The 114996-nt window shown below is 39.1% G+C and overlaps 1 protein-coding gene and 1 long non-coding RNA gene across 5 annotated transcripts; one reads left to right on the top strand and one right to left on the bottom strand.

Annotated features, from left to right (window-relative positions):
* Nucleotides 1-17136: 17136 nt before the first annotated feature.
* On the bottom strand, nucleotides 17137-77765 carry TNFRSF19 (TNF receptor superfamily member 19). 4 transcript variants are annotated; one of them, XM_075083552.1, is made up of 11 exons: nucleotides 77456-77765; nucleotides 77225-77312; nucleotides 64468-64556; nucleotides 62909-63019; nucleotides 52063-52241; nucleotides 48707-48792; nucleotides 26550-26714; nucleotides 25169-25294; nucleotides 24311-24413; nucleotides 21799-22199; nucleotides 17137-19498 (listed from the first exon to the last, which is right to left on the bottom strand). In XM_075083552.1, the coding sequence occupies exons 3-10, from the start codon at nucleotides 64531-64533 to the stop codon at nucleotides 21806-21808; spliced, it is 1230 nt and encodes a 409-aa protein (XP_074939653.1). In that variant the 5' UTR covers nucleotides 64534-64556; nucleotides 77225-77312; nucleotides 77456-77765; the 3' UTR covers nucleotides 17137-19498; nucleotides 21799-21805. The 4 variants fall into 4 exon arrangements, with proteins under 4 accessions (XP_074939653.1, XP_074939642.1, XP_074939662.1 ...); XM_075083541.1 differs by having other exon boundaries at nucleotides 77225-77765; XM_075083561.1 differs by lacking the exons at nucleotides 77225-77312; nucleotides 77456-77765 and adding an exon at nucleotides 71598-72021.
* A 10488-nt stretch (nucleotides 77766-88253) lies between these two features.
* LOC142052068 (uncharacterized) lies at nucleotides 88254-114687 on the top strand. The gene is made up of 3 exons (XR_012658700.1): nucleotides 88254-88379; nucleotides 111041-111172; nucleotides 111262-114687. It is a non-coding gene; the product is annotated as an uncharacterized LOC142052068 (long non-coding RNA).
* Nucleotides 114688-114996: the final 309 nt, after the last annotated feature.

Here is a 114996-nt window from a genome sequence, read left to right as displayed (position 1 = left end):
CTGTTGATCATTTTCCCCCAAGGTCATTTGACAGGCATTCCAACTCCTGGTAGCTGAGCCCCAGCATCTGCTCTCGGCAGCCATGCGCCACATGGAGACAGCTATTGACGGCCTGGGAGGAAATTAGTATCTTCAGCTTTGAACAGCTGATAATGCTGGAGTCCAGAAGTGATCGCATTTCTTCACATGGATTTTAGAAATTAAAAAGGCAGCAAAATTGCCTTGAATGTCTTGGCTTATGATGCTTGTCTTGACATACAGATGTGCTCAGTTGTCTACGCTTCAGTTCCCAGAAGAATACAGTTGTAACAAAGTCGTTTTATAAGAGAGCCCTGGGGGAATACAAGTGACATAGCAACTTTTATAACATACTAAAGTTTCTATAAAACTAATTATATGTGTTATCAAAATGATTCATGCTAGCCATAGTAAACCCCATTCGTTACAAATGAGAGTTGAAATTACAGTTCACCGTCTCTTAACATTTGCGCTAATAGCACGCACTGTCAGGGTGGGGTTGAAAAAGGAATTCCCAAAGAGCTGGAGATGTAATTGCATGCTATTAGGGTCTGTAACCCAATTCAGCTGTCACAGACCAGAGAAGTTCCAACCAGACCTGGTTCCTCACCATCCTGGCAAATTTCCTTGTTTTTCTGTAAGTTTAATTTGTTGTCTTGCCCCGATGCCTGCCCAGCAAATGTGGCCTTCATACATTGAGAAGTGCCGTGTGTCTGTAGGTATCGCTCTTGCTGAAACTATTTAACATTGAAGGGCTTTTGCAAAACAGTGCTGAATTGCTGGCGGTGTTTTCCCTAAATAGGGATTTAGATAACTTGTTCTACTTAATCAAATTAGTTATCTTTGATTCAATCTGGTGTTTAAGCCAAATTCCCAGGGCAAGGTGGTTTTAGTAGTTTGTTCGCTTTGTAATCTCCATTTTCCAGGAAAATCTGCTTTTATTTTTTTTCTTTGGTTTCTGACTTGTCTCAAAATGTGTGTGAAAAACATTATGTAGGGTGGCTGAGTACAGGGAAATAGCTAATTTAACATTCAGTTTCTTACTCTGTGAGCTATTCTACTTTCCACGCCTTTCCCTTGGTCTGTCAGAAGAATCTGTTCAGCTGGTCTGAAGCCTGTGTCTGGCTGGGTTTATTTTGATTTCTTTTCATCTTCCCTGCTTCATGTTTGTTTCTCATCCCATCTTGCACCTCCAGCTTTATCTGCTTCATTTGGCAAAAAAGACATTTCACAGACTAAAATGGTCAGCAAAAGCTAAACACTTTTCTAACTCGTTTCTGTGTGTTGGGAGCCTTTGTGCCCGCTGAAGACACCTCAGAGCCCAGTCACCCCACCCTACATAACAGGTCCCTTTGGTGTAACCTGTTCAGCAGTGCAGGACTTGTTTAAATAAACTGGACCCTTGAGCTTTTCTCTTACGTTTTCATTATTCACCTTGGTTTTTGGGCTGGAGAGGTGAGGCTGTGTGCCTTGGATTGACGTTGGGACCAGGGAAGGTGACAGTCTGAGCTCAGATTATCCTCGGCAAGAGACCTCTTTGGTGCTCCAGCTCTGCGTAGAAGATCCATTGGTGCTCTTAGTCAACCAAAGGACACACATGTATATGTTTTATTAGCTCTGGTCCTCTGAAAAAGTGTTTAAGGGCTAAAGTTGTCATGGTGCTTCTGTGACTTCTTGAGAGGCTTTGGTAAAAGTGAGAGCCACGTGGATAGCTTTTTTATTAATCAAGTTCTGAAACAGCAGTCGCAGTATGTACGTGGAAATGGGAGACATATGAAGTTGGAGCTGGTGGTTTGTCTGACGCCCCAGAACTGTATTTTGTCTCCCCCTCAATGTTGGGGCAAATGATGGGATGGGTGAAAGGTTTTGGTTTTCTGCATATTGGAGAAAAGTCTTTGTTGTGCCCAATCATCTGAGCCAGCTTTGGGCCCTCCCTTTTATACTGCTGCTGCTTCTCACCACCCTCCACTGACCTGAAACCTGTATTTCAGTGATCTTTTAGGTTAGGTTTGATGTGGGTTTTTGTTTTCTTTCAGAATCCATTCAGAGGACCTAAGTTCTCTCTACCCAGGAATACCCCAAGTGCAGGAAATCCCCCAGCTCAATCAACCCCATTTATGCTGACTTACCGTAGAGAGGAATCCCATCAGGATTCAGGGTGCAGGGTGCTGGTCTCCAGCCCCACCACCCTGTTGGCGAGGCTAACGCTGTGAGAGAGAAACTCTGTCTCTGTGGTCAACTCGTTGTCCCACCTTTTATTTGCTTTTTTCTACCTACACCATAAATCCTGCACCCTCCTATGCATTGCTACTCGTACAAATACTAACGCAAAGGTAGGCAAGTGTCCAGCAGGGTCGGCATGCATCTGTCTGTAATCCCTCTCTTTGTTAGTACTGCCCTAATGCTGCAAATGCTATTTAAAAAATTAAACAAGCAATGTGCAGAACATCAGAGAAATTTTAACCAGTGTTCTGACTTCAATAAATGCTGGGGACATTCAGTTCAGAAGTAGCCCAGAAACTAGGAGGTTGGTGTCTTATGTATTGTAATGGGGCTTCAGAGAGCCCCAGGTTTGCACTTCAAAATGTTTGGGAGGATCTAGTGTTGATATTTGATTGTGAGGATACTGTGGATGCTGTTATATGACAACTATTTGATGTGTATTAAGTTCAGTGCTTGATGGAGCAAGGTACAATCCCATTTTTATGAAAGCATGTGGGACTGTGTGCATTTTAATTTGCAGCCAAAAACTGTGAGGATGGGTGAAATTCACTGGAATTATTTCCATCTGAGTAATGGAAAAGGTACTTTTTTATCAGTATTTGTACATCGGTAAAATATGAGGTTTTCTTAAAATTGAATTTTTGTCAACTATTTTTGTAAAAATGATAGGTCAGTTGATTCTTTTTTTCTTCCTTCTTTTTTTTTTTCCCTGAAATGTATCCTAACTCTTCGTTGGCACTTAACATTTTTTGCAGATTTCCCACTGCAGCCAACCCCATCTGAATCTGCAGAAAGGGAACCTCAGCAGCCTTACGGTGACCAAGCTGCGCCGTATCTACCTGTGCAGGGCTAGACGATAGGCTACACCTGCGGATGGCCTGTTTATATGAGCGGACATTTCCAAGTCCCAGCAGAATGGCATGATGGACCAGGTGAAGGTGTGCTGCAAGCCGGACTTGCCCCACAGGCTGTGCGGACGTCGGCGCAGCTGCCCCGAGCAGTGCCCTGCAGCCTCTTTGGAGCTGCTGCATCTCGCCTGCTGCATCACTGTCATGGTTTAACCCCAGCGGGCCATGAGGCTGCCACAGCATTTCTCTTGCAGTCATTCCTGGCCCCAGGAGCTCACTCAAGCACCTGCCGAGTAATGGGAATAACTGAACCGTGAGATTTTAAAACCTCACTCGAGGTTTCTTGTTCATGGAGAGTCATTTATCTGAGCACGCACCTTGAGAGGAGTCCCTCCTTACCTTACGCTCAGGAGGGCTTGAGTGACTTGGAAGCCTAAAGTGCTGCTAATGCTTGAGTTGATTCTGCAGGTGGGACTTTGAAAACACTACCTGAGGTGATGAGCTAGAGTACATCTTTAGAAGTCAAAGTATATAACCATGTGCTTCTTGGGGCAGAACCATTGTAGATACAGTTGCCATCACACCCTTGTTGTTTTAGCTGCTTCCGTAGCACCTCCCTGTGACTTGTTGACATTCCCAAGGGATTCCTGAACTCAACACTTGTCTTGATATTTGCTTGCCCTTCCCACACTTTGCCTGGCTGTTATGTACAAGCGAATCTACTAAATACAGAAAAGAATGCAAAGCATAAGGAGTTGCAGACCCGCTTTGTGGCTGCACCTGGGTGAGCAGCTCGGCTGGCTGCAGTACGCTGCAAGCATGCTGTGGTTCACATTAGGCCATCCCAGAACAGACTGGGAGTAGGACACGGTGTGCAAGCACACCGCCAATAGGCTGCTGGCACCTGCCAGCAGGATTCAGAAGAGGTGGTTTCAGCTGTGGAGGCAGGTGCCAAATCACTGTCCGTAGATGAATGTCTGAAATACTGAAATGTGAGTAAACCAGCTTGCACTGGAAGGAGATACTGGATACAGCAGTGACCACTGTTTGGAAAAGAGTAGGTGTTAATATGCCCAGTGGTCACGAGGGGCAATTAGTAGTCCCATAACATCCCTTGGCAGGGCACATGGCAGCCAAACTGGTATTTTCTTACTGGTCAGGAGCGCTGGGGTGTTTTGGCAGCAGCTGTGGCCTCCATGTCTTGCTCCACTTTCAGGGTCATCACCAGTGGGGCTGCTGAAATGCCATCCCTCCTGCAGGGGCTGGAAGATGTTCATAAGAAGCTGGGCATTGGCAACACGGAGGGGGCGAAGACGTCAATAATCAGTGGCTTTTCTAGGAGAGGGCTGCAGCTGGGAGGGATGGCTTGGTTTCTGTGCAATGGAAGCTGGACCTGCTCTCACTGCTTGGTGGTGCAGCTGTAGCGTTAATGTCCCAAGGGCTTATATGTCTTCCATGGCTCTTCCGGTTGGCCTGAGTCTGGTCTGCCTCTTCTCTGTCTCCCAAAACCCACGCACAGGTCCCATGGGCGGGATGCTCGGCACGGGGCCCCTGAGCTGCTGCGTTCTGACCTGCAGCATTGGGTGGTCCTCCTTCCCTGATCCCGTCTTCAGGGTGGGCGCAGATGCTTTTGGCGGTTGCACTGTTTGTCAATACGATGTGCCAGAAACCCAGGGGATGAAATGGAGAAAGTCAGGTGTAGCAAACAAGCTGCTGGGGAGCCAGAGGGAAAGCGGCTGGAGCAGCACCATGCTGAGAGCCCTGGGCATGGCGCGGTGAGGGAAGAGGAGAACTAAAACACACGGATGTTTTAGGACCAAATGGGCCAAATTAATGTGAGGGGCTGGCTTTGCAGATGCCAGATTCAAAAAGTTTCAAGGCAGTGTGGCACAGAGGGAGGCTGTGGGTTGGAGTATGGGCTGAAAAGGGAGAAGGGTGCATGAAATGATTGTGTCACAACATGGCCTTGAAATGAGAGCTAGAAAGGTGGGGTGAGTGCTGGAAACAAAGCTAAGTACTGAGGGCAGGAGATTTGCAGGAGTTCCCAGAATCAGTAAGGACTTTGGGAAATTACCCTCGCAGGAGGCAATCAGAGTTACAGTCCCGCGTCACTGCTCCCGGTCGCTGGTAGGTGTCTCTTTACATTTTAATGTTGCACGTGAAATCTTTACAGGGCAGTGTCCAACAAAATGCATACATTTAAAGATAGCTTCTTCTCTTTTGGGTAAAGCACAGTTTAGGTGGCTCAAGGGCAAAAGAACAACTGTCCAGGGTCAGGTAAGGTCCATCTAGGAAAGTCCCCCATCCCAGCTCTTTCTTTGAATGTGTCATATCACAGCTTCACTGCCTTCAGGGTAGATCTGCAAAATGCTTCTGTGAAGCTGTATGCAAAGCCCATGGCCATGGACTGACTGTTGGAAACCTGGGTTAATTCACTTGCAGGAGTGTGTCTTTAGGGGGCTTTCCTAGCCTCTGTATATGCTCTTGAGCTGGTCAAAGGTGTAGGGAAAGCATCCAAGCATTTCTAGTAGGAGAGGTAATAAATGAAATTGATTTATAATTTTGTTATAATGTCAAATAAAAATATATCTGGTTAGTGCAAAAAAGCATAGTGAAAATGGTGCAGGATTCTGAAGTGAGCATCCTTCTTCAAAGTAACTATGACATACCAAACGATAAATGTTGGCTTGCTCAGCTGGGAGTTTACAGTATTAAAATTATAATTACAGGTCTGAACTGTGCTACAGGCCAGCGTAGTGGGATCAGCCAGCACAGGAGTAGGTAATTAAAGGTCCATTACAGCAAGCTGGTCCCAGTGGAGACTTAGTGGTCATGGCCAGCGTGCTTGCTGCAGGCAGGCACTCAAGTGCACTCGCTCAGCTGCCTTTCTGAATTCAGGGATCATGAAGTGTGTTCTTATGAGTCGGTTTGAACTGAAGTGTGTATGGCACAGCTGTATTCATTCAAAAAAGAAAAGTATCTTAAGCTCTGAGGAGGGTATTAAAACTTGCTGAGACCAGCCAACAAAATGTTGAGATCTTTTATTTTGACTGGAAACATATAAACCACCTGCATACCTGAGTCAGACTTACTTAAAATCTGCTTTCAGAAGTGCTTTTACTTCTGTAAGTGGGGGTGACAGCCCACTGTCACCGTCCCCATACATTCCTAGCTGGAATGATACACGTTTTACTTTTCTGTAGGATCTGTTTACCTTCTTTACCTGATCTTTGGACGGTTTTGTATGTGCTGCATTGCATCATGTCCTCTCCTTCCCTTTGGCCTTGCTGATGCATCTGTTTCACCTTCCGACAGCTTCCACCCCTCAGTGCTGCGCTGAGCTGGCCGCTGGCTCCCAGGCTGCACCAGCCCAGCTTTCCCTGCTCCCTGGTCTGCTGGGAATCGCCACCCCTCGTTCGGAGCTGCCTGAGACTTTGCTTTTGCTTAAATAAAGCAGAAGAGTAGCACTGGTGTAACATGCTGGTGTCAAGGGACCAAGCCCCCTCCCCAGTATCTGCTTTTCTACATCATTGCAGCCATTGCGGCTATGCTAGTAGCCTCCCAAATGCAGAGCAGCATCTCCTGCCACCGTCTGCCTCAGGTGCCCGAGGCCACTGGGCTGAGCCATTGTGTAACTCCCAGTGGGCTAATTCAGCCTGTGAAGAGATGCCATAAAGCTGCATGGGGAAAAGGGTCTCAGTTTTGTGACAGTGGAAAGCAGCAGCTTAGCCTTGCTGTGGGCTTCACAGTGCCCCCCACTCGCTGCTGGACCTCATGCCACCGGCAGGGGTGTGGCACACATGGTGGGTGGCTGCTGCCTGTTCTGCTGCCCTCCCCGTGCTGCTCACGTCTGTCTGCAGCCCCCCATCAACTGCAGCATGAATCAGCGAGGGCTGCATTTTTCTCTAGAGGATGAAATTAAAAATGCCACCTGCTGTCTCCACCACTGGATGCACCCAGGGTGCTTTAGCACTGTGCAACCTCGTGAGGTCTCTGATGTGCCCAGCAAAATCATCAGCGCTGACATTGCTGGCAAGGGACTAATGCAGAGCAGAGGGGCGTGACTTCCATCCAGACGCGCTGTGCTAAAGGTTGTGTCTCACAGAGCACTGGTTTTGCTGCTGAAGCCAAGTGTGCAACAAAACAGAAACGCAGGCAGACTTCAGCCTTGGGTTTCAAGTACAGGGATGCCGCACATGGCTCCTGTGCCTGTGCGGGTAGGAGGTAAGGCTGTGTTTTGCACTCAGGCCTGCATGCAGGAAAAAAATGAGGATAGAACTGAGGCATGTGGATCTGGAGATCACACCCAGGATGCGTGCCGCAGTCAGTGAGGCTGCGGAATATTCCTTTCTGTGCAGGGGAGGTTAAGGGGCAGGCAGTACAGTTCCATTTCAGAGTTCAGCATATTTTGATTGGCAGATGTGCTCTTCCTCAGCCTTTGATGTTACCTTGGTTAGATGAGCGTCCACTATCCTGCCAATTAGCGCTCCCTAGGCTCACAAATATTAAAAAGGAAAAGGAAGATGACAGAGCTCTAGTGTAGTTCCAGGACTTGTTTTAGCAAAAGCCAGAGCTACGTTCTGACCTGCTTTTGTCCCAGCCCTCAAAGGACAGGCGTGCTGTCCAGCACAGACCGCTTGCTGCAGCAAGATATTGCAAACCTTTTTGTTCTATAGCTCTGCTGAAAGCAAACAGACGGCAAATTAGCCTCCAGGTGTTGCACCACATTCAGGGGTGAGGCTGAGCTTATATAATTTATATATTCTTTTGGGTTCCTTAAAGTTAAAATCATTTTGGTTAAATGAATTTTTACACCCACACTTGCTGTATCTGCAGCTTTGCCCATCCTTCACTCATCTGGTGGGTTGGCCCTGGCCGGATGCCAGCTGCCCACCAAAGCCGCTCTGTCACTCCCCCTCCTCAGCTGGAACAGGGGACAGAAAACATAATGAAAGGTTCGTAGGTCGAGATAAGGACAGGGAGAGAGCACTCACCAAGTACCACCACGGGCAAAACAGACTCAACTTGGGGAAATTAGTTACATTTATTACCAATCAGATTCAGAGCAGGGTAATGAAAGAACAAAAACTAAATCTTAAAACACCTTCCGCCCACCCCTCCCTTCTTCCCAGGCTCAACTTTACCGCCGATTTCTCTACCTCCTCCCCCCGAGCGGCACAGGGGAACAGGGAATGGGGGTTGAGGTCAGTTCATCACACAGTGACTCTGCTGCTCCTTCCTCCTCAGGGGGAGGACTCCTCACACTCTTCCCCTGCACCAGCATGGGGGGCCCTCCCACAGGAGACAGTCCTCCACGCACTTCTCTAACATGGGTCCTTCTCACAGGCTTGCAGTTCTTCACAAGCTGCTCCAGCGTGGGATCCCTCCACGGGTGCAGTCCTTCAGGAGCAGACTGCTCCAGTGTGGGTCCCCTGCGGGGTCACCAGTCCTGCCAGCAAACCTGCTCCAGCGTGGGCTTCTCCCTCCACGGGGGTACAAGGCCAATCCCAGCTTCATACATTATCTTATCATCTCAGATCTCTTCCTTTTCTACCAGGCAGGGTACTGGCAGGGACTTCTTCAGCCTGGCTTGAACTCAGGGCTCTGCACAGGGCTGGCTCAGCCAGTGTCAGCGCACGCTTCATGGAAGTTACAAATAGATGATGGGCCTCAGCTGGGATCCCCCAACAAAAAGCTGTTAGAAAGAAACCCCATCTGGAAATATATTGTAAGAGCTTGCAGAACAGTGGTGGCAATGTTTTCAACTGTTTCTGTATCTGGGTTTTCACATACTGCAAACCGATGAATTAATCGCAGCAAGGAATATATCCTTCAGCTCCTGGAAGTCCACGGGCAGTGCTAAGAAAAAGGCTCAGTCATTGAAACTAGTTTGCAGTTTCCCGCTCCATCATGCAATAAAGAGGCGGAACCAAACAGACCAAGTGAAAATGCTTCTTTATAGCCAAATTTCATGATACAGCAGTACATTGTAACATCGTGTATGTTTCCTGTATAAAATCCATTCGCTGTCTGGAGGACTTTGAGCAAACACCAACAAAATACTAAGCAAAAAAAAAAAAAACAAAACGGGGGCGGACAGATGCCAATATAATACAATATTGCTTCTGCTGCAGGAATGGATAGAGGAGACGCCGTGCACAATGGCTGGGGCATCGCTTTGGCATTCAGCTGGAGGCGGGTGAGGAGCACTGTGCTGCAGGGGGGCCGGATCCACCAGTCCAGCCCTGATGAGCAGTTGTAGGGACTCTTGAATGCCCCTTGTAGGGCCCTATTGTTTTCTCCCTTAAGCAAATGTAACGATCGTAACAGCATAATAGATATATATATATATATAAAAAAATCTATCAGCTCATCTGTTAACCAGCAATAGCTGGCAAGCTTCAAAAGGGAGGATATGAGACAGAAGCAGCAGTGCTGTCAGCAAGCCTGTGGGGAGCGGGTGCCTGTACCACCTGCCGGCACCCTCTCCCGGTGCCCGTGGGGACTGTTGCCTGTTTCAGACCAAATTATTTGGGATTCATCGTTCCACCTCTTCCATCTCGCTGTTTGTGAGTTTTAAAGTGTTTTAAAACATCAGTGTTAAAATAATTTTGACTCTAGTTTTTGTTGAACCAAATAAAAACAAATAACTTATGCGTGATTTGGGCTAATTTATAATTAGCAGATCTAAGCAGGAGGCGAAGTCTAATTGTGTTGTCCTTTCTGCAGTAACTCCTTTGCCATGCTGGTGCTGTTTTCCACCAACCTACTAAGCACACAGCGGGGAATGCCCGTGTGTGTCTCAACTCACTCACTGGCCCAACCTGCTTTGACTCACCCATTCAGGAAATTAAGTTGGACACCAGGTCAGGGGTGTGCAAAGCAGATCTGATAGGAATGAGTGTTTATTTTGCTATAATATTTTGTGGTAAGATTATCCCAGGGAAGAGAAAGTGACGGTTCCAGACAAAAAAAAAAAAAAAAAAAAGGCAGGTTTTTATGTCCAGTCAGTTTAAACCATCATCATTCCCAACTGTCCTGCCTGTAATCTTTTCAATAGATACATTTTTTGCAGCACTTTAGGGTAAGTGCTGTTACCAGCAATTTTTGCGTACTGTCACGGCTAGCTCTGCCTCACTTGATGCTGCAACCAGTTCCTTGTCTCTAGTTTGCATAGAGGGTTCTTGCAGAAAAATCCTGACCAGGGCATGCGCTTAAAAATCACCATTTTAAGCACCTAACCATTATCTTCCATTTTAGAAGCAGCTGTCCACAGATAGGAATCCATCCAAATAAATTCCTGGGTAGGCTGGCTTTGAATTTGAGCTCACTGCCTTTCTGAAGATAAGCTTTACCCAGTGTCACACGGGCCAGCGTTTGCACACTGTGGTTGGGTACCTTTGTTTCTCTTTCTTTTTTTTTCCTTTTCTTTCATGTAAGAACAGAGCACAGCCTTAGAGATGCTTGTGTATATTGTCTTACATCTTCCAGTTGAATGAAATTAAATCCACAGTTCTGCTTTCACAAGGTGGTGGGGGAGCAGAGCAGCTAGTGGATGCAGGAGAATGGGAAACACAGGCCTGGAGGAAAGAAGGCAAAGAAATAACCTGAAAATTACAGCAGTGATAAATAAGGCAGAACTATAGGGAAGAGCCATAAAACAGGAGGAGAGGGGTTAAGAGATAGAGACACTCCTTTCCTGATTGGAAAGGGCCTCCAGTGCCAGTCGTGTGTTGCTATTTCTGACGCGAGGCAGGGGATGGGGAAGGCAAACCCTGCTGCGTCACGAATGAGGGGTAAGTGCTGCACATCTACTTCACAAAAGCAAATCTCTTATGAAGGCTAAGAAGATAAAATGCCTGGTACGCTTGAGGGGCAGGGCAACTGTAAAGATCAGAAGAGTTTTCCTTCCTACTTGTCTCCCTGTGCAGCCCAAGGTTATTTAGTTAAGCTTTTAATACACAAATGGGAATTTTGCCTAATGGCTCTCCAGTATAATTCTTTATGCAGTTTTTTTCTCCTGCCTCTGTCTTCTCTGTTTTGCTTGAGCTACCCCAAAGCTGTGATTCAATAACAGATTTTTAAAGAACGGGTTGCTGGTGTGGGTTGGAGTTGCTCTGGTCAAAGAAGTGTTTTGACTTTTTCCAGCCTGCTTCTGGGCTAGGGGACAGAGCGGCACAGAGAGACATTGGCAACAGCATGAATCAGCATCTGATTCCTGGGCCGTCTTCTGGGTGGCATTAGGGTAACTGCATTTCTTTTCCATGAGAAAAGTAAATTGGAGTCTTATTATGGGCAGCTTGTGAGTAATGCAACCTAAGCAAAATTTAAATAGAGTCTTTCTTTTGGTCAAAAAATGAGGTAATTGGGAAAAGAACAGAGATCGTCAGGCATTTAAACCCTACAGCTCTTGCAGCAAGAAGTAAAGCAAAGCCAAACTGAACGTTAACTTCTGCTCCCTAAGAACAGGTAAGAATTGCAGGAGCATCCTCAGGGCCCCAGCAGCTGTAGACCTTTAACTAGACGCAAAGTGTGCAAGCAAACATTAGAAAGCGGATCCAAGAAGGCCTTGAGCTCAAAACCTTTCGTTATTTTTGGTTCCTCCCTCCCAGCTAACACATGATATTAATTTCTTTTTACTTATAACTTTCAGCTACTGCAGTTACAACACTGATACATCTGCAAAAGGTAAAATATTACATCTTTGGGGATTTTTAGGCTTCCAAGCACATTTACAACTAACCTTTGCACAGCTGGGAGACTTGCAGAGGGAAATGAGCTGTAACAGGCTGTAGCGTGTGCTGGATGTATCAGTGCGGCGCCCTGCTCTCCGCTGGCTTCTGCAGGTGTTGCTGCTTCCCCCCACTGCCCCCAGTCCACTTACTACAGAAAGACAATAAAAAGACTTCTTTAGGAAAAGAAAGCATCTGGCTGTAAATGCAACAAGACCTTCTCAATGAAATTTTGTGTATTAGGAAACATCATCTGGCAGACAGATATTTTCAGGAATCCCTATTACAGCACTTGCCAACACCTTGAGTAAACTCCAACGCTATCTATTTGTTGTTGAAGGCCACAGGAGGTCTAATTTATGGCATTCTTGAGCTCTTCCCTGCAGACTGCATAGCCTGTTTGAACTAACGAGAGAGGCCTGAACCCACAGGGCTTGCTCCTTTTAAACCATCAGTAAAGTATTTTATAATCTAAAGGACTTAGAGTTTCTTCTGCCTGAATCCACCTGCCCTGCTACATAAAAACCAGTGTATGAAAATAACTTCGAGGTAGTTCTTGCCCATACAAATGGGCAAGACATGGTCCTCCTTGAATAACCAACAAATCCTCCAAAGTTTAAAATATGTTTAAAGATACAACTTATATTGACGGTTTCAGTTTATTGAGGGTTTAACATGGAGAGAAGCTGCACAAACCCTCCTGGAGAAAATACTCTCATGTGAGCTTTCATAGAATATTGTCATGGTGTGAAATTTTTTTCAAGCGAGGAATTTTTTCTATTTGTAGTCTCAAAGTATCAAAAAAAAAAAAAAGGTGTTGAATTTTGACAAAATGTACTGCAGCTGTTATTTGGTGGAATATTATGGGTCTGTTTTGGTATCTCAGTCAAAAGGATACTCCCACTCTTGCACAGGTCCGGTGTCCCCTTTTATTGTTAGACACCTTTAGGGGTAAGGTTTAATAAATCTGAAGCTATGATAAAGGAACACAACTATTGTTGAGTCTACAACATAAAACGGCATCAGTTTGGTTAAGAATGTTTTTTTTCCTCTTGGAACAGAGTCAACCAAATGGCCAAACTGATACTTGCTGTTGAATTTCCTCAGGTTAAACTCAGCTACCGTATGTTGCAGGAGTCAACACAAATACACAAGAAAGCACATCTGCAATGTATGAACAAAATTGGTGCAGTAAATGCTGTTATTCTGCTGATTCCAGATCTTCCTCGTTTTGCTTTGGCCAGGTGCAGAGTATATGTCAGCTGATGTGAACATGAAGTTAGAGAAGTAAGATGGCTGTAGACTAGATCTTCACTTTGTCTTTTAAAATATGATTACTGTGCAATGTAACGGCCAGGTTTGCTCTTCCTTGGTGCACTAATAGCTAGATGTCCTTTTCTCGTTATATTTATTTTCATAAAGAATAACCTCTACCATTCCTGTTTTGTTCAACGTTGTTCTCTTAAACGCCCATTGCATGTGCATGCACAGAGCGTCCCCATTATGAAATGTCCTGCTGAAATCCCCACCAGCTGAAATGCATCAGAGCTGCCGCTGGGCTCTCAGCTCCTCCGGGGGGGCCAGCCAGGACCTTCAGATGCTACCGACCACAGTGGAGAAATTGCATTCTCTTGGTGAATATTCCAGTATGTAACTACGGAAGACCAAGAAATTGCAGCTCTAAAAATCCTGGAAGGGAGCCATAGAGTACTGGCTGTAGGTCCTAAATGTTAATTTTGTATCCTCTGCCACATGCAGAATAAATGTTTGCATAGTGTAAAGGTCTCCTCTGAATTGGTCCATAGTGTTCTGTAGCTTCCTCATGTTTAAGGGTTTAGGAATAAAATTGCTAACTGGCCTGGGCAATGCCCTGCCTCAGATCGCATGCAAGATGATTGGTTCTTTAAAATTTGGGTATTATTTTATTCTACTGTAGAATATATCTTCATGTACACATACACATTCTGTATTTATATATGTTTATCATTATGTTCTGATGAACTGTCTGATACAGATCTTGGGCAAATCAAGGTGATTTCTTAAATTCCAACAGTTTAATTTTTTCCAAGCTTTAAAGCAATGCTCGAGGCAGGGAGCCTTAAACTGTCAATTAAAGACTAGATTTTGGTGTCTTTTCTCCTATACTTAGGAGCATTTTCAAGACATTGAGTTGCTGGAGCATGTCCAGTGAAGGGCAACGAAGCTGGTGAAAGGTCTTGAGCACATCTGATGAGGAGCGTCTGAGGGAACAGGGGTTGTTTAGCCTAGAGAAAAGGAGGCCGAGGGGAGACCTTATCGCTCGCTACAACTACCTGAAAGGAGGCTGTGGTGAGGTGGGTGTTGGTCTCTTCTCCCAAGTTACTGGCAATAGGACGAGAGGAAATGGCCTCAAGTTGCACCAGGAGAGGTTTAGGTTGAATATTAGGAAAAGATTTCTTCACTGAAAGGGTTGTCAAGCATTGGAACAGGCTGCCCAGGGAAGTGGTGGAGTCACCACCCCTGCAGGTATTTAAAGAATGTGTAGATGTGGTGCTTAGGGACACGGTTTAGTGGTGAACTTGGCAGTGTTGGGTTGATGGTTGGACTTGATAATCTTAAAGGATAATTCTATGATTCTTTCAGAAAGATAGTTGGATAGAAAATTGCAGCGTTGTTAATGATCTTTATATCTAATATGATCAAACGTCTATGCAAGTTTTATGATCACATACATGGTTTGTTTTAAATTGCATTTTGTTTCCAGATAAAAAAGAATAAATACCTGTTTTAATTCTTGATTTTATTCTTGTGTTTTGCTTTTTTAAAAAAAAAATTTATTTTTTAATTTTTTTTTGCAGGGGCAAACTATTGTGAGCCTAGCAGTGCTAAGTCTCGCTACCTTTATTGACACAAAGTGAACTACCAAATATTACATGTGCTGCTTTGCAAGTGTTTAAGTGACGTGGAAGGGTGATCAGGTGGGCTGGGGATGCAGACTGCTGCCATTTTTGACACTACTCCAGGGTGCAGCACACAGGCATGTCAGCTAAGGAGACCTTGCTGTTCCGGCAAGGTGTTCCCTGGGCAAGCTCTGAATTATGTACTTAAAAGACTGGAGAAATAACAACAAATCAGACAAGAGCTAATGTGAAATTTGCTAGAATAAACTAGCAACAGAGCAGTTTTCAATTTCTTTCAAACTCTCCCATAAAAACCAATAGTGCTACAATTCTCCACCACAAAACCTGGCTTTATGTTACCTACCATCCTTATCTGGATGCAATTTCCATCACTGCTTCTTATGTCTTTACCAATAGAAGTCATGTAATTATATGCCGTTATCAAATTAATCTTTCTTCGCAGTCTTCTACTCCCTTTCTTAATCACTTAAATTGTACAGCACACCATTTTCCCGAATCTTTTAAACGTATAAAGCTTCTGGACAATATTTGAAAAATGGCCTAAATAATAACGGGCAATTAGTTTTCTCTAACTCCCTTTTCTTCAACTAAGATTTGAAACCACGCTTGGCTGCTGCAGTGCAACACTGCACTGCAGTGATGTTTGATGGAACAATTCATCCTGGAGGTCACCTCCAGGCATGCAGAGGAAAAAGTTATCATCAGAAGCAGTCAACGTGGATTCACCAAAGGGAGATCATGCTTCACCAACCTGCTAGCCTTCTGTGGTGGTGTGACTGGCTGGGTTGATGAAGGGAGAGCAGTGTATATCTCAACTTCAGTAAGGCATCCGACACTGTCTCCCGTAGTATCCTCATAGACATGCTAAGGAAGTGTGGGTTGGATGACAGTGAAGTGGCCAGAGAACTGGCTGAATGGCAGAGCTCAGAGGGTTGCGATCAACAGGTCAGACTCTGGTTGGAGGTCCATCACTAGCGGTGTTCCCCAGGGGTCTGTGCTGAGTCCAGTCCTGTTCAACATATTCATCAATGACCTGGATGATGGGATAGAGTGTAACCTCAGCAAGTTTGCTGATGATTCCAAGCTTGGAGGAGCAGCTGATACACCAGGAGGCTGTGCTGCCATCCAACAAGACCTGGACAGGCTGGAGAGCTGGGCCGAGGGGAACCTCATGAAATTCAACAAAAGCAAGTGCAAGGTCCTGCACCTGGGGAGGAACAACCCCAGGCACCAGTACAGGCTGGGGGCTGACATGCTGGAAAATGGCTCGGTTGAGAAAGACCTGGGAGTGCTGGTGGACAACAAGCTGACCCTGAGCCAGCAATGTGCCCTTGTGGGCAAGAAAGCCAACAATATTGTGGGCTCCATTAAAAGGACTGTGGCCAGCAGGTGGAGGGAGGTTATCCTCCCCCTCTACTCAGCCCTAGTGAGACCACATTTGCAGTACTGTGTCCAGTTTTGGGCCTCTCAGTTTAAGAACGACGTGGAACTGCTTGAGCAAGTCCAGCAGAGAGCTATGAAGATGATCAAGGGACTGGAGCATCTCCCTTATGAGGAAAGGCTGAGAGACCTGGGTTTGTTCAGCCTGAGGAAGAGAAGACTGAGGGGGGATCTCATCAATACCTATAAATATCTAAAGGGTGGGTGTCAAAAGGATGGGACTAGGCTCTTTTCAGTGGTGCCCAATGACAGGACAAGGGGCAATGGGCACAGGTTGGAACACAGGAAGTTCCACCTCAATATGAGGAAAAACTTCTTTCCTGTGAGGGTGCCAGAGCAGTGGAACAGGCTGCCCAGGGAGGCTGTGGAGTCTCCTTCCCTGGAGACATTCAAAACCCGCCTGGACAGTCCTGTGCCCCCTGCTCTGGGTGTCGCTGCTCAAGCAGGGCGGTTGGACGAGATGATCTCCAAAGGTCCCTTCCAACCCCTACCATTCTGGGATTCTGCGATTCTATAACACAAGTGCAGGCTCGGCCTTGTTGGTACTAATCAGGGGCCATGATCAGGGCATCCACTTCTGCTTCAAAAATACAGCTACTCTCAATACCTACGTACCTATATTGTCTGAAACAGTCAGCTGCGTGGAGTGCTTGGTTTTCTTTTCAAAGACATTCTACAGACAGCAATCTGTGGCGCTTACCAGCTCTTTTTTCCCCCTTTCTTGAGAAGCAAAAATCTGAAAAGTTTAATAAGCACCATGATTTTACGGACTGATGTTGACTTACTGTTTCTTCAAGGTCCTCCAGACTGAACAATGATGCTATTGTTAAAACGCAAAGATCTCAAGACAAAGATGCTCCAAATTACACCGTAATTTTAATACAATTAAACCGTTATGTAATTCTAAAAATAACAAAAGATTGATCAATAACTTTGTGCAGAATGCTATTATTAATTAGAGATCAACAAACCAAGACTGGTTCATGTAACATTTTATTCACAAGTAGAAAAAGTATTACAAAACAATTTATACAAGATTTTAATTTACATTCCTTAAAGGAGTATTTAAAACAGCACTTCAAGTCTCTAGACGTGGTGCGTGGGCAGCCTAAATGCAGTGGTAGTGTATGTTTTCTATTGGCATGTACAACATTGCTTGCCACAGGCAATATAAAAAGGACCAATTTGGTTAAATTAAGGAAAAAAGTATATACACAATATACACATATTTAAAAAGCACTCTCTTCATTTTTTCCTCCCAATTTGCTCTCAAGCTATCTGTCACTCATTTAAAGAAATTAGTATTTTTCTCTAGAGTTGCAGGACAAGAACAATTCTACAAAGTGTAAATTCCAATGGGAAAACATACTTACTGTGGCAGATGCTGGCAAAAATTCTGAACATTTTAAAGAACTGTTATTAGCGAAACGTTAAATCTCCATATGTTCTAAAAATATCTTGCCATATACTGAAATGCACATTGGATTGTTTCTATTTACAAAGTATATACAAAGAAGCACACATCTCTCCATGCACACGTAGTGAAAAGCAGCATTTTGTCACTTCTTAAATTTATGAAAGCATCTGAAGAAATTATTCAAAATGACTCTTTTTGACTCTGTATTTAGCTGAGTAACTGTACTCCCTGTATAACTGTGCACTGTTCAGTCATCGACCAAATGGTGGTACTTACTACTTTAAAAAAAAAAAAACACTTATGTAATTTCTTCACTTTGGTTTGAAGTTGGCAACTGTTGTTCATGATTTCTGCACACATGAATAATCTCACTGGTTTCACCTGAAGCATCCTACTGCCTTGGCTGCCTCTAGTCGCTTTAGCTATTTTTGTGCAGGTTCAACCTTCTACTGGGTGCTTCAAACCAAAAGTCTTTTTCCATTATGGGATATGAATACTGTCTCAACATTTCCATTGCCACACAAACCATGTGTTGAAAGATGAGTAACATTTATTGCAAATTTGCATCTCTCTTGCTGATTGCTCTGCTTTTGTCAAGGCACATCGGGTACTTTAAAGAATAATTGCTGGAGTTCATCACTGACAAGTTCGAGCCTGTTGCATGTAACAAATCAGTAGAGGTTACTGGGATTCCTAGGAGAAGTTGAAAGCTATTTTAGGGATAAAAATGGATGAAGAACAAATGGTATTATGGGATGTAGTGCAACAAACTGCAGTTAAAAAAATCTTAAAGAACAGCAATCAGGACAGAGAGTTGATAATTTACTAAGCACTCATGCAACTTTGAGGATTCAGTTCAGAGGTATTTAAAAAAAAGTTATATTTTGTATTTTTTGTGTGAGAAAATAGAATTTACACAATCCTACAGTGAGAAGGACAGAGTGACATGAGTGAAAAGGCCTGCTAAATGAACAAATTAGGTCACCATGAAGCCTGACCCTTAAAAATAACGCATTATTAAAAAATATTAGTAATAGTCTCATTGTATGAACACTTTCATGGCACACCTGCTACAGTTTGATATTTTGATGTGACAGTTGATTACATTTATGTCAACATCCAAAAATTACATGCTATAACAACAAGCGCTGTATTCCAATACTGAGACTACCAATTAAACACAACATCCCTACCTATACGGCTGACTTTCATGAAACTAAATCTAATTTAAAGCTAATCTCCTGCTATATTTAACAAAACAATGCTCCCTCCCACAAATGTAATAAATGGATGGAGGGGACTCAACCATACATATTGTAACATGCAAGTTCTTTAACTCCCCAAACTAGCTTATTGACTATAATGTAATATATAATAAAAGCTTCAGTTTATCAATACATGATCCTTGCATAAATAGAAATGTTTATTTTTTAAGTCCTTCAACAGCAGGAAACTGATTTAAAATTAGAACCAGCCAAAAATATCCTAATGCATGCATAAATCTGCAAGCAGAATAACTGGCAACGTCTTGTCCCACGCCTTCTGACATCTGTAGCCATATTTAAGACACCCACCTAAACACGCTGAAGTATTTATATTTCTTGCTGCATTTACATATACTTCTAAGATCACTCCATTAGACTTTTTGAGAATCTGAGGGAATAGAAGGTACTTTTTTCAAAAGAGATGCAAGGGGTCATAAATCCACTTTCAGGGTTCTCCCAGGGTGCTCCTTTAAGTTTCACTTCACAGCTGTTATGGCTCAGACACAACTGCTCAGACGGTGTGAAATGATGCCTTTTTTTTCCAGCTGATTTTGAAACTATGCAACATTGAAGACCAGACTAAGTTTGACGAGAATCAGCAGAGGAGCGTAAGGGAAGCATTCAGCTTTAGTGCCGAGAGAAATAGCTTGGTTTCCTAAAAGAAAATCATAGAACAGTAGTTACATAAACTCATAAAAACCTGTACGTACTTCTATACTTGACTAAACCCTAAAAAAATACAGCTGTACTTACTGCTTATTACAAAAATTCACCTAAATCTGGAAGACTGAACATGTATTAAAATACCCATTGAAAAATTTATATGTATGTGCACATAAATAAAAATATTCTATCTTCTGATTTTATCATGCTATTATTTATTTTGCAATATAATAATGAAGTGTGGCCCTATGCAAGACTGTAATGCATCCGCATGTACTAAAACAACCATCCTTCCCCCAAAATATTTCAAAATGACAAGAAAGATGAAGGGCAAATGGAAAATATCAGGTAGACTAAGATGAAATATTTTTCTTGGAATTGTACAGCTGGTCAGAGTTCAGCCTGAAAATACAGCTCAGGTAAGCCTAGTCCTGGTCCTGTCTCTCAAATGCTACTTAAATTTCTCCACCACAGATGCATTTATATTGATGCACTTTAGAGTCTGAACACAGAGAAATTAAACAAAATGAATCAGTAAAGTCTTTTAAAGAAAAAAAATTAAGAAAACCTAACCATCCCAAACCATCTTGCTTATTCAGAAGTACACACAAATCTCAGCAGTAGTACATGATAGTACAAAACCATCGAAGAATAGAGGATTTTGAAATGTCAGAAAAAATGTCTACGTACACCCAGGAATCAGTAAGAAAATTTACAATTTATATACCATAACAAGTACGGTGAAATATAAGTTAATTGTTATAGTGCTATTTTGAAACTCTGTGGTTCGTCTAGAAAAACTCTAAATAATATTAATCACATACCTCTAAAGTTGATACATGGTTTAGTGGGGAAAAAACCCACAAACCTTTGATTTTTAAAATCTTGTTAATAAGGAAATACATTCCTTAAAACATCAAGAGAGCATTTAAGTTCTATTGATAACGGCTGAAAAACTGGGAACTAGCAGCGTCAAGACTTGCAGCCATAGCCATGTCATTGTCCCTTCCTATATATATCTTGAGAATACCACTATCACCTAATGATATTTGACATATATAATGATATTTGGCATATACCAATGCCTGACTTAGCAGTCTGTTTACCTCCCTTTCCTCCTCTTGAAAACATCACCTAAGGAATTAAGGCTTGATTTACAAAGAATCAACTACTGCGCTTACATGTTTTCAGAATATGCGTATTTTTTGTTAAATACTAATTGCTTTCTACTTCTTATTTAAGAACAATATGAAAGCGGCATGCAAACCAAATGGAAGAGGATCAAAGGAAGGCACTTTTATTTCTGCAGATGACCCCAAATTTTCATAATTACAGATAGCGTAATTTTCTTAATTAAGTTTGGTGGATTATTAACATTAGTGGCAACTGCTTTTGTTCCTGCCTGTGTACATGCACAGGAGACTATTTCAGTTTTCCAGCCACAGCCTGCAATAACCCTTGAGTAACACCACCAGTACATATGCCATAATTTGGTATTCTTTCACAGATTAGCTACTTGTGCTCCAAGTTACTTCCAACAGTAGAAAATACCACTTTAAAAATACAGAGCACAGCTAATATTCAAGAACATATAACAAATGGAGCAGTAGCCGAGTGACTTTTTGTCATGGTTACTCTGTATGTGGTAGAGACAATTGTTTATAACCTCTTCTCATTTTGACCTCAGACCTGCATTTTCTCTGAGCTTTTATAGATTAAATTATATTTTATGGACATTTTATGGAATATTTTATCTGATGACATGGGAATAGAAATGACAATAAAAAGCATTTGAGATTTTTTCTCTTCTGTTTCTGCTACTGCTGCAATAACTTCACAGAGAAGGCTCTGTAAATATTTTTGGATGAACACTTGCATGTCTTTTATGCTTTGTTTACAATGAGCAAAGACAAGTCCTCAGTTCTTCCTTCACAAACAAGGACTAGCCTCACATAATAGTTTGGTCATAAGGCTATTAAACTGATCTTCTTCCCCTGAAATTTAATGAAGAAAACCCAACCTGATGAACGCTGACTGGTGTACTCACTTCCCCCTGTGTTCTGGTTCATATTATCTCAACATTACAGTTTGAGTAATTACACCTTTCAAATTCAGCCATTGACTTAAAAATGTGAAACTGCTGGACCTCTGGTAGAGTTTTGATTTATTTCAGCACTAGATAGGTGTAACCTATAGAGAAACATAACCCTATAACTTTTCACAATTCTATTTTTATCTAGCTCTATATGTCTTGAGTACTCATTCTCACTCCTTTGTAGCTATGGTTTTTACCTCTGTATCAGTCTGTGGAGTCATTTGCTGTTCCATTACGCTTTGTCTTTGGCTGGGTTTCAGCAGCCGCTGAGTTCTGAAGTGATGAAACTTCTGTGCATGTTCTATGTTTGGAGATTTCAAAGGACTTTGCAACATTTCCATCAAGACACTTAACTGAAGTAAGTACTTCACTTAGTTCCTGGTTATTATCCAACTCAACAGTGGCTGCATTTTCAGTCTCCGGGCTGCAGGATTTTGCAGATCCTCCAGCCAGTTCTGAATATGATTCACAGAAAGAAACACTGTCACAACAAGCTGAGTTTTGCATAAGAGGCCAAGCATCTGAAATGTCTCCACAGGTAGAGTGTGAAAGAGAACCAAGGAAGGTAGGAATCATTTCTCCAACAGAATCAGAAGCCCTGCAGAAGGATAAAAGACACATGGTTTCAAAAACATTCCAGAAAATATTATCAGTATTGTAATTATTGTCACTGGTATTTATAGGTATTTCAAGACAGTTTAACAGCATTATATTGTTAATACTCTAGAGGCATCCTGTACAAACAAATTATTTTGCAAAGGAATACAGTTTGTTCCTCATCTGGAAATGAAGAAAGCTCTGGAGAACATTACTAAATGCAAAGAGGACGCCAAGGGCCCTTTACACCGTGAATTCAGGGTTCTAGAAAACATGAACCACATCTGGGATTGTTTATAGTCTAAAGAACAGAAATATGATAAAAATACTATAGTAGTGTTCAGTTACAAAGAGGAAGGAATTTATTTGTTCTTAATGCATGGGGGTGGGGGTTGTTGAGACAAGATATAACAGGTTTAAATTGCAGCAAGAAGGATGTTTGGGAAGACTGTGGAATCTCCAACACCAGGGTTGTTTTTTTTTTTTCCAAAAAAACCCAGGCTAGACAAATATCTAATGGAAGTAAAAGAAGTAAAATGTGTTCAGACTAGGAGAAGGGAATAGACAACAAGACTGACTGAAACTCCTTCTATCTGCATGATTTTACAGTTCTGTCCAGCTTTCAAAATGTGAAAAGTTTTTCTCCTATTCTCATTCACGTGGAAAGGACATAATATTAAAGAAAGGCAAGGATTTTTAATTCTCACAAGGATTATTTTTATGTTATGGAAAATGGAATAAAGTGGAAGTAGAAACTCTATTATCTATCATGCATCCATATCATATCTATCCACGATGATACCGACATGTCTGAGTGCACTATGCATGCCTGTCTGTTGAAAGCCTTATAATGTTTTTTACTATAGTACACCAAAATAAGTATTAACAAAACCCAAAAGATACAACAATATGTTTTACTTCCAAAAGCTGTCTACAAGTTTATAAAACTGTAAAGGCTGTATTAAGCCTGATATACAGTAATAATTTGTGTGACAAAACTCATCCCACTTTAACATTGTCTATAACAGATTTTAAGCAGCCTCACTCATTTCTAAAAAGTGATGATTTAATAGCTTTGATATAAAAACAAAGCATTTTCACAGATGAGGTCAAAAGTCAGGACATTGCACCACAATTGAAGGAAATACATTATTTTGACAAAGGAAATTGGAGCAAACTCCATTTCTACTGGAAGGAACCACAGGACCTTTGATGTCCACATAGCATGGATATAACGCTTATTTTTATGCCTTAACCAAAAGATCCCTCACAAAGTACACAACTCTCAATTTGTCTGCCTTGGTGGTGTAAAAGGATGACTCAAGCTTGCTGGTATTTAAACTAGTTGTTACAGAAATTTTAGGTATTTTGTATCTTGTACTTACTTCACTAAGTCACCTTGCATAAACAATACCTATGAAGGAGCTGCCTCTATATTTTTAGTTACATTTGGCCATAAGAACAAAACAGCTGGAGATCAATGTAAACCTTATATGGCAAGCAATTCTAGCTAAAAGAAATAAATACATCCTGTGTTAAAATCTGTAACCAGGAAACTCTGAATGACACCATGAATTTTATATATTTAGCTCATGGCACTGCTGTAGAAATAACTATTTTACTACTGTATTTATATTCAGCTGATCAGGAGAAAATAATGGTTACAGTCTGATAGAAATTCAGAAATACTAGATATTTCAAATCTCAGAGTCATTAAAAGTTTCTAAAAGAAGAAAACCTTCATGACACTTCTAAACTGTACCTTAATGACCCCAGATTCACAGGTTTATGCAGCCCCTTGCTGACCCATAGCAGAAGAGCGGGTGACCAAAGCCTCTAAGGTACCATAGAGTAAGAGGAAGATTATCTGCCTATGAGAGAAGTAAGCCACTTCTTCTGCAGAGAAACTGATATATAAAATCAGCATTTATCAAGTAATACTTAGATTTGATTTTTCACCATAAACCTGTTTTTGCACAAAATGGGAGGATACGGCTACAGTTCATCAAAATCCCTCATTCCACTCCAAACAGCTACTGTACCTGTCTAAATATTAATTTGACTGCATCAGAAATACTTCATGTTTAACAGACATTTATATAACTAAGTTACCTTTCATTAAGCGTAGTCTGTGAGTGGAAAGCGCAGCTGTGACTGCTGTGCTCCATGCTACAGGTTTCATCACAGCACAGTGATGGAATCAGGTGAACTGGTCCTAAGGAATGAAAATTAGTTTAATAATGTTAGAAGTGTTTAAGCTTTGTATGAACGTAGCCTCTGTACTCTTTCAGATTTGAGTATTAGTTTGCCAGTTACATTATAATATTGAGAAAAGAGATTTGTTATTGCAAGAAATGGGTTCTTTGATTTATTACTTTAAAAATGAATTACTTAAAAAAGCCAAGCCCTTCCTCCAGGAGTAATACAGATGCCAGTTCAGAGTATCTACTTTTTAAACTAATTTGCTTATCAATTAGATAAGTGTGAGAAGAAGTACCACATTCTGAGTTAACATATTAGGATGATATTTAAGCTTGTGCTCTTGCGTTAAATTATATATTTTTTAACTTCATAAATGCATCTGTTCTGATATGACTTCACAAAGTCTCAATGATTTGAATTGTTCAGGTTGTTAATGTCCTTTAGCATGCAGGTTACATTCTTAGATACTGTCTGGTAAATCCTTCACACAAATTTAAGTCTCAAAGCCAGATGCAGTGCTTTTTATCAGAAACGAGATAGACATTTAAAGCTCTTATTTTTTTTGGTGGAAGGTCATTGGAATGAAAACAGGAAAAAAAATCATAACCCAACAGCTACTTAGAAATTCTATCTGCTTAACGAGAAATTAGCCTAGGACAAAGGGTAGTTTGACAGTATCAGCTCTGTAGTTAAAGTTAAGTATCGTAACTCAAGTGTTAGATAAATGTTCATCATGCCATAAAGTGCCTTTTAGCAGACCTAACATACCACATGTCTGTGATGTGCTTCTCTGGCACTGGCAACATGTTCTGTGGTCGTATTCATTTAGCCGTGGTCTATCGAAACAGGACAATTCAGAGCCATTGTAGTGAATGTCTTGTGATCTCAGAGACCCTTTGGACAAAATAAATAAAAATATGTATTAGTAAACGATACCCTTTTTCCTGTTCAAAGCCTCCTATCTTCATAGAATGCTTAAATGTCATACTATGCAGTATTTCCATACATTTGCCAACTGAGAGATCCACAATGATCACGTGGTTTCATATAATGCAAACCATGGATTTTGCAACAAACCCTAGAACAGCTGGTTCAACTACAGCCTCTTCCAGGAAGACCCTTTTTTGATGATTTGAGAGTATTTCTTATTCACTGTTACATATTTGCAGTTTTTAATGATTCTCAGTGATTCCCATCTGAAATTTTCCACATTCAGCTTTCAGCCATTGTTTGTTATCTTAAAGAGCTTTATATTAACAGCAGACTTCCTTTAATCTGTATAATCGTAGGCCAAGGCAAACAAGTTACTAAACTTCCCTAACCGAAGTTTGAATTCACTACGTCTGAATTTCTCAAAACTTACATTGTAAAGCATCTTCTAGGTTAGGAACAATTCTTACAATGCCTCTCTCAATCTTTTTATTTTCCCTTGTGCTGTATGTAGCGGTAATATCAATTCTTCCTAGGTATTATTCTTGTTTGACATCCAGGGTTCATTAGATGCTATAAACATCTTTTAGTAAGCTTTTTAAATTATAAATGGGAACTAGAGTGTTTTTGACTTTTTCTTAATTTAAATTAAGGGGCAGAAAAATGTTTATTATAGACAATCTCAATTACATTGACAGGCTGTTATGGATTTTTTAAAAAATTTACAAATCTTAACTGGATTAGGCATTTAATTCACCTTGAATATGCCCATAAAACCAAAATTGCTAATGACAAATCTGCCTTCTACATTGGCTACATTCATTATCTTGACAAGCTATTCTGTGTTTCACAATAGCACGTGATGCACAGATCCTTCATGCCTGTATTCCCACATTGGCATTGCAACTCTATAATGACATCCCAGCTTGGATCCTGTGTGGTCCAAATATATCTGTGCAGCATCTAACAGAGTATGGCACAGAATTAATGCAACTGGACTATTTCTGGACATCTGCACAGCATTTTCTCAGTAGGAGCTGGAACATCCACACTGAGCTGGCAAACTTGTATGGAGTCTCGGACTTCTGCTGCCTTGTTCATCTCAATGCTAAACTTGCTTGAATGCTGTAGACATTTCATTTATTTACCTACAGTGAGATCTGCCAAACTATTGCCATATATAAATATTACAAAGAAACAGTAATAACTGGAAACTCACAGCTTGGTTTTTTCTCCATAAATTGCCTCTTACAATAGATAACACAAAGAATAAGAAGAGCCAAGAGCACAGTTGCAAGTGCACTGCATATAACAGCTGCTAGAGCAGTGTCTCGAGGACTGGAAGCAGTTGAAGGGATCTTCACAAGATTTACTTTGGTGGTACCTGAAATATAATTAAATAATAATTAAGGTGAGCTGTAAACATTTCAGGAATATAGTCACGTAAATGAAAGTCTGGGAAACAGAAGAGGTTTGTAGCACAGGAAAAAAAGGATGTTCCATCCGCTAATGAACAAACATTAGCTGCACATATAGATACGATTATCAGCAACCACATTACGAAAAAGTCTTCAAAATATATTGCAAAATGAGTGATAATAAATGGAGATACACCCAAACACATTCTGACTGCCCATGAGAATGGAATCACTTCTTCACCATGGAAACAAAGACCTCTCGATTTTTAACATCAGATTTTTATATTGCAGTTAAGAAATTTTAATATGGAGAACATTTCCTAGTGTAGAGTTGAGAAAGCTATCCACTAGAGGGAGTCACACATACATGAACTTGCCTTAACAAGGAAACTTTCTGAGAACTGAGACACCCACAGAGGTTCAAAGGCTGTCAAAGGTATCATTTCGCTTGGTTGTGTATGTCTTGACACCATGGTCATCTCTAGGATCAAACCCAGGATTTCAACTGTGCTATCTTTTTTTATTTAGTGATAGCTTTTTAATACAGATAATTCAACAGATTGACTTCATATCCGTATTAGTAAAGACTTAAGCAATGTTTCAAGCTTTGACAAACATTGTTACTTTTAGGTGGAAAATGAAAAAGATTTTAAAAGCATGAAAATTTAACTACTACTATCAAACTATCTTAAATTATGAATGGTCTCTTAAAATTAAATTATTTTTAAACAACTTCTGAACTTTGATGGCTCATCTATTTCAATCTACTTTGAAGTCCACATCAATTCAATAATATTTTATGAGAAAAAGGAACAAAATATTGAGTATTTCTCTGACTGCAATTTTTTTAAAAACCACAAACTGTATTTTATTAACTTATAAATATGCCTATTTACCCCAGAAGATCTTGGTTAAAAACTAAAGGCTATAGTTTCCTAAGAAATGGTTCAGTCAGAATTTTAAATTGGAAGAAAAATGTCTGCCAGAGTATGTTAAAATGACTAATCAAATTGTACATACATACACTTGTTTGGTATCTTAACTGCAACATAATAATAGCAGGAGACAACTTACTATCTCAGTTACTGCAGTCAACGGAATTGTACCACTCAGGAATAATTTTCTGAAATAATTATGGTATTTCCTCTGCACACATCAAATGGGGGCACCAAAGCGTTTACAATACTGTATTGCTTTGTTATAATGGCCAGATTGCAAAAAAGCTAGGTATTTTGAAAATCAACTTAATTCCATCCAATTCTAGGTCTTCAGACCACTTAACACCATAGAAAAGATTAACTTCTGGGGAATAAAGAATCCAAAATTAAAAAAAGAGATACAATGTATTAAATAAAAGCAGTTTCTGTGTATTATAGTATCACGTAGTTGCTGCTAAGTGGGGGAATATAAAAAAGGACAGACTGCTATTATTGAGAAGAAAGAATGTTTAAGTTGTGCAATCTCCTGAATTCAGTGTGAAGAGAAACAGGTATTACTGCATTTATATCTGCTCAAATATTTCTATTTACCTTTGATTTGTACTATTATGTTCCACTGGCACATCAAAAGTGTGAAGAGCAAGTTTATAGCTGATCTTTTTTATATCCTTTTAACTTGCCAAATTGGACCCAGTGGAGCTACTGGAGAGAGTCCAATGAAAGACCACAAAAATGATGGAGGAACTGGAGCCTCTCTCCTACGATGAAAGGCGGGGAGAGCTGGGACTGCTCAGCCTGGAGAACAGAAGGCTCAGGGGGACCTCATCAATGTGTATAAATCCTTGAAGGGAGGGTGCAAAGAGGACAGAGCCAGGCTCTTTTCCTTGGACCAGAGTCAATGGGCACAAACTGAAACGCAGGAGGTTCCCTCTGAACATCAGGAAACACTTCTTTAACTGTGAGAATGACTGAGCACTGTCACAGATTGACCAGAGTGGTTGTGGAGTCTACCTCCTCAGAGATGTGTAGAAGACATCTGGACATGGTCCTGGGCACCCAGCTCTAGGTGACGCTGTTTGAACAGAGGGTCTGAACCAGATGATCTCCATAGGCCCTTTCCTACCTCAACCATTCTGTGATTCATTAAAGTATAACAGATCTCAAAATTCAAGTCAATAAAGAGGCTGAAGTCGCCTGCATTAACTAGAAATAAATTTTGAAACCCTGTCCTTGTACTGAAATGTTATAATTTTCATTATCATAGCAGATAGGCTATCTATTATTTTTGGTCCAGATAACAATAAAATTGCAGTGCAGGGTATCGGGTAGTTTTCCTCTTAAATCACATGGAGAGGACAAGGGGGAATGGACACAAGTTGCTCTTGGGGAGATTCCGATTGGACACCAGGGGGAAATTTTTCACAGTGAGGACAGTCACCCATTGGAATGATCTCCCCAGGGAAGTCGTTGACTCGGCCACGTTAGACACCTTTAAGAGTTGTCGGGACAGGGTGCTGGGCCATCTTGTTTAGACTCTGCTCTTCCTAGAAAGGTTGGACTAGATAATCCCTGAGGTCCCTTCCAACCTGGGATTCCGTGTGATTCTGTGAAATCATTATTAACTGTCTTTCTTTACTTACATAACGAAGAACTTTATGTTCTTCTATAATTCCCATTACTCACAGAGCTGAGTTCTACAACCTCTTGTCCAGATCTTCATCGTTATTTAAAAGAAAAAGCAACCAGTGCCATAATCTTTTTGTCATAACTTGAATGCTCTGGGCATGAGCATTGCAATCTTCCACAGAGAAAACTTTTTCACCCAGTTTCTAGGATTCTTGCAGCTGTAGTTTTTAATTTATAGTTTTAACAGACTGCAGAAATTCCTGCATGGTACGTGAAGTTCCAGGATATAATTCTGTGAGAAGCAGTAAAACTATATGAAAAAAAGTGCCGTCTACATAGCAACATGTGCTGGCTTTGGCATGAAAATCAAGGACTGTGCTTTGATATCAGGTTTTCAATTTCAGTCAACTGCCTGATCTAGTCTTTAGAAGGTTAAAGACAGCCTGCACAAGTATTTAAAAAAAGACAATAAAAAACTGATCTGAATGACTTCAAATATTTTTCATATCAATACACCTACTTGTATCAATATATCTACCTAAAAGCACTAAACAGTTCTTAGAAATTAAGCCTTCATAATTAGTAGAAAAAAACCTGTTAATTTTGAAAGCAAAAATAGAATAAGAGCACTGGAGGTAGAACTCCTATATTTTTGTCTCTCTTCATTTGCTCACAAAAATATATCTATTTGCAAGTACCATTACATATTCTGTGAAATTATACATGATATCTATTTCTTTAGTGCTCATGACCAATATCGAAACAGGAAATACAGCAATGTTATTTTAAATAGGGATGGCAAAAGTTTAAATTTATTTTAGCCATCTTGGTATTTCAGATTTATTTTATTTGGTTGCTTTTTAAAAATTTTTTTACTTGAGAAAGCACTTTTCTGTTCCTGAGAACGCCTACCACTCATCTTCACCTTCAAAGAACTTTTTGGAATAGCTACTGTGAGCAGGCCATTGTAGTGTAGCTCTAATTATAACGATAGCGATCTTCCCTGCAGAGACCAACATTTCAGAAGAGGATTGCTATTGTAGAAGTGGCCCGTTGGGCATTGCTGAACTCTGCTTTCAGTGTTACTCAGATAAGTGTGCATTTTCATAAACTCTCTCTTTCTTTTCAGGCTCACAGACTTAATGGTCCCATTTCAGTAAAGCAAGGAGGTGCATTTTAAACTTTAAACTTGTACATACATCTATTAAATGATTACATTATTAAGTTTAAATATGCAATTAAACACTTTATGAATTGGATGTGATACATTAAGAAAGGAGGGAGGAGGTGCACACTGTTTTATCATTCTGGAGAGCATGTGCATATTATGCATCACAAAAATAAAACAAAAAATATATTTTATTTAAGAAAGAGATTTCCTTTTCTAAGTCTTAGTTCCAACATATTCTGGAAATGTGCTAGTGCTAAAGAAGAATTACCAAAAATACCACACTGTCTCCTGCATAATTTTGAGCAGTAAGCTTAAATACACAATCTTCCCTTCATTAACCGATAGTACATCATAATGTCAGTATAAGCAAAGGTGTGGTTCTTAAAAGCAAGTAAAGTTTCTGTTAATCCAGGAAGGTTAAGTAGCAGTAATTTAGCTAATAGAGAACATAAGAATCCCAGCTGTATCACTATAACTTCTGCTAATAAACAGAATAGTTGAATTTTTGGCCTATTATACCACTCAACCAGAGACAGGATAAAATGTGAAAAGACTAAAAAGACTTCCTTATCACTTACTTAGTGTTTATTTTCTCAGATTTTTTTTTTTCAGAACTATGATTAGTTACAGTCACTACTGGAATCAGAATGCCTAAAAGAAAGCTTTCTGTGGTAGATGAACCATATGAAAACAGAACTCACAACATGTTATGTTTCTTCCATGAATATAATAATAGTAATAGTAATAATAATAATAATAACAACAACAACAACAACCAGCTTTGAGGAGGTTAAAATGTGGAATATTATGTTTGGGTTTTCTTGTCAAGTCAATGTTAACCCAAAGAGGGTTTACTTAAAACAAAGTTGTTAAAAATTCCACTTAGATAGCAATAACATGGTAACATTGGACAGGGTGCCATCTTTTACAACCAGGATTTAAAAGAAGATACAAAAGTAAATTAAAATGTTGTCATTTCCTGGAATATGGGTATTTCTGGTCAGGAGAGGGGAAAGGAGCACTGTCCTATTGTAAAAAGTGTTTGCCCGCTAATTTATGCTGGTTGGTCCAAATCAGTGCTATCAATGTTAATTTGACAAGAATTCAGGGCTCACACATACCCTCATCTTACAATAACTTAACAGCTACTGCCTGTCAGCTGAACTGCAGTGACTGTCTGTATGTGTGCTCTTGATCCGTGGAAAATACAAGGCAATGTGACTTACCTTGAAACTCCTTCATTTTGAAAAAAAGTTTAAAAGATGTTTATGTTCATTTAAAAGTAAAAGGGCAATACCTCTCCCTAGTGCCCAACAAGCAAAAGAATGTATTATGTATAAACATGATGCATGCATATATAATTCAGATACTACAATACTACTGAGCATTAACATCAATGGAAAGTAAGTTGTCCTGAGTAGATTTCTGAGTCTTTACAATGCAGCAGATTGCCTCCCTTCTGATCTTTCAAGCAGGAGGTAAGAAACTTTATTAAACATTACTGTTGGAGATTACAGTAAACACTGGAGAGAGAGTCTCCCAACATCTGTACAAGGACAGCCATTTGCGTGCATGGCCTACGCCCAAGAGTTCATAATGTCAAACCACATTTTTCAAGCATACTCCAAGTGCTGACTTTAAAGCCTTTAGTTTCCAAGTTAGTGCCCTACAACTTTTTTTGTTTTATTTTGCTGGTTTTGTTATTTTTTTTAATAAAAAAATGTCCTACGGGAGCCCTATGGGAGAAAATTACTATTCAGGTATTTATCCATTATTTGGAAATCTTGAGAAATGTGGTTATAAATTAAAATCTTTGGAATTTGATTTATTAATTTCCAAGACCATTTCTCTTGCACTGCATATTTTCACAAACACCCAACTGCTGACCAAGCCTTTTATGTTTAAAATGGCAAAACAGTTACACTGTGCATGTGAATTTAAAATATATACGAACTCCACAGCACTGGATACACACCACTATGCCTGTAAGGCATAATCAACCTCTGCAACATGTTTTTCTTTTAAGAGATGTTAATTTTTAGTAATACTGTGGTCACCTAAACTGAACTGATATATGGGCACAAAAAGTAACATTGTTTCATCACAAAACTTTCACCTTGAGAACTGTCTAGCCATTTAAAAATACTGCTACTTGAGAATAAACCCTCAAATCACTGATACCCTCCAATAACCTGAAAAACACCTGAGAGCAAACAAAAAATCAGAGGAAATGGAATAAAATATGCGTCACTGCCAAACTACATGTTCTTCCCCCCTCAACATAAGATAACTGGTTATCAATGTGAAAAGACACTATGTCTCTCCTCTATAGACTGGGAATACTTAGCATGATCTGGTGACACAAAGTGTATGTTGCTGTTAATATGACTGTGGTGTTGTCAGCAATTACCCTTCTGACTTTTGCTTCTAGCAGCTCACTTTGCACCTCTGACAGTTAAAGCTGTCTATCACCTATATTGCTGAAAATGCAATTTCTTTCTTCGGTGTTGCCACGTGTTGAATCAGTATCACTAAGTTTGTGTCAGAACATAGGAGATTGCTAGGTACAGCAGAAAATGTATTTCTCCCCTTCTAAATTGTACTTTTAACCAAATTCTTTTCCAGTCATGTTTGGGAATAAGAACACAATATTGTAGGATATTCTCTTGTTAAAATCCAACTATAGAATGCATCCATCCCACCCAGGCTATGATTTTCAACAAAAGATGAAAGCAGAAAGTATCTGTTTTATATACTGTGCGTGCAGTCCCATTTAATCTTTAGGATTATCCAGTTATAGAATAAAAACAAAACCTGGTGCAGTATTTGAGTGAATTGTCTGTTTATGACAGTTACTGCTTGTATACACACTCTTTCACTCTCAGTTCCAAAACACTTACACAGGGCCTTACCCACACAAGCAGAAGAGTTTGTACTGCCTAAATGCACACCATTTTCAAGTGGATAACTACTGCCATTACCTGTTTTCTAAAAGAGAGGAAGACCACATATCCTTCAGAATCTAATTATATATTCACAAGCTAAGTGACAAAGGCATGCATGTGAACATAAGAATAAGCATGTCTGAAGGTTCTTTCTTTAACCAACAGAGAGTAACCCCCTTTCATTAATCGAAAGTGTAATTGAACATTGTGAATGCCATGCATACTGGTTACAGATCTGTTCTAAAAGGTTCAAACAAGATCCCATAGTTGCTGTGTGATGAGCTTGTAGATTGGTGCATGGACTGGTTTTCAGTATGGATTGAAATATGACGGAGTGGAAAGCTCCATCCTGTAACCATGAGCAGATAGGCAGGACTAAGGGCTGGCAGTGTAGCTGTTAACACTTTATGCCCTCAGCTGGGCAAGGAACATACGTGTTCTTCCAGACAGGCACTGCTGCCATACTATATGTATTTCAAGTGCAATTGCCATGTATACCCAAAATGATTGAAACTAATACAGTACTATATATATGTATGTATCTATAAATCCCAATAAAGCAAGAAGTGACTTCTAGGTCAGTCGTAAGAGTTTTTGTCTCCCTCTGCTTCCGTGAGAAATAATTTCTAACACTTTACTTTCTAACTAAATTATTTCCCTCTTTGTCCTGGTTCAGCTGTGGTAAAAGCCAGGGAGTAGAGCAAAAGCTTGCATGGTGATTGCAAGCCTGCATCCTAAATTTGTTGACACAAACTTTGATAAAATCACTAATAGTCTACACAGTACATTTTCAAGAGCTATGTTTTTTTCTTGCTTTAAAAATGTTTTTTAAACGTTGAAGGTAAGAACAGTACTCAGCTAGGTCACTTCTGTCTGCTGACTGGATACCTCTTTTTTCATCAGAATCACAGGGTATACTGTGATAATTTCAGTCACAAAGTTTTTATAGCTTTGAACAATAGGATTGTATATGCAAAGAAAAAATTATATAGATGAGTAATACAAGACCTACTACATTTCACTATCAAATTATTTGAAGGATTATTTGCTTATTTTGCCTAAAAAGTATGTTCTTGAATTGGCCAAATAACCTACCTAGCTCTCTGGACTAGATGTTCCAGCAGTGATTAAAAAAAAATAATAAAAAATTTAGTACCCTTCCCTTGTTGCTTCCTGGGCTACAATTAAAATAAAAAATAACTTGGTAAGGAAAATGAAATCCTGATGGTTAGAGACATCTCCACTCCATAAAATATCTGGAATTTACTAACATTTTTTGTCACTGAATGTGAAAATAAAAAAATGCTAAAGAAATTCTTCCAGCCATTAGAAATTCCATGCAGAAAGAGCCTACTTCTAAAATGTGAATAATAAAGAATCAGTACTGAAAGAGATCTGGAAATATATGCGTACATGCATGTGTGTTCGACACTGGAAGAATTTAATGTATTAAATTTTAAAAAGGTTACTTCTGGATTGAGAGAACATATGAGAAATAAAATACAAAAGTCTCACAACTCTTGGATAAGCTTTCAAATAATCTAAAAATCAATGCACATATAAAATTGATGTCGTATTTCAGTATCCATTTTGAGGAATGACAAAGGACTTGTCCTTTTGGCAGAGGTCTTAAGTATGTAGACATTAAGCCCTAAAATCTGTGATTTTTAAATCCAGTGTCTCTATCTGGGAAACCAGAGGCCTCTATTAGATCACGTACTCCCTATACAACAGAAAGAAAAAGTTAAACATAGAACAGAATCTGAAGTATCTGCCATGCCGAGTAACATGGTGCCTAAAATTACCACGGTCGGCCTACAGATGTAGAAACCTGGAGAAGGATACTAAACTTTGCTCTTCCCATAAATTACTCAGGGTGGCAGACAGGGGCTCCTACCTTCTCTTAAAACTCTCCTGGGAAGAAAAATCTATGATCTTATTTTAAAGTTAATTTGAATATAGAGTGAGCCTAAGGTCACCAGCTTATAGATGTAGCTGTTATAGACACCCAGTCAAGATGGAGGCATCCTACTCTGCATTTGTCAAATAAGGACGCAGGGTTTTAGATGACTTTGACTATTTTGACTTTAATTTCTCTGTTTCAGTTCAGATACTATACAATAGAAGTGACATAAAATGTAAAGATAAAAGTCGATAACAACTGCGAAATTTATAACTGCTTTACATTAGTAATTAGTAACTCACACTCTGCATGGAATATAAAATAAGGCCAGACAAAGATTATAGGTTTTGCCTATCCTGTATTTTAAATGAACAAAGGCCCAGTGGGAAATAACATATGCAACAATGTAAATAAAACCTGTATCAGAGTGACTATATATGAAGGAATCCAATTATGGCTGCAGGCCTCAGTTTTGGCACATTCTAACTGACAAGTTTTCTTAGACTGGGGGCTTCTGTTTGTAAGAAACATTTCATCAAAGAATAAGAAAATAATCATTTTTTATTATGTTTTATTTATTTAGCAGGAGTGAAGAAATAAAATTAATCTATACTCAAAAACCTCATTTTTCCTCCTTTAATTTATTTAAAAGGTAAGAGGAAGATCAAGCTTTAGGAAGACAGATACAATCATTCAATGTTGAATTTGCATTTTTCATCTAGCCTGAAATTAGGGTGCATTAATTTCATCCCAAATTTCCACATGCAGATATGGTAACTATAAATTACATTCAGTAGTATGTGCATACAATCATACCACTAGACTTAAATGGAACTTTATTGAAACTGTTGGATACAACCCTTTATTTAAGGAAGCTTTAACAAAGAGCTGATCTTTTTAAGAAACAGTCACAGCCTATACCTCAAATGCACATGTCACTGCCCAAAGTAACATGCGAGACCACTCTATGGTCTTTGTAAATGAGGAGGTTGGCAGTGCACTGCTTCAGCACAAGTGAACCACTAAGAGTGAGAATGTGTGAGGCCTATCACCCAGAAAGATAAAGGTGAGCAAAGTAGAGGACAACTGGAAGGATACAAGTGATCAGTAGGAACATTAGGTCTTTCTTCTATTAAATTGTCTCCAGCTCATGAGATATTAGTTTATAATGAATCGTTACTGCTAAGGTCCTTAGTGCACAACACCTGTTTTAAGGCTATCACATCTTATCCTATTTCTAATACATTCCAGTCCTCTGGAGTGATATTTTGGTGTTCTTTTGCTTGACTATGATTTTCTTAATAGGCAGTTGGTAATATGGAAAGTTTCAGCCTAGATGGATTCCCTGTTTTCTGCTTTATTTTTTTAAGCAAGAAATTTAAGAGAAACACAGCCTAAGTATTGTGTAGCCAAGCAACACAGCCAATAGTATCTACCAGCACAAAGTATAATAAAAAACCCCAACACACTATTGTGCATTTGTTTAGTGGTATTTTATAGTCACATCTCAGTCACAACTTGGACTCTTTGTACCCAAAAGCCATAGCAGTCAGCATTATTTATACTGTAGGCACCAAAACTCAGTACTGTTGAAGTGGTGCTAATGTAGCCATTCCCAGGATTAGCTGGGTGATTATGAGCGATAAATCTAAACTAATATTTTCAGCCTGAACACAGCTTAAGAGCATGTTATTAAATTCATATATTTAAAATATTGTAATGTCTCTTTAATTAGAAAATGTCTAAAAAAGCTAAAAAAAAATTACTGAAAAGCTGTAACTAGTACTTATTTTTTCAGTTTACCCCTAAACACAATAAACTAAAAATTAACTGAAAAAATATTTTGCAGCTTTACTGCAACGTATGCAATACTGGAATAATTTTGATCAACCTAATGGCCAAGTTAAATAAGCACCTTGCAAACCCACTATATACAATGAACAGATAATTGCTTATAGCCACTGCAAGATTGGGCTAAAGGGCTAGCCACATTAGTAAGCACACATGAGAAAAAAACCATAGGAAATAGTATTTATTCAGGACAGGTCAACGATTAGCCCCTTCTCTGTAACTCAGGAATTTCAAGTTCACTTTAATCTAGTGTAATTGAGCTAACCAGCTCTTACATTAAGAAGTAATGATTAAGTTAAATTTCTTGCAGACATTCTGTACCTAAAACAAACATGCAGTATGCCTCTGGCAAAGAAGGATACTAATTATAGGATTGACTCATAAGATGAAAGGTTGCACAAGTTACTACTAGAAACAGAAGTATGGTAAACTGGTTTGAAAAAACATACTGAAATTCTCATACTCCATCCACAGTTAACATGAGAATTTAATTTTCTAACTGTACTTAACAGCATCAAGAAACTAAATATGCTTGCAAACTGCTTGTTCATATTTCAGATGAACAAACTACAAGTGAATACTGCAATGACAAACTGTATCATTCTATAAGATACCGAATTTTTTAACCTAATAAAGAAGTGAGGCCTCTACAGTGAATTTCTATTACACAAAAAAATGCAAAACTAAGTATTTTGGTCACTCTCAGCTTTCTTTTGTTATATAAAACTTGCTCTTAAAATGGATATTTAGGGATTCATTGCCTGACAATGCAATGAATCCTTAACTTCACTCTTCATCCAACAATTTGTTCCCTGATTTAGAAGGACTCATAAAGGAAACACATCACCAAGGCTCCAGACATCTGTGGGGAAGGTATATGCAAATTCAAAAGTAGTTTTGTATTTCAAACTGAAGCTTTCACTGGGATTAGCGGACAGGGTTGCCAGCTGTGAGTTAGAACAAAGATTCAAAATCTGCCCTATATGTTACCGTGTACTTATTCGATATAACCTTCTGAGTGCCAGATGGGTATCACTTATGCAAACTCCTATTAAGAGTTGCATGAGCTTTCAATGTAGATTAATGAATAAAATGAAATTTAATCAATTTATTTTAAAATGCTAAGTTGACATTTTCATTGCAAGCTATATTTTCCATCATATTGTAGCAAGCAACAAGGAATGTATTTTCAGAGAGACTTACATTGGGATACAGTGGTCTCTGTGAAATACATTAATACATACTTTAGTAGATAAAAATGGATTACACATAATTACTGCAATTCTCATGTTGAAAATAGAAAGCCAATGCTTTCAGTGCAAATCAGCTTGGTCAAATATCACTTCAACTTCACACCATCTACTTAAAACTTTACTGGATTATGATCATACATATTTTATATATTAATTTTTCAGAGATTCTAAACAAAGTGCTGAAAAACAATATTTCCATTCCTAATCTATTCTATGAGTTCCATTTGTATGATGGGAGCCATTTACATTACACCTGCTCACTCTGAAAATCATTTAATATTTATATTGCTAACAGCTTTCTAAGTACGGACTGCTAATACTGATTTTCTAGATTTTATATTACAGCAGATGCTTTCCTTAAAGTTTCAAACTTCTAGTATTCAAATTTTCTTATCCTCACCCCCATCATAATAAGCAATCGTTTTCAAGAGGCCCAGAAATTACCATTTGTCTGATATTATTTTCTGCTGTTGATGAATGTGGGTAGGAGCTTATGCCACAACATTCTCAGTAAGTGCACTAATGTAGCTTCCTGTTCACTACTAGATCACTTGTTTCTGTAAAATCAGAAAATTCCTTGTCCGAGGTCTCTGTTACTCTGTTAGCATGGATAGAAATTAGTCATCAGGGCCAAAAGGATTTAAAAGGGATAATACCTGACAACAGTATTCTATCTGCTGTGTTCACTTAGGAAACCGAACTGAAGAAGACACAATTCTAATATTATCACGTATCTTAAAAGGTTTTCAATAACACTTGAATTTACAATTTTCTGAAATTATTCTTAACAGCCAAAAATGCCAACTGTCACACCTATGGGCCACTGGCAACATTCAGAATGCTTCAAACATGTAATAGCTAAAAACAATTAAAGACAAATTCTCTGTTCTCAGAAACCTGGCCGTCAGTGGCCAGAACGCTAAAGAATGCTAAACCACCAGGAAGGAAAATGCTTTCACAGATCCAGAGACTAGTATGATCCAGGCATTAAAGAAATGATCCATGTGCTCAGTGATAACCACCAAACACACTGATAGGTGTTCAGTCAACAAACCCAACTCAGCTCAATCCAGACAAATCTAGAACTTAAATTATAGGGATGTAGAATGACAGGAAACATTTGACTGTCAGCAAGAAAGCCCTTCCTATTGACAGCCTCAGGAATATCTGTGAGGGTCAATCAGAACAGGGGTGGGACACAAGCCCCCCAATTCTGGAAGAGGAAACCTTGTGGCAGCATCCCATCTGCGTTACACCACAAGCTTGCACAAAGTAACACCAGGAAAGAACTTTCTTTCCGGTTGAGCATACCTTTTGGGGGGGTGGGGTGGGGGGTGGTGTTGGTAGGAAGAGGAAAAAGATCAGAGGTAAACTTTTTGTCTGTTTATGTTTTTCTTCCTTCTTTTCTTTTTCCCCATATGCATTGACTTTTGCTATACTTCACAAAGCCTTTACAGAGCCCTATCCAGCTTTTTAAATTTCCATTGGATGTTATCAGCAGACCACTTCTAGGATTTACTAGTCAGTCTCAATGCATCTAGCAACACAAAGGTAGAGAGAAGAAAACCAGAGGACTGCCCATTATTTGATATTAAAGAGCAGAATAATCTAAATAGAAAGTCTGACCCAGCCACCTGTACTTCACACAAACACATAAAGCAGGAAGTAGGGAGGAAAGTTTGGTTGATTAGTCAGATAATCATTTAAATGGAAATTCACTAATTTACAACTTAAGCTTTACTTCAAAAATACAACTAAATTCTTAACTATCTGAAGAAATTTCAATAAAAGAACAGTCTTATTGGTATACTTTCATCAGCATATTGAAACAGCAAAGATAGCAGATATGCTTTTCCCCTCTTTTTGAAAAGCTGTGAGTATTAAATTGGAATTATTATTTAACCATCACTTGTGGTTGCAGTCAGAATGGGAGAATTATGAACAATGTCATTATCTTAAGATGTCTTAGAACAATGGAGCTGTATTCAGAATTATTAATTTGATGAGGCATGAAACTAGGCTTACAACTAGGCACAGGCCCTCCAGTGCTAAGCACTGTACTGTCTAGGCTGCAGACACAAGGCTGGAAACCTACCTACCTGTGATGGAAACCTACTTGTGATGTAAGAATCTAAGAGTAAGAAAAAGAAGCCAACACACAGGTAGTCAACATGACAAGGAAAGAATTCTGGACTCAAAGAAGTTATCATGGAAAGGACTCCCAGCCAATATCCCAGTCTGCTCTGCAGAGTCTGGCATCAGAAGACACCACAGAACAGATTGTCCAGAGGTGGGTGACAGAATGAGTAGCTTGTAGGTCCTGATGGTTTCAGTGCCAGCTGGGAACTCAGCTGCTCAGTGTTGCAGAAGTTTTGTGACGACCACTGAAGAGTACAGAGAACTTTGTAGGTACCTCCTTAAATTCCAATTCTATTACCTCTTGGATCAACCGTGATAGAGAATGGGGTCTGTATTCTCCAATTAGGCACCTATGGAAAGCATCTTGCCCAGTCCATGCATTTTAGGAGACATAGTACTTTGGGGCTGATGGTTGGATTCTATGATCCTAGGTCTTTTCCAACCTTAACAATTCTATGATCCTATATGTATTTCCTTCCATGGCAGTCAGGGGAAAGCAGGTGAACCACAACCCTTTCGGCCTGACCTAAAGCTGCAAGTGTCCAAGCCACCTAGACTCAGAATCAGTGGGATACTCCTGGAGATCACAGTCCATGAATGGTTGTAGGTCCCTTGGGCTTTTAAGTGCTCGCAGAGTTAGGCAGCTGACAAGCAGGATGGTCAGAGAAGCAATTCTGAAGTCAGAATCCTGGGCCTATTTGAATATTTAAGCCTTAAGGACTTCTAAATACTTGGCTAATGCTGTCTATACTAAGCATATTTCTAAAGCATTCACTATTAGCCTAGTTCTTTTAGTTTGTTGTTTGAACTGGGTTACTTGAAACTCAGTGAAATAGAATTTCACCATGCAAAGAAATCTAAGTTAGATTTGAGGTAGCAGGCACAAAGTAAGAGACCCTAGTTACTGTCACTATGAGTTTCAGTGAAGATCAGGAAATCTCAAACACTCATTAGAATTGCTGAGGTTTTTCAGGTTACTGTCCTTTAACTACAGACTCAAACGACAGATCTTTCATAACACAGCGGACACGTTATACCCAGTACTTCTGTTCTACAGAAGTTACTAGTAAGTGAATCAATTCATTAGAACAGCCCTCACACCCACAGTTTTGCAGCACTAGGCCATATTAACGCAACTGGAAATTTTTCTGATAAAACAAATTTTCCCCTGAAAAAGTAAACTGCATGGAACAAAACATTTAAGGATAGTGCAAGGAAGTGGACAAAAGCCTAACAGTTTAGACTGAATGGAATGCCTGAGAGCTCTGGCTTCTAAATTTTGATTCCTTGGTAGTGTCTGGCTGGCTACACAGAAATTCTGTTTTGGAGCACTCCACACTTCTTTTTTTTCTTTCTCTAATTTGGAGGAGGAGGAGTAGATGAGATGGTGGATAGAAATGAAGGAAACACTTCTGACCAGTTCTGCCTACTAACTGTAATACTGTAATAATATTTAGTGATAAAAAGCTATGTAATGAAGTGCTTCTATAGATCCAAGCACAGAAATGAGAGGTACAGACAACAGGATTTAGTGAAAGTTAATTGGGGATGCATAAGTAAAAAAAAAATGTTATTCCCTGAGCTAGGCAAGGAAAAAGTTTTGGAACATGATTAAACTATGCAATGAATCTCAATTTCCACTCTGTTAAGTAACATTTCAGAACTATTATAACTAATTTTAGTGGTAGCATCTCTGTTATTACAAGAAGGAAAAATCTGCCCTGCCTTTGTTTGCAACTTTTTGGTTTAGGAGGGGAGCCTGGCATGTAAAGCAAATTCGGAATAGGAAGAAAAGGAGCTGTTTGACTCCAAGTCACACATGAATCTTTCCTCAGTTGGTCAGAAGCATCACAATTAGCAAGGACAAGGAATTGAAAACATTTAGGTTTTCCAGGTTAACTCTCTTTGATCTATGATGAGTAAAAGAAATAAAATTGTAATAAAACTTTGTAAGACATGAATAGCGATTGTCATTTCTCTGAAACACCTAGTCAAATTTGTTTCAGACTTCCTGAAGGTAAGTTACGCTATCATCAGGTCACATATGGAAAATATCAGACTGACTTATTACATTTTTACAAAAGTGTACATTTCAATTATGAGATAATGAAAAGCTAATGTCTCTAATAAAACAGTACTGATATTTACAAGCTAGTGATGCTATTAGCTGTACTTACAATATCTGTCACTCCTTATGACTTTTGTGAAAGGTTTATACAATATTCCAGCTGCTTTCTATCACAGTGTCCAACATGGCAAAGAGGATTACGAGAGATGCTATAAGGTAACCCCAAATCAGAAAAAATACTGAAATAAGAGGGACATTATGTTGAATATGTGTTGAACATAATGAAGAATGGTTTCACCTGTTATTTACTTTCAGCTACCAGTTGCCTCATATGCACATAACCAGCCTACCTTCAAAGGCTGTTTTGCATTAGTAAGACCAAGTTTACCGTAAAAAGGAACCAAATAAAAGTTACAGAAAAACTTAATAGCTGGAAAAACATTATCTGGAGTCTGACAGGTTTCAAATCACAAAATTCTGTAAACAGAAAGAAACTGATATGAGTAAACTAGAATTCCACTATGTAAACAGAGGAACTAATGTGGAATTGAATGTCATCCAAAAATTACTCTCAAATTAAAATGCCGTATTTATGTTTAATGGAACAATGTAAAAAATTCCAGCAAAGCTGACACGGTGGGAATTTCTCTTTTACCAACAACAAAAGTATTTTACAGAATATGTATGTAGCCAGCAAGCTTCCAGCCCCTGCCTTACTTTTAATCATGTATTTTGTCACCCTACAATATTCCCCTGCAGACTGTAATTTCTAGCTTTTTACCTTCCTTGTTCTGACATACAGTCCTTGCATACCCCAAATACCCATTACATTCACATGAAAGTTTACAAAATCACAGATCCTAATCTTGTAAATGTAAATAAGTAGATTTATACCAGATCTTACTTCTCCTATACTAGCTTCTTTTAACACCAGGAAGAAGGAAATGCCACCAAATTTCATCCCTTAAATAGCACCTTTCGGTACTGAAACAACATACATGGTAGATTTAAAGAGGGAGACTCAGCTGTGATTTAGGACACTTACATTTAATTCTCAGAAAAACAATTCTGTAACCATACAGAGCAAACTAATAAAGAAAAAAAAATCTACAGAAGAAAACCATAAAGGGAGCTTTGAAATCAATCTTAGTGGAGGTAGTCAAAGCGTTGTAGAAGTTCCTTAAAGAAACAACATTTAAAGCAGGGAAGATACAGACGCCTCACATGAAAATGTAACGTGTTCACTACAGTCTGCTATATGTATTTTGTCTCAATAAGCTGTAGTCATTACTTTCATTCCTCAACTTAGTAAAAACTGTTTATTTTCTAGTTCATTATATTTGTATTTGAAACCACTATCACTGAAATCGGTATCTCAAAACATGGCTCATGGCAAAAAAAGTAACCATTTTAGACCCAAGTGCAGGTTTATTTCAAATGCATATGATGTTATAATCAAACTGTAGATATTTCCTCTGCTGTGACTTATTCAACAAAACATTTCTGCTTCATTGAAGCAAAGAATGCATTTAGTTCCTGGAACATGTAGAGGCTAGTTTCCCAAGCTACACACGGAACAGTATCCTGCCCCTGTCCTGTCCCCTCCAGCTTCCCATGCTCCTCACTTTATGTCATGAAGACAAGCAGTAGTAGTCCTGGAGAAGGAAGAATGGGTTTGGCTGGACATACTGTGCAATTTTTTTACTGTGTAAAAAATTATTTTTTTAAAAAATATAATAGTGCAGATAATTACAAAAAAAACCCCAAACCCAAAAACCACCTTTGATGGTGGTTTGGCTGTAAAATGCTCTTGGCGCCTAGGTGTTCCTTTCTTCTCTTCCTTGACTCTCAGAATTTATTCCAGTTTAACTGTTTGTACAGTCAAATTCTAGACTGAATTTGCACATAACAGGGGAAAACCACTGACTGATTGGTCCAGAAAGAGACAGTAATGTGGAAGTGCTAGAACTATTTTTTAATACAGCTCAAAGTTCAATGTCACAGGTTGTTCTGCTTAGCAGAAAGCCTGCCCAGGGGCTAAAGGGTTCTGGTGACTCTGATGCTTTTCTGCATTTTGAATTGAACAGGACTACAGGAATCACTTGCAGGAACAGCCGACATCACCAATCTGATAAAAGAATTCTGTTGCTTTGATTTTAATCTGTCATCTTCTTACCAAAAGATGACCAAAAGATGATAAGGAGTATGGTTTCTAATGCTTCTTGTTTATGTGCTACGACAGACTGAGCAAGCATTATGTTTTTAGCTAAAGGCGGCAATAGTGTCTTTGGAAAATCTTCTGCTCCTTACCCCAGCCTTTCCCACATCTCTCTTTCACTTGTGCCACCATAAGTGTTTTGGGGTTAACAAACTTATTAGATTTAAAAATAACCTTAAGAAGGGATTTATTTTGATGCTTTTTGTATCATGGCTAGTTTCAAAAACTAGGTTACTGAAGAGTATTATTAACAGTTTAAGCAAAACCATTGGGGCAGCACAACACTGGCCTGAGCAGACAGGAGAGTGAACTCTGCAAGCCTAAATTGGTGCTGAGAAAAAAGAATTGTTGAACCATGTCTACATTACTGTTTCTCTGCTGAACAGATACCAGTTTGAGACAGTCTATGCTACCTTCCATTTCAGAAATTACATCTTTGATTATTCAAAACACTTTTCTGTCATCCAGATGAGAAAAAGTGTATTCAGGTTACAAAGTGAACATGAACAGTAATTTAAAAACATGTTTTCATTTCTAATCTAATGTTTAGATCCTGACCCTATATATAGATTGGTATTTACAGTTTATTTACCTGAACAAAGCAAATTAAAATATAACTATATCATTTTGTATTTAATTTTCTGACATCCTAAAAACACACATAAGTCATTGTGTCCCCTTTAAAGTTTACACAAAGGTGATAGCAATTCTCCCGGCCTCTAATACTCTCTTTACTTGTTCATTATAGAATCCTTTCAACTTTGCCTCCAGCAATTCACAAACTCATTTTTTCATGAGTAAATATTTAAACCAGATCTGTTTTAAAATGTCTACAGAAAGAAAGAAGATAAAAGCAAGTAGTTAGATTTATAGCTAACCGGGTAATAATCAACTGCTACTAGTGCTGAAAGAACTTCATCCATGTCTTAGCTTTAACATGAACCTTTCGTCCAGGTAGGGGGCTGTGAGCCTTTGTGCCCTTATGGTAATGTTCTTAAGCAAACAAAAGATTGCCACACACCTCACAGGACAATTAATTCATTGAAACAGGACATTTAAACTTTTCCTTTTCATCTGTAATACAGGAGTTAGCTGCACTAATATTTGACTTTCTGTTTCACAGTGGAAAGAAAGAAGGATAAGAAAGGCAGAGAAGCAGAACTTAGTCCTCTGATCATTGAGGACTTGCCCCATACACCTAATGGTCTGTCTGCATTTAACTTCAAGAAATGCAGTCTTAAACATATTAACTATCAAAATATATTCATTACTGAAATGAACAGCAAACTCTTTCAGCATTAGCTGAAAAAAGCTTGCTTTCACACACCGTTATTTATAATTCCTTGTAGAATCATGCTTTTGACTTAGTCTTAAAACTATATTTCTACCTATTTGATGTTAAGTAAAACTCAAACAGATCCCAGTTCATTTACCTACTATTGTAGGAGTAACTTCCTAGCTCCTCTGAGGAAGCCATGTACACTCTTCTAAACTGAGACAGCTTATGCTAGACCCCTGAAGAACCAGTATACAAATTCCAAACAAAAGCCTCTGAAAACCAGTGACATCATCTGCATAGTAGGATTTCCGTTATTTAAGATTTTAATGGTGGGTTAGTATGTAAATAAAGAACATTTTAATGATTTCAAACTTTTAGTATTGCTTCTGTAAATGCCAGAAATACTTGCCAGTTATCACAACTTGTCACCAAAAATATGAAAAATAAGCAATTGTTAACATTTCTGTTAGTCAAAGGCTTTGTCACAGCCATGAGATGAGGGGAAAAAAGGTCTCTTATCTGGATTTACCATTGCAGCTTGTGCCAGAGAAAATGCTCTTCTCTATCAGGTTGTCTGTTGCCCACTTCAAATTAGCCTCCTAACAGTTCAATTTAGGATGCAGGCTCAGGCTAAATTACAAAAGCCAAACCACTGTAAACTAAACAATTCTGAGTTATTTCAGAAGACTTGGTAACCATTCTTTCACTATCTTTAAAAAAAAAAAAATAATCAAAATTTGTGATTTTGGAAAAGATGGAAATATGCATATGAGTCGCTACAATCAAAGAGGAAAGATAAGGGAGGTAGTTTCTTCTTCCCTGTCTTCGATTGTGCCAGAGAGTAGAATTCATGTTTGAATAGCAGGTTTTCTTAGAAGAAGGGAACAAAAAAGAAAAGAAAAATTGCATAAAATGAATTTATGATTTAGAGATCCTAGATCAGAACAATACTGTTGCACTTTGGATTTCACTTTTTTTTTTGCAGATAATTTGATCAACTGGGGGATTAAAGTAAGTGTGTATATGAAACATATGTATATATGCCTATTTGGGTTCAAACTCTGTATAGAAACACTTTCTGCAACTCACTGAATTTGAAGTGATTTGATCCAGTAAGTCAAGATCAACATTTCTTTCTTGGCATCAAACCCCATAGTGTTTGCTATGAAGAACACCCTTTCTTTAAACACTTTTAAGATATCGTCTACACTACAAAAACAGTTGAAAATTTTTTACTTTACTTTCTAGGTTTATATTATACATGGGCAGGAGTTACTGATGCAAACATCATAACTTATTTGACTTATTCCTTTTATAGAAATCTGATTTACTAGTTTTCAATGTTGCAAACTTCAATAAAGATTAAATTATTCTGATTCAGAGGTATATAATGAAATTATCTCAAACCATAAGAGAAATTCACAGGAAGCCACATTTACAAAAACTTTTACTATTAAAGATACTGTCTGAGAATCTGTTTTTGTAAGTTTTTTCCCCAAAGGGCACTAAAACTAGAATGGAAGCAAGACAAGGAAGTTTGGCTCATTTGAAAAATGACTAAGCAATACATGAAATTCTGAGAAATCCTTATTTCATTAAATTTAATACCATATAAAACTATTTAAGAGTGTGATTTTAATGCACAATAGCATATACTTGGTTATATTTTAATTTAGAACAACAGTGTGTCCTTAGCATGAAGCATTTCAGAAACTTGACAATTCATTCTTTCTATAAGCAATTGTTTCAGTTTGGAACAGAGGAAAAAACCTCCCAAAATGTAACTTCAGTTATAGAAACAGACAAGTAAATCCAGGGTTTTACTTGGGTTTTCCTGGGTTTCCAAGATTACGTTGAATCGATTTTTCATATTATAAAGTAGAAAGGGATACATGCAACAAGAATAATTCACTCCTTTTATTGAATTAAAAACTTGATGGGATTTAGACCATCAGTAGTCTTGGAAGAAGCAGTAAAAAGGCTTCAGCTGCAGAATAAAGAGGATCCTTCCTTTTAAAGAGATTCTAATCCTCTCCATCAGCAAAAAACAAACAGAAGAACTGATTATTCATTTCCCTCTTAATATATTTACTACTATAAAGATATTTATCTATATTTTTCTCTCACACTGTAACCTTAGTACAAAAGTTATTTTAGAAGTATCAAAAAACCACCCCTTTTGTGTGTCAGGAAAGAATTCATACTCACTGAAGCCTACCTGATAGTAGACAGAGGGCCTAGGAAGGCTGCCTTTCTTTTGGCATCAACACAAAACAGAAATTAAAATTAATATGACAATGTCAGAAGCGGACTCAAGACGCCCTAATCAAGTGGTACGACAGGAATGTTTATCCTCAGGTGACTGGTCATATGAGGGAACTTTGCAATGATAGTAGTGGACCTGCTGAAGTGTATTAACAAAATAATTTACTAATACGAAAATGAGCCTTTAAAAAAATTCTTCATAACTGCGACTGTTATTTTTTGCCAAGCTTTCAAGTTAAACCAGAAAACATTCTAAAGCAAAAAAGTTAATCCCACTCCAACAACAGGAAAAGAGCACTTACAGTGAGGCTCATAAGGAGGAGGAGGATCACCACAAGGAACGCACTCCATGTCTTGGAAGCCTCCAAGCTTAGTCTTCCTATAAAATCTAAAAGATGAAGGAATGAAAAAAACAGTTAAGCAAAACAAGTTATTTTTCCTCGCAAAATTAAATCAGGTGTTTTAACAAAAACCTCTGTAACTGCAAACTTTTGTTAATCTGTGTCCCAGTGCAAACTATCGGGAAATAGAAAAAAATAAAAGTAAACAAAAGTACATTAGATATTAATTAATAGTACAGCAGTAGATCTAAAGTAAATTGAGGAAAAATTCTAAATCTGTTAGTCCAAATGCATAGTCACTATAATCTTATATTTACATAAGAAATAAACAGTTTGAGATTTCACACAGAAATCAATATCCTGTTTTGCATATAGACAACATACAAGTATGATGAACTTACATTACGAAGGCTTATTTACACATAAAAAAAAAGTGAACTGATTAATCTACACGTCTCCTAAAACTACCTCACTAACACTATATGATGGAACAGATGTCAACGCTTTCTAGTTAAAATCCTTAAGATATTCTCTAGCTCAGAGAAGGAAAAATCACTCAAATTGGTTCATTCATGTACTTGTATAGAAGGTCCCCCCCTTCCCCCAAAAAAAGTTTTAACATGTTGTATGACAAAATATTCAGAAAAATAAGATTATTCTGACTGTTTTGTAGAACAGCGGAAGAGTAAAAATGGCTTTTCAGAACTGTATTTTAACAAATCAACAATCCCTCTCTGACTTTTCCTTCTCCTCCAGGAATATCTTCACCACCAACCAAAATCACAACTTGAATAGACTGTTAATGCAATTAACGAAGTGACCACGAGTCCCATCCACATTACCCAATTCTCCACTTTGTTTTCATATACTCACTTAAACGTATTCTTTAAAAATTCTAGATAGCAAGCGTTTCAAGGTATGAAAAAATACATATTGCAAACAGGTCAGATCGTTTAGATAAGTAATAGCAACGGGAGACCACAAACAGTAACAGGTGAACAATAAAATAAAACTCTAAAGCAAACTAACCAGCCAGCTATTAATTCCTAAAGAAATTAATTCAAAAACATTAAGGGGGTGTGGGGGTGGTGAAGGCTGTATTACCCAAGACGACATTTTATTCTAAAGACCCTTCAAGAACTTTACTACTGAATTTATGTTTGAAGAGCTTAGTACAATGACAGGCAGAAGCCTACATTCCTGAACCACAGAACAAGAGTAGTACCAAATGAAAAACCCAGAACTTTAGAAGATGTCATACTCTCATACAAATTTGAAATCTAACACTAAAGAACTCATCTACAACAGCTCCCTAATCAAGTAGGTCTGTCTGCCTTTTAAACAGTCATTTAGTACTAAGCTAAAACAGACCACAGCTATTGATTCAAGATGAGTATGTGAATTGTTTTCTGTAGAGGTAGTGGCACATTAAATAAAAGGTACTAACTCTACTGATGTTAAATTACTACCACTGCAAATGCCATTAAAGTATGAAGACTGTATCAGCTAAAGCAAACAGCTTTCCAACTGCTCAAGAAACTCATGCTTTAACAATGTGAACAGAAACAGATTCATAGGCTGTAAGACTGAGGGGCAGCTGTGATCACTTACTCTGAATGAAATGTGTTAATATTTGTTTTTACCCGACATGCTCACTGTAGTGTTTTGAAGCTGAACAATAGGGAATGGCATGTTCGAAACCCATGCAAAACAGAAGTAAATTTGGTTGCTGAGAGGTAAAACATTAGCTAAACCATTTAGTTTGGCCAGCTGTATCTTCCATTTGCTTAGGCAGCATCTAAACTGATGGGACAGGTATGAGTGGTGGCGTGTTCTACAGTTCTCTTCCCCAAAACATCCAGACCAGATGATCTGTGACTCCCCTACCCATGATTCCCTTCCTCCTCATGTTTCCAACTTTGCTGCCAGTAAAGCAGGCTGTGGCAACAGCTCACATTTTAACACATACTCAACACATGTATCTAGACTACATTTTAGACCAGAATACTATTCTGGTATTCTGGCATTCCCAGGTCCCCCATCTTAGATTTACCCTTAATTCGTGGTTTATTCTGACTTCTCTTCTGTTCCTTCCTCATCTTCCAAAATACAGCTTATATTGTTCACACCACAAGAAGAAAATTTTCTCCCTGCTGACAGACAAATAAGCTCTACAATACATATATATTAATGTGCAATAAGAGCATAAATCAATCCACCATGTGGCTGCAGGTAGTATCAAAAGTGGTTGTAACATCTAACACCTGGGGCTGCACCTTCTTATACTGTGACTTAAACAAGTGTTAGTAACCAAAGCTTTACTGAGTGTTTTTAAATGAAAAAGACCTCACTTCTGGCTTGAGAGGAATAACTGTAGGATTGTGAACAGTATTCAGGTATTTGATAGCTGGTATTTAAAAAAAAAATAAAAATGGCAGGAAACAAATGTATGAACTTTTAAGTACCTCTGAAATATATATATTCTGAACATACAAAGGCTGTTACAAGTGCAGATCAGTTCTCATGACCTACTACCAATCCAGAATTCAAAAAAGCATCAGAAATGCCTTTTAACAAATCCATGGCAGGTATTATATTAGCGGAACTTGACCACAACGTGAAAAATAGCCTTTTGGAGATCTTAACACTTAATACTACAAAACAGAGAAGATTAGCAACAGAGATCTGGGATGACTGCACAACAAACTAAACACAGGTCTTGATTTATAACAGCAGTTTCACTGAGTTCCACACTGTTATGATTTGTTTCAAAACAATTCTTTCAGATCCATTTATGATTCTCAGCCAGGATCCTGCTCTCTGAATTCACCAACAAGATGAAGGAAATCCAGGAGCATAAACCACAGCCACTACTTTTGACCTGAAAACAAATATGTGTGAGAATTATTAGGCATTGACCTAAAGAGGGGGAAAAAAAAGCAAGCAAATACTGTGATCAGTCTTCAAGAAGGTAACTGTGTACGTTTCCAAACGTTTAATCTTTATAACAATGAAGTCAGTCACCAGTAATACTCAATATTTTGAACTATTTTGCTCAGGCACTGCAGAGACAATACTCTCATAGATCAGACAGGTAATTATCAAACCATTTTTATAGATGAGATAATTAAGACTGCAATTCTGAAATTATGTGCTCAGATCACACAGTAAATTGCTGCCAAGGTCAAGATTAGAACCTAGGACCTTCACACATACATAGAGGATACAAATATTTATCCGGAAAACATGAAAAAGCAAAATGTTAATGCAAATTAGTTTTGAATTTGTTCAAGTCTCATCTTCAGAAATGGACTTACCCTGGTAAACAGTCTCCACATAGGGCATTGCTGGTGGCAGAACAGTTGGCCTTCTGAAACCGGTTAACTAATGCACAATCCAGACAAGGCTTGCACTTCTGAAAGCCCCAGTCTTCCTTGAATCTGTTTGGCCTGCATGTCATGCACTGTGCATCCTCCCCATATCCAAAGCCGCATTCCTGTAGGGATTAACAAGCAATAGCAAGCTATTCAGTCACTGAAAGCGTGAACAAGAAGAGAATGCTGGGATAAAATGAAGACCTGGTGTAATCATTACTGAGAGTAGGTCTTTCTAGAGACAAAAGCTATCCTTTCAGCAAGTTCAAATGTGTCTTCCACTGCTAATAATCTCCCTTACTTCTATAAGTAATACTTAGTCATCCACTTTATTCATGAAACCATTGTGTATTTGAATGATAAAGGGCTTCAAGGACTCCCACAGTTTCATTATTACTAGCTTATGGTAGAATTATTGAGCTGTCTGTTTTTTAATTAGGTCAGTCATGTGAAAGTGGAGAATCTGGGACAAGTGAAGTATAAAGGCACTTACTCAGTTACAAAAACAGCAAAGAAGCACTTTGATATTAAGGTTCATACCTAAGGTGAACAAAGTTAATTGCTGAAGAGAGTGCACTGATCTTCAAAGACTTAGAATTTCTGCTACCAAATAAAACAGAGCTGGTTAATGACCATCAGCTAGGCATGAAACGCTGCTTAGCCACTAGGAATTTCAGAAACTCAATCCGCACCAGTTCTAACAGTTTTTAAACTGTTGAAAAAGTTTAATAGCTCTGCAGAACACAGGCAGGCACGATATTTTACTATACAAGGAACATCATTGTGGTTGGTTATTAGTACCAAGTTTAGCTGTTTAAAGAAATTATTTCTTTATTCATTTGCAAAAGGACACCTTATACAACTGAGAGGCAGCAAAGAGAAACACTTCACCCAACAAAATGTAATAGTTCGGGGACTGATTCTATGAACTGATTATTAAGAACTATCAGTCTATTTAATTTTTATACCACTATTTCTTGGAGTTATCAAGTTTCTATGAGTTGCTATTCCCTTTTCTCATCTGAATATCCTATTAATTTTTTTGCAGTACTTTGGATTAGATTTGATGCATTAGTGACATGGCCCAAAACAGAAAAAGGAATACAACAAATTGCTGGAAAGGACTTATTGGGAAAGGAGTACGTGGGAAGGGCACAATATGGGGATCTCCTTCTCCAGTATGTGGTCTCAGTGGAAGGACAGGGCATCTTCCCAATGGGAAAACTACAGGAAATCTTCAACTTGGGCAACTTAAGGCAAGGTTACCACCAGTTTCCTCCACAACACATGGATGTTCGACGCATATAAATAACTTTTTCCAAAGTCACCCGCCTAAGAAGAACTGCTGCAGTAAAAAGCTTTGAACCCTACAAATGTACTCAGGATCCTCCAAGGTTTTGCACTGACAAAGCAACTGGAACAAGCTATGTGATGGAGTTGGCCAATAAGTATTTTATAGTGCCTCTGATGTGCAAAGACAAAGTAACAATAAACAACTTCAGATGCATTTTACTGGACATTCTAAGAATTTTCAATTTTATGTTAATAATATATTTTCTGTCCTCTGAAGAACAACAAGACTCAAATACACAGAAAATAGCCATCTAAGAAAGCAACTACAAATAGACACTAAAAATAGCCTTCTTCCTCTGTCTCTGGACTGGGGAATTTAAAAAATAAGTTTTCATTTTGGTTTTGTTCTGTTTTTTAGCTGAAACGTTGTTTCTTTCTATTGACTGTTATTCAGATTAAGGTGCAGACAGACAGATCATCACAGTTAGTAACAAAAAAAAATAAGCATACTACGGTTTCATACATCATACAGCACACTCCTCCTGTGAGATACTGACCCTAATAAAGCTGGTAGGCAAAAGAATTTTTTTTTTTTTTTAATTTACTTCAGCCACAGAACATTTTCTACCATTTTATTTCAAACCTATTTGTTTCTGTTAGGAATCTATGCCAAAACAATAGAGATTCTAGCAGTTCTGGTTTATGTCACTTAAAAATATCCTACTGTGTTCAGTTTTACACTCAGTTTCATTTATGCAATTGTAAGACTGTATACAAAGCTACATGACTACCACCAGGGACTGGAACCAGACTAACTTCTGCTAGGAGATTTTGCTCTTTCTAAGTCTAAATAAACTTTTTCATTGAATCTCATTATTCCTTAACACATTCTATTCTTTACTCTTTTTATTTAGATCATCCAAATAGTAGCATTATAGAATATATTATATAGCTCAGTCAAACCACATATATTCAGATCTTTTGATAAATTACTTGGAATCAGTCCCTCCCAAGTCCTAGTAAACTTTCAAATATAAGGCTTAAATTAACTTAATTATAAGTTTTCCTTTCCAGACTACCTTTGAAGCGTCTGATCAAAAACAAGCAAACACCAGGAAATAAAGTTAGCATTAAATGCCTTCAACTCACTGACCCAAACTACCAAAGCTTGAGTAAGTTGTTTCTAGCTCTATCAGATCTGCTTTGCTATATAGCTTTAGCTGGATGTGTGGACATATCTTAGTGGCCCTTTGTAATGTGGAATGGTTTACTTTAAAGCTATAAAAATAGTGGATGCGATACAAAGAAATCTCCTGCCCAAGGAATTTACAGTCTCCAGTCATTTCCAAGATGGCTTCTAAGTCCTTGCCAGGAATTCTACAGATATAATCCATAACAACTACAATTTTATGTATGTGCCTTTTATGTTCACTTAATATTTGCGGTAGTTAACTGCCTGGCAGGTGCAAATAAATATTTAAGTTTGTAAATCAGGCAGAACTTCAAACAAATCTGTACTCATAATTAACCACATTCCCAAAACTGGAGGATATGATTTAGACGATGGATTCAAATCCTTTGAAATCTTGGACTTTATAATTTAGCAGTCCAGCAAAGATACAAACAATCGACTGTTCATCTTTTATCAGTACATGTGCAAAACTGATGAGCACCAGTTTTCTCAGTGCTCTATTTATGAAGTTGTCAAGTTATGTCTGGTGAAATCTGAATAGTTCCCACCTCCCCTCACCCTTCTATCATCCTACTCGTATTTTTAAAAGAGGGCTCATCTCCTATGGCAGTTCACCTCAGGACTGCAGAAGAGAGAAATGAAATCCATAACCTCAATTACCTAGATTTTCATTTTTTTTTAAATTTTTGTGCCAGAAAAAAAATAAGAGCAGGTAAATATACACCATATTTATTTCTCCTGTTGTGAAGTGTACTGTGAAGAACACTTAGCCCACTCTTCCCTTTCCACTTCCCCTTTTCAATACTACCATCAATGGTACCAGGTAACATTAATGAAAAATTTCTGTCTCAAATCACACACAGCAGAAACCACGAAAACCCAAACACTAACGTGGGAAACTGCATTAAAATTAGTTTAAAAAATCATCAAAATTCAAACACACTTCTACTTTCTGGATATTTATACAGCTTTCATTATCACAGTAACGTGACATCTCATTACCTTTAATGTATGTATATCCCCAGAACAACTTTGTTCAGAAGTGGGCTTCACTAAGGTGTCAAGTGAGTTGACTGGTCAAGGCCACTTAGGGATCGTGACAAACTAGTTAACTAAACTCACAACTTAGTTCAAGCTAAAAATATTAAAAGCATACAATAATACAGACACCTCTTATAGTACTACCTTGGCAACGTTAACATTTTATTTCAGTATATACTACCCAAACACTGATTCAGACAGAATGACCAAAAGTATAGCAGACTATAAAGGGTAATGGAGTTAAGTGGCATGGTTTTTTCCTGAAAGTTGACTACAACACAGAAACTAAATGAACAGTAAATAAGATTTTAAACATTATTTCAATTAAAATAACCTCAAATTTCATTTAAAAAATGCTTTCAGGCATTATTAAGATTGTAATCTGCAACTACATTTTAGAATTTGTTTCTAGTTCCACTGGTTATCCACAACCTACGTAAGTCCCTAGACAGCACAGCACAGAGAAGTTCCGCATAGGCTACGATGATCACAAGAATATTTGGCTACTCTCAAGAAAAAGCCTTCCACTCATTAAGACACTTTAATTGATGTCAGGTCACATAGGAGGTTGTAGCACCACACTGGTGATGGGAAATTAAGTTTTAAGTAATAACTTTGAGTACCTGGCTTTGTTGAATAGCACACAGTTTTAGCTTCCAAAAAGTACCTTAGGCTATGGATCAGCCTCGTCTAGAGTCCAATAATCAGCTGTATTTATCAGCAGAATTCTCTGAGCAGGACAGGCCGCAACACACATCAGTGCTGCAAACATGTCAGTTTTAGCTGCTGTGGCAAAGTACAAAGTTAGTATCAGGAAAGTTTCATGTACTTCTCTTCCACATTGTCAGTACAGATGGGGGAAGGTATCAAGAAAGTCAAAAGATGGGAGCTTGCAGCAATTAAAAGGGGCTGAGGGGAGTTATCTGGGCTCTAGTTCCTGGCTGACACAGAGAGCTAGCTCTTCATTGGACAGCAAAAGAAGAATCATCAGGATTGAAGCTGGACACAGATGGGAAGAAAAAAAGGAAGTATTAGCACTACTGTGTTACCATTCTAGGTGACAAGACTAGCAGCCATTTTTTATTGTGGGGGGATGAAGAAAGGTTCTGGGAGGGAAATCAGTTGTTCCGTTTGTGTAAGATTTAGTACTGGAACATCTACCCTGCCCTAGCTGTGCTTCAGGAAGGGACAGCTTCAGTCCTGAGATGTCATGGAGAGTCCAACTGCCTCCTTACAGTGATTCTTCCACTGATATCTGAATGTGTTGGTACAATGATACTCCTCAGGAAAGCCAAGACAAATTCAAGCATGTGTGACATACTAAATAAATAGCACAAGGTAATCTTACTTGCATGTCAGTAAGATTTGACACATCTACATGCAGCTGCTCCAGCTTCCAGGACACTGACCCAGAAGCAGGTATAAGCCTCTCCTGAACTGAGACTTGGCAGGCTTCCTCACAAGCAGCTCTATTGCTTTGAGATGTTAGAGCGACTGCTAAGCATCGTAGCAGCTGCTACGTCACTGGGACAACATGTCAGACATAGCACACCACCTTTCATGTGTTCTGTGTGAGGACTGTTACATTCAGGAATAGCTTCAAACAGTGCCTTCCTGTTTAACTCACAATTCCTTTTCTGAGCCAAGATGCAGGTCTCAGTTTCCTTAATCACACATCTGGTGCAAGGAAGCAACCTATGATATACAGCCCTGCCTTAGCAACCATGAAGCTGCCTCTGTCCCACAGGTTCTCTGTATAGCAGCAGCCTCTTGGAGACAGTATTTATCATCACGTATTTGGTGGCAATGCTGGCCTAAGGCACTCCCTCCCTTTCACCTCTGCTTTTCCTTCCTTGTCATACATTGTCCTCAATGAACTGATATAACTATGAGGCTGAGCTGCAAACCTGACTACAAGACCGATCCAGGTTAAAAGTGATCAGCTGAGTGATCTGTTCCATAGTACACCATCAAAATCACTGTGTCAGCATAACTGGACAGGTAGGAAATAACTTGCTATTGCCAAAACCGTCATTTCAATGTTTCGGAACTACAACCTCAGATGTGATCTCTTGCCAAAACTATCTAGAAGTGCAGTTAAAGTTCTGAGTTGCAATATTATCTTGATGAGGCTGAAATATGGATTGCTTTTTTCATACATAAAGAAAAAAGTAAATGGAAGCTATGGAGAGTTATCAATTTATAAAAAAATAATACAGTGACTGGAAGGACTCATTTCTGTACTGGAACACTTTCAGGAAAAAGCTGAAACCCCTACTATCCCCGCTTATTTTTTCTGTGTTAATGGCGACTTATATAAATTTGAATAATATATAAGGTTCATTTCATACAGAAACAAATTACTGGTAAGGTAGGACAAAAAAAGGCTCTTACTATCAAGCCACACCAACAACTATTCAGGCAGTGGCAACCTGAAGCCACTTAATGAATGATATTAAACCATTTGCTTAACTACATGATGCTTTGTTTCCTACTAAATGAATGAGGAATGAAACAATGCTGAACCACGTGAAGCAAACACTTCCTTCTGAATCGATACAATCATTTTAGTCTCCCACTCCAGAAGAAAGCACTGCTTAAAAAAAACCCAAAAAACAACCCCAAAAAACACAAACCAAACCAAAAACAGACAAAAAGCAATCCCAAACAAAACACCCACACACTCAAAAGCAAGGTATTTCAGTGGTTCAAAGGCTTCACAAACATTACCGAGGAGACATGATTATGAGAAGAAAAGGCTCTACAGATTTTTTTAAAAAATGAACAAATAGAAGCAAACAAACAGGAGAAGAAACTTTCACTCCCTTCCCCATCAATGCTAAATTGTTGATACAATAACAAAGCTGGCTTTCTTATGATGACAATATGTTAAAAGTACTTTATAAAAAAAATACAGTCAACATAAGCGATCAGTGGATTTTAGTTCTAATTTAATGCAACACCTGTAGTGCTGCTGTTAGAACAGTTGACAGGGAATCAGAAAGGAAAAGTTGAGAAATTTTAAGGAAGAAAGAATTACTTTTAAAACATTCTTGAAAAAACTAGGCCTGCTAAACTGTGACAGCAAAAGCTGAAAAGAATAGTCTAGATCTGGACCTAGTTACATGAAATAAGGCAGGGTTTTTTTGTTGTATGCTATAAAGCATGCCTGCATTTGCCGACAGGGAGGTCAATCCAACAGATTGAGCACTAGTTTGCAACTAAAATTAAACACTCATCATAGAATCATAGAACAACCCAGGTCAGAAGGAACCTTGAAAGAACATATGGTCCAAACTTTCATGGGACAGGGAGCTGAGATGAGCTGATCTAGCACCCTGTCCAACTGCACCCTAAAAACCTCTAGAGACTCTGCCACGTTCCTGGGAAGGTTGTTCCAGTGTACGATTTTCTCACTATAAAAAAATTCTTTCTTATATAGAGATAAACCCTCTCTCCCGGTACAACTTGTACTTGCTGCCCCTTGCCTTGTCCATGTGGTGCCTTGTGACGAGAGAGCCTCCATCCTCCTATTCTACTCAGCCGCCTCTGTCTACTCTGTTCCACCAAAAACTTCCTGCATTACTATGGGCAAATTGATTTCTGTGCTAGTGTCTCATGTGTGAGGGAAGAAAAGGCAACAGCATTTCCCTAACTTAGAAAGGTATTATGAAACGGTCATATAGTATAGCAACAAAGGTCACATAAATAAGTCAAGTTAATAGTTGTAAAAATAAGTATATGTACACACACGTATATATGTGTGTATAAACATATATGTATATACACAGACCCTTCTGTGCAGGTGGTATTTTGCCCTGCCTGCACATTTATCCACACTGTTGATGCAAGTCTGGTATATCTGAGTATATCTGGCAACATGGGAACAGACTTGACTGTCACACAGGCCCTGATCTGATTAGGCTTTAACCATACCTTAAGTCACCTGTGCAGCCTGTGTTAAGATTCTTAAGTCTGATCTTCAGGTATCACTTTGTCTTCCCTTAAGTGTAGGGACAACTGATGAATGCTGAGTTAACTGGGTTTTATAAATCCACAATAAAAATCCCATTGAAGTTTAAACAAAAAACACAACCAAATATCACAATTAGTTAACATATTAGTTTTGATTTCTATAACAATATCTACTCAGTTTAACAAAGGCAAAAGGAAGAAAGTACATATACAAGTTTACTTGTGCTCTAAACTGGTTTGCTGATCAATTTAATATATTGCCACATTAATTGCTGGTGGCAATGTACTTAAGTCATAGTACCCACCTGTACCATGGTATTTATCTTAATTTTTATCATGAGAACTCCAGCTTTCCTTTCATACTGTTTAGCCTACTAACTCTACTTGGCTTTTGAAAGGAACACAGTTCCTATTTTTGTATAGTCAGTAATCACAAGAAAGAAGTCTACAGATTTAGATCATAACTAAGATGAAGTAGTTCTTCACAAATAAGAGTGAAGCGAGGGCTCTACAATCCTTGAGATTGGACCTGTCTGCTTCAGCTTACTCAGTAGAAGTTCTACCTGAACTGAGTTGAGGAAAAGAAATAGGAACACATGTTTACATCAACCATTCACACAGTCCACTGCTGCCTGACCCAATAGCTGGCCATTCCTATTCAACGATATAGGCTGCGGTTTTTTGTTACTAACGTAGAAAAAGAAACCTGTCAGGCAATTGCTTAAAACACTTTGTGGGGGAAACTGAACCAAAAAACCCACTAATAACATTGTATTTTACTGTATACTTCAACATACAATCATGCTCGCACATCTAGCAGTATATCTAGTTTTACCCATAAGCACTAAATATTTGATAGGAAAATAGACACATTATTTGTTATTAAGGAACTGTTATTAAACTACAGCATAATTACATCATCGCTTTCTCACATGTAAAAAACCCACGCAAACAAAACTCTCCCTGTGCTGCAAATTACTTCAAAGGGAAAAGGAATTTAATGGTATACTTGCATTTTGACCTTTCACTTAACATACTTTGTTGCTTCAAGCTGTAGTTCAGCAAGACTGCTTTCAACTGCACTTCAGTAATAGCCACAGCAGCACATCTTTCACTATGATTCACAGAAAATTGTACCTCTATTTACAAAGGAAATTATGCTTCCACTTACATTTAGGTTTGAGCAAAATCTGTTTAGTTATTTCAGTTCTAGTGTAGTAGCAAAAACCAGTATTTGAAAGTCTATGCATGTCTGGGAGAAGTAATTGCTTACACATTGAAATTAACTAAGCATTCATATTTTCAGAAAAACTAGTCCTAAGAATCAGGACTTTCAGATTGTGAACAAAAGCAGTTAAAGTAAAAACACAGCTTGAATAGTGTACTATTGCAAACTATAACCTTCCTATTTTAGTTTAGCGTTTCTTCATGAAATTGCAAGTGTAATTACTGAGGGCATTAGTTTTTATGCTTTTGTTTTTTATTTGCCAACTAGGTAAGTGTACTACATCAATGCATGTAAGACTGCTTTAGTACGACCACTGTTATAAAGTGCCATACTTACAAGTGCCTTTATAAATTAAAACACCCCCCAGAATCTTTCTGTCCTCACATATCAGGCCAGTCTGGAAACAACCAAAACATCCCAACAAAAACATATCTATACAGTTAGTCATCTTGATCTCCACTTCAACAGCATTGTTTGTATGAATGAACCTTAACTAATACTGCCTAACCTTGAAAGCAATCCTCACTAAAGTGCGAAACTAAATATTTCTGTTAATGCACTGAACACTAGCTACAGGGGGTGGAGAGACAGAGAAAAATGTATCACTCAATTTCAGTAAATCTCTTCAAACCGCCCACAAACCACAATACTTAACTTGTGCTTTTTTTCAGAGCTGAATATAGTAAGAAATACAAAGCCACAAACTGAAAGCTTCTTTTCCCCTGTTGTTTAAACACACATATATGCTAGACTTAGTAATGTTTCATGCTAAAATTTTTCAAAAATAACATTTCAAATTCCCCCTAGGATCTACATTAACATACTTGTCTACAAAAGCAACCCTGAAAATTAAATTTCACTCCTCCTAAATAACACGCCAAACTCTACCTTTATCATCCTTTTTACACTATCAGTAAGAATACAAAACAGTTTGCGCTTCTATACGCAAAGGCACTGGCCAGGGCAGCTACTTCTCTTTTGCTTTATTGCCCCACCTACCAGCTATTGATCAGACCGCACAGTTATGTCTGGGCCACAGTCAGACTCCAACAATGGGCAAGATGTAGGTATAGTAGCAGGACACTGAAGAGCCTTACACTTGAGACTTGACAAGTCTGCTTACCCATCAAGATACCAGCCTGCACCCTCTCTTTTTTGCCTGACCATCTTCACACCTCTAGCATAACACACCTGCTCCCCAAAACATCCCCCATGATGCGCAACTCATTCTGTTACCTCTCTCACCTCTGGTGACTGAGTTAGTGAATCCCACCATATCCCTCCCTTCCTCCCATTTCAGCTGTATCTTCCTTCGCTGCTCTCTATCCTTGCTTACACACAGCACCTACTTCTCTGTGCTGAAAGCAACTAAGGTCCCCCTCATGACTTGCATTCAGACTTGAAATTTTACTGGATATTTTGCCAAGTTAACTTTCTAGTTCTACTGAACCCCAATCTATAACCTCAGTCACCATTCATTTCCACTGATTCATTTCTGCATTCCTGAAACACCTGCCAATTCCAAAACTTTTATGGGGATTTTCTTTTGAAAGAGATGCAGATGTTCTACAAGAAAAAGCATTTACATAAGACTCACGATAACAATCCTTCCTTCTCCATGATATTAACAAGGAGTTCTTACGTGCTTTCTATGTATTATCACGTATTTTTCTGGCTTCAATCTTCTCGATTACTTTACACAGCATAAAGATATGGATTAGATTTATGACTCCTCTATGGAGTCAGGTTGTCTTAGTTCCATGTAGCTTTTTTCTCCTCCTTTGTAGTACTAACTCACCTTTTAAAAAAATAATTTTGAGAGCCCATACCCAGATCCTCTGATGGTACCGCCTACTTTATTAATGGCATCATCATTTTCTCAACTGTGCATTTTATATAAAAAGAACGAGAACACGTGGTACTTGAAAAACTGTAAAAGGTTCAAACACCAAAATCATAAAAAATAATTCCACATAAGTACAGATATCTATTATTTTAACCATCGACATAAACACAATTACTGGAAACAAAGTAAATTCAAGAAAGCATGATTTGCTTACCTTTGAGAGTTCCATTCCAGGTCCACACTGTTTGCAGAGGATACAGTTTCCTGTGCGGTCCCTAAATTCTTGCTCTCTGCAATCTCCAGTCTCACAAATTACCCTGTTTACCTTAGAAGAAGAGAGGAAGAAAAAAAACACAAAAAAAGAATGTAAACTCCCCAAAATCTAACTGATCTGTGATTAACATAGAAATTATATAAATTCTAAATCTGAGAAATAAATTCATCTTTCTATCTTAAAAATTACTTTCTCCATTAACAAAAACTTTAAATATGGCAATGAAAATTAATCATCTAACTCCAAATATGGATAAGTGGCCTGAATTTTGAAGGTTCTCAGTACCCAGTAACTTGCAATAATTTTAGTTTTTAGAAGACCTGCTTGATATTTGCCACTTGTAGAATGTTAAAACACTAAACTCATGTTCAAACGGTTAAAGTTCCTCACCTTACTCAACATCATGAAAAATGCATGTGACCAATTACTAAAGCTACAGTTTTCGTGACAGTGAGCTATGTCACATCACATTGTCGTGTTTCATTTATCTGTGATTTTTTGTTTTTCTAATCATGCTATTACAACTGAATAAATAAGCTAAAAATCTATTGCTTTGAACATAAATATTTAGAGATTTTAAAAGATCACTCAAACCTTTTGGAAACTTAAAAAAAAACCCCAAACCTGTATGAATATAAATTTACAATAAACACTATTTATTCTAAATCTCACTATCAATTTACATTTAATGGGCCAAATGAGAGAGAATCCAGTTTCTGCCTTCAGAGGCATGTATGTACATTACCTGACCAAACCAGAAACTAAGGTTATGAGAAATACCATAAGCTGTAGTATCAGCCATGAAAAGTCTCAGTATAATCACCAGAATCCTACCCAGGAACATCAGCAAACCCTGTGAGCTCCCTCAACAGAATTTTAAATTAAACGTCTAGATATAGGCTTCCATCACAGGAAGTGCTCTCCACAACTGCTACTAAACTCTTACTTTGTGTACTAGTCTCTTCAGAAACACCAAAGCCTTTCTGATACCTATGAAGCATTAATTACTATTAGTTCTAGAACTTTTCTCTGCAAGCCAGAGTTGAAGTACGCTTCGTAGTCAATGTGATCGTGTGTTATGCTACGTTCTGTGAAGAAACTGAATAGTCCAAATTGCTAAACTATACATATATATAGCATACTGTACTAAGGTATGGCTACTGCAAATTGCCTAGAATTCCTGCCATCTCTCTGAATTGAAGCAGTATCACCTTCATACCACTATATTCACCTATGCTTTTTGTCCTAGTCCAGCCCTTCTTCCATTAAGAGGCTCCCAAGGTAAAAATTTTTAACTGCTTGTGAGGAATAGCAAGAAATCACACAAATCAGTTGACCAAGCTCACTTTTCAATTGATAAAATGTGTATGTAATCTTCTGTGTATGTGTTTAAGACTTTTACTGTTAACAGTAGCGTGTAAAACAGAAGACACCATTCCTGTGTCCAATACAGATTTTTTCAACATTCATCCTGGGGATAAAAAAAATAATTAATTTACCAAATAAGCTAGTAAAATTATGAGCATCTTCAGTTTATCTTCTCCTTGTAATCCTTTAGAATCCATTTCTTACAGTTAACCCTTTCTCCCTAGAAAAAATAAAAAGAAAACACCCCATTATATTCCACAATGTTTTTTAAATTGCAAAAGTCATATCCATAGCACTTCATGTCATTCAGCATGTCAAAATATCTATCTGTTAATTCCATTAAAATATTTGCAATGGATTCCTGGAAGCTAAACAACAAACATACGCTTTAAAAATCACATTCATTTTTAGAAGCCAAAGCAATATACACAAAGTGTCTATAGCCTTAAATCTCAGAAGAAGACATTGCTATCAGTCTAGATTAGAGAATGTCAACATTTCTAAATCTAACATCCCTGACGTATCTTTCTTGCTTGTTAGATACCCAACTAAGTGCAGCATCAACAGAGAAAAATATGCCACATATCAGCCAAGACATAGCTGATGACAGGAATGTTCCTTCTGTGTCACAGTGTGGAGCAGAATGGGTTTGCCTAGTGGCTAAGATAGCCTCTTCTACTTCATTCGGCAACGAACCGGAGGCATACACAGGATCTGTTTCTACCACCTACCTAAGGGATATTAACTTAAGATGTATTAACATGATTGTTTATGAGCTGGTAGGCAAAGACTATTATAGAAGACATTTCAAACAATATAAGCAAAACACATCCTACCTCAGCCAATTTTTATCATAATCTCAGGAAAAGAGTCCATAAAGCCTTTTGTAAGTATTTTTTAAGAAGTGGTAACAAAAAAATGATTAAAAGAAAAAGCGGGGGGGGGGGGGGGAACTATTTGAAACCATCAGGGAAAGGAAATTCTAATTTGGAATTAGTTTTTTTTGAGTATTAAATCAACAAACTGCACCCCCATAATCATTAAGAATATTGTGCTGGGCCAACAGAACTTTTTTTTCGCTGTTTACTTTCCTTTTGTTTATTTGAGTCTTTGTGTTAATTTCCTGTTTCTTTTTGGTTTTGTCAGTTACTTGGAAACGCAAGTGTAAATTTTAGTTCAAAAATCTAAACTATATAGCAACAATAGCAAGAAAAGAATAAATATATCCAGCTTACATAATATGCTATTGAATTTGATCCTAATTTACATACTTTATACGACATAATGTCATTGCTTTCAGCTGGGTGTGAAAAAGTGTTTAACACATTTCTAGCCTACTTCAGAGCCATAGGACTGAAGTTTAATCACGCTGTTTTAAAAGACAAAACAAGTAATTTTTATCATTTAAGAGTAGAAGAGGCTGACAAATGAAAGGATGGAACCCAAAACATACAGAAAATAGTAAAAAAAAAATTAAGAACAGTTGCAAAATGCTTTACAATATGGAACTATAACAAGCATAACACTTCAAAAATATATAACCAGAATGACTATAAACTAACGCACAAATTCACATTTTACTGCATGAATACACTAATTAACAAATTCTAATCAATAATAAGGAAGTACACTTCAGTGACATTATTGATAACTTTGAAGATAAATGGCATTTTGAAGTGTAAAAAGAGCTAAAGTCTGCTAGGAAGAACAGAAGAGGCAAAGAGGTGTGTCAGGCAGCACTCTACAGGAAAGCCAAGATTGCATTTTTATGGTTATTTTTCACTTAGTGATGGTAACAGTCTATGGGCCAATGACAATTATCAGATTATATGCATGTCAACATGGATAAAAAAAGATGACATACCATCAAGAAATACTAAATCTTTGTGTATTTGTATTTGACATAGGTTGCTTTCAAGACTGTAGAAAAAAAAAAAATAAGCAGAGAAACATGAAATGGGAAGTCTCGGAAAGAATTCCAGATGACCCAAATACAATACTTTGATGTAAAAAGCACTGTAGAACAAATGGCAAAATGGAAAAGAAGAGTGAACAAATTTTAAAAGTGCACAAGGTTGGCATGAGAAGCTGACAGCACTAATGCTGCAAAAACATTAGGTATATAAGAACAAAAGTATAAGAACAAAACAATTTCTAGTAATAGCAAAGACCAAGCAGCGGACAGAGACAGTAAAAAGTTCTGTTAAAGGAACTCGGAAGTTTCAAGAAATGTTCCTCATCTATGTTTGGAAAGAAACAAGATGGATAAAAACACACATCATAGAACATATCCTCTCACCAAAGAGTAACTGAAGATCTGCTAAGTAAAAACAAAAGACAAATTGTGAGACTTTGCACCTCAGTAACCTTTAAAGAAGCATCAAGAAAGACTTAAGCTTGCTGCTCTTCAGTTTTTATACACTTTGGAATGCTACAGAAATTCAAGAGTGGTAATGTTACGAAAAGACTAAAAAAAGAATGAAGTAATATAGTAAACACCCTTACACAATATTACAGAAAAAGCAGTCCTGCAAAACAAACTTGACTTCACTTGATTCAGAGAAGAGGACAATAAAGCTAAAAGTCTAAAAGCTAAATGATATAAACTGATTAAATATTAATTCAAAGAATCATGCTGAAATGAAAGGGATTTGGGAGAGAAATCCCCATTGACATCTTGATTTCATATAATAGTATTCAGTGGAAAGAATTAAATACTTTGTATGCTTTCTTAATTTCTATAGGAGGCAAAGCTTTACGTAAGTGTGCAAGTGAAATAAAGCTGAGCAACTGAGTTGCTTAGAACTGAACGTCAAGTGATTGTTCCAAGTCATATGAATTTATTGTCGTTATATTCCTTAATAATATTATTGTTAAAGAAATAAAACATAGCACAGTTTTAATGTAATTATAAGCATCTATATAATACTACCAAAATTTCAAAAATTGGATTCTTTAAAATTTAAAATAAAACATACTTTGAACCTTTTAAGATTTACTTTTGCTTCTGAAAATAGATGTGTGACTTAACAAAAAACCCTGAATATCATAATAATTTTATATTTCTATGTCAAGTTTCATGTAGAATTACCAATACAAAGAATATTGGTGAGTTGTACTATGCCTAATGATCTAAAATAAGGAGCTGTGGCATAATCTAAACAGTCTGTATTTTTTCTGTGCAGGCCACCTTAAGTATGGAAAAATAAAGAAAATTAAGAACAGCCTGATTAACTGGCTAGAAGATTCAGTACTTGCCACATAATTGCAATAAAACTGTATTAGCTTTATGTAATGAAGCCACATTCATCCTATACATTTTTTCCAATACGCAATAACCTGAAGATTTAATATTATAAAAAAGTTAGCATATAAACAATCTATTAAAATCAATATTGAAACAAAGCTAATGATCTATTCTTATGTTTGTAGTTTTCTGGAGTCACAATTGGATTAAAAAACAAATGCCAGTTCTTAATAGAAGGTACTACAGAGTAACAAGCAGTATTAAAAATGTTACTAGTCATGCTGACAGCTTATATTTCAGTTTTGGAGGTGCCATATTTGTTAGTAAGGTGATCTTATAGCATGTACCTCAAAGACTTTTAGAATACAGAAAGCACATGGGGAAGCATGCTGTACTAAAACACATTTTGTTGACTTAGGTGTAGAAGTTTTATTGCACCTGTGAAAGAAAAGAAAAGAAAAGAAAGAAAATCTACTGCCTTCACAACACTCTTGCCAAATCCAACACCTTCAAACATCAGGAGTTCCAAAACCCAGAGTAAATTTCCAAAATTGAGTGTTTTAGAACCGGCATCAAACTATCATAGACTTCTACAACTCATCTATAGATTTTACTGAGCTTCAAATTTCCTGACTGATGATTAGGTGTACAATGCAATCTTATAGCTTTAGGTCTATTATATAATGAGGTATCTTCTAGAGAATGTGTCTTTTATAATCATCAAAACTTAACAAAAAAAACCCAACTTGCAGGTCTATGGGCTTTAAACTTCAGTGCACTTCAGTAGGTTTAGTAGCAAAATGTGTTTAAATTGTTGCAGTAGACATGTATGACTGACTGTGATATTCTATCATGCCATCATTTTGCTTATTGTCCCAGTTCTCAAGAAAAAAATCCCAAAGACGATATACTGGCTATAACATATGAGAAAGAAATTAACTGGTGTACAATTAAAAAAAACATTAAGAGTACAAAAAAAGAAGTTTGTTTTCATGACAACATTTTGATAAAAATAATGCAAATGGTTAAGGCACATTTAATAACTCTTTGTATTGAAAGCAAGTCCTGAAGGAGATGTAACTGTGCCAGCCGCTTGTTTCCTGTTTCTGCCTCCAGTTTGGTTAAAAGCCCTGCTTAAAAAGCAGACACTGCAGCACTTAATAACAGGTTGCCATTGGGAAAATTTGTTCTCTCTTGGTATCAAGTGGCATTACAACAATATCTGTTGGACACAAGCCATTCACCTCTTATGCATTCAACTGAGAAGTAACTAGAAGTTTTTGCCTCTGAAAGATGTATGACCAAATAGAAGTTCAATACATTTAAAGATTTGTTCATGTTTAGATACTGGTATTTACAGCACTGAGTTCAGTTATCCTCAATTTTATTAAATGAAAGAAAATGGTGGACACAGTTCTTTGAGGTCAGTAAATTATTCCAAATGTATTTTTTTTTAGGTTAACAGTAATATGCTTGCCCAAAATACTCAGGCAAAAGCAATCATCACTGGTAACGTACTTAAGGCTGTGTGGGGCCTACTATGCGTATGTATGAAGAGGGCAATATCAAACAGTAAATTAGGAACATGTAATAAACGTACTGTGGAAGTAAGAACTTCCAGTCTTCCAGGTTCCTAGAATCTACTGTCCTCCAAAATTTACTCCTACATTTACTTGCCTGAGCAGCAGTCATCATTCTACTTCAAAGTCAATCTGTCAGAAAAATATTTCTTCCTTTCTCAAAAAAAACTAAAGTTTCACTGTGAAAGAAAGACACCTCAAGACTCGAGGCAGAATGATTAAGTTAGGGCCTGCTACCAGGTCTTTCATATGTGCAAGCATTAGAAACTTTGAAGTCAACATCATCCATCTTCTAAGGGAAACTTTAGAAGGGATGATGGCTTCCAACTTCAAATCCACTTAACTTTCCTAAATCTTATAAGCCTCCAATATTTGATTTGACATTCCTACTTGATGACCACTTCCATGCTCTGTATAACACTGGCAAGGAGTACTCTGGGAAGTTCCGGATAAGAAAGAGCGATGAAAATATCACCTTATCTTGCCAACAGAGGTCTCTGACATCCAGTGAATAGGATTGCAGCTCCCTTCTAACCACCCTGTTTCCCACCTGCAGCTGTCAACAGCATGCAACAAAATGACAAGGAGTGGCAGATGGCTTTAGCAGAGCCCGTGCCCCACAGGCAAGAAACAAGAGAAGGGAAAGTACTTATGCCGCAGCAACGACAAAGACAAAGAGAACAAGTTAGAGACAAGAACTTCCACTACAGAGCTACACATTGTGATTCTGACCCATACTTATAGAACACCTCCCTTTACACCCTGCCCACAGCCCTTGTACTCTTCCCCTTAGTGAAGTAAATGAGGTCTTGTCTGACCAACTGCTCTGAGAAGGACTATGGGGGGGGGGGGGGGGGGGAGGAGGAATATTGTCACTAGGCAGCATGCATACATTAAATATCATGTTCAATAAATCCATATTTTTCTGAAACTCCCATACATAAAATTGCACAAAATTCAGCAGCTATAAATTTATCTCTGGTTTTGTACAGACAGAGATAGCAGATTAAAGTTGGAACGTGGCTGGTGATAGAAAACATTTGTGTCTATTTCAGGGGCTAAGGGAGGAGAGAAAGGAGGTTTATACTTAGTCAAGAAATATTTGTGCTCTGAGTATCATATGCTTTGAGTTATGTCAGCTGAAGTACCTGACTTTAGAGGAATAATGGTGATAACAATTTAATGCCCTAAAGAAGCATCTCTACAGTGTCTTTACTACCATATACAGCATTTACAGAATGCATTATATCCCAGTGTCTCAAAAAGGGTATAATCAGCACAACTTGAGACTGAACTACATAGTTCATCCCTGGTTTTGCTACTTACAAACAAGGTTCCAAATCCATGCTGGTAAAAGTATGTAAAGTAGTTTATCATCCATGCTCTTCAACATATCCAGACTATCATTAATTGGAAATTATAGTACAATATTGTCACAAAGGTGCAATATGGTGACATTCTTCCTACACTTAAAGCTTTTTAGATGATCAGAACCTGGGATTCACACGGACTCCTAATCCCATTGAAGTTTATGAGACTACTTATACAAATAATGAACAATTCTGTGCTTCAGCATCAAAACTGTGGTAAAAAATGTTGCTCTTTCTGTTCAATACATCTCACTCATCTCAACTTCTAGGACACGCTAGATGAAACCTTGGCATAGAATTGCATTTGTACATATTTGTACTTAGATATGGGAATAACCAATATAATAAAACGAGAATGCCGTTATAATATGAATATTTCACTTATACCAAAGTGTACTAATAGTTATTTTTTGAAGTAATTTTTAAGAATCGTAAAGCATTGGGCTGATTAATACAGTAACTATTGCAATGGTGCAACACCAATGTGTTACACTTACCCAGCCACCCTTTAGTGGTTTTGGACAGCACGCGATGTCTTAAAAAGCAGAGACATGAGTTACTTTCATTCTCAGCATTCTATTAGTATTGCAACTGCAAGTTGTGGAAACTGAGAAAAAGTAATTTATTGTCTCCTTAACTGACAATTTAAACATTTTATTACTTAACTAATAAAGAAGTTTGCTTCTATTTCTAAAAAATCCCTCTTTGTTTACACGGTCAAAAGCTTCCAGTTAATACACTTAATTTGCTTTACATGTTTTGGTGAAGATGTACTTAAAAGAGACTATGCAGTGGTTAACAAACCTATCTACAAGTTGAATCCATTTGCCACTTTTGCTCATATTAAATGCTACTGGACCCCACTGTTGATTTGATAAAAGCATCACTTAAAGTAGTTGCAAGTATAAAGGCAGTAAACAGATATTAAGTGCCACGGTTTTTCATTAATATCAGGTACAGCTTTCAGTCCAAGGTCAGATGAACGGAGACAGACATCAGGGAAGGAAGTCAAACAATCAAAGGCTTTTCAACAGAACCATAATTGTGGCTTTTCAACCTCTTACCAGCCAAGAGAAAGGGTTACTAGCTCCCGTTCCTTCGACTCCAGCTTCAACACTGTCTGAAGCAAACAGCAACTTACTTATGCAATAGACACGACAAGAGCTTGCGAACAAGAAAGCCCAGCTTTCAGGGGCTTTTTGTTCGCCGCACTCCGGCGCCTGGAGGAGTTACTCTAGGGCTGTCGAGACCTGCAAAACCCAGCACCATCAGCTGCGACTCTCCCTTCGCTGCGCGGTGCCCTTCATACCCGCGGTGGGTCCCTCAGCGCAGAGGGGCCGCTTAGCGAGCGGCAGAGCTGGAGCCATCTCGGGGAGGAAGGGACCCAGCGGCGCCCTCCCCTCCCGTCCGCCTGCCCTCCCCCTCCCCGCCGCCGCCGCAGCTGCCCCTTCCGCAGAGAGTCGTTCCCGCCACCTCCCCGGCCCCACGCAGCGGGCCCTAGGCGCGACGGGAAGGCAGAGCGCCCCGGGGGGGCGGCGGGTGGAAGCTACGCCGAGCCCCGGGAAGCGGGGGGGCGCCGCTGCTTCCCCCCCGCGGCAGCCCCGCTCCGCGCACCCTCGCCTCTGAGTCTCCCGCAGAAGGGGGCGAGGGCGCCCCTCAGAGGGAGGGGAGGGGAAGGGCCGGGCACGCTCCGGCCCTGAGGGGGTCTGGGCCGCCCGCATCTCATGCACGCACCCACCTGCACTGCCCTGCCCTGCCACGCCGCGGCCCGTAGGGCGCCCCGGCCGCTGTGGCGGGGTGCGGGGTCCCCCGGCCGCCCGCTCCCTCCTTCACCTCCTCTCGCTGCCGCTCGGCCCGTCACCCCGGCAACGCCGCGGCGCGCCGCTCCCCCCCGCCTTCGCCGGAGGGGCCGGGGTCAGGTGACCGGAGGGAACCAATCAGAAGCCCTCCGGCCCACGTGCCCTGTGGCGGGGAGGTGCGCGCCCGCGGAGGCAGCGGCGGGAGGACGGGAGGGGTCGCGCGGCCGAGGCGGTTGGGCGTCGCGCGGGCCCGGCGGCGCAGAGAGGTAGTTAACGCCCGCCGCCTCGGGCACTCTACTGTCTCGTTCTCTGTGTCTGTGAGGGGCCGTTCTCCTGCCTCGTCCTCCGTGAGGGGCAGCCCGCCTCCCGCTAGGTCCCCTCCCTGCCGGGACCCGTGTCCCCGGTGGTGAGCGGTTGGGTGTGTCTCGTGCTAGTGGTGTTAAGCTGGGGTAAACCACAAATGAGGCACTTGGGTCCCTTTTATCCTTCTGGGAGGATGGCTGAGGCTTGCTGTGTGCCCTTAGGTGGTTCGTTGCAGGCTTCAGTTGCTGCCCTGCCTCCAGAGGCAGCCTGGGCTTTGGGGCTGCAGCCTTGGTGTTGCTGATATCTCTCAATAGGAGCCTTGCCTCAGAAGTGTTTATGGCTGCCTGTCTCTGGACTGTTACGCTGTTGTTAAGCGGACTGGGCAAACCCCTTTGCTGTCATTCTTGAGGTGAATGTAGGAGTCTTTGCAACTCAACCAAAGGCCCTTTCGCCTGTCCCACCCAAAGACCATGATGGAGGACCTCTGACAATGCACTGAAAAATTCTCTCCAAATTACCTCAGTAGCTTTTTTTTCCTGCTAACTCTGAATCTGAAATATTCCATTCTGCAGGTAATAAGTTACCCAGCAATGAGCGTAGTGTCAAATGCGAGTTCAGAAATCCAGCCCTTCACAAAGAATAAATTGTTTGCAGCCACTAGAAAGTGCGTACTTTACTGCTCCTTACTGTGATGTAAATTATGAGCTTTGCTGGAGCTAGTGATGCTCTAACATTGGTGAAACCAATCTTAGAGACGTTGCAGAAAGAACTGCTACTGCAGGGATTTCAGGTCATTGGTTTTACTTCTAGTAAAAAGGTTAACGATAGCACTACAGCCTAGACAATTGTATGGATATAATGGGAACTGAATTAGGTTCTAAAGAGAATGAACTAATGGATATACTTGGCAGTAAAGCGTTTCCAAACAAACAGAGTTTTTGGGAACTTCTTACAGAGATAAAATTTTGGAGTTCACCCGCCACGTGGAGTTTTATAAAAACAAGTAGCGCTTATTGAAATGCGGCAAGTTGTCTGCAAAGACATAAGTGATTGCTGCAAAATGAGTTGTTTTCTATTAAAAAAAACAAACAAACAAACAAAAAAAAACCTAACTCAGAACTTGCAGGGGTTTTCCTTTAATTATCTTAAAACAGGCCTGCAAAGAAGGGTTTTGCTTCAGGACCCTTGCCAGAAGGAGCTCTGCAAAAGGCTACAATTTCAGTGAGGAATGGCACGCTACGGCGCAATGGCGGTGCATCTGTTGTGAATGGCAGCTGCTGCACAGCACTGAGCCTGCTACATCCTTTCGCTATTTACAGTCAGCTGTTTTGTATGTTATCTCTTTTGTGTAGGCACAAGTGAAATGTATTGCATGAGTTTTTCTAAGTGGAGTCATCATGTGTTTCAGAAAGTAGAATAGTTAGACAAGTGTATTAAAACATCCCAGAGTTCTTAGTGTTGACTGAACACTGAGGATTACCATATAAAGAAGCATTAGGACTTTCCCATCACACGGGGTTACTATGCTGATGAATTAAGAGCAGCACGTAGTCTGTAACACTGAAACTTAAATGTTTATGCCCCTGTTGTAGCATGTAAAATATTTCCTCTAAAGGTAAAGTGGATGAGTTAATTCCATTCATCATTGAAAGATGTTGAAAACTGTGGGCTTTCTTTTGTTTTAAATCATGATATTTCTTCTAAGGAAAGGGAAGAAGTGAACTGCTAGAGCAACTAGTATAGATGCAGGTATAGAGATTCTCACTAGAGTAGAGAAAGCAGAAAAGAAATATTTGGAAAGCAGTTTCAGCTGACCCCTTTGATAAGACTAAGTTGCGTGGCATATCTGATGTGGAAGGAGAAATTGTACAGCAATAGGAAGTTGTTATCTCCATATCTCAAATGCTAACACAGTTCCCCCAGTCAACTGCAAGACAGATCTACTCTTGTTATGACAGCTGTTGGAAACTGATGTTAGTATAACTGTGCAATGTCTTTTGATACTCTTAAATATTACAAACCTTAAAATATGTTTATGATGTTATCTAAGACACACTGTTTGGAAATGGCTCTATTTATAATCAGAAGTTGCTCAAGCTATTTTAATAAATAAATTATATACTTGTGAGTTTCCTAGTCAGATTTGCTTGAAAAGGCATTGTGAACTTTTTCCTTCTGAAGACTTAAGCCTGAGGATTAATTAATGTTTATACAGCACTTTGTAAAAGCAAAGTCACAAGTGCCAAGAATTATTATTATTTAATCCTTAACAGTCAGATCAATGAAAGACTAAACTGTCAGAGAACTGCTATTTAAAATAACAAAAAATGCTGAAAATCCTCCCCCCTCCCATGCTTAAATATGTCAAACTGTGCTTTCATTTCAGTTTCACATACAGACAAACAAAGATATTTTTTCAGTGTAAATGGGTTAACGCCCATCTGTGTTTAAATATGTGGGAAGATTACATAAAATCCTAGGGACTTTTTACAAAATGAAAAAAATCTTTGTATCTGAAATGCATTTCTAGGGCCTAACTTTGGCAGATATTTATGTATGTAAGTCCCACTCATCAGTGCAATCTGATTAACCAGTGTAACCTCTGTGTGCAACTCTACCCATTCGTGTGATGGGTCAGATCCTTATAGTGATAGTTTAATTGTATTAGGCTCACAACTATTTTGACTTCTGAGGGAAAAGAATCCTTACATTATTTTTTTAAATTTGCTTCTCTTTCTACTTTACAGCCAACAGAGGTATGGTTTAGAAACAATTTTCCTCAGAAAATAAATGTACGTGTTGGAAAACTAGCAACAAGCAACAGAAGATTGGAAAGGTAGAGAAGCTCATCAGTGAAGTATAGACTTAATAAATAAAACCATCTTTTCAGGCTTCCAGAAACATGTTTTAGTCCATCTGTGTCACTTAAGGAAAAATACTAAATTTTGCTTTGGCTATGCCTTAATAGTCTTCCTTGACATCTATACGCACATTATTCATGCAGTGCTAATTACTTTCCTTATAATGTAATTGACTTGTTAAGTCAGAATATGAATTAATTGGTGGCATAGAAAACTAAATGATACCAAGTCAGGCCTAGTTAAACTGTGTATGGCATATTATCTCTTGATATTCAGTAAAATTAAAATTTATATATACAAATATACTTCTAATTAGAAGAAACCAAGCTTGCAGACTGACTAATGAAAGCTGACTACATTTATCTGGAAGGGTTGATAACAATCTTATTCAGATGCAAGCAGACTGTTAAAATTTGGGTTTGCATGTTACTGTAGTGCACATTGAAATATGAACATCTTGAGGGTCCTGTAGACAGATAAACTTCTTAAAGAATAGTTTTCAAACAATGCTTAACAGCTATCAGTTATGCTGACTTCTGGTTGCAATTTGTTAATAAACAGATGTACTTCACATTTATATACACTTAAATTTATATCTAAAGTCAGTATTTCAGAGGAACTCTCTATCCACCATTAAGACTAGATTTTCAAAGAGCTCAGTGTCTGGAATATTGAACTTCTTTGCAAGTCTGGCCCCAATTATGGGTTCTAAGTTCTTCTGAAAATCTAAATCATATTTAAATACCTTCAGAAGAAGCTTGAGCCTTATTTCAACAGACTGGCTCCAGCTGCAGACACAGAACACTTACGGGTTTGGCCCAAACTCACCCCAAAATCTGGCCCTTTAAAACTGCAAATGTACAGTGAATAATCCTAAATCTCTTAATGTTTGTTCCTTTACAATGAATTTCTGGAGAAGGTGTCTTAAATTTTCTGAAACACAGTACGTGTTCATAAATGAGCATTTGAGGAACAGAATACAAAATGAATGGAAATTGCTTAACTGAAATAGGAGCAAAACTTCCATGAAGTTCAGCAAAACCAGGTGTTTGCTCTAGATAAACTTAAGAATTCTTTAATATATTAATTAAAATGCCTTAGAGGAAGCTTCTATCATCATAATAAAATGTGACTTTTATTATCAAGATTTCTTTCATACAGTATAGTTGAACTATCATCTCTTCAATCTTGAAATAAAACCATTTTCCTTTTATATATAAGGATGTTATGTTTATAAATTTAGTTGTAATAACTTGTAGAAGAGGAGACTTTTTTCATCTCAAGTATGGAACTATTAGGATTAAAAGTGTTGCTTGAAGTCACAGTTTAATAAACGCACTGAGAGCAAATAAAATATACACAGTGCGTAAGAAATTTGGCTGGTCTTTTCTTAGGAAATAAATACTCCCCTAAGTCATGCAATACTTGTATTCAAATATAACTTCACAAAACTACAGACAGTAGGAATGACCAGTGCACACCAAAATCTTATATACCTGCAAAATATTGGCAAAAAATTGATTTTGCTTCAGTTTTCAATTGTCTTTATATTCTAGATAGTCTGTTCTCAAAATTCTGCCTGAGTTGCAAATAAAATGCCACAGAAATTGATAAATAATCTTTCGAACTTTGTACACACAATGATGTGTAGTATTACTGTTTATGTGAACTTTATAATTTCTTAAAATCTTGCAACACAAAACTGCAAAAAAATACAAAATCCAGTACCTGTTATCTGATGAAGTTTTCCAGTGCCCAGGCTTTCTGCAGCTTAATTTCACACTGCCAGAGCTTCTGTATTAAATGCTTTTACCTCCTTAAAAAAAAAAAAAAAAAGTATGTCAGCACAAGCCCAGACGAAACTCCAAATCCGGGAAAATAAAATTAACCATGCAGATCAAAGGCAGACGAGCACTGAGACCAAATGCCTGTAATCTGATCAGTGATCAGTTGCCGTACATCAAAGGCAGTGCTTTGGAGAGGAAAAAAAAAGCTCCTTTTCCAGCAGGTAGTTGCACTCTTAAATTCTGCCTTTCAGTGCTCGAGTTCTTTTGTTAAAAATCGATCACTAGCTCTTTTTCCCCCTTTCCTTGCTTGCGCTGGGAGAATGCACACGATTCTGAAATGCTTAGAGTTGAGTGGCTGGATCTGTAGCTTTTGAGTTCCCAAGCTGTGTTGTGGATTGTGTGTTGGAAGCTTTCCCCAGTGCCAGCGGGTTCCGCTTCATCCCTTTCATCTCGCTGAGCTGCAGATCCCATGACATCATTCAGTGCTGTGGGACTGGTTAGAGAGCTATAATACAGCCTGTGGGGGAATACAGCTAAAGAGCAACAAGAGTTTGCATGATTTCTAATCAGGTTAGTCCATTGTAACAAACCCAAGGCTTGCTTCAAAGTTTTCGTTACATTAAAGTTCCCTCCCAAGAAGGGAGAAGTGTGGTTATAAGGTTTTCTTAAAAAGATGCTTTATAATTTTGTCTGCAGCAGGAAGTTAACATTTTCCATAAAATTCTGGACATCAGACATGCAGGTCAGTTTGCTAAGCAGCTGTAATACATGACAGAAAACTACTTTTGTTTGCCTCTTCACTGAGGTTTGGAGAGGAGGAAATGATGTATTTTGTGCACTGGAATTGGTTTTTTGCACTGGCAAAATCAAGCACAATAGAGCATACTCTTCGTCCCCGATTCATGTCCTCCTGCTGCTTACTGTGTGGCCTTTTGCAAATCATTTTATTTGAGCCTGATTCATCTGTGGCTCATGATTCCTTTACGTAAATGAGCTGTAAAGCTGCCATAAGGAACTCTCAGAAGCTTTTTAGTGTAAAGGCATTTTGTAAAGCTGGGGTAGATTCAGTGGTCGCCATTGCGCTGTCAGCAGAGGGAGGCTTTTGGGGGAGCAGAAGTGTATTGTCAGACATTCTCTGTGCTGCTGCTGTTCATAGACCTGAGAATTGTTGGAGGGTCCTGTGCAGCGCTGGCGAGCAGGGGAATTCTCAAGGCTGCTGTGACTTGCACTGCTTCGGTACAAAGGAAGTGCAGAAGAAATGTGCAACTGAATTTCATTTTCTCTGATTTGAGGCAAGGTTAGCTTTTGGCAAAGAGATTAATTCAGCCCTCTGCACTTCAGCTGTTAATAAAAGATACAAATATCAAGCAGGATGGCGTTTGGGCTAATCAGCCATATTGAAGATATCACTGAAGTTCTCATAAACATACACCCCATATTTTGGGTATACCACATGTGCAGATGAAAGTGATACAAGCATGTCAACTGGTAGCCATTGGTAGTCTCCTGCAAATATTTGCACACTGAGTAACCGAGAATTCATTCAAAAGGCAAAAGTAAAAAGAGGAAATATGCTAGTCATGGTTGCCTTGAGCATTAAAAACAACAGTAAACAATCAGCAGATAATGGGTACTGGATAGTCGAGTGCAAGAGCGATTAAGTGTCTTGTTGAGATTCCTCACGCTATGCCCCGTTTGCAGGCTGCAGCCTCCTCCCTCCCGCCGCTGGCCCCCTGCCAGGGACAGGGTGCGCTTGTCCGACTCTTGCCTTTTGCAGCCTGGGAGCTGCCTGGCCCCCCTGCAGAGCCCCTGCTGCCCACTGCCCGCAGCCCTCCCTCCGCCTGGGCCCCTGGGTGCCAGGCTGCCCCTGGGGAGCTCCTGCTGCGCTCGGTAGATGAGGGAGCCTTCTGCTGGTGGGATGGTGTACTGTGGGCACCACCAGGCCTGTGGTGAGCACGGTGCTTCACAGCGACGGTAATTAACATTTCCAGAAAGCTTTGAGATCCTTATAAGGGGTGCCGTATAATGTAGTTTTGTTCCTATTTGGACATAGTTTAAATGTTGTTTTGGATCATCTATCCAGGTAGGCCTGTGGGGATGTTCTGGTAATTGAGATGGAGAAGTGTTGCAGGTACAAAGGAGTATCATGCAGGTAATGAATCTGACTTTCAGGAATACACGGCTGGATAAACAAACCATAAATTTCTCTCTTTCTCTCATTTCCCCTTCCATCTATTATAAATAAAAATATCCAGACTGCTTACTTCTGTTTTAACGTTAATTTGCACTCTTCTGACATACAGCTTCCCCCTACATACTGGAAGATTTTTTGATAACAGTCCATTTGTTGCTTTCATGGTAAGACTAGGAATGCTTATGCTGAAATAAAATTTACGGGTGAGCTGTACAGAACTGAAATAACCCTTTTCTGTCCGTTCATTCTGTTCATTTTCTGTAAGAACAATACTGTTCACAGAAAGCACCTCTCATATCTCTGGATTTTAAGCAAAAGCAAGTCCTGAAGGTCTATTAGAGGTCTTTGATCTTTCTTTTGTACATATGAAAAACAGAAGTAAGGTTAATTATTACCAATTTAACCTTCTAAAGCTTAAGCATTGCATTTTGCATTTATGACACTATTTTTCACTGTGGAGGCTGGAAGCCTGAACAATCTGCTCTTTCCTATTCTACAGCTTCCTCAAATTTTGATCAGAAGTGTGTAATAATAACCACAGTTGTCTATATAAATCAGTATTTTTCCAAAGGTTGATAATAATCTTTTCTCTGTATATCAAATGAGAATAATAAGTATATATATTGTGATTTGTATAAGGCACAGAACAGACTAGTACCAGAGCCAGAAATAGAACCTGTGTAACGTGACACTTACACCTTCTGATCATCAGCTCATGCTTCCTCTTGTAGTCACTAATCCAGCAAAGCATTCAACCACAAGTGGTTTGATTAAAATACATCAGACTACTCACTAGTTGTTTGATTCTAATCACTGAAATTACTGGGTAGGATCTGACCGGAAATTTCTGGAGTTGGGCATCCAGCCTCTATTCACTGTTGAGGTATCTAAAAAGCTTTTCTAGAAGTGCTTGTGTTTCCTGTGTGAAACCAGAGAGAGAGGTGTCTCTGAAGTCCTGCAGAGGGAGATGCTGCCTCCCTAATTCGTTGCTTAAACTTTTCTGAACTTAGCAAGAATCTTCCTTAAGAAATATTTGGTGGGTTTACCATTCTCTTCTTACTATGTGAGGACCTCAAGTTCGTAAGGACGTTGCGTCATTTTCCTCCTAAAGGTTAGGCAAGAATTGGAGAAGGGTTTTAAATTAGGTAGGTTAGATGCCATTTTAGGAATTCTTAGGGAAACAGAACAAAGCCCAGGGCTGCTAATCATGCCCAAAGTGCTTCATTGGGTCAAAGCCATAAAGATAGTCAGGTGATAGAAATTGGAACTTTCTGGAGATGTTTCTTAGAAGAAACAATCAAACCTATCAGACAGCTGTCAGTGGTTATACAAACCCCCTGACCCATGCTTAACAAAGATCTTGTATTCATGCTATGCCTAACATACTTGTATCATACACATCAAACAATTTACCATATTGTCTGCACCACTTCACCGTACCTCTTCTGTCTCTCTTCCATCTACTTCAGTCCATAGGAGCTCCAACAGAGGTTCAGAAAAGAAGTCAAGAATCATCGTAAGAAATGCGATGCCATAATTAATTATAGCCCACTCACTGGCCATGCACCCATTGTTTGTGTTCACCACAGCCTTTCTAAGTGTGGCATAGATACCAGATATCCTATTAAAAATGTCACACCAGCAACATCAGTGCAGTTGCAAACTTTCATCATGCACATCTACTGGGTCAGCTGTGTCCCTGTGATCCGCAATGGGCTGCTGATTTATAGAGGTGAAAGACAATTTTCAGAGCCTTTTGTGGCAGGTCAGCACTGGCTCTGAAGCAGTAGTTGTCCGTCTAGGCCCCAATTGTAGTCAGAAGTGCTGAACATCACCCTTCTAAAGCATTAGGGGGGATATCGTTCCATGAGACTGATCAATTCTGTGGTCTGGCGAGATGCTTTAGAATACCCAAATCCATCCTCCTGCATGATCTGCATTGCCTTCCCACAGAAGCATGCTGTTTCTGCCTTATCACATGGGTGTTGTTAGTCCAGGTATTGCTGATACCTACTCCCACTCTCTGTGCTTACAATCTCCCTGATAGTCATAAGGTTCATAAGATCTTCAACTACAACACCTTTAGGCAAAAAATCAAGACCTTTTGGCATTTCCTGAAAGACTGGCTCACTTTTATCCCAGAGTATGTCTGATGAGACCTACCATAATCTGCAACACTCTGGACAGTCATTGCAGAGCAACTTGTCCTAGTTAACTCTAGTATTGAATGTAGCCCCAGCTGTTTTTTACTTTCAGTGGAAAAGCCCTGTCTGCCATTGATATGTGCTGCAATAGCAGGTCTTTGACCTCATGACTTATGAGGAGAAAACAGCTTTGGTTTGCCTCTCTTTGCTCCTGAATTTTTATTGCTGCTTCTCTGTGCTTTTTGCCCCATGGCTCTTCATAGGACCGAGCTTTGATTGGTTCCCTAATAGGTACCCTAAGATCTAAGCGAAATGGAGATTTTTGGTTCTTGGCTCACCAGGTGAATCACTCTATGGGAAGCCTCAAGGGCATTCCCGCATCTAGATAATGCAGAAGGTTGAGAATTGGCTTTGAGGTTGTCCTCAAGGGTAATGTAGATGTACCCTATAGGAAGTATTAGTTAATTCACCTGTGATTGGGAGTCAGAAGTTGCGGTTTTATTCCTGGTTCTATCACATGGGTATGACTGGAGGCAAGTTACTTTTTCTCACTGGGTTACATCCTGAGTTCCATAAGTTATAGCGAATATTAAATCAAAGGAACAATGGCAGTTTATGCCATATGGCCATCCAGTCCCCCCAGTATGTTTCCATAAGTCTTTAAAAATAATGTAAAGATAATTATTTGTAATACTGTACTTGAGATAACACAAAACAATTCTGTATGAATTCCAAACCAAAATAACCTGGTTCTGAAACTTCAAAAGTTTCTGTATTTAAAGTGTTTTTGAAGACTAAAAAGAATAATATGCATCCCTCAGGCACTAGTGTGCTTCTCACTTTACTCTGCACTGAAGTTTCACAGCCCTTAGCTGTCCTCACACACATCAGAGAAGTGAATCAAAAGCATAAGAGTTGTGTCTTTGTAATTGTTCCTTATTGTTTCATTAAATGGAAATACAAAGTTACTTCCCTCTTTTACACCAAGTTTTCCACTTGTACTGAAATGGTCCACTGTGATTTTCTACCTCTTAGGGTGGCTGAAGCTCTGCACCAGCATGCAAACTTTAATAACGTAGCATTCTTTCCAGAGGTGCTGGTGGAGTTGTGTCAATGAACTGACTTCCCCCAAGGTTGTTGGAGCTTGATCAGTGATATTATTCACGTAGCTAGAACAGAAGATTCGATAGACTCATGATTTTGTAATTTGTATTTCAGAAGCCAACGGATGTTTTTGAGGCACTATATTTTCAGCCTACTGTTAAAAAATTTATGTACATAGTAGCATGGCCTTCTCTTTGGAACAATTTATTATCCAGCCTTTACTCTTAAAGCTTGCTAAGGTCTCAACCAGGTTACACCGTGTTTTGCCAGATGTTGAAAAAAAAACAGTATAAAAACCCCCAACACTCCAAATCCAAATCTAACTGTTCTATAGACAAGGCAAAGAAAGCAGATGAAGTGGGAAGAAAAGGAATGGAGAAACAAATCTATGTGCAATTAACTGATCAGGAGGAGAGATCATAGCTGGCCACCTGCCTAGTTGTTATCAAAACACATGTTTAGAAGTATTACCTTAAGGCAGCTTCAGCAAAACAATTCTAAAAGATCATGAAGTTAGTTTCAACTAAAAAGAATGGTTTTTTTACAAAATTATGTTTATAAATACTTAGGTCCGATCACAGAGATACTGTAATCACATGACCACACTTCTATCTTCAAAATTTGCTCAGTTTTGCCCTTTATTTTCACTTTGTAGTTCAGAATTTTCCCTATTTAAATAAAACACCCTCAGTCTATCTCATAGATCTTTATACCAATTCTCCCTTCCTCTTCCCTTTTTTCTGTCAATCTTAACCAGAATTGGCCCTCTTTCCGAATCTTTTTTTTTCCCCGCTTGTAACCAAGAACAAACTAAGAACAAGGTTACTTACTATTTTATCAGTACTTCATTTTAAATTGTTTTCTAAAATACTATTTTATGCTAGAGCTTTGATTCAGGTCCTAGTTACTTAAGGTATAAACTTGTAGAAATGTAGTAGCCAAGATCCTCAGCTAATACGTGTAGTTTCCTGTGAGTTATATCAGTACAGGCCTGCTAACAACACGATTCTTCTTACCCTGATTTGTCATTACTTTGGCATGTGGGAACTCACTTCAACAGTTCAAATGTAAAATCACATACTGCCTAAATCAAATCCTAGACTCCAAAGTACACATACTGCAAACGCAAATCCAAGTCTCTGTGCCGAGCAATTTCAGTTCCTTATGGAGTAACTGCAAGCTGTGGATACATATTCCCTCTGCAGTTAAGATTGTAAGAGCGTGAACTTAGTCACTCAAAAGCTGACAATCATCTTGAAAAGTGAAAAAGGGGTAGAGAGTTGAGGTTTCTCTAATTCTTTAATTCCATCCCAAAGCACTTGTATGCCCATATCTTTAAGCAGGAGACAGTCAATAGGACTTAAATATATGCATATTTCTGAACTGGGGCCTAGCCTGCCTGTTATTTTTGGAGATTCAGGCATAAAGTGCCTTTTTGCAGACAATGATATAGTATCTGACCTGTGGAGCAGCATTAGTGTAATTTTTTGGATGAGTTTCGCCTCCTAGAGAAAAGTAGATTTGTTTGAAGAAATTAAAGACAAGAAGATATACAGATTGTCACCACTCTTAAATAGGCAGCTTTGATAAACAGTGCTATCATTGAGAAGACATCTGAACAGAATCAATGTCTCAGAAGAAATAGCAACTAAATCTAATCCCATAGCAACTGTCTGCAGCCCCAGTTGCAATATGTATTTTTTTCACATATTCTACTTTGAAAGAGTTGACAGATTTAATTTTTTTTTCCCCCAGTTATAGATGATAAACTATACTTTCCCTGTATGATGTGATAGCAGCTGCATCCTACTGTCTATAAGAAATCTTCCATGTTAGCTACAGCCGTAAAAATGCCAAAAGAATAAGGAAGAAGATAAACAAAAGAGTGTAAGTTATAAAAAGGATCAGGCTCAGCTGATACTTGCTGCCAGCTTTTTTAAAGCAGATGTTCTTCTTCTGACATTCATCTGCGTTTAGTCCGCAGTTCTGTATCTAGTTTGACACACATTTCCTAGCTCATGATTTGTAAAGCTTTCATATATTTTCTCTAGATACATTGTTGCACTTTTCCTCACCTTAAAACTCTGTATGCTCTTCTAAAAAAACAAAAAGCTGTGAAAAAATAGTTTCAAACTGCCTAAAACCAAGAGACTATGAAGACTTAAGTGAAGATGACTCAGGAAAAGCAACCATGGGTTCTAATAATATCTTCAAAGTAATATTATAAGTGATGAGAGGACAGCTTTAAGATTTGGTTAGAAAGGGTTATGAAGGTATAACAGATTTTTTTAAATCAGGAAAATACTGTGACAGCCATTTGTCTTAGGAAAGGTAACAAAACAATCATAGTCAAGGCTGGTGACTCTCACCTAATGATACTAATTCCTTACTGAAATTCCACAGAAAAATGACTTCTTAGAAGCCTGTTTATTCTGTGGAACATGACCTTGCATGGCAAAGTGTTTTATTTCTTGATTTACTTTTGTGTGTGTGCTTGCTCTCTCTCAAAATATTAAGCTATAGAAATGTGGCTCCACTATTTATATGATATATTCCAGCTTCTGGCCTGTTCTATGTGCTTTGGTGTTAAACACATCCTTTTATCAAGGAACTGAACTGTATAGAATGGCCAAAACCATAAGAAACCTAATAATGCCCCTATTGTTCTGTAACTTAACATCATGCTGTATGAAGCAATTCCTCCTTTTGTTTATTCTGGACCTAGTGACTTGTTTCATTTGATACCCAGAAGTTCTTGCAATAAAATAAACAGGGATTATTTGTTCCATACCAACATTTGGGATTTTATTTTAAGTTTTCAATAATCTTTGTTTTTGCACCCTAGAAAATACTGTTATGAAACTACTGTCTCATTTTGGCACTTAGTAGTAATACCTGGCAGTTGAAGGGCTCCATGATCTATGAGACAGTGGATGCCTGGTATGTTCCACAAGGTCACAAATGCCTGGACTGACCCTTATGCCCCATTGGACTCCTGCCCAATTGCATGTTCATGCAGCAATGTTGACCTGACAGAAAATCATCTGGACACAACAGGCATAGGTAGGTGTAGAAAAAGGAGGTATCAGAGGGATCAGATTTAAAGGGATCAGAATGCTGCGTGGGAAGTGTCAGTAGGTCAAAGATAGCAGCCTGCTGCAAAGGGAAAATCAGTTATTTGGGGGGCTGGAGATTTTTTTAAGCAGGAACTGTGTGGAGATGCAGTCTCTCTGTAGAGGCTGCAGAATGGGAATGGATATATAGGGTACTGATGGGTTATACACGGAGATCACCATAATATTTCAGTAGCGAGTGTGTTCAGAAATTTTAGGTGCCACTGCTAGGACAGTGTAACAGTTTGCAGCAATCACAGTACAGATCTTCTGTTCAGCTCCCCCTGACCCTGCAGCATCTGGCCCTACACTGCCCCTGCCTTTCCCTGCAACCTAGAACAGATATTACTTGCACAGCCTCCCTTCTCCAGCAGAAGAAGGATCAGTGGCTAGAAGCTGTCTGTGTTCTCACATCCTTTTCTTTGTCCTTGAAACACCTGCTGCTCAGAGCAGACTGGAGTATCCAGTAGGGAATCTGTGTGTCCTAGAAGTGGAGAGGATGACAAAAGGTGGTTCTGTGGTACACGAAAGCCAAAAGAGGTGAATGTAGAGGAGACCTCAGTGGTCTGAGAACCAGCCTGCTTTGCAGCACCTGCTGTCAGAAGTTATTTTGAAGAAGAGGTTGTCGTTCCTCCATGAGACCAAAGTGACTGCTCTGGAATGGCACTGACCATTTCAGCAAAAGGTTTATCAAGACTGAAGCACTTATGACTTCATGGTACATATTTGGTACTGATATCACTGAAAGATTCAAAAAGTATCACTCATCACTGCTACAGGAAAAATGTGTATCAAGGGATCTCTGAGAATGATGTGCTCTTATTTCCTGCTGATCTTTGCCATATTTATTTACTTAAAGTGAAGAAAGCCTGTTATTTTATCAGCTTCTATATGCCTATCCTCAATATAGTGTTTATTCAGATAAGGAAGACTAAATCAGACAAATCAGCTGTAAGTACCTGCTCCGCACAGCTACGCCGTACTCAGGTTCCGGTAAACTGCAGCTACACTCACTTCTGCAACCCCGATTAGGCTCTAGGCTTCCTACAGCAGTATCTCTTGGTCTGAAGTGCCAAACAAATTTGTGCCGCTATTCAAATTTCTTCAGAGTCTTATGGAAGAACCTGTTTGACCTTTCCTTTCATATGCTGGAAAGTGTTTGCAACATCCCACCATCATAAGTTAAATAAAGCATGTAAGACTTTGCCCAGTCTTACTTCACTGCATGACCTGAGTTACAGCCAGTGCTGTAACCGAAAGAGCAACACTATCTTGTAGTGTCTTTCAGCAGGAGGCAGAAGAGCCAGAAACGATGGCAAGAGATTTGGCTTCCTCTCTGGAGGATGCAGTGAGTGGCTGATGGGAGAACATACAGATTGTGTATGAACTTGCCATTATATTGACACCAGGTGCTGATTTTAATAGCTAAAGTAATTGGAAGCAGGTTTGCTGATAGCAAGTTGTCAGACTGCATGCAGGCAGCTGTCAGTTCTGTCATGCAGAACAGGGTGTGAAGCACTACCTGGAGATATTCTGGTTGGTGGGCATTTGTGAGGCAATTGTGATTTATCCAACCTGCATGGGGACTGCTGATGAACAAGCACTTGACTGGGACAAGGGAGCAGCTAGAACAATCAAAAATACATATGTGGTGTGCTCTTTGTTCCTCTTCCTAGCTCTACTTGGAAAATATATATAAATAATTTAAAAAGAAAGAATGGTTATTCTTTCATTTTATACCTCTTCATCAGCCACAGAAAAGAATGAATGAACATTGGTAGGGATGCAATGATAGGACATCTAATATCTCTGAGACTCATGTATCTGAGGGACAAGGGGGGATCTTAATACTTCCAGATGAATGTACTGGACAACTGTTCATTGTTAATTCAGAGAGCCCAACGTAATTTCTAGTGCTCTGCCGCACAAAGCTATATGCTGTACTGGCGGAAGATCTAATGCTCAAAGACTAGTTGCTTGATGGTGTTAGAATTTTGGCTGACTGAAAACACAAAAAGTTTTGTTCTGTAAACCTGTCTGAATGGTGATGTGTTCAGTACTGTTCATGCTATTCATGCTGTTGGGAAAGAGCTTTAACCAGGAGTGGGTTCAAGATAGTACCTGAAGGCAGGTGTGGCTTCAGGAACCCTCAGGAAACCACTATTACCTGGAGGAGTGGAAGGTCCTTTCTGTGAAGAAATAGAGGGGGAGATAGGTGGAGGTATCAAATACTAGTTATCAAGTACTAGTAATCTGGCACATTTTTATATGATTTCAAATAAGTTCTTATTTCCTAGACTCTATGTTGATGTGAGTGTGCAGACACAGGCCAAAAGCCATTACATAGAAAGTCTGGTTTCATGAAATGAAAACTATCTTTTCCTGATGATAGCCCTCATATTATTTTAAGAACGAAAGCCAGTGAAAGGTGTTAAACCACTGGAGAAGACCTCTAGCACTGAGGAAGTCAGTGGGCAGAATGGCAGGTGATCACAACTGAACACATGTTGAAACGTGCATGAAGATGATGATAACCTGCAGGTAAGAGGTACGCTGCGGTATTTATGAGAATGCACAGAGGTTTACAGAATAGTGCTACATTTTCATGCGAGATTTGCAGCAGAGCAACCTTGAAAAGTATCTATAAGACCCTGTACAGTATTAGAGTTATTCAAAGAGAGAATTACAAATAGTGCTGTAATAAAGACCCTGTCTTTTGCAACATAAAATGAAAGATTCTGATGTTTTAAGGATCCCTCAGGATTTCTAGTGCTGTAAATAGCAGTGTATGTTGTTGGTACTATGATTTACTGCTAATTTTTCACCCTGTGTTAAAAGCTTATCTTTTAGGCAACTATGGAAAAGCGACTTAATTTTCAGCAGTTCTGGGCTGTACTAAGATGCCATGTAGATCAGCTCTGCCCATTTGCTGTTCTTTCAGACCTGCTAGTTCAACCGTAGTCAAGGCTCACTGTTGCCTGGCTAAGACTACACCAAGGTTTTTTGGGGGTGCTGGCTCATTTGCTGGGGAGCGGCTTGCCTGCATGTCGTGCTCAACAGAAAGGTCTTCATCCTTCCACCCCAAGATGCAACCTGTGCAGGCTCCCTGAAGTCCTGCCCGGCCTTGCTAGTGTTGCCTGAGTCCTTGGGTCAGTGAGCATTGGCCATCTTCAGTTTGGGGTCTCTGGTGGGGCAGTGGTCCCCACTGAGTCAAGGAGCAGATGCTGCCTTTCATCCTGTAAAAAGGCAATATGCAGCATATTATGTGCTGCTTGATTCTTTCTGCCTACCACATAGAGAGCAGTGTGTTACACTGCTTTGAATTGGAGTGAATCGGGGTAAATAATTGTACTATTTATTGAGCCTTTAATTCTTTGAAAATCTTGTTGACACTCTACATGTCTTGCTATTTTGATATTCACAGTTTTTACGTGCCTCTTCCTCAGCATACATGCTTTGAAAATAGAAATGCGTGTTGGAATAAGACTGTATAGAAGAAGGAGAGTATAAGCTTAGCGTTTTGGGAACTGGTAATCTCTCTGGTTTAAAAGGCTTTGATAGCTACCTTTTAATTAAGGATCTGCAAACAGCAATTTTCATCCCTATTTCACAAGAAATATAGTTATGTTTAAAGCTGTCCTTTTATGGCATGATATGATTACTTCAGCTACACTTTACAGCTAGGCTCTTTCTCTTTTTGCTGAAACGATATGGATACTTGTTTTGAAAGACAAGGCATTGTGGATGTGATTCACATTTACCTGTCGTTATGCCTATTTTATCTTCATCTTTTGTGAACAGTATTTCGTACCTCCACTAAGTGATTTAACTTAACCACTGCCTTCTGCAGAAGCTCGGAATTAAGCTCTAAATGTTATTTACTTCCCTTTAATTATAAAAATACATCAGGTTAGTTTGTAATTAAATATAATGATAATGTTGTTTGATACCTTGAGGGAGGAAGTTTAAATATACCATGACCAAGGAGCTGTAGAAAGGAGGGTAGCAAAGACAGCAGAAGCTTCTTTTTTTCTCATTCTTTTGGAACGGAGAACAAAGATAATAAACCCCCAGAAAATTTGGTATGTAAACCAAATGCAGGAAGATGGTAGCAGCTGTAGATCCACTGCATGCAAGAGAAGAGAGGGAGCACTGAAAAGCACAGAGATGAGCTCACGCACATTTTGAGGACCACTTTCAGGAGGTCACCACCCCTACCTAACTGCTTGTGCCCTCCCAATGGAGACAGCAGAAAAGGGGCTTCAGGGGGTTCCGGCCAGATCTACCGCTTGATTTAAGCTGCATGTAAAAACAGGTTATGAAGATGCCGGACTTGGCACAAAAGTGGCCGTGACTTTGTTGTAGGTCCCCTTCGAAGGACTCTTCTTTCAAAGAGGCAGAACAGGCAGTTGGAGCTCCTAATTTTGTTAAGCCACACAGCAATATACAGAAGTGGTTTGTCAGCACTCTTAAGTGGAAAGGGGCAGTGCTGAATGACATCCCTGCATCCTCAGGAGTGAAGTCAATAACTACTATAGAGAAATGCATATATGTGAGGAGGATTGTTAATAAATTGGAGTTTTGTCAAGCTTGAATATCTCTTGAAGAGATTGTTTTAAGTCTGATATATATAATGTATAATGAAATGTATAATGAAATTTTTCTGTATCTTTGCTAATTATGTCTTTACAGAAGGGAAGGAATAAAGAGAACGAGGGCCACTATAGTACTACTCCTCCACAGCTAATTATCACTGTATTGAAAAGTCGATATAACCCCCTACCATATAAGTGAAAAAGGGAGCTTGGACATTCCTGTTATTTCAAACCATGAATGCCCAGCAATGTAGCTAGCTTTTATGTACCTCAGAAGGTTTTAAACTCCAGCTCATAAAACACTGTGCAGAGGGATGACATTCTTCCCTGCCTAGTTAGAGGAGGATAAACTTGAACTGGCATTTTGAATTTTGCTGCTATTTCATCTCCTTCCTGCTTCATACGTGTATGTATTAGTAATAATCTCATGCAAGAGTTAATCCATCTTGATGGAGTTCTCTTTACATTGGAAGTATGCTGACCTATGTGGGAGACAACACAAGAATGAGAGAAAAGGTCTTTTACACAGCTGTAAAGAATGAATGAAGATCAGTCTGTTCTGGGTGGGTGGGTTAAGAAATGTCATTTGCTGAACTTGTGGGATATACTGAAGACTGGATAACTTTTGTTAAGTTTGAAAGACTTGATTATTTATTTTGTAAAAATATTGCTTTATGAGACATTGCAAATCTGTAAAAAATCTGTTACATCATTGTTTTATCTACAGATGTTAGCTATTTTAGAAGGCAATAAAGTTTACAGCTGAGATCACATTTAAACTCATATTTGTAATATTCTCTGTCTTGCTTTTTAAACATTTTTGACAGAGATGTGGCTGGTCCTTTGTGAATGCTTTCAGGTAGGGAAGGTGGGGCCATTAGTCATAATTATGTACGTTCTTTACGTTCCCTGAATACAAAGAACAAGAAAAGTACAATTGCATTCTGACTCCAGAGAGATTGGAGAGGGCAAAGGAACTCAAATAACAGCTTATCTGAAAAGGCCAGAGCCTCCCCCTTGATGTGGGCTTGCCCCAGCAGAATCAGCTAGAAATGCTTTTTGGGATTCCTGTGAGGCTACACCATAGCTCTGCTATCCTCAGTACAGGAAAACTGTGCCATAAGTAATAACAGCCTATGGACAGTCCCTTTACAAAATAAAAGTGTCTTTAATAATATAACAAGTGAGATTATGCACATGCTGCCCTTGAGAGGTGTGGCTGCAATATGTGTGGGTACCCTGAGATAACTTTCATCTAGCTACCAGCAAGCTCAGGTAGCTGTATCACTGAGTCTTTAGTGGCATTGGTTTTACACTAGGCTATTTGAAGTTACCTGAGTACTTGGTTTTCTAGATTTTGCTGAAGTCAGTGCTGCCACACCTTTACTGATGTTGCTCCTCAAATGGAGAAATTAAAGCTATCCAGGCTCTGCTTAAGTAGACTGTAATTGCACCTTGCTGCAGTGGAAACATACCTAACACTACAAAAAGTAATGCATTTAAGTTTTAAAAAGGGGGGAAGTAAATAGTCTCCATTCTGTGTGTAGCATAGCCACCAAAACACTCTTTAATGTCTGTGTTTGCCTTAGACAATGCTATTATTCAATGTTATCTGTCAGAGGACTTAAGCACAGGCCCACGTCTTCTCTTTCTGGCAGCTGCTGTGTATCTCAGGGGATTGCTGAAATGGACAGAAATGCCCTGAGAAATTTAGAGGGGACAGCCCACAAAGTCTTTCCATATATTTCCAGCTGAACCATTTCTGCCAATAGAGTGGAGACTGCTGCAGGCGCTGCACAGACCCCTTTCCTCTTTATGCCATGTCAAGGGTAGGACCAGCTTCAATTGCCGTAAGGTCTCCTGTGTAAAGTGCCAGTATTTGTATTTAATGCTTGTGGTGTGTCTTCCAAGTAATTACAAATCCCTTTGTAACTGTTAATCACATTTAATGTGTCAAATTGCTGCTGCTGCTGCTGCAGTTTTATTTAACAGTGACAGCTATAGTAACTGCAATGGATTAAGTCTATTTGAAGGCAGTGGCTTGGACATTTCAACTTATTACATTAACAGCTGAACCAGAATAATTTTCACTCTGCATGCTCCTAGATTATACCATTTTGACATACTTTGGCTAATGCACACGGAGGACCTAGGGAATACTGATCTGTCAGCCTCACCTCACCTCACCTCTGTGCCTGGGAAGATCATGGAACAGATCCTCCTAGAAGCTATGCTAATGCACATGGAGGACAAGGGCAAGTCCTCCTGACTTCACCAAGGACAAGTCCTGCCTGACCAACCTAGTGGCTTTCTATGATGGAGTGACTGCATCAGTGGACAAGGGAAGAGCTACAGATGTCATCTATCTGGACTTTTGTAAAGCCTTCAACATGGTCCCCCACAGCATCCTTCTCTCTAAAATGGAGGGGTACAGATTTGATATGTGTAGTGTTTGGTGGATAAGGAATTGGTTGGATGGTCGCTTCCAGAGGGTAGTGGTTAATGGCTCAATGTCCAGATGGAGACCAGTGACGAGAGGCATCCCTCAGGGTTCCATACTGGGACCAGCGCTGTTTAACATTTTCGTCAATGAATTAGTGGGATTGTGTCTACCCTCAGCAAGTTTGCAGATGACACCAAGTGGAGTAGCGCAGTTGACACGCCTGAAGGACGAGATGTCATCCAAGGAGACCTAGACAAGCTGGAGAGGTGGGCCCGTGAGAACCTCATGAGGTTCAACAAGGCCAAGTGCAAGGTCCTGCACCTGGGTCGGGGCAACCCCCGATACCAACACAGGCTGAGGGATGAAGGGATGGAGAGCAGCCCTGCTGGGGTACTGGTGGATGAAAAGCTGGACATGAGCCAACAATGTGTACTTGCAGCCCAGAAAGCCAACCGTACCCTGGGCTGCACCAAAAGAAGCGTGGCCAGCAGGTGGAGGGAGGTGATTCTGCCCATCTACTCTGATCTACTCTGCTCTGGTGAGACCCCACCTGGGGTGCTGTGTCCAGCTCTGGAGCCCTCAGCACAGGAAGGCCATGGACCTGTTGGAGCAAGTCCAGAGGAGGGCCATAAAAATAATCCGAGGGCTGGAGCACCTCTTTTACGAGGACAGGCTGAGAGATTTGGGGTTGTTCAGCCTGGAGAAGAGAAGGCTCCAGGGAGACCTTATTGTGGCCTTCCAGTACTTAAAGGGGGACTATAGGAAGGATGGGGGCAATCTTTTAGCTAGGCCTGTTGTGACAGGACAAGAGGTAATGGTTTTAAACTAAACGAGGGTAGATTTAGACTAGATATAAGGAAGAAATTTTTTACAATGAGGGTGGTGAAACACTGGCACAGGTTGCCCAGAGAGGTGGTAGATGCCTCATCCCTAGAAACATTCAAGGTCAGGTTGGACGGGGCTCTGAGCAACCAGATCTAGTTGAAGATGTCCCTGCTCACTGCACGGGGGGTGGACTAGATGGTCTCTAAAGGTCCCTTCCAACCCAAACCATTCTATGATTGTATGATTCTATAGCAATATATAAACATTGTATGTTGATAGTAATATGAAGTATATTCCTTTTTTTGATATCTGGGAATCATTTTCTGTACAATAGGGAGAAAGGGAACAAAGGAGTCTTCTGATATGATTATTTTTTTATTTTTACAAATAGCATATAAGGTGGAGATATAGTGACTTATCTAAAGGATAATTAATTTCAAAAAATACTTCTTATACTTGCCTAACTGTCCTTTTCACTTTGAAAATAAAAAGATTCTGATATTTGAAAACTCCCATCTACTTGCAAAAATAAATACAAGCTCTGAAAAATCTGGACTTGTTTGATTTTGATGGAGGACTTGTTTCTTCCACAATTCCCAGCAAATTATAATGTGAGCTCTCCCACTGTACTCACAGTAATAGGCCTACTGAGTTTTCTTTGAAGAGTTCCTCTCTCTGACTTCTAACTATTCACTGAATATAAACAGGTGATAACTAAAAAAAACCCTAATCCCAAAATTTTAGTAGTCTGATACTCCCTTTCTCAATGAATTGGTCTTCATATGCCCTGATGTATATAGGGTCCTATTGAGGTGGCACAGCCCACTGCCTCCAGCCTGACATTAGCTGGAGTCAAATGCTCAAGAAGAAAACCTGGAACCCTGTTACATTTTACAGTAGAAAAAAACCCCAGCACATACAAATCCTCACAAAAATTCCTGAAAGCCACAAGCTGACTTGTGCCTGACATCCTAACAGCTTTATAATTAATAAATAAATCAGTGAATTCTGTCTAATGTAGAATCTCTAAATATTTTCATTAAATGCAGGGATTATGTCTGGGAGCTTCTTTTGTAAAAATTCACTTGCTCAAACAAACGGTAGAGTATGTTGTAAATTCTTATTTAACTTTGATCCCTCAGTTATATTTTTCTTTTTTTCCCCCACAATGTGTAATAAAAGTAGAAATTCTTACTTGGATTAAATGCTTCTCTTCATAAATGAGGGCCAGTGAAGGACATAGACTGAAAACAAAACAAAATGAAGATGCTTGTGTTTACTACTCAGGTGACAAAATGTTAACACTCAACAAGCAACACATATGTTGGAAAATAAAATACATATTATGTTTTAAATGTAATGACTTAGACATTTTAAAGTATTTAAGTTATAAAAGATAGAAAACATAGGGAATTTTTAATATCCTTATTTTTTGTTGCCACATATGCTGGTGGAAGTAAATAGAACTGTTCACTTTACTGGAAAGATATTTCTTATTTACCTGCTTTTAATTGTAGATTTCCTAATGTAAATTTTAACTTCAAAGTATTATGTGCGCTGTGTACTGAAGCACGTTTTCACTTGTTTCCCAGTAAGTAACTGTTGCTCTCAGGAGGAGGGCAAGATAGAAGATACCCGGAGCAGAATTAGAGGGCTCTTCAATTAGTATGAACAATCAGGCCCATTCCCATATTCTAAGTCTTGTACTTCCTGATGGATTTCAAAGTCTATTTTGTTCTGCCACGCATAGTGTAACTTGAGCTCTTACTAGTTAGAATTTTTGAATATTACAATTGATTTGTGTGATTTATGCTAAGTGCTGCTGTCTGTTAGCTGTCATTTGTCTGGCAGGAATTTGTAGCCACCTGTCATGGCGTAAAGTCAGTTTTCTACAGTATCTTGTGCTGTGCGGTCTTACCTAAGCTGAAGATGTGCCATGGTTCCATGTTTTATCTTTATATTTTAATTTACTATTCCAAGTCTTGTGCCAAAATAATTTCCTGAACCTTGTGTCTATCTTGATGCAAAACAATTGTAGTTCTATTTTACATGTAGCTTCCGTCTTTTGCATGCATATATAATTTCGTAGAAGGTGGAAGTTCTTATAATCTGATGTAGTGGTTCCACACATAAACCTACCTTTTAAGAATATTTTATATGCACATGCAGATGCACTAAGCTCAGAAGTCTTAAGCAGGTTTTTCCGGGTTATCAAAATCCCCTTATGCGAGATACTCTTGGTTAGGAAATGTGCGTGAAAAATCTCGTTAAAAAGTCTGTGAAGGTGAATAATACTTTGTTTCTCCTTCTGTTAGCTCAGAGACTCCCTCTAAAGCTGGGCAGATGTCCCATATTCTCCCTGGTTCACTGGGAATCACTTCAGTCCCTATCATTTGTGTTTATTCCAAGGTCCAGCCGAGTGCCGACCCTGCAGTAAGTGCAGAAACGTGCCAGCTAGCTCAGGTACTAAAACCAATCTGAACATGCAGCCTGGTGCAGGGAGCAGGACAAATTAGCCTGGACTGAGCACTGTGCTGTCATCCTATGTTGCTGTCAGGGTCCAAAGAATTTATCTGCAAACAAGATGGGTTATCTTTATTTTACATAGCAGTCTGCAGTGCTGGTGTACCACTATCCACTGGGCATCCCAGCTCTGTGCAAAGGAGAAGGACCTGCAGCTCTACTGCCTCTTCTGGGGGGATGATTCTTGGCCTGTGGAGGAAGCCCAGTGTGCTCCCTTAGTCCTGACTCTTGCTGTGTCAGCCCTGCCTTGTGCCACCTGCGACACGTTCCCCTGGGGGTGCCTGAGAGAGGGGTTAGTGGCAGAGATGCCCTCAAATGTCTCTTTTCCAGAGGAGGCAGCTAATGCTTTGGGTGTGGAATGACTGAGGGCCGCATGTGAGGATTTCCCTGAAGGCATTGAGCTGGGCCAATAGTTTAAGCATTGTAGGAGATCACAGTCATTTAATGAGATCTTGGCTAGTTTGGTATTCATAGTTCTTTCATTTCTCTTGCCCTTTCCCACCCTACCAAGGAGTAGTGATTAAGAACTATTTTTTGGTTGATTGCTTTTTAATTTTACCGCTTTAAGTGGTGAACCTGGATGAGATATATGAAACGTACTAAAGCCAAAAGGATCAGGACCAAAAATGACATCTGCCCTTTGAAACCAGATTTGTTTAAACACTTCCATACATCTCATAGCCTGGAGTGAGAAGGCTTGTAGCCTTTAAGCTGCAACTTGCAAGCAATTCAGATGCAGTTCTCATGCCAAGACTGTAGCACACAGCTGTCAGCAGTGCTGTCCTGGCATGGGACACCTGGATAATGTGGCCTCTTTCCACAGAAGGAGGTGAACAAGCAGGAGATGTGGAGACCCAACATCAGCAGGAAACGTAACACCAAGCTCTGTGCTCTGCACTCCCACAAGTCACAGCAGGGTAGATGAATTCCTATTGCACTGTTATCACCTTCATCCTCTGAACTACCCCTGGAGCTCCCCCTGCTCTACAAATCTCAGGGTATGGAGTATGTGTCATGTGGCCTTTGATCCTGTGAAGATTTAAAACGCTTACAGGAAAAGGATAGCCACCCTGATGGCAAGTCCTTAAAATACTTTAACATAAAGGAATAAAAAGCTGTCTCAGCGTGTCTTCTTTAAATGCACTACCAACACTTTTTCCTTTGGATCAGATTTTAGTAACACCATGTTTCACTTGTTTCACTGCTCTAAGTCATCCCCTGTGTAAATGATTTTCATTTGGTCCAGTGGTTGACTGAAATATCAAGTGTGTTCAAAGAAAAATATTCTTGAGACATTCGGTGCCTGCACAGCATCCTTGAAACCAACATTTGTGACACTGGGATGGTAAAATGTCAAAACTGCCAGTGTATACACTGGCAAATACACGCATGTGCATACAGGCATGTGTATGCTTGCAGACGAAAATACCATGTGGGAGAATATTACTATCATTTATTTCGCTGCATACTTGTCACGTTGTTCTGCTTATATATGTTTATGCCGATTTCAGAAAGAAAAATTTGTGTCAGATTTTTTTTTAAATTAATCTGCTGAAGAGGCTTAGGGAAATGAATGAAAGTGGAAATTAATGTTATGATAGGTGAGCACACTGGGTGTGGGATGCAACCAGTTAACAGAAGACAGCTAAACTATTTCCAAAGTAATAGAAGTGCTGAAAAGTAAAATAATTATCGTAGAACAAGAGCACATCCCTATTGAGATAAAAATAGCAAAGAGAGCCAATTTGTTCTTTCTGGCATGCAAACTGCAAACAGAACTTCCCGATTAAATTCAAGAGTAATTATGATAATAATGCTTGAAACTGGTGAATCTTTTTAGGTGAGGATTCTCAGATAGTTTTACAAAGGAATAGGTCAGAATTATTATCGTAAGAAGAACAAAGGAGGTCAAAACCCCCTCATATCAAAAATATCCATTCAAAATCTGTAGGCAGATACTAAAAACAAGACCAGATGTGTAGATGTAGAGGAATTGCTATATCCTTGCTGGGGTGGTAATTTATGGAGAGGATTTGTTGTGGAATTCACCTCTTGCTGCAGAACTGTTGTCTCCATTCCGAGGGTGTGTCCACACTTGTGAAGCTACTGGAATTTATTGAAATAATTATTCCAGAATAATTTGGTAAATTTCCAGAGAAGCTCCCAGACCTAGTTTTAAAATGTTCCTGGCCCTGATGTTTGAGAAAATATGTGGTTTTATTTGTATGGTTGTATGGAAATAGAGTTGTCTTCCCGAGGTCACAGAGAAAGCCAGAAATAATAATGTTGAGAGATGGGATCTGCCTTGTACCAGGCTTGTTTAAACTTAAAAAGACAAGTTCACAGCATAGTAAGGATGAAATGTAGACTGAAAGATGAAATAAAAACAACTGGCTACCAGGTAGCAGCGAAGCAGCATTATGGAATGTATACTTCATCTTAATATTAAAACTGTAACTTGAATTTTAAAGCTTCATGAAGTTGTAGGTTTCTGGCAATTTACACTCACATACTGTAAAATTTGGGGTCCTTCCTGAAAAGAAATAATACCCAGCTTTCTGCAGAGCACGTGAGGGCTCCATTAGAAGCAACAGGTTATGAGTTGCACTTCTTGAGGCCTCAGTAGGAAGATTATCTTACTGGATAAAACTGCACATGCTTTCAAACCCAAACCGCTACAGCTCTGTATGGGAACCTTAAAACCTACAAACACTCACATGTGAATAACTCTTGATAAAGGTGACATATTCATGTGGGGTGAGTTAGGTGTGAGGAGAAACACTGGTCAATTCAACAGAGCGCCTCAGGATATAGAATTTATATTATATTGGCATCACATAGTCTCTTCCAGAAATATTAATAATTTCTCTTCCACTTCAGTGAATTGTTTGATTTTAAACATGTGTACATATGGGAAAAGTTATAAAAAAAGCATAGTGTATTGAGATGGGCAATAGTGATCTACTAGTAGAATAGATTCTGATCTGTGGGATGGGGAATCTGCACTCTGCAAGAAGAGCATCCATCTCCCCTTTCTCAAGCCATGTTCTCTTTTATAAACTCTCTCATGTTCACTCTACTTGCTTCTTTCTTAAAAAATAATAGTCTTAATTTTTTATAACCTGCTTTATTTAGAATTTTTAATGCTGTCTCTAGGTTCATTCATTTCTCCTTGATGTGTATATTTTTAAAGTAAATAATTAAAATATAACCTATCCCTCAAATACTACTTGTGCCATTGTTTTATCTAGGGGTATTTTATTGTATTCTTTAAAAATCAGTGCTAGAATCTCTTAGTGTGTTTGATTTCTTCTGTATATTGTGTACATATTGTTCTCAAATGTGTTCAACACTGCCATGAAAATCTTTTTGTGGAAAGTTGACATTAAATTCACACTGAAATATATGAATATTCAAAAAGTGTTTTTTTTCCAAAGAACATGAGCTTGTACATAGCTGCAGGAATGCCATTTGCTTTCCAATTGCCAACTATCTACCTTCAAATAGCTCCTTTTGAGTGTTGGGGTAATCAGTTCTTGTTGGCAGGATTCATCTCACCTAACTTCAGCTGCCTAAAAGTTGGAGACCAGAACTGTTATTTACACTTTTTTTTAGCCTGAGGAAACAAGTAAGGGCTTTAATGGAGGGTTTCATCCTGCCTTCAACAAGATGCCCAAGACAGGGGGGTGACTCAGCCTCCAGTGGTACTGGTCTTTGTCTACTGCCTGCATGTGCAGGGATGACCAGTGTAGACACCTAAGGCACCAAACTCCCAGATAGCTTTGATTAGGTGAAATTAATATGTCCTGAAAGTTGAAAACAGTCTAACGAGCTGTGTGCCTGCAACACTCTCAATAGCATCGGTCTTAGTGCAGAACAGCGGGGTCCTGTCTGCTGAATATTATCCTTTTCACTTTTTCTTTTTGCTTTTTTTTTTTAAATTTGTTTTCTGCAAATGTATATTGTACGGTTCATGTGTTGTGTTTTTTTTTTTTTTTATTTTAATGAAAATTATACCTACCTCAGACACCTTTTATGCCTTTGGAAGTACTGGTACTTGAAAATAAGTCCTAGATAACCCAAAACTAATCCACAATAAATCAGGGAGAAAGGAATCAAATGTATGAAGGGTATCACCAGGAAAAATACTTGCTCTGGAGTTAATTTTCCAAATATGTCTACTCTGCTTACAGAGAACGTAGTCATAAACATATGGTACATATTTAACTATTTAGCCCCTTCTAATAACCTCTTAAGACAAATTTGAATGCTTCTGTTCTACTTGTTCTGTTCTAAAGAGTTCAGTGAGCTCATGGGCCACTATTTGTTTACTTACTTATTCATTTTCAGAGGACCAGTTCTGATTTGGTTATTCCAATTTTAAATTCTCATGAAAGGAGTACTATTTTTTAAATGACAGCTGCTAAGTAAAGTTTTTGCCCTCCATTTGCCAAGCTCAGCTGTTCTGTTTTGGGTTAAGGATTTTTTGGGGTTGGTGTTTTTTGGTTTGTTGCGGTTTTGTTTTTTTTTTAAACTAACAACTTTTGATCATCAGGCAAAACAGCTAGTTTGTACAACAGTGCATTATTTTGTTCACTCATTTTAAATTCTTTAAAATCCTGTGAATGAAGCAACCCAGTCGTAGTTTTAAGGGACTGACTCAAAGACATTGAAGTCAGAGGCAGTCCTTTTCCTGATTTCAGTAGACTTTAAGGATCCAAGTGATTAGTTTGTCTTAACTTGTTCATGTCTACAGTGTTTAAAATTCATGGAAGTAGCAGAAAGTTACTGCTGGGGTTATTTATGTTCTTGTTTCTAAATTTAAAATTGCTTTGATGTACAGATATAAAAGAATATAATCTAAAATATTCTACAGGGTACGTTATGAACCAGTGATATTTTTCAGTTCAAAAACCCATGATACACTACTTAAAGACAGTTTTGATATATTTAATGTCAAAGTTTTTAGAAGCTCCAAGGAGTTGTAGACAAATATGATTTTTTTTGCACCCATTATTATCGTAATAGATGAAGATAAAAAGAGATTAAACACCTGTAATAGACTCAGAAATATGTAAAGACCAAACTTCTTTTGGGGCAAGGAAGAACATTTAATAGAAAATTATCTTTAAATACTGAAACAATAGTATATTTTTCTATGCTTGTTGTTAGGCACATTTGAATATTTAGCATCAATATTGTCTGTTTGAAAGATAATGTAAAAATTCTCAGTGCTCTTATATGATATTTCATTCTAATACTGAGATGCCTGGGGAAGAAGTAAATCCTGATAAGGACAGATTGTGAATGCAGGATCATCTGAATAATTTGGGAAATTTACTATAAAGAAACGATTGGGCACAGTGAAATATTTGTATGCTGAATGGAGTATTCAGCCCATAATTACAGCCAAGGGGCCTGGGAAGGAGAAACTCTGGAGAAGGCTTGAGCATCATGATGGGATGCTACGAGTACCTCTCCTGGGTGAGTTTGGATGAGCTCTGTGGGGCCTCTCCATGTGGATGCAGAAACAGTGACCTGAAAACAGCAGGCTGAAGAAAGAAAAATTACGTGCTGGGAAGTAGTGTGTGAAAGTCTGTCAGGAGCTGACAAGCTCTGGAGACTCCTGGTCCTGGTGAATCCATAAGAACAGATAAACTCAGGCCACCAAGAGCCTGTGCAAGGCTATCGGTGCATGCTGACACCTCCAAAGGCTGTACAACTCGGTACTGAGGAAGGTTCTGGTTGCTTCATGCAGCGTGATGAAGCGTGGGACCACAAAGGACTTGCTGCACCCACCTGAAACCCCCAGAGTGTCAGAGCGACCCTCTGCTTTTGAGCAAACCACCAGGACTAGCCTCCCAGTGGTTGCTCCAGCCAGGCAGCGAGGAGTGATCGCAAACATGTGTCTGAATACTTGAATGTACCTTTATCTGCTATTAGTAATAACAGCTTGATGCCGATAGTAGTAACAGTTAAATTCATAAATGGTGTCCTGATAGATGGTGGTTGTGACGTGTGTCTCCCCATCTCGGTCTCCTATGCAGGAATTTTTAAAGAGGATTATCATCTGAAAATAATGCTTTGGTGAAAAAGACAATTTCCATCTTTGCATGTGTGAATAGGGGAATATAGAGTAAAAGTTTAGCCTGATATACTGACTGTGGCTCCAGATGGTCACAGAACTCAGAGAAAAAAAAGTGCCAGGGTCTCATGTCTACATGTCAAGAAGGTGAAGGGCTGTAGGAATGACCAGAGTCCTTGAAAACTTGCCTCAGGGTGAGAGAGTCAATGAACGTGTAAGTACCTATATCAAAACCAGAAACTCGCTATGAAAAGGCTTTTTGAACTCTGAAACAAACTAGGCTTTAATAACATCCAGTTGGTGCAAGATGAAGCAGATAAATGTAAACTACAAATAAAGCACATATTTTTAATAGAGATGTTAATTAAACTCTGGAACAGTTTATCACGGGTTGTGGTAGATTTACCATCACTGGAATAATTTAAATCAAGTTCATATGTGTTTCTAGAGGTCTCCTCCAGTTAAAAGGGGAGCTAATTCAAGGCAGTCCTGTGGCCATTGTTATTCAGAGAGTTAGGTTAGATGATCTCAGTAGTTTCTGGCCTGGTTAAATATTAATCTAACAAAACCCACTTCGTCTATGTAGAATGAGAAGCATTAGCTATAATCAGAAACAAATAATACATCACAAACTATTTCAAACAAAAGGTAGCCTCAGAGAGGGAGCAGAGGCTGGACAGGTGGCTGGGGATCTTGCAAGACAAACATGAAAGATGTAAAAGGAACTAGGGATGTAAAATAGCCAATTAAATTGCATGAAAATGGAAAGCAGTAAAAACATTTATGTTCTGGAAAAAATCCCATCATTTTTTACATGCTTGTAAGGAACAATTGGAGGAAGAGGGTAAATGTACATACAAGACACACGAACATAGCATGGTCAGAGATTATTTATGATGTGTGGCAATGGGGAAAAATCAGCATATTAATCTCCAAAATCACACTCTGTCTGAGTAAAGTGAAAATTAGCTGCACTAGTGTTGAAACACATAAAGGACTAAATGATATATATTTGAGCAGCAATGATCTTTTGCTCAGCACAAGTCACTGATGTCTATAAACTACTACAAATGGTATTTACAGAGGACTAACAGATAACAGCAACGTGTTTTGAAAAGCTGATAAAATTCCTGAACGGTTCCTTAGCTGATCAGCGTATATAAGACTTTTTAGTGCATATGTATTGGCTAGATTGTAAGGTTGTGCAATCCTTGAACTATCTTGTGTGCCATCCTTTTCTTTTTAATGATGCATTTTCCGAGGAATAGATTTTAATACATTTTCTTGCATCCACCTATATTTATTAGGCATAAATTCTAGTGGCCTTATTCTAATTTGGCAGGTGGCTTCCCAGTGATTGCCATTAACATAACAGTTATCAGCCAGAAGGATATACAGAGCTGGCATAGCAATGGAATAAAGCAGCCTAATGTGTTTTTAAAATGTCTGTAATCAAAGGGACTGCAAAAATATCCTAAAACAATACTCCAAAGTACTGCAGAGGATCAAATTTTCTATACAATTAGTGAACTGCACTGATCTGTAAAAGAGTTGCTTCGGCCCCTGGATTATATTTGACACTCATGGAGGGGTGGGATTAGCCTATTTTGCTGGCACCAAGCTTGTGACCAGGAACCCCTGGTTGCAGCCTGGTCATGGCTTCGTGTTGTCCACCTGACCCCACTTTTTCTGGGTGGGTGGGATTCACCTGGGGAAATAATTTTCAGTCTGTATCCTGGGACATACCTGAGGTGTCCCAAGGTAAAATGCGGATGAGGATGTCCTGTATTTGGAGGTTGCAAAGGGCTCCTCCTCCAGTCCAAGCTTCTATGAAAGGAGGTCACTGCAACACAGCTGCAGAGCTTGGAAATTCTCTTTCTAACATAATTGTTGGGTCTTTAAATTAATTTATAGGAAAGTTTTAAATGTAGCACCACTTAGCAAATCTTCAAAGCTGGGTTTTAATCCAGACTCTGGATCAAAGGCACTTCTGCTTTGCAAAGGAGAGCAAATTATGTCTCTGCATGACAGGCAGACTAGTAGGTTGCACCCCGCTGCGGCAGGAAATGTAGCCTCAGGAGATGACCAGCCTCCCTGTTAACTGAGGATGGGTAGCTTTGTTTTTTGCCATGAGACTCCCATGCAGCAGCAGGGACTGGAACTCTGAGAGCCATCTGTGGCTCCTGCAGCTACGTCACCCTCTGCAGGAGGGTTGTGGCTGGTTGTCACTGCCACTTCCCTCTTCACACCCCAACGGTGCTTTGCTTCGAGGCATGTGCAGGTTCTTTCTCCTAAAGAAATAAGATGGGAGCATAAGTCATGTAAGCCCAAATCAGGGTTAATTCCTTTGGTCTTTACTTCAGCCTTTGTGCATTAGCAGGTAGCACATGGTGCTCAAAAAAGAGCTACCTGGGGATCCCCATAGCATGAAGAAGTGTGTGCCCCTTGAGGTGGAGTTCCCAAGGACGTGGGACAGCCTGAATGGCACCTGACCTTGTGGTTTTGCTCTAACACCATGGAGTAGGCTTGCTTACTTGTGATATAGGGGGTTAATTTGGCCACCAAGAAGTGTGGGATAAAGGGACTGGAAAAGTGGCTGATACCCATTTTCTACACCCATGTATGTCTCCTCTGTACCAAATGCGACCATTGTACAGCCTCGTTTTATACACTTACACACACACACTTGTCATCTCAAGACTGTACTTCAGCAAATCTTATGGACACAACCCACAAAACCCTGGTGTTTTTTTTTTTATTTTTATAGTGCCCAGTTGTGCCTGCAGGTAATGTTCCAACGATTTATTTTTTCCCTGAAGACTGCATTTTTGGACAGCAGTGCCAGTGACTCAGTGGTCATGACTTCTCTCAGTTATTTTTCTGGGACAGCAGCATAACTAGCAGCGAAACACATGTAAAATGAGAGCACAGAGCTTTCACTTGGTGGCCAGCTGAGGAGAGGAGAATGTACTTGTCCCAAAAACATAACCTGGGAGGCAAGTAGGGCAAGTGCACAAAAAAATGTTAATTCCTGTTTAAAAGTTGCCATCCAAAGGGTTAAGTGTCATACAGCTGATTAACTATTTCACTATTGCAGCTGCTTGTGTTAAAGCTTGTCAGAGAAAAAAAATGTAATAGATGTTCATTTTAAAACCTGTTTTCGTTATCATTTGCCTTTGTGCTAGTTTTCAGGGCATAATGAAGATATCCTTTAAAGTCTGAGGTTTTAAAATTAAGTAATTTTTAAAATTATAAACACAAAAAATCAAGCACTTTGAAACATGTGAAACCAGATGACATTTTTATTTGCATCTCACTTGGTTTGATGGTTTTTCTTCAGGTGGGTCTGGGAAAAAAAAGCCCTTGAAGACCTTTTCTGCATTCTGGCAACAAACAAGGAAAAAAGAGACTGCACGGTGGTGGGTGCAGGGGAAAGGAGGGCTGAAAGGAAAAAAGAAAGCTGAAAAGCTGAAAGAGGGAAACCTCATTTCACTGTGAACTTTGATTCTGCAAATGTTGACGCAGATGCCAAGTTTCTTCTAATTCAGGGCTTCAGAACTGAGTCTTTTATAGATGCATTGCTAAGCTCTTAAGGAGGATTATTTTTTCCTACCTGGACTGCAGAGGTAAAGTTAACATTCATTATCTTTTTCATTACACCTTATATTTTTCTCATTGCACTTCACAGATTCTTTATTAATTCCATCTTTCATTTTGTTATGAGTTTTTATACATGGTGACAGGACTTGCGTCTGTGGTAGTTAACTAAGACATACCGAATCTGCCTTCTTCAGTCACTGGCATTACATAAATCCGATCACTGAATAGCATAATTTGGATCAGTTTTCCAAAAGATGAAATAGTAGGACAGCTTGATCTAAGAAGAGATAAGATTGTTACGTACAAAAAGAGAAACAAAAATTGTGAAGGAATCTGGGAAATCCAAACTTCACGTCTTTGTCCCACTGTGGTCCAGACGTGGGACTCCTCTGGTGCATGGAGGGGCCGTCTCAGTGGTGTTGTCCCTATGGCTGGAGTGGGTTTCTTCTGCTCCCTGCAGAAAGCTCCCTGTGTGCCAGGAGGGAAGAGGGGAGCATGTGGAAATGGTCTGTGAAGCCTGAAGAACAGGCTTTGTCAAGAAAGGTTGAAAACTGAGTGCTTTATGCACTGCAGTCTGCTGCAAATGACCCACTTTCCGCAAAAAGAAATCTGTGGTGGTTATAAAAATCATAACTGATTTCCCTTCAGAAACTAGACAACACACGTTCCCTAGGAGAAATATGTCAAGACCGCGGTAGTTCATTTTTCCCTGGCCTGAGTTTTCTCTAGCTCTCACTAAGTTTGTCCTACAATATTTTCTCTATTATAATAATAATAGCTATGAAATTATCAAGAAATCTGTGGCATATTTCTTGGAGCTGTCAATTGTCAGCCTAATTTTGGTTAGAATAATTTATGCATGAATTTTGCACCATCTTGTGGCAAATGAGCCTGTTTCCAGATGTCAAAGGCAGCTATTTTGTCCCACTATTTAACATGTCCTTAAAATGATCAAGATATTAATCTTTATTAAAACATGTAACTGCCATTCTGGGAAAATATTCAGCTCCCTGTCACCACCTTGTTAACAAGTTATAAATGGTTTTGAGTGATAGCAGTACATGACAGGTTGGAGAGTGTCATATAACATAGAGAAATAGCCATGTATCTGAGATGGAGATTGAATTCAGCTCTCAGGGATTTTTCCTGCAGTTTCTCTTCCAGTTCAAAACGGTGAAATAAGAGGTTAAAGGCTAAAATTAGTCTTCATAGTGTTTGTGCTTAGTACTGTTTATATTCTGTGTCTTGAAGCCTGTGAGGTGCTTTGTAGTCAGAACTACAATGTCTCGTGTTAGATTGGTACCTGAGTCCTCAAATGCATAAACTGGAGCTTTATTTTTGTATCCTTTCATCCCACTCTTGACTGGCACCTGGTGGTGCAACCATAAAATGAGTAATTTAGAAAAAAAAAGAAAAAATGTGGAGAAAACAAACAAACAAAAAGATGTTTCAGCATATTTTCTGGGTTTGGCTGCCATTGCTTCTTATGAGGCATGCATTGCCTCCATTTTCAATCAGTTTTAAGGCACAGTTTTAAGGTCTGCACACGAAAATCATGTGACGATATCTGAGATATCTTTTTGTAGATATTATATTCCATTTATAATTTAAGCTTTTTCCTGCCCTAAAAGCAGAAGAGACATCCTTTCCCCACTTCACCTCTGCTGACCCATGAAATTATACCTGCTTGTGCCAGCACGGGCCAAGTGAGCCCTGCAGGGATTCACCTGAGTGCTCCTACTGCCTTCCCACCTTCAAAATTCCTGGATGAGTGGAACAGCAGTATTTGATGAAAACTGCTTAACATCCCTCCACCAAATAAAGAGTGGGGAAAGGGCTAAGCCTCTTGCCTTCCAGCCACCCCACTTACGCCCTTGTCATAGCCAGCCCTGCCATTGTGGAGGCTCTCATGAAAGATGGTTGTTTTCCAACAAGGGTGAGCCAGTCTCCAGGCCTCCCTAAGGAGGCTAAATTTAGGGAGAGAACCACAGCGCTGTAACTAGTTCCCTAAAGACTCCTGCTCTGCTTCACTAATGGTAGGCAAAGCAGTGAGTCCAGACCAGTATGCCCGTTCCAGCTTTCAATCCTTTTGTTCAAAAGACGGGATAATTTAATCCAAAATTCTCATGAAATTCAAACTACTAATTTTTTTATAAAGGAGTATCAATATACATTTTTTTTGTACTGGTCATGGGAACACCTCATTCACCAGATACGCAGTCTGGGGGTGAGGCTTTTCCTATGAGAAGTGTGTTCAAATGCCCTCATATGGCAAAGACTTGGAGGATGGGTCTCACACCTCCTAAGGAGTGCATCAGTAATTTTATTGCATGATACAAAACTGTGCAAAATGGACACAATACCAGTATTCACATAGGGCATAAATGTAAATACATAACAGCTTTATTTTGCAAAAGCTGTGTATCATCACCTATGGGGATTTTTTTTTTTGCCAAAGTCATTACTCTGTGGGAGACTCGGGTATGATCTTCAGCATGGTGAACATTTTACTCCAAAATCCTGCTCTGTTGTGAGATAGGGTGATGGGGCAAGGGACATACTTAAATAATACCAGACAGAAAAAAGGAATAAAAAATCTCTCGTACTTCCTGGAGGGGTGCTCTGGTGCCCTGTTGTTGTGCAGAAGACTTAGTTTGGAGGATTTTCTGGAGGTTTCACAGTGTTTTTGAGACAACATATCAAGGAGAGATTTAAGGCTGTGCTGGCTGGGTCTGAGTCACAGCTAGCTGCGAGCAGATCCTGCAGCGGGGTGCTGCGCCCTCAGGCCCCCAGGGAAGACACTGGGACATGCCCTTCTTTCCGCAGTTCCTGGTGGTTCATGTATTTGGCTATGCAGTCAGTGTGCTGCCATATAAAGATCACTTTGGTAGATGCTTCATACTCCAGTAGGTAGTGTGGACACCTCAACATCTAATTTTGGGTTATGAATTTTGATTTGTGCCCCAGTGCCTAAATGTTCATGTGGCATTGCTCCCCAGCAGCGCTCCATGCATTTCGCACTTCAGTGTTTGACATTGGTGGGTACTAAAATGAGATAGTCATGACAAAAGTGTTGCAGACCCTAATGAAGTATATTATAAACAGGCCTGCATAGCTAAGTTAATGTCCTTGCCAATATGTTTTTTCAGTTAAGTCAGTTATTAATATTGCTTCATGTTATGTCAGGCAAATGTTCTTCTCACAATTGTGGACTCCTTTTACTTCAAATGCAGGGGCTGTATATTTATCCTAGTAAAAAAACCCATAAACTGAGAAGCCTAATACAATCATTAGAGATACTGTATTTGATTTTAGATTTTATTTTTCAAAGGAACTATATTTACAATTTTTAAAGCCTGGGGGCTGAATCACAATATAGAGTATCTGGTTTCCTATACCAGATAAGTGCCTAGAAAAGATTTAAATCAGTTATGCTATTGTAAAGTTTTAAAGTTCAAAGAGTTTGAGATGTGTAAAAAGTGTTTAGATGTAATCTTAAGGCAAAGAATTAGACACTTATGGCTTCATTTGGAAATGTGCTTCACAGTCACAAGTTATTTCATTCTATCAGTCTTAGCTTGGGACCCAGTACTGTAGTGTATTAACAATGAGAAATCGCCTGACACTAGTGTGTGGTGTTGTCTGAAAGAGATTTGATTAACATCCTTAGTCATGAATTGCAGGAACCTCATGGCTGAAGTGGCATTGTAGCAAACACCCCTTTAACTTCCATTTAATAAGCTTAATCCATGTAGAGACCAACATATCATCAAAGCCCCTGATAACTGGGTTTTTGTCTTGCAAGCTCCACTCATGTGAGCAGTGTAACTGAAGTCCAGTGACAACGTGTCAGGGAGCACATAGATTGCAAATATTCCTGCATTAATATTAGAGGTACAGCATAGAGAGTTTAGGAGAGAGCAGCCTGCGGTTTAGCATTTGCAGACTTAGACCTTCACATCTGCTACTTTAGTCTGCCAGTCAAGCTGCATAGCTGTGGGGATCCCTGGCTTCCCAGAAACACGTCCCCCAAAGGTCACTTCTTCGGGCTGTAGCACCATGCAGCGAGCTAAGCAGTGGAGCTGAGACATTTCTAGTAAGACTGTGACCTGTTTTGAACACCAGATCCTGCAGTCCCTCTTCCTGCAGTCTTTTCATCTAGTACACGATGATATATAGAGCCATCTGTGCCAAAACTGAATTTCATCCATAAAGACTAGAGAAAGAAATAATGGTTTACAAGTTTATGTCCATATTCATCATGACAGAATTTGTTTTAATGAAGAAGAAAAAGGCTAAGGCTTTATCTTAGAGCTTGCTATGTTAAATTCATTGGAAAAATAGTTCTGAGAGACCGAGAAGGAATGTATCTACATATATATGAAGAATGGAAAAATACAGGCCTTTATGCTGTGTCAATATGGGTAAGCGTTAGCACTTGCGTCTCTGAACTTGCAAGACAAGGGCCTTTCAGGACTAACATCGGTACAAACATGCTGGTGTAGTACAAGCTGCTTAATACTGCTTCCCAGCAAAATTTACTACCTTAAACTCAGAGGTCCATTAATGCAACTTCATGGCTTGGGCAATGGGTACAGCAGATGTGCGACCGTTGGTACTGATGTACATAGATGTGCTCACAAGCCTCTGTACAGCTGTAAGGAAGAGTGGTGGACTCAGTTTCCTCTTGACTTTTTCATGGCTACATTCTTTTATTATTATTACTACTTCATCCATTTTATTATTATATGTCTATTCTGAGACCAACGTGCATCTCCGAGGATGCTCCCAGCCCTGTGAGTGCTGGGAAGTGTGGTGTCAAGAGGCAGAGCGAGCCTCGAGCAGCCAGGCAGCTGGGTCGCATGCATGGTTTGAGAGAGCTCAGAGGAGAGGTGCCTATGGCTGAGCACAGTCTGTGCTGCGAAGCCCAGCACCCTTTTATCTTTCCTTCCCCAGAACCAGCTGGAGAGAAGTCATAAGGCATAGAGCTTATCCTGGGAATGGAGGCAAAACTCCAAAAATTGCAAATCAAACAGTAAACTTTGTTTTTTCTTTTATAACCATTCTTAAAACCTGTTCGCTATAGCAGCCTTCCTCCCAGTATTTTTAATCTCCACTCTTCTTCCCACAGCAGTTGCCTGGTTTCTTGTCTTGCTTGTATTCTCTGATTTGGGGCATAAGAAGAGCTCATCCTGTTCTACCTGAGGCTCCCAGTACTAGATGGTAAACTTGTTGGGGCATACTTGTACATTGCTCATTTCATGTGAGTACACTTTGCTTCTGTGTTTGCAAAGTAGCACTTAAGAGAGTTTATTATTAATAACAGTAAATTATTCTACATTTTCTTATCAGATAATATGAGATCAAGTAGCTGTCAAGACATGTTGGGCAGATATCTACAAAAACAATAATATCTAAAGATCCACAACAAAAAGGAAAAATTTGGAAGGTCTTCAGTCAGCTCCGAACAGCTGCAAATTTTGCTTTGGATGAAATAATGAACCCATCTAAGGGTCTCTCTGAAAACAGTCTTGCCGAGTTATACTTGTCAGAAGTTGTATTTGGCTTCTCAGTTTGATATATTCCCAAAAAAAGGAATTGGAACAAGCACCTAGAACTGGGTAAGTCAGCGGGACATCTGGGTAAGATTAGGGTGTATAAATAAAAAAATAGTGGCCTTATATGCATTTGATTTGCAAAAATAAGGCACTTGAGATGCTGCTGAAGTTGCTTTGGTATTACTTACCTAAATCTCTCACTCATTTATTTATATTCAAATTCTACACTATATAATATGATGTGCAAGATAAGCCTCCAACCTAAAATCAGCCAATGCCCTTAAGGCCATGATACAAGTGCTTCTATTTGTATAGTATTAACTATTATATTCCTCTTGTTTTATAGTTAGATTTCTGTAATGAAAATGAGTGGTTGTACTGGCAATTAACAATACAGAAACTAGTGAGGAGAAAAGGAATTAGTGTAGTTGCAAACACAGTGAAACAGAGGCAAATTATTGTTACAGAATGTTTTATATTTGCCATTTGGATTCCTGTTTCTTTTTGTTTATTTGAGGATATTTTTGTGCATGAACAGAATGAATGTTTTTTGCACAAAGGCAACTATTTATGTAAATGCATATTTAATTGCATAAAGATGGATTTGCCTAAATTATTATTTTAATTTTTATTTTTGGAGACAATTGTGTCATCTCGTATGACAACGATTTTTTACTTGAAAGTTGTAACCCTTTGTTAAAAAAATCATTGCACAGTCATGTAGTCGTCATGATGTTCTACTTCTCTACTATTGTTTTAAGAATGTAATTTTTTATACTTTTGGGAAAAACTGATATAATTTGGAAGTATCTATATATGTATTTACTTATTTTTGCCAAGCTTACTGGTTGAAGGCACGTCCATCAGCCACAAATCAGGGACTTCAGCATAATATAGATGCTGTATGTTAGCTGAAGGGAATAACTAAGGGCTGTTCATATAGTGAAAGACAAAAAATTGTCACACACCTTTGTGCATGTACATGTGTGCTGTAATAAAGTTGTAATAAAGCTTTTCTGCATGCAGAGCCAAATGGACTTCATTAGGGTAGCAGATAAGGTATTTCCCACAGTTAATGACTCTACTGCTGTATTTAATATATATTCCAAGTTTTAATTTATCATCATGAAAGGAGCTTATTCCCTGAATGCCCTTTACATATGGTAAGAAGGTCTCATGGGGCTCTGGCCAGCACGCAGTTCAGTTCTTTGCTTGCTGAGAAAACAAATGCCATATTGAGTATATGCTACAAGAGCCACCAAGTCAGAGAATTCGCAGGTAGAAATTATTTTATACTTTAGATGGCCACAGAGTCCTCCTGTTTACAGCATTAATACCCACCATGTTTTGTCCTTTTTCTGTCTGGCCCAGTAAGTATTAAGCTTTGAAAACATTATTCACATATTAACTGGGAGGCTACTACCAGTTCAAAGAGTCAGGGCTCCTGTATTCAAAAGGGTGCTGAGAAGTGTTTTCTAAATGAATAAACATCAGTTCACATTGTGGAATGGGTGGCAGGCCAAGTTAATCAATAATTTAATTACCAGTGACCCATTTTGCTTACTTCTAGTTGAAAGGGAATTTCTGCATTCTTGCATAAGTTATCATTTATTCAACTTCTCACAGATGGATTCAGATGATGCTTTTCCTGCCTTGAGGATGAGATGAGCTTAATCCAATATTATAAATGAAAAACAGGTGTCCAGATACACGTTCTTTTCCTCATAGCTTGCATCACGTTTATTTACCTAAAATAATTCCTAACTCAAAATCTGCTGCCGAAAGTTTAACTTACCTTCACTTAAGGTGAGTGTGACTGTGGATGCGATTGCTGCAGCAACAGAAAATGACTGTTAGCAATGTTTTTTTAAAGTTGCAAGCCCTTGTGAGAAGGCCAATGTTCACATCTTCTAGTTATTATTATTATTCATTTTTATTGGGAAGGAAGCTGGCTGGAGCTCCAGAAATAGAACAGGTTTAAAGTGAAGCAGAAATTCTCATTTGTCTCTAAAAATAGGTCATCTTCCAGTATGGAATTTGAACTGCCAGCTTTTATGCTTCTGAATTCCCGAAGTTATTCCTGTTGGATTTATCTTCATACAATTTTAATATAAACCCTTTGAAATCGGATGCTGGCTGAAGTGTTTCTTTGGCTGGAAAGTCTGTGTTTGACTTGCAGTTGTTTCAGTTAAAAAAAGAAAAGCTGGATGAGAACAGGTGGTGTGACATACATCTTTTTAATAAGCATTCTGGATTTATGCAGTGTGTGGCATTATAGTCATCACCACAGTCAGGTGTGCAGCAGAGAAGCACGCATCACATACCCTTGAAAGATTAAACTTGTATTTTATCTGCTTTTTTGATTTCTGATAGTATGATATGCTCTATATAGATGCCCTAACTCTTTGCAACAAATTATTGTGCATGTATTAATTATAATGCTGGCTAGAAATGTAAACAGAAATCAGGATATTCATGTCTTAACTCTGAATGAGGAAATCAGGAGACCATTCTTACTCCAAACTGATAGCAAGCAACATGGACAGCACAATGGTAGCATTAATACCTCCACTATGCAGATGAGAAACCTATGTGCAGGAAAACGTAAATTATTGTCCCAGAAGCACTAAGCCTATGTCTAGACACCATAATGTGGGGAACATCTGAGTTTCTGACTCAGGATGTGCACGAAGGCCATGTCTGGATCACGTTTTGGGGTGAAACCCATGTGCATGCCACCCATCCCTCCCCAGATCCCTGTTTTCCATAGGAAGGGATGTGAGCCAGGCTGGAGCTACAGTGAACCCCAAGAGATGCCCAGCCTGGTCAGTCAGGGAGCTGGATGCAGGTAATGGAGCACCTTGGCAGATAGGTGTGCTTCAAGCAGGGCCAAAAAAAAATGTAAAACTCTAACCTTTGCAATGCTCACTCCAGTATTCAGGTGCAAATCTGTCCTCCATGGGCCCAAACATTTAGCAGGATTAAAATGTTCAATTGGTTCTCAGTGTGTGGGAACAGTATTTTAAATAGGGTGATGGGGAAATGGCTGGAATAGTTCCACTATTGTCCAGAGCCACTTGCTGGATCCTGGGAACAGCAATTCTGTGCAGCCCCCCTTCTCAATCTGCAGAGGCACGGAGTAGATTCATTAGGCATTTTGGAATGTGCAATGTTTATTTTAAAAAATAAAATGTCTGCTATGTCATGGGTGGGTTACTGATGAACTGCTAAGTGTTTTAAAACTTCTTGAGTGTATTAAAAAAGAAAATGAAGGGTCACTTCAAACTGAGAATCTTGCCTGTGAGCAGTGTCTTTATTTAGTGCTACAGTAGCAGTGACCATTTGGGGAGAGAAGCAAGATGATGATCATGAATAGAGGTAATATGATCTATATTATCCAAATATGACCTTTATTATGTCTTCCTACAAATACATTTTTAATGTATTTATTTCTGATCTGTACTACTTTTAGCATAATTCCCTGTAGCTTTTCCTAAAAGTTTTTATGATAAAGCTACTGCCTGATGTA

The sequence above is a fragment of the Phalacrocorax aristotelis genome, chromosome 1 (assembly GCF_949628215.1).
Source record: "Phalacrocorax aristotelis chromosome 1, bGulAri2.1, whole genome shotgun sequence".
Lineage (NCBI taxonomy): Eukaryota > Metazoa > Chordata > Aves > Suliformes > Phalacrocoracidae > Phalacrocorax > Phalacrocorax aristotelis.
This window is presented reverse-complemented; position numbering and strand designations above follow the sequence as displayed.

Excerpts from the sequence above, each read along its gene's own strand:
- TNFRSF19 (XM_075083541.1), bottom strand. The coding sequence starts at position 64,533 with ATGGATTCTAAAGGATTACAAGGAGAAGATAAACTGAAGATGCTCATA. Across the intron at positions 63,020-64,467 it reads TAATTTTACTAGCTTATTTG|GTAAACAGGGTAATTTGTGA; the intron begins GTAAATTAATTA and ends TCTTCTTCTAAG. Across the intron at positions 24,414-25,168 it reads AAGCACATCACAGACATGTG|GACCAGTTCACCTGATTCCA; the intron begins GTATGTTAGGTC and ends TTCATTCCTTAG.